We start from the raw sequence: 144,179 nt of genomic DNA, 5'->3' as shown, positions 1-144,179 counted from the left end.
ATATTTTTAATTTAATCTGATCCTGTCCGCCTTTAACTAGTATGTTTAATCTATTTTTATTATATTATTGATATACTTGGACTTGTTATCTTTTTTATTTTTATTGATCCCATTTTTAATGTTTCTTGACTCTGGGGTGGATTTCTTCAATTTGTTCGTTTTTGTTTGTTCGTTACTTGTATTGCACTGATCTTGTGTATTGCTTCAGAGCCTCTTGTACTGCCTGCCTCTTATTTCAGCTCCTGCTGCAGTGACCATTTCTAGGTGGACTCCAAGAGCTTCACATAGGTTGCAACCCAATAGCACCTTGCCTCAGCCCTGTGGCATCTGCTTCACACCTCTTGCCCTTTAGCTTCTGGGGGTGCCACATATGCAGGCATAACCTAGATACCTTAGGGAGAACAGACAGAAGCAACAACGGATAAATGCTTTCCATTGTTTGCTTGTTTTGAAGGGCAGCCATAAAATGCACTTCTTACAACCTCCCAGCTGTATACCTAATGTGAGATCAAGCAACCAGTTGACTGTATCAGTGAAAAAGAAGAGGAGAGGAGGAAGAAATTTAAATTAGAAGATCCTGACTTCTTACAATTCAAAAGTTGCTGGTAGTGGACAGATGTTGGCAAGTCATGAGCCTCCATAGCTTTATAAAAGAGGGACAATAATGTTTATTTATGGGGCGCCTGGGTGGCTCAGTCGTTAAACGTCTGCCTTCGGCTCAGGTCATGATCCCAGGGTCCTGGGATCGAGCCCTGCATCGGGCTCTCTGCTCCGCGGGGAGTCTGCTTTTGCTTTTCCCTCTCCCACTCCCCCTGCTTGTGTTCCCTCTCTCGCTGTCTCTCTCTCTGTCAAATAAATAAATAAAACCTTTAAAAAAAATAATGCTTATTTATTTCTCAAGACTATTGTAAGAATTAAATGTGTAATACAGATAAACCTCTATTTTGAAAGGGTACCTCTAATTTTAAAGTGCTATTTTATTATGAAAGAATGTTATTTAGCATCAGCAGAATGCTTGGGGTGATAAATTATCTCTATGATTTCTAAAGATGATTTTAATGCTGGGCAAAAACAAAATGCTAACAACTACATGCTACATGCTAACAACAGCGGACTTGCCATTGGAATTATTCCATTTACTTACCAATTTATTTCTACCTGTAGTATGCATCATGGACAGACTATTCAACATCTTTCAGCGTCAATTTTCTTTTCTCTTCTTTCACATGGTAACACCACCTACCTTGTATAATTATTGGACAGATGAAGACTAGCTGTTTTTACTGCTACTTCTACTACTACTACATACAATGTACTATGAGACAACACTCTATTGAATCAAGGCGTGTTCAGATAAGCCTTGAATGCTTCCTTAAAGAAGGTTTTAGAAAACACTTAAATCAGAACCAGGAAGGGCTTTGGGTTTAGATTGGCCTATCCCCCTTTAGCTCTTTTACCCCATTTTGGCAAAAAGGCTGTAAACAAGAGTAAGGGCTGCTGGAAGAAATTCACTATTGAATTCCTCCTGAATCATCTCCCAGCAATGAGGAACAGACTCTGAAATCCCCATAGTTGGGCTACGAGGGACAACACACATGTGACTAATTGCCAAGACTTAACTGAACCACTCTGGGAGAGTATTATTTATAATTAGTGCCAGTAGGACTGGACACCTGTCTGCTCCAAAGGCATGAAATGCCCACGATTTACCTCGCATCCCAGCATTCATCAAGAAAGAGCAGCAGACACCTCTGTGCTTGAAAAGCACCGCAGAACAACTCCCTGTTGACCTCTGGTCCAAGTTTTGAGTTGATGCAAAATTTCCATTTTTCTGGTTTTATCTGTTTTGTTTTTTTTTTTTTTTTATGGCTGGGATATGTTATCTAGATCTTTGTACTGTTCATATTAATGTGGTCTCTAAACACAAGTCAAAATTCATTCTCTGATCCCAAAAGAGTCTATAACTACTTTAGAGAATTTCTCTCCACTACTTCTTTTTTCAAGGGAATCGAGCTGACAGGCCTGAGTTATTTCAGACAGTTTAGATACGAAATTTTATGCACACATTTGTTTTTATATATACTCACAGGTGTCCACACATATCTTTCATTTCCTTCAAAATTTAGAAGGAATAAAAACAGAGCCTTGAGTAAATCATACAAGATCTACTGTCTGCTGGCACATCCTTTGTTCAGACATGTCTCCTTCCCATGTTTCTTTCCTTGCCTAGTCTATTTTATTCCATTTGAAGAGGCCAGTGTAAGTCTCTTCAGGTTCTGCTCACTAAGGACCTTGTACTTTTGTATAACCTGGGAAAGTGATCTGAAAACCAGCACTCTTTCAGGACCTTAGAAATCCCAGACCATAATAAACTCCACAGAAGGAAGCAACTAGAATGAGGAAACAGACCAATATTTTACTCCCATTTCTGTGAGGAAGACTGCCAAGGAAACTTGTTTACATATAAGTCAGTATACCCAGATATTCTTTATGTTTTCTAGGTAGGCTTAATATGGGATTACAAGATGAAAGGAAGCACTGCAGCAGTCAAATTATTTACCAATAAAACAGCACTCAGCCTGAAAGTGAATGTACAATTCCAGTGGTGCTGTATAGTCTCTTTGGCAACTACACTGCACAGTATCAATCACATCTCTTTATAAATTTAATTTTTAAATGGGGCAATAAATTTACATGGTATAAAAATATCACCATGTTTAACATTCCCTATTTGTCCTGACATTTTTATTATTCCAAACATAAAGCAGTTTATATGTAAATTGCCATATGCTCTTAAGTTAAACTGATAGAATCTTGTCTGTGAAGGACTCGTCATTTTGTTGTAAATATGTGCAAAAACCCATTGTACAAGCAGTTCCAAGAAAAAGAAATAAAGTGTCGCATAAAAGTAGCAAACAAATTTTGGGCCCAACTCAACTGGGTAATGAATAATACTTTGTGTTAATCTTTGATTATGTTCTAACAATGACCATGTTCTCTGTTTTAAGTGAAAGCCATTAGTTAATAAAACGTTATTCTTTATCATAATATTTAGTGATTAAATGTGCTGAATGGGTTCGGCAGAGACTGTGTCTTCCACCGTGCAACTGTCCCAGCTTCTAAAACATATGCACCCACATACGCACTCACACACATTCACTCACAGTTAAGGCACAAAACAGACAGCTGAGGTTTAAAGAATATTTTCTGTATGATGAAATAATTTAACTCAAATTTATTCCTCCCAAAGCCATCATAATAGAGTTTTGTTCATAAAGACTGTTTCATAGGAAAATCCATGCTAGTCATATTTTAAGTCATTTAATCATCTATTTATCATATACTTTATTCCATTATCCAGCACTCTAAACTAATATTTAAATAAATTGCATAGGGTAATAGAACAAATTGCATAACATTAAATTTTTATATATTTAAGGGATCCATGGGAGAGTGGCTATTTAGGATGAGGCAGGAGGAAGAAGTAAGCAATGGTATTTGAAGAAACAATTACAGTATCCCAGGAGTGGGCTGCTTCCAAGATCATTTATTCATTCATTCATTAAATGGTTTACTAGCACCTTCTAAGTACCCGGCACTCTTCTGGACATTGGCAATATGGAAGTTGCTATAGACTGGATATTTGAGTCCCCTCAAAATTCATATATTAAAACCTAATCACCAGTATGATGGCATTAGGGGTGGGGCCTTTGAGAAGAGATTAGTTCATTGGGACAGAGCCCTCGTGAGTGGGATTAGTGCCCTTATAAAAAAGACCTCAGAAATCTCCCTCGCCCCTTCCCCCATATGAGGACACAGCCAGAAAATAGCCATCTATGACAGGAAACAAAACCTCACCAGGCACTTAATCTGCTAGGCCTCCCAGCCTCCAGAACTGTGAGAAATAAATTTCTCTTGTTTAAAGCCACCCAGTCTATGGTATTTTGTTTTAGCAGCTCAAATGGACTAAGACAGAGGTAAACAAGACCAACAACAGTCCTTACAGTCCAGCATTAAAGTTTCCTTTTGGCAGTAAAGAAAGTAAATAATCAAATCACCAAATAGTTATATAATGTCCTGTAGAGGTGAGTGCTGTGAAGAAAACAGGACAGGATACTTTTAAGCAGAGTACATCATTATCTCGTTTATACTATTAAAATAGCATTCTGGCTACCATATAAAGAACAAACTGCACTAAGACAACTATGGAAGCAGGGTGACTAGTTAGTATACTATCATCTTAGACAAGGCAAGAAATTAGGACAACCTGAATTAGAGTGCTAGTGATGAATGCAATAAGAAGGGATTATATGTGGAATCTATTTTGAAGGTAGAATCAATGGGATTTGCTAACGGATTGAATGTGGAGTGTGAGAAAAAGAGATACATCAAGGATGACTGAGATTTGGAGACTGAGAAATACTGAGTGCAAGAGGAACCATTTACAGAAATAAGGAACACAAAATTAAAAATTAAATTTTAAAAAACAAAAAAGTAAAAAAAAATGAGGGACAGTGATGGAAGAATGGGAGTGAAGGGGAAAAATCATGAGTTTTATTGACCATGTTAAATTTCAGAAGTCTGTTAAACAACAGTCAAGCTGATGAGCAGGTAGTTGAAAATGCAAGTCTGAGGTTGAGAGGAAAGTTCAAGATGGAGAAACTAATGTTAGCATCATCAGTATATAGATGATATTAAAGCCTCAGAAATGGATGTATCATCTAGGAAATGAAAATTCAAAGAAAGGAAAACAGGGCTAGAGACTGAGCTTGGGGCAGTCCAGTTTGTGGAGTCAGGAGGAGAAATGAATATCCACGAGGGTGAGCCAAATGCAGACATTATTTTCAAGAGAAGGCAGAAACCAATAGAGTGGAATTCTGCCGATCTAGTAAATAAGCACTAAGAATCGTCCAGCGGACTTGGCAGGGGGGTAGTTCTTGGTGTTCTTGATGGAAGCAGTTTCAATGGGGTGCTAAGTGCAAAAGCCTGATTTGAAAAGATCCAGGAAATAATATAAAAAGAAAAGGGAAGAAAACAAATATAGGCAACTCAAGGAACTTCTCTGTAAGATGGAGGAGAGAGATGGAAGTGTAGCTAGATGAGGGATCAGAAGGCAGGATTTTTTTTTAATGGAGAATATTATACCATAATGTATGTTTATAGAAATGATCCAATAAAGAAGGAAAAAATGATGATGCAAGAGTCTTCAGGTAGGCTAAAAGGTCAGGGATCCAGTGCCTCAAGATGGAGTTGGCCTAAATTAGGAGAAAGGACAGTTCAGTCAGTGCAACAAGAGAGAACATAAAGTGCTTGATTTGGATACAGGTTAGTAGATTTGATAGAAGGAAGATATGGAAGTTCTTTTCTGATAGCTTCCATTTTCTCAGTGATTAAAAAAAAAACAAAAAACAAGGTCATTAGTTGAGCACAAGTAGGGGAAAGAGAGTTAAAGCTGGAGGAGAGCAGAGTGTGCGTAAAATCATCATCTGGGGAAGTAGAAGCCAGGACCAGAGTAACACTTGGGAACAGAGGTGATCCAAGACTGGGAGTGACACAGAGACTGTGATTCACCAAAGGGAGAGCCCCAAAGAGGAGGTAAGTGAGGTACAGGAAGGCTACCTGAGCACAAGAACAAGAAACGGGGATGTCCTAGTGCTCATCAAGAGGTTGTCTGTCCAAGGACAAAATCTTAGCTCTGCTTCCTGCAAGCAAAATTGTAAAAACACTGGAACACTGTTGGACCCTATGGATGTGGTAAAATGAAGACCTAACATAATATCTTTCCCATGAAAAAGAGGTACTATGGCACCACAGAGAATGATGAGGCTTGGGAGTCAGATGCACAGAGTTAAAACCCAATCTCAGTAACTCACCCATCAGATGAAGTTGAACCAATTCTATTTCTTCCAAAAATCAGATTCCTCATTTACAAAGTAAAGATGCTAATATATCCTTTGGAAGCTTGCTGTGATGATAGATACCGATAAAGTATCCTGCAGAGTACAAGTAGAACTACTATTAAGTTAAATGTTTGGACTTCTCTTTAAACATGTCAGTTTTTTGGGGTTTTTTTTAAGATTTTATTTATTCATTTGACAGAGAAAGACACAGCGAGAGAGGGAACACAAGCAGGGGGAGTGGAAGAGGGAGAAGCAGGCTTTCTGTGGAGCAGAGAGCCCGATGTGGGGCTCGATCCCAGGACCCCAGGATCATGACCTGAGCTGAAGGCAGATGCTCAACGACTGAGCCACCCAGGCGCCCCTAAACATATCAGTTTTAAAAAAGTAAATAAACAAACATGTCAGTTAAACATATGTATTTTATCTCCACTTCCTCCAAAGACCACACTAAAAACAATAAAGAATAAAAAGAAAATCATAAACCTACAAGGAAAAAGAGAACAGAAAATGAAAAGCCTTTAGGTGCGCTATTTGACTTTTAGGAGCTGAAATCTGCACATCTTCCAACAAGAAGCAAGCTGCACCAGTCACAGAGCCCCAGAGAGTCTCAATAATTAGAGATATCAAGTATATATCAACTGGAGGCTAGACACGGGGATGAAAAAAGGTGCAATGGATGAAATGTCCAAATAACCCATCTCTACTATGTGATGCAAAATGACCATCCTTCCCCAACCCCTCAAGGGAGTTTATTGGAGAATCTGATATCTGGGGAAATTGAATCAGAGAGGCTACAGGCACCATGGATGTCAGACTGAAAACAGACACCAGCCCTTCAGCAAGCCATTAACTCCTCGGTTTCAGATTCCTGGTAACGAAGTTTGTACTCCCCACTTTTTACCCCAAAAAAGAAAATCAAGAATGTTTTCCCAAGAAAATCAAATTCCCCAGAGAAACTGATATTTAACACCACTCCTAAAAAATTTATAGGCTAGCCACAAAGTCACTCTTGAAAAACCTCACTACTTGATAAGCCCCACTCATACTCAGAACTTTCAATTAAATGGGTCAGCTAATCGAACTCCAATAAAAACACATATCATCATAATTTGAGAAACCCCTCCAAAATTAAATCTAGAATACCAAAAAAAAGAAAGAAAGAAAGAAAGAAATGGAAGGAAAGTTGGAGGAACAAAGACCTTACTGGGAATAGAAGAATACTGAAATAAGGGAAGGAAGCAAGGGAGAGAGGGAGGGAGGGAAGAAGACAAATATCCTTAGAGGAATGAAAAGAGAAGGTTGCACCTATAAAACAAAAAAAGATGCTATTTTTATAAAGATAAGGAGAAGGCACTCAGAGAACATGAAAGTACCCTAGTAGGTAAAAACTGAGAGCATCTACAGAGAATGAGAACAAACTGATGGTTGCCAAGGGCGGGGGAAGGGTTGGGGGATGAGCAAATGGGTGAAGGGGAGTGGGAGGTACAAGGTCCCAGTTACGGAATGAATAAGTCAGGGGGACAAAAGGTACAGCATAAGGACTATAGTCAATGGGAATAGTCAACGTAATAGGGATGTAGAGTGGTGGATGGTAGCTACACTTGTGGTGAGCATAGCATAATGTATAAGAGTTGTAAAATCACTATGTTGTACACCTGAAACTAATATATCATGTGTCAACTATATTGCAATAAAATAAAAATAATAGTAATAATAATAATAATAAAACTGTATCTAAAAAGACCTCAATAGAAGGACTGGAAGACAAAGTTGAAGTCACATTCAAAAACCTAAGACAAAAATCAAGGCGGTGGATAATGGGACAGAAGAAATAAATATTTTTTTTAATTGAGAGATTAGGCTAGGAGGCCCCACAACCAAATAATGAAGTTCTGAAGAGAGAAAACATCTGAAGAAAAGGAAATTATCAAAGAAATAATTAAAGGACATTTCTCAGGACTAAAGAAACAGGAACCTTCAAATGGGAAGGGTCAACAAGAATCTAGCACAATAAATGAAAAAGGCCCTCACGTCATTAAATTCCAGAACACCTAAGAAACCAGAAAATTCTAAAAGTTTCCAGAAAGAAGACCATTCATATATGAATAAACAAACATCAAAATGCATTAGGCTTCTCAATAGCAAAGTTAGAAACTATAAGAAATGGAGGAATAGCTCTAAAATTCTAAGGCATGATTATTTCCAACCCCATATACTATACCCACTCAAATTATCAGGCAAGAGTGAGAGTAGGATAAAAATATTTTCAGCCATACAACTTCCCAAATCATTTATTTCCCATGTACCCTTTCCCATAAATTACTGATATACCCTCCACTAAAATGAGAGGAAAGAAGGAAAGAAAGACAGGGAAAGAAGACATGGGATCCAGGAATCAGAGGATCAAACACAGGAGAATAAAAGATAACTTAGGCAGACAACAAAGGGAGGACCCAAGGAATGATGACATTACATCAGGTGAGAGAATTCCCAGACTGAAGTCAGTAGATGAAGGGCGACAGGAGGGATGTCAGAGGGGAGGCCAGGGAAAAAAGGACTTGCTAGATCAATGGATACATGTGATCGCTTTAAAGGGTGGATTAGGAAAAATTCATGAAAATAACACAGAAAAATTAGCAAGAGAAAAATTGACAATTATTAGTACCAGGAAAATAACTTTAATTGGAAAAGAAACCTAGCCATAGTACATTATTTTGTCCAGCAGTAAAAAAAAAAAAAAAAAAAAAAAAAATTGTCAGAACAATGTAAACACTAAAGTTTTTAAATGAAAAATTATGACATAACTATACTGAAGGAGGGTAATATAACTCTTTTGGTATGGAGAGAGGGGACAGTGAAGAGAAATATATCTTCACCTACCACAATAGCAAGTCAATAGATGTTTCCAAAATTGATAAATTAATTTAAAGTTGATTAAACCAATTTGAATAGAAATATAAGCATATTATCTAGAAATACAGAAATAAAAACCATAAAAAACAATTAAAAGACTTCAAGGAAGCAGTCTCTGAGAAGCAGGACTGAGGAGTAAGAAAGAACACAGTAGAGAGCTCTCATATTTGTTGTAAGCCTCCATTAAAAGCCTTGACATTTTAAATTGTGTGTGTTCTTTTGATAAAAATAGAAAATAATTTTTTGAAATTAATATTCCTTTCCAACCATTCCATTCCTTTCTCCTTTCTTTTTCTTAAGTTCTAAATGCCCATAAACACATACCTTTATAATGAACAACACAGGCCAAGGGGGCAGTCATCATAATGGTGACCTCAGTGCATACACCAAATGTTTGTTGAGATGGAATGGGAATTATCTGCTCTTTTTAGATTAATGTCATATGTGAGATACTTAAATTCATATCTGTATTTTCAAAAGATAGAATTAGGTAGACATGAAAGTTTCTACATTCCAAGTTAAGTTTTTCACATAATCAGGATCTAAAATGTATCTGCAACCTCAATTCTAAAACTGGGTCTATTTGACATTTAATCACTCAGTTAAAAAACAAAATAAAAAAAACCAAAAATCCTAAACATTTTCACAAAAGCAATAATGTCATAAGCACAAAACTCAACACCTATATATAGAATTCCATAGGAGGTTGTTTTTTATGAATCAATACAACCAAAAAGAGAGGTCTTTATTCTCTTCAAAGGGGGCAGGGTGAGGAACAAAATAAATAATAAAGCAATAGGTCCATTGTCTGGAATATCATTTCCTTAAATTTGAAAATATAAAATGCCTTTCGTGTCTTACAATTAATCAAAATAACCTATTTTGAGATGCTAGAAAATACCTGCCCATTCTTCCCACAAAGAAAAAAGTCCATCTTTGCCCTTCATCCTTCCTAGATCTTCTGGGGTTTTTGTTTTTTGTTTAGAATGCTCAATAGCATTGAAAATTGATAACAAATCAAGCCAGCCTAATATACAGTCTCAAAGTTAACTGACATTACATTAAAGAGATGATCAACCATCAAAATTACTACAGCAGTGTTTATTTTCCAGATCATATTTTGTAGTCTTTGAAATGTCAAATATGCATTCCCACTGAGAGGCAAATGTGGATATACATATGCAAGGATGTCATCAACATGGAGAAGACTGAAAGCAAATTTACAAGGATTCATTACAGAACTAATCCTTCCTAAAATTCTGATTAAACAAGGGACTGACAGGTTGCTTGATTCTGGGGGATTCGAGTTATTGATTACTGACACTGGAACTAGAACTCCTTATTGTCTGACTGAATGGAATTTCAGATGTGAAAGTCTGTGGCCTCCAAATAAAGAACATTCATTTACACTGTGCTTTATGGAAATTAACATTATACAGTCTCTTACGACCTATTAACAGACTGAGATCTGTCACCTGAAGAATTATATTCCTTTTTATCACATTAAAGAGCAAAAGGCCACAAACATGCTCATTAATGAGTCTAAAAGTTTCTCGAAAATATATAAGCCTTTCTGAATAATGATGGGAAATGTTATACCCGATTTCCATGCCAAGGGCTCATCCCAAGCATTTATTTATTTATTTATTTATTTATTTTTTAAGATTTTTATTTATTTATATGAGAGAGAGAGAATGAGAGACAGAGAGCATGAGAGGGAGGAGGGTCAGAGGGAGAAGCAGACTCCCTGCCGAGCAGGGAGGCCGATGCGGGACTCGATCCAGGGACTCCAGGATCATGACCTGAGCCAAAGGCAGTCGCTTAACCAACTGAGCCACCCAGGCGCCCCAATCCCAAGCATTTAAATTTGCCTTTGCTTTCTGGCTTAGCCAACCTCCCACCCAACCTACCCCAAACACACGCACTTTAAAAAGTACCTGTAAATGTGTTTAGCCATGACACTCAAGTGACTGAGTTCTGGCAGTGGCCATCTTGTCTCGATCCCAGTCACAAAAACACCAAGGCACTAATTGGGAACAATGTCTTTCCTTCAGGTTCCTTGTGCCTTTGTCCTTACGCTATGTCTGGGGACAATAGCACAGCTTCCCTCTTTGAAGGGGTCACAGTTTATGCACAGAAACAACAGCCAAAGGGATAACTGCAGATAAATGGTTGAGTGACAGAAGAAAGCATGGAGCAGGAGCCAAGGGAAGGAAAGTGCTCACTGGCTCCATCTGAGGCAGCATTTAAGCTTGGCCTTGAAGTTTAGGGGAGGAACAGCATCAGCAGAAGCTAAGAGCAACATCCCAGTCCAAGGGACAGCATCTGAATACAAAGGCATGGCCTGCAAGCACAGTGTTTTCAGAAACTATAAGTAGTTTCCCTGTAGATGAGACCAGAATGCACTGGTAGCAAATGTAAGAGATAAGGCTGAAAAGACAAGTTTGAGGAGTAAATTACAAAGGGTCTAGTATGCTGAGCTAAGAGCCTTGGATTTTTCTCTTGTAGGTAGAAGGAACCGTTCAGAATTTTTAAGTAAGAGAATATAGTCCTGCAAGTTTCAAAATTAATCTGCTTCTTCATGTTTTACCACAAATTCACCTAAGAAGACCCTGAAAAGGCTCTTATCTCCATTTTAGACTTGAAAGGAGAATTCACTCATCAGCATACATTCCCATAGTGTCTTAGATCAAGTGCCTGTAAAAGGAGAGAATACCTCTCCTCTGTATTTTATACCCTTTCTAATTTTGCCCTAAGCAAGGGGGCCTTAAGTGCATGCTAAATCTACTCCTAGAATTTCCTAAAGTAATCTGCAGCTTTGAGTCTCCGACAAATAATATTCACCAAAGAAAACTTTCAGAAGCCTCTCATCTTCATTCTACATATTGCTTCGTTTTTTAGGACTGATGTCTCCCGTTAAAAAAACTTCAATATATTTGGATTTTTTGCCCTTTCACCAAATCCAGTGTGTGGTTATATGTCCTGACAATGCCTCCACTCCTTCACACTCCACCGCAGAAGCCAAACACCTGACTCTGAGTCACCTCTTCAACTTAAGTGAAGACCATTTTCTTGCATTCCTATGAAAGGAGAGCCTTTTTATTTTTTTTTAAAGATTTTATTTATTTATTTGACAGAGAGAGACACAGCGAGAGAAGGAACACAAGCAGGGGGAGTGGGAGAGGGAGAAGCAGGCTTCCCGTGGAGCAGGGAGCCCAATGCAGGGCTCGATCCCAGGACCCTGGGATCATGACCGAGCCGAAGGCAGGCGCTTAACCGACGGAGCCACCCAGGCACCCCAAGGAGAGCCTTTTTAAAAGCATAGTAATTGCTTGACTTGAAAGTACCACCTGCTAATTTCTAAGCAGATTAGAAGAGCAGCAGATCTCCAAACAAGGCCACATTCCCAGGACTGATCTAACCAGAGAACAGAAAACCAAATCAGCACTAGAATTAGCCTTAGCTGAACTGCTGGTGAGAGACGGCTCTTTGAAGAACCGAGCTGCACAGTGCCAGATGGGCAGATGTAGTTTATTCAGAAACTTCTCCAGGGAGCCCCAGGCTTAAAATTGCTACTGGGGCTCAGGAGAGGCCAGTCCAGGCCTGGAGGCCACTGGCCTGAGGCCAAAGCACACCACAGTTATAGCCTGGGCTTCTTACATTGCAGAGAAGTAGTGGGAGCAGAGGCCTACCTCCTGCCCCGCACTAGAACCCCTACGCAGCCCTTCTGAGTCAGCCAACACCTGTTAACACTGACCCCAGGCATCATGTTGATGGAGGTGCTCTATGGGTACCTTCAACACCTACAGACATGGCCACTCAATCCAAACTTTGGTTTTTAAAACTTTTTCCTTTACAATTTTTAATATTTTTAAAATTATTTTTCAGCTTTATTATAGAGAATTAAACTACTTTCCAAAGCAGTTATATGTTTATCCCATACATAGAATATACATAGCTCTTACAATAAATATTGTCCCCATTCTAGAGATGAGGAAAATGTGTCTCGGAGAAGCTAAGCGACTTGCCCATCACACAGCTTTTAAGCCGTACAGCCAGAGCCACCTTCCAGATTTTTCTGCTCCCTTGGCCAAAGCTCTTTCACACTAATTCTTGGGGCTTGCTGAGACAAGTGGAATCAGTGAGAAATTCAGGGAAGACTGAAGATTTTCTGCAGGAGATTCAGGTGTGTGATAAAGTCCTGGTAGAGAGGAGGGGTAGAGAGGGAGGGTGAGAGAGGGAGAAGAGAAGGAGGGAGGGAGAGAAAGAGAAGAGGAATGGAAAGAAGGGGGCAGACTTGCTGATTTCCACCCCTCCATGTAGACCTTTTGATAGACTTGCACAAAATTTAGAACAAGTTTCATAAATAGAAATATGTCCAGCTTTAGTCAAAAGAGCCGAGTTTACAAATGTGTTGAGCATTCATCTTTTGATTTGAGAGAAGTTTTTGTCAAACTAAGTGTTTTGAGTACTGAGTCCCTCTCTCTGCCGCCGAGCGTTGCTGCCCTATGTGCCCCAATGGTCATCACTCACAGAGGCATTAGGACACTCCATGCCGGAAGGCTACTTAAAGCCTTGAGTGTTGTGCCCTGGAAGGGGGAGGTTTAAGATGGCAAAGGGAGGCATTAAATTTACCTTCTACTACCAACTTCCTTTGCTACAGAATCTCATTTTGTTTTCCTAAATCCTTGACTATGATAAAGCCCCTATTCTTCTGCTTTTCCTCAGAACCCATGTCTTCTTTGGATGTTGTACTCAGAATTTTTTTTTTTTTTTTTTTAGGGATAGTCTGACTGAGGAAATATTTTATTGAAATACAGTAAGAAAGACAATCCCTAACTGCCCCTTACATAACAGAGCTTCTGGGGACCAATCTTAAAAACATCAAATTATAAATTGTAGGCCTTTTGATTACTGAACTATAATAATTAAATTACAGAAATTTCCTTAACTGTAGGGTTGAAAGGAACAAAATAACTGGCAAGTGGTCTAACCAGAGTAAATAATGTCCTTTTTATTTACATTTGGCTTTCCTATAAACTGCCTACTGGGTTGTGTGGAACTAAGGCTAGCAAAAAACTGAATCCCCATCCATCAGTATTAATCTCACACTTTGCTGTGGCTCCGTCCATTTATCTTTCCGACACAAATTAGAAATTCAAGAGTTTTAACAAATGAGCCTGCAAATGTAAACTTATTAGGCCATATATTTTTACTACACACTGTGCAGTGCCCTCCACAAAGCTGTCCCTTCAGAGAGCATTTTCCTATTTTGTGTTATTGATGGCAGCTAACTAATCACATTTTTAATGTTGTCTTTGGGGAGGGCTGTTTGAGTGAATGTGCAAGCTAAACTACCCAGAATAAATCTACCTTATTAAATGCTTGAAATTATGTGTCTTTTACGATAAAGAAACTCCCGAGCATTGTTACATTTGCTAACCTTCTTTCTGCAGGAATCAAAAGACTAGGATTAATTAAAATAATACATCAAAACTGGGGTGTTGTACAGAATGTGTCTATGTGTGAGGAAAGGCCAAGAAAAATTGGTTAATTGGTCTCTTCATCCCTATTCACTCCCCTCCATCTAAATAGCTTTAAGTGTTGCTTTCTGAACTGAACTACAATCCCATGAGCTGAGGCTCAGACAATGGCTGGTCCCCAGCCCTACCTCCACCCCAGGAAATTCCTTCTGGTTTACATAGAGCCTTTCTGATTAACAAAGAACTCCAAAAAACTGGCCCCTAGAATTAGATGCTCTAAAACATGGAGAAAGTATACAAAGTACAAACTGCGGCCCCAATGTTGTAATTCATCTAAATAAAGATGTCCTGATTTAATGCCTCTGAACAGTATCATTAGAAGTCTCAAAAGAAAATGTCTGCACGTCACTGCTTCTCTCAAAGCCCAGGTCCTCCTTTCTTTTGGCTATGGTAGGCAATCTAATGATGGGGCTCCCTCCGTACTGTGTACAATCATTTCATTATTCTGAGGTGGTTTAATTACTGGCAGGATCCTTATTACTGAGCTCCAGTGCTAATCTGAGCCCTGAGTGCATCTGCTTTCCACCTCTTTGCTTTGAAAGTTTTGCACTCTCAGAAGCAAATGCATACATGGCCACAATTCTGGCTTGTCACATAAATTTCAGGGATAACAAATGATGCTTAAGCTTGAATAGAGGGAATGGAGATCATCTGGGAGCTAGAGCTCTCAACAGCGCAAGTGGTAGAGACTTTGGAAGCCGCATCCATGCATGTGCTTCAGGACATAAAGAGACAGAATAGAAATTTACCTAAAAGGAAAAAAAAAATTCATGTGAAGTGGGAGGTGATAAAGCAAGGACTCAATTTTTTGCAAATTAATTTCCAATTATTTGATTGTCCCACTTGAGACGTATGGCTTTTGTGAAACTGACATTTAAACACAATAAGCATATGCTTTTTGCAGAAATTAAAGTCACAAGCATTTCAAGGCTGTGTAATAGATGGCTTTAGTGTTCCCCTGCAATCAGAGTTCTTCTCTACTACTTAGCTTGGAGGGGAAACATAAACTTGATTAGTACTTAACTAGAGTGTAATGGCTGATAAATTTGGCCTTAATGTTTCAAAACTAAACAACTATGCTAAGGTTGCCTAGAATTTATTTCTTGACTACACAGATACACCTACTCTTCTCACTCAGTCACAGGAATCAACAATTTAAGGATGCACTAGCTCTCTTGAAGTGTATTTCTTATTTGTCTTGGATTACTTAAAGATTTAGCTGTTCTCTCTAGCAAAGGTGCAATCCCAAGAGAGGTAAGAACTGATGAATTAAAAAGAAAGTCATGGTTGGCAAAGGTAAAACGTGCTGGGAAAGTGTTCCTCATCAGAACTTGGTTTGAAAAATGCAAGGTGTTTATTTAGTCACTCAGCAAATGCTTTTTGAGCACCTACTAAGAGCTAGGATCTGTGTCAGGTGCTGGAAAGGCAAAGTTAATGACTCCTGCCATCAAGAAGCTAGTGACAGCCATGTAAGCAGGTAATAAAACATGGTAAGGGCTATTATAGAAACATAAACCAAGAGTTTGGCAGCTCAAATAATCACCAAAGAAATGTCCCTGCCTATCAAATTTGTATTTGTTACAATGCTTAGAATCTAAATTACACTTGCTTTCATTGCATTCACATGGGGAAAAGAAAATCCATTTTGTTACTAATGTTAATGGGAACAACATTCACATTTTAAAGCTACACTGTTACCTTCACTGTGAAACAGGTGAAAGTCCCCACTACAGAAGAGCTTCTAAAAAGCTGAGTTTACATAGAAGTAAATAAATATTCATTTCAATATTTCAAACAGTACATACTAAGGGATATTTACACTTAAAAAGCACCCTACAATTAATTCTTTATTTAAGCAAAGAACACTTTTGCAATTTGAACAATCCCCATGTTTATTTGCAGTATAAGCCTGGATTTTCATATATTAGGTTTGAATCACAAAAATCTTAGTGATGGGTCCTGAGGCAACATATTGTATTATCTTCTTAGGCCATGACACTGTCTTGCTTGCAATGAATAGAACAAAAGGCATTAAAGGCACTAATCCTTCTTGCCCTCAGGATAAGGTCCAAACTCTTTAACCTTTCATGGATCTGGTTCCCCTTAATCCTCCAGCCTCCAGATGAGTGATATAAAATAGTGGGATCTCTGTCAGTCTAGTTTCCTGAGTGACTGTATGGAACAGAAACACCTCCAGCTCCACCTCTTTCGCTACCAATCATGTTAGATATATAATGTAAGCTATAAATAAATGAACCATTTTTCTTAAACTCTTGGATTTAGGAGTTGTTTGTTACCATAGCATGGCCTAGTCCCAGCCCTCAGCCTTTTGGTAGCTATGGTACAGTGTAGCCTAGAACACTGCTTTCCACACTTAAGCACTTGATTGCCCTGTTCACAATTTTTGCATACCCGAATACTATTTTTATTTAAATCAATTCAGGGGTGCCTGGGTGGCTCAGTCAGTTAAGCGTCTGCCTTTGGCTCAGGTCATGTTCCTGGGGTTCTGGGATCGAGCCCCGCAGGAGGCTCCCTGCTCAGCGGGGAGCCTGCTTCTCCCTCTCCCTTTGCTGCTCCCCCTGCTTGTACTCTCTCTCTCTGTCAAATAAACAAATAAAATCTTTAAAAAAAAATAAAATAAATTTAATTTTTCCACCTAGAAATATGTATTTTAAAATAAAACTACATATCACTATTGTAAGTGGAAAATCAGTATCACTTCCAGTAAGTAGAAACTATACAAACCATAACTCTTAAAATAAGATATTTATATACTGCATTAAAATTGGTAATGTGCCACTAATATAGACCTAACACATTTTTAGAAATACTAGTGAAGAAAAGAAAGGCATAGGCCTTGATGTCTAACAAAATTGGGCATCATCCACCATCTACAGTGTGACCTCAGGTAATTTAACTGACCTCTCTGAAGTTCAGGTATTTTATGTATTTTATAACGTGGAAAACAATTACATAAGATTAATTTGAACATTAAATGGGAAATGTATGTGAAATTCCAAGAATATATTTTTTAAATGCACAATTTGCTGGGTTTTAGTATACTGGCTCACTTTTAATTGTCAAAAATATTAGATGTTATTGCTATTATTATTGGTGTCTCATAATCACTAGATCGTGAGCTCCTTAAGGTATTATGCTTATTCATCTCTGAGTCCTCATACCTAGTATTTGTCCTTTCTGGGGGGACAATACACCTAGTATTTGTTTTTTGTTTTCCATTCCTGTATGTATAAAATCAACCATTAAATGACTTCTCATAGTTCAACTGTAAACCACTCTGACTTAGCAGTGCCTGATTCCCACCTATAGGCTAATAAAGGGTTCTCATCTTCACAAACTGCTGCTATTCTTCAAAATAATCTGGATCTTGTCTTTCAGTTCAATGATTTACTAATTAGCATAATTAGTAGCAGAAAGGATCTCAAGGTTGAAAGTTTGATGCACATAATTACAATACAAGAAGAAGCCAGGTTTTACACTGAGGAACTACAGGATCCAAAACACTCAGACATTCAGAGTATAAAGTACAGCTTACCCTTCCTGAAGACGGCCAGAGGCCATTTTGCAGCAGCTAAGCACAAAGAACCTAAAATCAGAGAGACTTGGGTTTCAACCTTGAACCCACTTTGGGCAAGTTAAGAATCCTCTCTATCCTTAGTTTCCTCATCTATAAATGACTAACAGAAGTCTCCTCTTAGGATTGTCAAAAGGGCTAAACAGAGATGCACAAAGCTTACAAGGGTTTAGAATAGGCAGTGGCACACAGCAAAAGCTTATTTTTTTTTTTTTAAGATTTTACTTATTTGAGAGAGAGAGAAAGCAAGAGACAGAGCACACATGAGCAGTGGGTGGGGCTGCCGGGAGGGGCAGAGGGAGAAGCAGCCTCCCCACTGAGCAGGGAGCCCAAAAGACAGACAGTGGGGCTCAATCCCATCAGGACCCTAGGATCATGACCTGAGCCAAAGGAAGATGCTTAACCTAGTGAGCCACCCAGGCACCCCAGCACAGTGCTTATTACCATCCTTTGTACACATGATTATTGTGATTATAAAACTATACATCTGACGAAGTGTAAGGATTCATACACTGAGCTATTATAAAAATTTCAGGTAACTGGAGACCTTTTAGGCATCCTACAACTCCTTTTTTGTTAATTTTTTTTTCAATCCAGTCATTTTATTAACAATGATAAACTAGATTATGCCGTGGTTTAAAAAAAAAAGTCCAACAAAAGTTTCTCTCTTACTCTCCCAGACAACAGACGATAGACAACACTGCAGCGTAGCTCATCTCCACGTGCTGCCTTCGTTCCCACCTGCTTTAGCCACTAGGCATCTCCATACCAACACCTGCATGTCCGTGGCTGACGACAGTGGGAGGGATGAGCAGGCTGGGTAGCTGAGCCACAACTGACCCACTGCTTCCACTCACACTCCTTGGCCAAAGCAAACCACATGGCATACCCATCCTCAGGGCAGCAGGGGGAGAAAAGCCACCCACCCATCTGCGGGAAGGTAGAGGAGAACCAGACAGTGAAGAGGAGTGCTAATGCCCACCACAGCTGTGAATGAGTATAATAATCACTTGTGCAGTGACTGGGTCTTGGCAATTATAATTCTCAAAACTCTTAACGAAAAGCTCTCATTACATTAAAAAATCCAATAAAACACTTAACAAAATTCCAAATTTTCAAAGCAGCTGTTGGAGGTCACAAAAGAAGAATCCTGCTAAAACATTTTTAATTCACACACAATTTCATGGATTTATGGTAGCTTCTTTTCCCACTCGAAACTCTGATCTTACCTCGTGCAAGAAAAAAGGGGGTTCCCTCTCTTTTTTGTCCACAAAGCAGCAAAAAAGGAACCTAGTTCTCAGATCCAAGGAAATGTGGGATTTGGACTTCAGTCAATATGATCATGTGATTTGTACTGGGCAGGGGAAAACCAACAACAATTACCTTCCCATAGGAAAGAGGTGCCCCTATTTTACTGGCCCCTTCCAGTTTCCAGTTCACTGTCAAACTACTAAAACAAGTTATATCCCCATTATTTTCTATTTCCTCCTTCCATGTAACCTTTGAATTTGGTCTCCAAATCCACACCTCCAATCTCAATGAGATCATCCAGCCAGCTACATGAATATCTTGAATATCTTGAATATCTTACTTCACAAATTTAGAATCGCATGTAGCATTTCTGCCAAAGCTAGCTCTCTTGGTTTCATTATTTTAGTTAATTTTCTGACCAAGTTTGAATTGTCAATGAACTTTGATTTCTTCACCTCTCCTGGCTCTAAATTTTATCTGGTCCCAGGCCTATTTAATTCTTTTTATGAAATCTTTGTTTTGTATGCTCCTCCTTTTCTATTCTTTACCACCATGATACCCAGTACTTCACAGTCGGACCACTGAAACCATCTTCTAACTGGTCTCCTTTTCTCTAGGCTTTTCTATCTCTGGATTTCAGCATGCCACCTGCACAACCATCCCAAAACATTACTTTTGTTAGGTTAATCTCCAGGAGAGGGAGGAAGACCCTTCTATAACTTACCACGGCACACAGTATAAACCCCACATCCTTTTCATCAGTGGAGCTTTTGTCATGGGCATGATTCCCTCCCAAATAAAATCAAAGCACTCGCTGATTTTAGGAAAGATCATGTACTTTCTCTTTCTCTGCCTTTCCCTATACATTGTCCCTGCCTAGCTAGATATATCCTCCCATCTTCAAATCCCACTTGTCATTTAAAACCTAGAACCAATGCCTCCATAAAGTCTTCCTGAATCATGGCTGGCTCTGTAAATATAACATAATTTGTGTACAAGGAGTCACAAAGCAGCATCCCACAGAATGACACTCAAGATGTATTTTGTTTAGTCAACATTGTGTTGTTGCCATCATTTAAGTTAAATTTTAATACTCTTAGGGACTACATATACTCTTCAGTTTCCTTACCACTTGAGTTTGAGAACCCTGGTCTACGCCATGTCATGCTGGTAGCATTATTTCATAATCTTTGTCTGTGATTTGTAAAAACATGTTTTGTTTATTTTTCCAACTTGTAAATTTCCTAAGGTCAGAGAAGTGTCTTTATACAATTAAAATTTTAAATAGGGCAAGATGAGACAGCACTTTGTAAACGTAATTAGCCAAAGAGTCATTGGCCGCTATGTCTCTTTTACCCCAAGTTCTTCCAGCACCAACACTAGGAGGGTATCTTTGAGCCATTCAGGAACAAAAATGGTTTTATTACTGGGGAAGAAAAATGGTTCTATAAACGTCTTCTCTCTTTTCCCCTTTCCCCACCCAACTGATAACTTTTATTTTCATATTAATTCACAGATTTCCTCAGCATTTTATCCCAATTGAAGTTTAATATTAAATAAAAACTTCTGTATGCAAAAGCATCCATTTGGGAGCTCTTCAAATCCCAAATAAGAGTAGTTGTTGAAGCAACTAGATCCAATATAAAGAAATGAGCAAAAATGATTTCAAAGGAAAAAAAATATGGAAATTCGGCAAAGAGAAAAAAGAATCTCAGTGTTTGCAATGGTTTGGAAATAAAAGATGGAAACTATTTGCAGGAAATATTTTGAAAAAAGAGCAAAAGTAGGAATAGAGTAGTGACTGAAAGAGTAAATTAACTAGTAATTATTGCGTAATGCCAGCCAAGATTTCACATGCCTTATGTATGTCACAGTGACCATTCGAGTTTGGTGGTGTTGTTCTTATCCTCAATGAGGAACTGAAGTTCAGAGAATTTACCTGAGGCTATACAACTTGGTAAATAATAGCATCATGATTCAAACCGGATCTGTCTGACTCGAAGCCTGCATTCTTGGAACTAGGCTGCACAGCCTCCTAATAAAATAAAATAGAAATTATAGGCTTAGTAGATGATAACTGGTCCAGCAGTTTATTTTAATTAATAAAAACTTCTAACTTTATTCAAAAAGAAGTAGAAGCCACAGAAGAAAAACTCTAACAGTGTCATAAGAAAAACAATGATTAAGAAGAATTATTCTAATGTGAAATGAAGAAGAAGTGGGTGTCAGGCATTGAACTGCAAAGGAAGACAGCAGCAGTTTGGGGAGTCCTCTACCATAGGCAGGACTTGGAAATGATGAGCACACAAAGGCAGGAAGTGCTAGCAAGACCAACACAAGTGAGGACAGAGATTGAAGTTAACATTGTAAAGTGGTTCACTTTTTGGATGAGGATTTTGCAATATAATTCAATATCCATTAAAATTTTCATGCCTTATGAAACAGAAATTTCAACCTCTGGAAACTTAACTCAGAGGAATGTGGGGTGCTGGGGGGAGAGGATTCTGAATGAACAGAGATACACAGAGCTGTATTAATATATTTTTTTAAAAACTAGTAATAATATGAATATCCAATAGTTGGGGAAATATTAGGTAAACTATGATATATTATATAAGCCATTAAAATGTTAAATATGATTGCTTAGAAACCTTAGAAAAGTATTTAAAATAGGTCAAAGGCAAAAAGAAAAGCATTAATCTTGTATGCACTATAATAATAGCTACTATTCTTGAGCACTTACAGTGTGCCAAATTCTGATCTAAAAGCATCACATGCATGAACTCATTTAAATCTAATAACTTCTCTATGAGGAAAGTGTTATGATCATCTCCGTCATGTAGAAGAGAAGTCTGGAGGTAACGACCAGTTATGCCCCAGGTCACACAGTACTGAGAGTATGAGACAGGTTTCCAACTGATGTAGTCTGGCTCTAAGGCCCAAACAATTAACAACCACAGTGTTAATGCTGCCTCCATAATTATAAGGTCTGTAATTAAATGAATGCAAAAATGAAATATATGTGGATAAAGATTAAGAACTATTACTGAAGAGGAATCAGCACAACTTGGAAGTAGAATGAAAGCAGGCAATGGAGTAGATCTCTCTGATAATGGTTTCATTCAATCCTTTCCAGAGGGTTAAATTAATTCTGTGGTCCTTTCCAGATTTTTGGTTTAGAGACATTGAAATCTCATAATTAATATTGTTCATATGTAACTAGCCACATCTAATTTAAATCTATATATACAGTCTCACAGATATTTTCACCCACAAAAGAAATTATAATGACATAAAAATAGTGAAGTATAAACAAAATGTAAAAGGAATAAAATTATTCCTCCAGCTGTCAAAAAAAAAAAGTTAGGGCGCCTGGGTGGCTCAGTTGGTTAAGCAACCACCTTCGGCTCAGGTCATGATCCTGGAGTCCCGGGATCGAGTCCCGCGTCGGGCTCCCTGCTCAGCGGGGAGTCTGTTTCTCCTCTTGTGCTCTCTCTTTCTCATTCTCTCTCTCAAATAAATAAATAAAATCTTTTAAAAAAAAAAGTTAAACTCTTAAATTTATCATGTATTTTTTTATTATTATGTTATGTTAATCACCATACATTACATTAGTTTTTGATGTAGTGTTCCATGATTCATTGTTTGATTATAACACCCAGTGCTCCATGCAGAACGCGCCCTCTTTAATACCCATCTTGTATGTTTTAAAGTTGTGAGCATTTCATACCATAATCTAATTTCTTTGAACTAAAATGTGATTAAACATTGTGATTAGTATACATTCAAATTTTCAAGTTAGATTTAATCCCTCAGCATCTTAAGGGGGTTATGGCAAGGAGAACGACACTGTTTTCTTTAGGATAGGACTGTATAGAATTACATATATTCAAATACTTCTTCAATTAATCCATGTCTATGACCTACTAAAAATAAATCTCAAAGGAATACTGTCATACATGATGTTACATCCAACTTTTGCAAACCACAAACTGTCACTGTAATGTCACATTTCACTTCAACCCAATATCAAGACTATAACCCTCCAATTCTCAAAGGTAATTCAAGCTGTATTCAACTTTAAAAGGTTTCAACTTTAGTTAATGCCATCTTCGTTGTTGCTTGAAGATTACATACCTAAAATATTAGGGACAAGTTAACACAGTCAAGCAATCAGAGGTTTGTTCTAAACAAAAGAGACATTTTCTCGTGTGACTCCTGGAAAACAAGTTTTTTCACTTTGTAGACACACCATATGTGTTATTTTCATGGGCACAAAGAAATCATCAACTTAAAAAGAGAATAAAGCCTCTGCATAATGAACACTGAACCAGACTATACATAATACACATACATATTTTCAAAACACCCATATTACATACCATTTAAACAGAGCTCCTGTGATTGAGTGTTGTAAGCAAAGGAATTTTATCCATTGTTTCTAATACTATTTCAAATGGAATCATTTGAAACCTTGATTAAAAATGTATACTGGCATGTCAGGTAAAGTATTAGGGAATAGAAATGTGCTTTTTAAGACCCATTATACAATTTTTGTTATTTGAGAAACAGAAAGTAAGAAACAAATAACACACAGGTTTCAAAATAACAAAGCTTGCTACAGCACCCATCCTCAATTTTCTCTTACCAGAGGTTATATAAAGAAATAAAATTATCAAATGGAAAAGCATACAGAGGCATACACCAGCATTGTAAAAATCAATTTAAGAAGTGCAACTGCAGTTGTCTTTCCTGGGTTTTTAATTATGTGTTTGTTTGCCATGGTGGCCTAATTTAGTCAAGAAGATGAGCCAACATTAAAAGCTGGTAGGAGAGGTAAGTAATCCCCAGGGTGGGCTGCTTGTGCTCAAGAGTTTAAACGCTACATATACAGAGGCAGAAGCCAAGGCACATTTGAGAAGGGGGTCCACATGACAAACAGTGAAAGGGGAGCAAATCAAATTTTTCACAATTAGTTGAACAACAACTGTGACAGGTTTAGCGCTTAGCATTTTCATTTGTGTGCTCAAATTTGGTTATCTGTCCTCTTTTATGCAAATGCGATGTGACAGGAGAAGCTGGGAGCACTGGAGCAGGCCAATCACTCACAACAGGGGCTAGGGCTGCTCAGCTGAGAGGCTGGGATTAAGTGGACTGAATGCTGATGGATAAATGACAGGAGCTGAGCTGAAAACCTCATGAACTGATTTAAAACTTCTAAGGGAGGATGCCAAGAATATAATTATGCTTTATGCTCCAGTCTAAACTGTCAAAAATAAAAAGATAAAAGAAGAATATAAATTGTACCAAATGAATATTATCAGCATTCATAATTTAACTAAACCCAACATGTTTATCCTACACTGGAAAATAGATAAGATTGGAAAGCTGTGTTCTTATACCACAGCCTTTAAGACTGAAGCTAAGTTTAAAAATTTAAAAGCGGAGCATAATGGAAGGAAATCCAAGACATCACAGATTTCTTCTTAAAGGGCATCCGTCTCCAGCAAGGCAGGGGCCCTCTCTGCAAAGGTGGCCCCGGCAGTTCACCTTCTACTGTCTCTCTGCAGAGAGCTGGAGGTTCAGGGTGGTGTCTCCTTCACGCCTAGAGCTGTGGAGCACGATCACCAGTACCTGGGAGAATCTGAGTGACATTTCCATGAAGCTGCAGGCTGTCTGCATTCTGCCCAACCAGTACTAACAGTCAATGATTCTATCAAGCCAAAAGGGTTGAAAAACATTAGAGCTTGTTATCTCCTTTGCTTCACGTAGGTCTTGTAATTTTATTGTCTCTACAAGTTCTTAATAGAATATTTTACAACACTAAATTTCTCAGAAGGTAGAGTCTCCTATCTGAAAACTGGGATGTGAACTATTATCCTCAGTTCCTTTCAACCTCTGACTATAATTTCTCTATTATTGCTACACACACACACACACAGCTTTCTGGGAAGACATCAATGATATAAGACAAGAAGACAGAAAAAGCCTATACATATGTACTTTATGGATAAATACATACAGAAAGGGAAAATATAATCTGAAATTCTCTTCATAAAAAGGGAGGATACCAAGCAATGCCATTCAATAGGAAGAAACACAGAAAGTAAAGATGGTAGGTAACAAAGGCAAATCATGTTTAAATGAACTACGTAATACTCATACTGAAGAAAATACATAAATTGAAAACATAATTTGTCCCAATCAATGCTCTTAGCTAAGAGAAAATTTTCCACTCTGTAAGAAACTTTGACGTAATTTGTTACCTTAGTCCACCTCTTAAAATTCAGCATTGTTTGCCACAAGATTAACTACTGTAGAGAATATAATAAAATTCAGAAAATATTAATTGCTATGCATATGTATTTAACAAAAACAACAGAATAAAAATACCAATTCTTGTACAAAAGACTTGACCTTAATATGCTAAGAAGTAAGAAATAATTAAACCTATCTTTGCAGGACTAGAATAATACAAATAAAACATTTATTACTAAACAAACCTCTTAAAATTTTTTATGGATGTCAAAATACATATGCAGAAAAGGGCACAAATCATAAGTGCATATATCGACATTTTACGAAGTAAATACACCTGTGTAGCCACCATCAGGATCAAGAAATAGAATGGCAGAAGCCCTTGATAGGTCCCTTCTCAGTCATTAACCCTTCAAATGTAAACACTTTTGAATTCTGTCAGCACAAATTTCTTTTGCCTGTTTTTGAAATTCATACAAATCAAATCATACAAAATCTACTCTTCTAGTCTGACTTCATTTTTGGGAAGGTGGGAATGTCTGACTTCTTTACTCAATATTACGTTTGGGGCATTTATCCGTGTTGTTGTGTAAGTGTAGTTTATACTTTTTCATTGCATAATATCCCACTGTATGTACAGAATATTCTACTATTGATAAATGCATGGTTTGTTGCTATGAACATTCCTGTACATTTACTTTGGTGCATATATATTTTCATTTCCATGGAGTATATACTTAGGAGTAGGATTGCTGGGTCATTGCCTCTGCATGTATATTTTAATATGAATATATAGCTTTAGTAGATCCTGCCTAATAGCTTTCTAAAGAAGAACAAAGCACTTTTTACATAGTAAGGAAATCTCACTATGCCCCACGAAATTTTCTTTTAGGTTACAAAAAAATTAGCAAGAAAAAAAATTAACTAAAATTAAATACACATGCCACAGACACAATTCTCAGCCAGAAAATAATGTGCCTAAATTGAAACCTGAATTGATTTCCCTTAGCTCTGCCAGCCAATTGTTTATTATGCCTCAGTGTGAGAAGAAAGGAGTGGCTAGCCATGGCTGCCAACTCTGATGCAGACTGCTTAATGAGTTCATTGAATGTACTAGAAAATGATCAGTTCATTGAGTGGCTTCCCCAAAATTGTGCCATGTGACTAAAGTTACATACATATACTCCCACAAATCCCAGTTGTATGTGACAGACACAGGACCCGCTCTAAGTCATTCACAACATGAGCCACATTTTTATTCATCTAATATACTAGTTTTATCCTTTGAGAACAACAAAAGGTCTGCTGTTTGATCTATAAAAGTGCTTTTTCAGTGGGTAAATGGAGGCTGCTCTGCCTCATAGCCAGTCTCATAAAGGTGAGGGCTTGGACATCACAGTAAGTCAATCATGATACTAGTGAGGCTCACCCGTTACCGAAATGGGAACACACAGCTTAAGAAGCAAATCCAACTCCTAACTCCATCTACCAGGCCTGCCAACACATAGTCACAACTCAGAACATCAGCAACCTCCAAACAACATTCACGTTTATGTTAGGGAAACTTATAGTCTAGTCCACACTCACTTCTCCCCAAGTTTTCAGTAGCTCATAAGGAGAAGGAGTTGAGATCTGAATCTCTTCCCTCCAAGAAGCTCCCTCATCTGAGACTTTCCCCCACTTTTCCTCAGAAACAATTATGGTCTGTGGAATATTTTTTTCTATTTCAGGGGGGGTGTAGTTTACACATATTAAAAATGAAATCTTCACTCACTAGTACACAATCAGCTTATCTTTCCCTGGACTCCACATAACCTTTCTTCTGGCAATTCTTGTTCACCTGACCCTTGACAATGTTTCTCATAACTTCCTACTTTACCTCGCTGCCATTCTCCAGCACGAGGTACCCTTTCCATCCCTATTTTCCTAGGAAGCTAGGTCCTTTCCCGGGAGGTCCTTGATTTCAGGCCACCCCTTTCCAAACCTTTACACAAATTCCCTCATGAACCCCTCCCAACCCCAGCCTCCTTCCCAGCCAGTGTGCCTTCTCCCATTCTCTCTGAATCTCCAGTTTTGATCAGCACAGTTCTGTCCTCTCTGCTTCTGAGCCATTTATTGGTGTTATCACCCAGAGATCTTTAAACTTCCATCTGAACTGCCTCATTCCTCCTCTCTCAGGCAGTTCAAATGACATTTCCAGGCCCGCGTCATTGGACTAAAGTTTCTTAAACAAACATCAGAATCCTCATTAACAATTATATTTCAATTTTCTAGACTCCACTTTAATCAAAACAACCTGAAAATATAAATAATTTGTGGGGAGAAACTCTTTTTCAAAAGTGCCAACATACCTAAACTATCCTTCTCCACCAGACAAGTTTTTATTCATCCATTAACACTCAGCTTAGATGTCATCTCTATAGAACCTGCAGCAACTCCTTGAGACAAAGTTAGTCATTTCATTTTTTGAGCTTCGTAAGACCATTACAGCATTTAACATGTTGTATTGGAATTACCTGCTAGGATATATGCCTTCTCCACTGGGCCATGAACTCCACAAGAGCAAGGGCTGTGTCTATTCATCTTTCTATCCCCCATTTCAACTCAATTCAGCAAATATTCAACATGCAGCACTGTGTCAATTTCAAAGTTGGTACTCAATAAATATTTCATGAGAGAATGGAAGAGTGAAGGGAGATAAATTTACATTATTTTAAAACTCTTTCAAAAAGTTCTGGCAGAAACTTCCTTTTTCATTCCTACTTCCAAAAGGAAAATATGTATTTTTCCAAAATCCGTATTTAGATCAGGGAACCTCGAGGTTTGTTTTTCCAGATTGTTTTATGTTTATAAACCTAAATTTACATGATAAATAACTTGAATTATATGGCATAGTACAAATGGCCTTGGAGGTAATCTCATCTAGGGTGACAGCTAATATATGGCACTCTCAGTGCCGCTCTCCACCTCCTGCACCCATAGCAGACAGCACTAATCGATCATGGCACTCCTTCTCATTAAGCCCAGACTCAGCTTTAGAATTCTCAACTCAGCACTTAACAAACAGACTGCTCTCTGGAGTTAGTGGTCAAGATGAATCCTGCTTGTCACTCTTGGTCTATTCTCTCTTATTACAGATAAGCAAAGTGAGTCCCAGAGAGGTGAAATGACTTTGCCTAGGTCACAGAGCTAATTAGTAGTAGAGGCTGAACCAAACTTTATCAACTAAGACTCTTTCCACTAGAATACACTTCATTGATCAATAGGAATGAATACTTCATAGAAAATGTTGGTTTTGTTTATTATATGTGCATGTGGGTTATATGTTAGATTATACATTACATATAATAGTTTAGAACCTTCACTTGGTATTTCTCAACCAATGGTGTCACCAGGCATAAAGACCTCAATTGGTATTTCGTACCAATCCAATCTTCCCTTAAAGCCATGGAGGCATAGTTTTTCAAAACTAGTAACAGCTTAGTTCAGCTCACTGGAATAAACACACTAAATTATTTTGTAATCAGAAGTGAAGTACCTCTAAAAGTGTGCCATAAAAATAAATACAAAATACAATGAAAAAGCAGCACTGGTCAGTTTAACTGGTATCTTTCTTATAGCATCTTAGGGTATCAGAGACATATTTGAAAAAATAGCTATGGAAATTGGAATACAAGCAAGACTTATCACCTATATTAGTTTTTCAATTGGTTGTCCAATTAGTAATTTCTAAACTTTCTCTGTATATTCACATTATCCTCTTCTACCCGGGTGTCACTGCCACCCATACAAGTGGGTGTCAGATAGGACCCCAGAACTTCATAATAGTGGTTTTTTAAACAGCTCAAATGCTGTAGTTGTCTATCTTTATCATACATAAATGCTTATTATGTGTAAAAGAGTGTATGTAAAAGAAGTTAAGAACTATATTAAGAAGTAAGTACAAGCCATTGTTTTCTTTTCCAGAGCATAAGCTTCAAATTCTCCAAAGGGGTGGACTTGTTTCTTCCCAGTGGACCAGCAGGGGTATAAGAAAGAAACCAAGAAAGTTGAAATAAATTAAAATCTCAGATTCCTTAGCCTCTTTTTCTTTGAGTAGCAAACTGAAAAATACTCTCAAAGAATCAACACCCAGGATACCTCATTACCAGAAGTAGAGAGGCAAATAAGAAAGAGAGCAAAGAAAAAGCAACCCTACAGCCTGAGAATAGATAAAAGAAGACAAGCTAAGTTCTTAGACATGGAGTCACACAAAGGTTAGCCATTTGAGGAGAAATTAAATAAACTATTAGCAAATAACAACAATAATTTGAGGGGGTAGGAAATGTCTGATTTTTGTGGATCAACAAAAAGTGGTTGTAACTGACCTCTGGTTGATATTTGGGCAACATGTTTCCATTTATTTCAATGCATGACTTACAAGGGTAGCAGACTTTTGACAGTGGCCCTGTAGACACGCCTCTTCAGAGATCTGAGGTATCAAAGCAAAGCATTAGTAATCTTATTTTTGCAACAATCCCTAGGAGAAATAGTGATGGCAGCTATTGCAGGTACTTACCTAGTGCTTCTCAGACCCAGTCCAACCCTTCTACCTCTCTGGCTCTGATTGTGTATCTGCAAACTACATTTCCTAGACTAACTGCCAATGGGAGGAGCTGTTGGGGGACTACCAGGGGAAGAAAGGGAGAAGAGATGCTCCCACTTCAGGTCTTGTATGCATCCTTCCAGCATCTTTTATCACTTTCAGAATCAGCTGTGTGATCCCCTTAGAAGTCCAAGCACCAGTTGTGAGTCAGTCTCTCTTCCCTGACAGCTATCTGTTCCCTTCTATTCTTTGCCCCTGAAAGAACAATGACCGCCTCCATCACTTTTAAGCTGGTGTAACTAACACTCCATTACCCATTTTTATAAACTGTTACATGAATTTATCCCTGGGAGACAAGAAGGCAACACAATGACATGCTTTGCTATACATGTGTGAACTGAATAAAAGATGCACAGTGACCAATCACAGACAGATTTTGAAAGAAGCAATGTGATTGTTCACTGATCATGGTGCACATCTCTTATTTACACAGTGATTTGTGGACCTAAGACCTAGCGCTGAAGTTTATACTTTAAGCACTCACAGTTAATATACTGTGGTAACTGACTTTGAATCATAGTGTTGTGGGACTGGTGTTATTTAAGTAAACTGCGGCAAGTGAAATTCATGTACATTGGGGTAGTCTAGAGCAAAGACTGCCTGTAGTTATTTGTATTAAGACTCAACTATTTGAAGGTTCGTAACTTCATTTCTTCTGAATCATAACTCATTCATTTCAACAAATATACCTCCAGACTTGACTAACCTTTACTTTTGAAACAAATTCACGGTAAAATGTTATGAATGAGGGCTATCTAGTCCCCTCTATTCTCTATTCTCTCATGCTATTGACACCTTTCCTAGGGTTCACACACTAGATAGGAGTCATGTGGGTTGCACTCATTGACCTGTTTTCACTGTGGGCTGCTCTCTCTACTCGGCAGACTTTTGTTAAGTACAGCCAAAGATTAGATGAGAGTGGGCACCTGATGCACACATAGATTATAGTTGTCCGGGACAAAGTTTGAATCATTGTTTACAATTCTTCATAACTTCCTGTTTTAGAATTCTACACCCATGCTCTTTCCCATGTGACATTGCTTTATTAGACTAAGAAGAGTATATTTACTACCATATTGGTGGCTTTGGCTATGTGCCTTGCTTAAGCTGATGAAATATGGGTAGATGTGATCATGTGCCAGACTGAGGTCTCAAGAGGCATGACTTGTTCAATTATCCTCCATAGAAGACAATGCTCAGGAACCTGATGCTCCTTCAACCTGGGCCCCAGAATGAATGTACATGAAACAGAGCTAATGCCAAACCATAGCCTCAAGCAAGCTTCCCAGTTGACCGCAGTTCTAGATAGGCGGAATCACCATCAACCTGTGGACAAGCAGAAGAATAAAAGCTTATTGTAAGCCACTGGGATTTTTTTTTTTTTATATTTCCTTACACATCTGTGGGGTTTTGTTGTTGTTGTTGCTGCTGCTGTTGTATTTGCAATAGCTGATTAATATAGGACAGCAGAGTGCATTTATTTAGCTAATTAGAAAATCTTCCCAAAAGTGTATACTGGAAAGTACAGAAAAGAGTTTCTATCTAGTAGAGAGAGCAAAATGGACTAGAGACACAGAGAAGGCTGAGGTACTATGGAAAAAGAGGCATGGAGTGATTGTTCTCAACCTTGAATAATTTTGGAATTCCAGGCCATATATATCCCCGAAGCCAGTTTCCCCCAAGACACTGAGCTCATAAGAAGTACGTGAAGCAGCATGAGTTCTCAGCAACACAAAGAGCTCAATTTTCACTATTCCACAGTTGCCAAACCTCCCTAGATTAGGGTTTCAAAGTATATTAGAAGCAGGTGGAGTAGAGAAGGGGAAATGGTGAGCCTTCCCCAGGATTCTTTATATCTAAAGCAGACCAGGTCTGAGGATAAATTCAATTCCTATTTCTGAATGAGGCACTGGGAGTGGGTGGTGGACCTACACTGCATCCATTTTCCTTAACACGATCTAGGCCTTTCCTTTTCCCTAAGATATGGAACCCACAGGAAATATTTTCCATTTCCTGAGCCTTTCAAGTAATTATGAATCCATTGAGCCATTACCATACCCCAAGAAAATCCTTAATCCACATAATTTCATCGGATTTTCTCAATAGTGAGAAGGGTACCAATAGTGAGAAGGTACTATTTTTACCTCCATTTTACATATGAGAAGATTGAGATTGACACTGTAAATTATTTGCTTGAGGTCACACAGTTTCTTTAAAACCAGGTGCTCCATCTCCCTACTCCAGCCATTTCATGCTGGTTATCTTTAGGAAGTAGTGGCAGGAACCAAAGTACCAACTCTGATTTTCATTACCCTGGCATCAAGATACAGTCACTGAAAGAAAGTAAGTTCAGAGGGAAAAAACATTTTTCTTTTACTTGCAGCAAGCATAAACAAACATATTTTTCCTTACACTGGGTGCTTTTATTCTGGTACTAGGCTTTGTTATTACACCTTTCTTCCCTGGGATTCTCCCTCTCCTCAATACCCCTTCCTACACTCTTTTTTATTTTATAATTTTCCTTCTCCCTTCCCCCAGAAAAATCCAGGGTAACCTAATCCATTTATTTTACAAACATTTGGGTGCTTATTATGAGCAAGTTACTTATGTTTTGTAAATAGAAATTACTATATTTCAGTTGTGTTAAGATTTCTAGGGATTGGGTAAAAACAGCCATCTACATACCCCAGCATGCAACAGCTGCCTTGAGTTCTGAGCAGAAGAACTTTCTATTAAAACTGACTTAAGGGTGCCTGGGTGGCTCAGTTGGTTAAGCGACTGCCTTCAGCTCAGGTCATGATCCTGGAGTCCCGGGATCGAGTCCCGCATCAGGCTCCCTGCTCAGAGAGGAGCCTGCTTCTCCCTCTAACCCTCCCCCCTCTCATGTACTCTCTCTCATTCTCGCTCTCTCAAATAAATAAATAAATCTTAAAAAAAAAAAAACCTGACTTAAAATTCCATTAGTTCCATGCATTTCTGTTGGCCACATCACACTTGGGCAGTCCTCAAATGATCAGGCTGTGGTGACCATGTTCTAGCATACTCTATCACTGTTCTCACAACTCATTCTGTCAGCCCTTTCCATGGTGCACCCTGAAATATCTATTAGTTATAAACAACTTCTCTTACATTCTTAATCTCCTCCTTCCCATTGATTCTTTTCCTTCAGTCTAAAAAATACAAACCTTTCCTTTCCTTTACCCAGCAAAGTCTTCAAGCTACCATACTAAATTTTGCCTTCTGCTTTGAATTTCCTACATTCAGTCTCCACCAAACATCAGTCTGATTTCTCCTTCCATGAAACTTCCTATGTACTTTTTAAAAATTTTTATTTTATTATGTTAGTCACCATACATTACATCATTAGTTTTTGATGTAGTGTTCCATGATTCATTGTTTGCATATAACACCCAGTGCTCCATGCAATAAGCCTATGCACTTTTGAATTGGCAAATCCACAGGTCCTTTCCATCTTGATATTACTGACTTCTTACTTTATCAAGCCCCCATTTGTGATGTTCTCTCCTTCACTGGCTTTTGTAACATCCTTTCAGTTAGATCTTTTTTTTCTAGCAACTCTTTTTTATCTGCTTCAAGGGTACCCCCTCTTCTGTCCCTTGCAAATATTGGGGTTTACCATCCTTATTTTTACCACTTTGCATGCTACATGTCCTCACTGGGGAATCTCACTCACGTAGTGTATATGGTTCTTAGACTTGTATCTGCATCCCAGACTCCTCTCCTACACTGCAGATAGCAGACATCTGCCTAGAGGATATTTCCATTTTGATATCCCACAAGGCCCTAAAACTCAACATGTCACACATGAATTCGACTTCCTTTCTTGTCCTACAAACTTGCTCCTAATCCCACTGGCCCAACTCAGCGTATGACACGACCATCAACTTTGTTGCTCAGCTTAGAAATCTGGAGTCTCTGCCCTTGTTATGCCCAATGTCCTCCCTGCCTACAGTACATCCTCCTTATCACTGCAAAAATAATCACTTCACATTTCCCTGCCCTCATCTCGGTCTTCCTTCTACTCCATCCCCTTCTTTCTTCTAAACTTTCAAACCGTTCAGTGCCCCCAACTCCAACACCTCAGGATGAAGTTCAAAGTTCTTACCATGCTCTGAACCTTCTTTCCAGACTCCTTCTATCCTAGTTTCTATTTCTTTTAAAACCCTTTATATTCCAATTGCTTCATGCTCCTGGCCATCCTCTCAGTACCTATTTTCATAAATTGATGTTTATGGGAATTTCTTTCCCCTCAATATCAGGAGAGTAGATAGAGCAGAAAAGGATTATAAAAGAGATGGCAAGATATTTGTTTACTCACTGGCTTGAGAGGGCAAGAAATAAAAGGAGCTGTGTTAAAAGATGCTATGCACTGAGTCCCAGGAACAAAGATTGATAGAGTTGAAGAGGATCATGGACTTCCTCAGACTGCAGTGCAGCTTCGCTGCCCTGAAGGTGTGATGTGGGTAGGGGGGAGGGACTGTGAGGTTTGGGTGTATCCAGTAAAGCAGTGTTTTAACAGAGGCCACTGTGATCAGCAGTAGAGGCAGTGGTGAAGGGTCCAGTTGAGTCTGGTGTGGAAGAATGAGAGGGGACTAGTTAAGGCTAGATATTTAGGGCATGTTCAGGTATAACTGGGAAAGATGATAAAGGTGGGGAGGGAATGCTATTTATAGGGTGGAGGTTATGCAGCAAATGATATTCCTAAGTAGCTGCAAAGAAAATTGAAGTAATCTAATGGGAACTCTTTGAATTCTACCACCAAACTTCCTAAAAACATGAAATTTTCCTCCTCTCCTTACTTGTCTCTATTATCTTCTAAAGGAAGTTCTAAATGTGCTTTGGATTTTTCCCTATTCCATGTTTTTAGGCACCTTAAACTATCGTTATTGTTCATTCTACCTTATTAGGACTTTTCTGTAAAGATTTAAACATGATTTTCTGGCCTCCCTTTATCCCACTTGCCTTTCAAAGTACTAATCTATCTCTTCCACCCTTCAAAATCTCAAAAAACCTGCATATACTCTGTTTCTATATCCTTATCTTCCTTTTACTCTTTAGCCTATCCATTTTGGCTCCCAAATCCATCATTAAAAAATAAGCAAAACAAAACAAACAAAAAACCCAGACAAAAGCATATTCCAGAGTCAATGACTTCCTTATCCTAAAATCCAATGGATATCTTTCACATTCCCTCTTACTTTGCCTTTTAACATTTGACACTTTATCACCACCTCCTTCCTAAACCTTTTTTTGGGGGGGGGGCGGTATTTGTAACTACCATTCCTGGTTTTGTTCCTACCGCTTTGGCTGTCCTTTCTAATTCTCCTTTGCAGAATCTGCCTCATTATCTGGATTAAACGTAGACCTCCTCACTCTATATGTGATGTCTAGGAATCTCATTCTCACCCATAGATTAAGATTTCTGTACTAAATAATTCTCAAATTGTTTATCACCACGGCACTGCAGTCGCACTGGGCTTCTTTCTGTCCTCAGATATGCCATACTTGGTCTTGCATGGTATTTTTGCACAAAACTATTCATTCCTCAAGAATATGCTCTCCCTCTAGCAAGCTCCTGCTCAGCTTTCAGATCTCAACTAAAAGATCACTTTTTGTGGGAAGACTTTCCTGACATCATAGGTAGGGTTCATTTGCTTTATACTTCTATAAAACTGTTTTCCTTCAGAGCATTTAATTTATAATTTTGCTTTTGTTCTATGTTCTCTTTCTCTTTTGGGTGATTTCAACCCACCCCCCCGCACCGAACTATGGTAAAGGGCAGGGAAAACAAGGTAAGCATCAGTTGTTTTAATCTTCACCCACCTTTTCATAGGTGAGCTCTGCCATTTCTCAATATGAAGTCTCTTTCAGGCAGCAGTGCTGATGGGAAGAATAAGAGAGTCACCATGTATACAGAACTGCCTCATTTACTGGCACTGAGTATGTAACCAGTGGGAGAAGTAAGTCTGCAGTACTTCCAGAAATACCCAAGCGTGCAAACTCAATTGATTCCAAGGACTCATTCTTTATGAGAAGCACACATCTTTTCCAAGACATTTCCCCAGATTGTGCCCTAAGATGGAACTAGATGTTACTCTCCCTTTACTTTTTTCTCAAATTAAGCTTTTTGAAATAAAACTTAAGTTCACATGCAGTTATAAGAAGTAAAGATCTTGTGTATCTTTTACCAAGTTTCCTCCAATGGTAGTATCTTGCAAACACTATAGTACAATTTAACAACCAGAAATAGTCAAGACAGAATATTTCCATTACCTTAAGATCTCTCATACTGTCCTTTTACATTCACACCCACCACCTCCATAACACCTCGGCAACTAGTGATCTGTTCCCCATCTTTATAATTTTGTCATTTCAAGAATGTTATATAAATGGAATCACACAGTAAGTAGCCTTTTGGGATTGGCGTGGTTTTTTTTTTTGTTTTTTTTTCCACTCAGCATAGTCTCTGGAAATTCATCCAAGGTGTGGCACATTATCAAGGGTGTGGTTTTTGTTCTTTTGTCTTTAATGCTGAGTAATATTTCACGGAATGAATGCATCAGATTAATCATTCACCTGTTGGAAGACATGTAGATTACTTCCAGTGGTTTGTTATTGTGAACATTTATATACAGGTATTTGTGTGAAAATAAGTTAAATGCCCAGGAGTATAATTACTGGTTGATATGATAGTTGGTTTAGCTATTTAAGAAATTGCCAGTTTCCCAGACTGACTATACAATTTAATATTCCCACCAGTTATCTGAGTGATTCCGTTTCTTTTTTTAATTTTTTTAGAGAGGGGAGGGGGGCAAAAGCAGAGGGAGACAATCTTAAGGAGGCTGCACGCCCAGCGCTGAGCCCTGTGCAGGGCTTGATCTCAGGACCCTGAGATCACGACTTGAGCCGAAAACAAGAGTGGACACTTAAGTTACTGAGCCACCCAGGTGCCTCGAGTGATCCAGTTTTTGTGCATCCTTGCCAGTATTTGGTTTTGTCACTTTTTCTTTGGCCATTCTGGTAGTATGTAAGGACATCTTATAGCGGTTTTAATTTCCACTTCCCTAATGGCAGAGGATGTTGAATATCTTTTCATGTGTTTATCTGCCACCTGAATGTTATCTTTGGTGAAATGTCTTTTGTCCATGTACTAGTTGGATTGTTTGCTTTTTATTAAGCTTTTAAGAATTATATATTCTAGATACCAGTGCTGACGCATACTAGATGTCATTTGCAAATTTCTCCCACTTTGTAGTTATTATCCTTGTAACAGATTCTTTCACAGAGCAAGTTTTAAATTTTGATGAAATCCAATTTATCATGCTGTATGGATCATACTTTTGGTGCCAAGTCTAAGAACTTTTGCCTAGCCCTAGATTCCACAGATTTCTCTTTTTCTTACAAGTTTTGTAGTTTTACGTTTAAATCCTTGGTCCATTTTGAGTTAATTGTTGAATGAGGTGTCTTAGGTCAGGGAGAGGGGTGTTTGTTTTTGCCAACGGATGTCAATTGTTCCAGGATCATTTGAAAATTTTATTTCCTACATTCAACTGGTTTTGTACCCTATCAAAAATCAGTTGGGCTTATTTGTGTGCATCTTTATGAGATCTCTATTCTGTTCCATTGATCCATGTGTTTATCCTTCCTATGAAGATCCCTCCATTTTAAACACAGTCTTAATTACTATAGCTTTAAGTCTTGAAACTGGATAGACTGATTCCTTTCACTCATCTTTTTTAAAACTGTTGTGTTCTGATTCTTTTGCCTTTCCATATAAATTTTAGGATAATCTTATCTATAAAAAAGCTTACTGGGATTTTGGTATTATATTAAACCTGTGTATGAACTTGGAGAATGAACACATTTATGATGGTGGGTTTTCCAATCCATGAACTCCCGCTATTTATTTAGGTCTTCCTTGATTATTGGCATTTTGTAATTTTTAGCATTCAAGTCCTGTACATGGTTAGATTTACATTTAGGCGTATCATTTTTTTTTTCATGGTTGTAACTAGCATTGCATTTTAAATTTCAGTCTCCCAAATGTTTGATGTTAGTATATGGGGAAAAAATCATTCCTCTATGTTTATGATTCGCAGTAAACCATAGCTAGAGTTGCACAGAGGAAGGCCCTAAGTGTTCACCTTTTGGAAAATTCCCAGGTCCATCTGGGCAAGAGCCACAGGTAGGTTACAGCAGTATAAAGCACAGTGAAAATCTTAGGAAATTAAACTTGGTTGGGCATTAGGTCTGAATGGTGTGGCTTATACTTTATGTGGTAATGTAAGTTGTGCTGAGGTGCTCTTGTGGCAGATAAAAAGGGTGGGTCTTTTTTGGGGGCGGGGAATACCTTGGAACTCATTCAGGTTTCTGTCATCATCCCTATAGAGTTCTTCCCCATGAGGAACATAAGAGGGACCCTGTATAAATGTATTCTTGGATGCATGTTTTTAACATTTTTTTAAGTAAGCTCTATACCCAGCGTAGAGCCCAACACAGGGCTTGAACTCACAACCCTGAGAGCAAGACCTGAGCTGAGATCAAGAGTCAGACCCTAGCTGACTGAGCCACTCAGGTACCCTGGATGTGTATTTTTAATACATTTTATATATATATGATGCTCAATAAAGCTTATCAGTTGGAAGAAAAAACCAAAAATACAAATGCATTACTTGCTCGTAGGCTGCTTTCTTTTAATTAGAACTTTAACAAATGCAAGGCTAAATCTAGTCTCCCCATCTTCAGCACGTTAGAAAGCCCTATTCTTTTGTGAGTACTCCCAATTTGAGGATTCTCGCCTCTTTTTCACTGGATATCTTGATAAAACAAAATTTAAAAAGCTATTCTAGGTTAACCAATCATTGGTTAGGATGCTATTTCGTTTTCAGTATATGTAGTTTTCATCCATTTAGTATTACAAATATGACATATGTGAGGGCTATCATGGCTAACAATCAGATCAGTACTCAAAGAATATTTTAAGAGTTACCTGTTTGATGTTTAAATTCTTACCTCATTCAGACATGACAATTGCTAAGTGCCAGAGATCTTCTTTGCTATCATTCTTTAATTTCTGTTAACTCTGAATATTAACTTGATAAAAAAAAATAAAATGTGAAATTGGCATATTACCTACTAGACTTATCACACAAAAACTAAATACTGCATTAAACTTAGTACAAATTTGACTATTTCTAACTCCAAAATTGCAGACATCTCTAAGTATTTCTTCCTAACATCAACTTCTAATAAAAAGTGATGACCATGAAGTCTTAAGTCATGGAGATTTAAAAAAAAAAAAAGAGCATGGTAACGTCCCTGAAATTTTTGATTTAAATGAGATCTTTGGAATAAGTTAACATTTTAACATTAAAAATGTTTCCAAAATGTGGGAGATTTTAAAAGCTTTGTGTGAAACTTGTACTCTATCCTCCCTGAAGTCAGAAGTCTTTTCATTAACTCCATTTCCTAAATTCAAAATCCTCAAAACAAAAACACTTACATACTACATTTTAGATAATCAGAATCATGATTCTCAGCACTGAACACAAAGTGCATTCTTACATACTTCAGTAACACATTTCTAGGTTTAAAAAAGGTCAATCAAAGCCTGGCAAGAAAACTCCACCACAACACTGCAAACCCTCCAATATTGTAATTAATGTCACACAATATAGTGTATTAGATAAATATTAGATAAAACATCACCATTACATAAATAGCTCAGGAAAATGTCCATGGTTTGCAAGGGATTTTATTCTTCCCAGAAGAAAATAGATTTTTTTTTTTTTTTTGCTTAGGACATAGAAGGAAAATATATGGAACCCATCATCTTCCCATTTCTACATAATTTCTTTCAGTCTACTTCATGCTTTATGTTTCAGAAACAAATGTTCATGAATTTCATGGGGAAAACAAATCATGTTTTCCTGAAGAAAAGCAGTTTGGAGAGTTGACATAAAAAAATACGGGGAGTTTGTCATTTCTATAAATTATGTGGTCTCTGTGTATTCTTCTAGTGCTTGTGATATTGAGAAATGGAAATTCCAGTCCTGATTCTGCCATTTATTTAATAAAGGTAAAGATTATCTGTCCTTTCAATACAGACTAGTTATGAGACTATAAAAAAATCTGGTATGGTATACAAAATCCTGGCAACAACATATTGTGGAAAATACTAATAGCGTCACTATTGCATCAGAGCTGAACTACTCTATCAAGCATAATTTGGTTGGTTCCTGTTAAAATATGAAATTCAGTTTTAACAAGTGCAAAAAACTGAATTTATGCTGTTCTCCAAAGCCAAATTATGAAAGTACCTACATGTTAAAAATCTCTGCTTTGTAAAAGATCAAACTGAAAACGTTACCATGAGTTTTAAAAACAAGTATACTTTAACCCAGGAGTTTTGAGAATATATCTTGAAGAACTAATCAAAGATATTCAAGGGTACAGCATCATTTATATTAAAATAAAGAATGGAAAGGAAGGCCCTATGCACCCAAAATGAGGATTCAATACATTACGATTCATCTACAACTGGAGGGGCTTTAAAAAAATGGTATGAACCTATTATCATAAATGAAAAAAGACTACAAAACAGTATACATAACCCCATTTTTAAATGTTCCGTGATCATTTATAAATAATTGGCTATCATCCTGTCTTTTTAATTTTTAGCTTTTCTACAATACGCTATTACATGTGATTTTTTTTTAAATTTTTTTTAAAGACCAAATTCATTCATACTTCATGCAGAAATATTTTTTCAGGTTAAGTGAAGGTTGACAATATGCTCAATAATCTGCAAATATTCCACAGGGGCTGGATATGTAAAGTATATACTATATGAAGTACGTTTTAAAAATAATTTTACCCAGTACATTAACCAAAGTCCTCTACTATTTCATAACCAGATTTCTTTAACTAGACTTTATCGAGACTTATGCACTTTGAGGTGATAATGTGTTTCTTGTAGAAGCAGTGTCACAAGTGGAAGACAGGTTACTACCAAGCTTATTTAACCCATGTTACAGACGATAGAAGGTATATCTGCAAGGAAAACAAAAAAACAAATACAGCAATATTTATCAATCATTGAAATTAAATATGAAATGAGCATGCTGAATGCTGAAAAAGCAGGTCAAATCAGGAGAACAAACACTGAGGTGAAAACTGAAAATTATAGAGGGAAGTCCTGGAAACTTTCAATGGCTTTGGAGGTTGACAGCATAAGCACTTTACACCGAATTTCACTTCAGAATATACGGCAGTCTTTCTTTGACATCACAATAGTATTTTATCCTTATTACTCATGGTAAGGAGAAACTTTCTGGCCCCCAAACAGAATAACGAGATAAATCCTAGCAGTAAAGAGGCAGGAATTACGGAGAAGAAGGGTATGGAGGACTTGTATATATGTTAGAAAAGGAGTCATTAGGCCAATAACACATTGGTACCAAAGGTGAATTAGAACAATTTAAAGTGGGAATGGAGGGCAGAGAGGCAACCTGGAGGCACTTGTGTGTATATATATTTATATTTTCAGAATTCTCAACTGTGCAATGCCTGACGGCTGCAAATTTTTCTTTCTATTCCGTATTAATATAACTGATGCAAGATGCAGGACAATTTTAAAAAGTTAACAACTGTTTTTAGTAAGACTATTTTATTTAAAATTTTTTCAAAATATAAAAATAATAAACATTATGGATATTTAACAAACAAAACATAATTCAACTATAAATAATAAAAATGTTGACAACCCCACATAAACATATAATACTATAAACATTCTAAGCATACAAGAGTAGTTTTCTAGTTCAAGTTTTACCTTTTTCAGTTCAAGTTTTATCACTTTGAAAAATAAACAAACAAAAAAAAAGCTGCTACAGCTTAACCAATTACTTTTGCTCCACTCAAAGAGCAGGGAATTTTTCCCCCATGCCAAAACACATTCGTGAAATGGGATACTTATGGGCACAGGTATTAAAAACTGGAACAATCCAGTCTCCAGACAAGAAAAGACTCCTTTGGTGTTTTTAGGTTCAACAATCCACAGAAACTGAGTAAAACTAAACCACTTATTAAAGGAAATCTTGTGCCAGATAACATGTTCTGAAGAATTATCACACCTAAAACAGGTTCAGGATTCTGAGAATCAAAAGTAAACATCTATGAATGCTTTGCTGATACTTAAAAATTGTATCTTAAGAACATTCACTAAGGTGCTGGAATGAAGTCTTCTAGATGTACACATCAACGTAAAACTTGTACAACGTAAATAATACATCCCTTTACAACTCATCAAATGTTCTATTAATATGTAAGAATTACCCTGCCTCCTGTTCAGTTAAAGACAGATGGGAATTTGAAGCAGAGCAGGATTACACCATATTTTGGGACTAGAAAAGTTTTCCACCTGAAATTTAGGAAAACTGAGCCATGCTGAATGTATCATTTTTTTTTTTATTCTAGCCAGATTAAAGCTCCTCTTATCAAAAGAGCTAAGGACAAACTGAAGAAAACTATTTTCTTTTTTGGAAGCTGGCCACAAATAAGTATACTGTAATTCTGTACCATATCTTTAAATTACGGGGTGTTTCTAACAGGCTGGGCTCTTTACCTGACTTACCACAGACCACTTTTATAATTATGCTGCTAGATTAGAATAAGTAACAAGTGATCATACATTAAAGCCTAGCGAAGTCTAGATAACAGGTTCAAAAATGATATTGAAAGGTTTTTTTTAGCACCAATAACTTTTTCCTAAGACACTTGGGCTGCATCACTTTAAAGTATTATTTATCTTGTAAACAAGACCAAAAATATTCAGTTGATCTGTATTTTGAGCATAAATATTTATAAACTCTATTTAAAAAAAACAAATATAGCATGACTAGAGCTGCTAATAGTGTAAAATCTAAGTATATTGAAAAATATAAAGATATATAAAAGGCTTCCATAATGCAATCATGCAGAGGTAAACCACTTCATTCAATTACACAAAAGTGATTCTGTACAGTTATCTACATATAGCTCCATGAGAATCCTACTCAGGAAAATGAAATGACGAAAATCCTTATCTTTAATTAATCAACATATAGGAATTTAAATATATAACTGACCTATTGGCTCTCACAGAAATTTTCAAAAAGCACAATGATCTTAATGAGAAATCAAATCATCTCGAATTCTGATTCCCAATGGCATGTTTAATTTTGTTTTGCTTTATTTTGTTTTTAATTTAAAAGCAAGGGAAAGAAAAAGAAAGATGACAAAGTAAAGTTGAGGGTGCTGGTATGTGGTCCACATCCAAGAACCAATCAAAATTGTTAACAAGTATGGTCTCTTCAGACTATGTTCTTTGGGTTTCTAACCTAGCAAGTAAATCACTATCACAGGGGAAGAGAATCTTCTTTCCTTGAAAAGAAAAAAATACTGAACTATTCTGGGAAGTATCTTTGAACTCCTTGTGGCTATATGCTAGTTTGCAAATATGAACTAAAACAAAAGTCTAATTTTAAAAATGCCCTGTAGGCTACTGGGTCATAATTATATTAGAAGACCTTCCGAAATATGTACTTTTCCTTTAAACACAAGCCTAATATTAAACAAGCTATTGTCAACTAATGTGGATCAAAATAATTTACATTATGATTGATGTGTTCATTCTTTTTTTTCATGAAGACAAATGCACTGCACACTCAAGAAAAAGAAGTGTTTGCAGAATAGTCAACTTTGCGCAAAAAAATGTGAAAATATGAGCATGGCTGACAGAAACTAAAAAAACAAGGGTGAATAAAATCAAGTATAATTTGGACTTTTCTATTAAAGTATATCTTCCAAACTTCTCAAATGCCTCATGAGAATCTATGAAGGACTACTCAAATTAATTTTCTGAAAGCTTCTTTATATGATGCTCATTACAAAAAGGGTATTTGGGGTGAATATTTAGATTCAGATTTAATCACTCTCTTTATAAATAATTCTAAGCCATACTGCTTAAAAATAAATATTATGAACATACACCTTTTGAGACAGGAAAACTATAGTCTTTAACAATGTTAGACACACAACACAATTTCCCCTTGCTTTTAAGATTGTCTTTGATGTCTTGATTGCAAGTGAGGAAAATATGGGAAAAATGCGTAAATTAGACATTTAATAGATATTTCTCAATATTTATAATCCACAGATCATCCTGTATTACTTGAAAAGAAAGAAAATTATTCTCCTTGGTTGTGAAGAGCTAAGAAATTTTTTTGAAAAATTATTTGGGTAAGTGGCCTTGGCAACAATTTCAGTTAAGTATACGGAGAAGAAATAGGCAAGTTATTACAGTGTATAAAAAAGTATTTTAGCATCTGTTCAAAATTTTTTAAGTGACTATCCTAACCCCAGAAATGTATCCTAAAACCCAGAAAAATTAAAAACAGACCCATGCTTAACTTTTCAATCATTTTCTTCATTCTAAATTGTTCATGCTAATGAACACAGTATCATGGCTTTATAGATTTCCTAGACACAATTTTCAACTTGGCTGCAACTGAACTTATCTCATTTTAGGAAGCCAAGAGGTCTTTTTCCTTCTCAGTGTTTAAAAAATAAATGGCTATAAAGTAAGGGGAGAACACGTTTAAGATAAGAGCAAGGTCAGACAAAGCACACACTCAGACATACTTCTGGACTCAGATGTAGCAATTAGAGAACTGCAAAAAGACAAAAGGCGAATTATAGTACATGTAAACATCTATTCAAATTGATAAAGAGCAAACATAAAATGATAGGATGATATTCTAACAGTCGTCTCCAGACAGGAACAGGTCTTGCTGTTGTAGTCACAAAGCTAAATTCAGGCAATGATGATCTCTCTCTGCTGGAAAAAGAGAAGACTATTAAAAAAAACTTTGAAAATATTAAATAAATCTAAAAACTGAATCACACCATAAATTGATCTCCAACTTTTCTAAACATTTAAAAAAAAATCTATTTGAGAAAGGAATCAAAATAAAGTTGCAGACAAATTTCACAAAGAATCAGCTTTGGGTTAAATGATCTTAACAAAACCTCTCTGCATCATGCTTCCTTAAAACATTAAGCCACAAAGATCACAGCACTACAACACAGCCGTGATTGACAATTTCTGCTCAGGAAATGCAGTAACTGACAAGATAGTCAACTGTTAAAGAAGTGTGGGTAGGCAAAGTAACTTTAAGAAATCATGAACAAATTCCAAGATAGTGTATATAAAAAAAAAAAAAAAACAAACAATTTTCTTAAATTTCCCAATGATTTCAAAGTAATTGTGAGGTGTATCTAATTTCCTTAAACTCCGTATGATAACCATTTCATTCTTTAATTACACTATAGGACATAAAATTCTGTACTAAGCACAATGATTAAACAACCAAAAATAAAAAGGAACACATCAGAATGAGACAGTGCTTGGTATACAAAGGAAGACTAACTTTGGATGATGGGAAGTTAAGTGGATGGATGAAATAAAGCAATAGGGAGGGAGGAATTAGGAACAATAATAAATTGATACCAAAAAAAAGTAAAACAAAAAAGTGCTTTCAATTACACTACGTAATGAATACATATTACTGATAAACTGCAAGAAAGTTATTTACCAAACTCAGAATTTTCCTACTAACCCCATATGATGTTTTCATTAGAAAATAGTGAGAATGGCAGTCATTTCACCAAGATTTCATTCTTTCTTAGAACTTTTAGGTAGCTAGTTTGGAAGATAATCTCTTGTCATGATCAGAGAGAGAGAGAGAGAGAAAAAAAGCTACTCTCCTCTAAAAGCCTGTATACATACCTTAGAGCAACTAGCCAGTTCAAGAAGTTAACAAGAACAAGGTAGTTCCTGAGATCTGGGAAAAGGAAATTTTCTCTCTGCCTTACAAACATCATTCACTGATGACTTAATCCTAAATTTGTGTTTTTACTTATAGGGCTTTAGAATAATAAAAGCCCTGAGAGAAAAGACCAAAAAGTAAACTAATTTAATTAACTAGAATTTCATGCAGGACATTTTTGTTTTAAAAGACTAAAAGATTTTTGTGTAAGGGAAGAAAAAAAGCTTATAAATATTTCTACAAATTCTAGAAGGACTAAAACTAATTTTCTACAACTGGTTCACATTATGTGTAAGGGGAAGAAAAAAAGAAAATATAGATTGGTAAAGTTTGTGTAACACTCTAAAATAACCATTGATATTTCAACATACCAAACAAGCAAACGTTTTGCTTTCTTATGTAACCCTTAGAGCCAATGATTAGTGTTCCAAGTAAGATTGGAAATACAGTCCCCATAAAACAGTTCTAGTCACAGGAAATTTCCTAGAATTAAGCTCAACCATACTTTCTACAGGTAATCAATCAGTCTAAAACACTGAAGCTTTGTCTTTATAGTAAACTACTGGTTGATACACTTGATCATATTACAATAAAACAAGAGCTATGGAATACTCTCCCATTCCTGCAACATGATTTCATTAAATGGTTGGGCATCAATTAAATACTAAAATTAATTTTTAAAATCTTACAATTACTCAATAACATTTAAACAACACTGCTTAAGTAGACATAAAATACTGAGTGAAATATGTAAAATGACAACTCAACCATCCCTTGAGGTAATCCTAATCAATCTTTTAACCAATAATATGTAATTTCTCTCTCTTTTTTTTTTTTCCTGTAAGTAGCAGCTACCTACATTGTTCTGAATCCTTTTTTCACTTCAAACTCAGCCCAGATCTATACTAAAGCAAAGAACTTGTTGGGAGAATTGTAGAATTAAAAATGTGTTTCAAGTTTTAGGTAGCACATTGTAACAGGAAAGAGTTTTTAGACTTTTGAGTTTAGAAGCAAAAGGAAAAGTGAATAGACAGTCTACTAAGTCTAGTGAACAGGGAAGTTTAGCTATACTTTAGAGGTTAAATGAATTTTGTGCCAGAAAAGCATCTGGGAACACTATATACAAAACTGTACCAAGACATATTAATACAGATTATCATAACCAAATCTAAGTTGTTTCCATTGATAACAGAAACAACAATGGCATCAACAGGTAGGGAGAACTGGTACAGATATATTAAACTGTTTTAGATCAAATATACTACCAAGAAAACTATAGGTGTGAAAGGGACCTTAAGATCATCTAGTCCAACCCCTTTCATTTTACAGACAAGGAAACACCCCTGGATAAGTTAAGAGACTTGTCTAAGGCCGGAGAGTTAGTTGCAGAGCTGGGACCAAAAGCTAAATCTCTTAACTCTTATCTGGTAGCTCTATGCTAGGTCATCTTTGGCTATAAAAAAATTAGTGGGATGGACTAGATTGGTGGCTCTTGGCATTTCTTTTCTTACACACCGACAGAAACCAAAGGCTAGTTTACTCCTGAAACTGACTGCAACATTTAATACTCCAAATTATTCATTTCTTACTTAATTGCTGTGGAAATTCCATTAAGACTACACGTATATTCCTCCATCAGTATTTGTAACCCCACTATTGCAATACCTAACTGTTCAACTGTTTAGCAAAATGGTCTCAACAACGGAGAAGACCTTTAGGAGAGATTTTTGAAAAATTGATAAGAATTAACAAGGGATGTAATTGTCACTCCATTATTGGAGATTTATATATGCATTCATTCATTAATTCATCCAACAAACATCTGAGTGCCCACTATGAGCCAGGTTTTGTGATAATCACTAGAGATAAAAAGATGAATAAGACATGGTCCCCTTCCTAGAGGAGCTTGTAATTTAGTGGGGAAGACAGACATATAAACCAGATAAATTATATTACAACATAAGTACTATAACAGAGATATGAACAAAGTGCTGTTTAGAAGGGAGGGTAAAGGTATGAACTGGCTAATGACCAAGAAGTCTACCAATTCTGTGCAAGAACTACCACATTTACTGCAAACACAATCTCATGCTCAATCAATAATTAAGAAGGAGTAGCAATGTAGAGTTTAAAAAAAAAAAAAAAAGTTGGCACCGAAATCAGAATGCCTGCACTCAAATCTAGTCCTTTCACTCACTAGCTGTGACTTTGGGCAAGTCACTCCATCTCTATTACCCTAAGTTTCCTTATCTGTAAAATGGGAATTAGCAACTACTTCAAAGGGATACCTTAAGTTTTAAAGCAGAACACATGGAAGTACATGCAGAGTACTAGTATTTATAAGCATATTCATTAATTTCAAAAATCCAATAGCAACCAAGTACTAATATTTATAGTTAAAATCATCTTAATGATAATAAAAATGTAACTGTGAACCTAATGGAATGTCTGTAATATTTAATCCTCATTCTTTGGGACAAAATAGAAACACACTTGTTTTCTGATTCATTCAAAGCGACATGGTTTAAAACATTTTAATTTTAGGTTACTAGAGAATTTAAGACTAGGGAAACTGATAAGCTATTTATGGATTTAAATAAGTAGGAGGTAATTTCAGTTACATTATAAGGGAATTTTACAATAATTTTTAAAAATCAGGCTAAAATTTACTAGTAAAATTATAAAGCCAAAAATCAGCATGGAGATTTAACTGGCCTTTGAAAGATTTTCTTTCTTTATAATACCTGTTTGGTGTAAAGAGAAGAAACGTGAGCCTCTGCCAATTTGGCACCTTTCACGACTACTAAAAAGAAAAGAAAACAAACTTACCTAATGAATCAGAATAGCACATAGTCAACATACAAGAGACTACATAAAAATATATCACAGATCTAAGTAAAGAAGTTTTTGAGTAAAGTCACTTTTGACAAAAGAAATCAATTTTGAAATTTTAAATATTAATACATGTACCAATTGCAAGCCAAAACATTCCTATGAGATAGTATTACCATCAAGAACATATATACAATTTTAACCCTAAGTGCGGGAGGAAAAATTAAAAGAGGAACAGAATCCATTAGTTACCCCACTGACAGAGGATTATGGTGTTGGAATTACAGTTTGTGACTGTGAGGACCTCAGTATGGTAAGAAAGTGATTTTTTTTAATGTGACATTGAATATAATCACTGTAATCTCAGGAGGGGCAGAAACACTTGCAACTGAAATGATGAATTTTGAAAGATAAATATGTAATCTCCCACCCCCTCATTCTACAAAGAATGCATTTATTTCCTGAAACTGCTGTATCAACTTTCAACGATCACGTTCATTTGCCAGAGAAATCCACTTAAAAATCACAATACTGTTGCAAATGTCAAAGATTTTTATACAAGTATAGGAAATGCACACTTAAAATATCAGACTGGAACACTTACCAAACAGTGTTTTCCTAAAGTAGTATCTATAGTACATTTCTTTATTCATACATCTTCAAATGGTCAAGTTTTCTTTCATATATCCAAAATGTAATGTGATGTTTTCTTATTCACCAAATGTTAGCTCTACTTGAAGTCTGGTTCCAAACTAATCAGCCTGCTTTTAAATTTTAAGACATCTGTTGAAAATTTATAGGATCAAACCAAACTGAAGTGGTATAAATTTTTAACATTGGATTGTACATTATTGTAAAGGTACCAGTAACCATTATTAATAAGTTAGTGATTATAGCTCCTTTTGTGATAATTGGGGGGAAGGGTAGATCACCATCTGGAATGGTCTATTTATTTTAATTTTTTTTTTCTTTTCTTTTTTCTTTTTTAAAATCAAGGAACATTGTCTTGGCCTTTGTGGGTTTTTTTTTTTTTTTTTGTCATTGCCTTTTTTTTTTCTTTTCTTTTCAAGAGACCATTCCACTTTATTTTTAACATCTGAATGCATAAGGACTCAAATGCAAAGCAGTCATACACCGTTATCATTAAAACCCATATGGTAAAATACATACACAAGTCCAACAAAAGGCTAATACATAGTAAAGCCTAAGCATACTACTATGTAATATTATGAATACATAACTTGGAGACTTTAGTTAGAGTACTATGTTATCTATTCATTTTTGAAAACATTCATTAAGATTTTAAATGCAAATTCATTCCTTATTTGGAGTAAAACAAAATCCTCTAAGTTGTAACAAGTATTGGTCGTAAGTTTTTAGACCTATTCTTTAAATTACAAAGAACCCAAAGAATTCCGTAATGTTCAGTAGAAGTATGTAATAAAAACATTGCATATGTTTCTAGTGTGATGTCTTTAGCAATTGTTTACTGAAATAAAATGCAAACATCAATCTTTCAAAATACAGGATCAGAAGGTAGTTTTCTTCTCTTTTGTCTATTTGTGAAATCCATCTTCATCACATTTTACCAAAAAATTGTTTTTACAAATATGTAAAAGTACATTAGATAATACTAATGAAACACAGGTAGAGTTCTAGCATATGCAGATCAATGATCAGTCAAATCATCTTCTCCAAGAACGAGATTCATTGTCCTCTTCTTCTTCATCATCATCTTGAAGTAATGAGTCATCCACCAAAGACTCTTCCTGAAACTTTAGGTTAAAATGCATTTAGGAATTTACCCAAAAAAAAAGAAAAGAAAAAAGGTGACACTTTTAAATACTGATTTCTCTCAACAGAGGCGAATACAAATGGTATTTCTATAGCTACAATATTCAAGAACAAAGAAAAGCAAACTTTATCCACTCAATGGCTTCTCTACAGTATCTATTGCTTATATCAAACAGGCACTAAAACAATATCCAAGGAAGCCCTTGTACATGCCATTTCTCCTGCCTCACTTGATCAAATTATGCCATCTTCTACACCTGCAGAACAGTGCGCAATACCTTTAGTGCTTAAAAAAAGAAAACATCAATTTAAGTCTTCTCTGACTTACCCTGTCTAACCCTGGACACTAAATCAACCAATAACTTGTAGAAATGTCTATCAAGATTTATAGATTTATATTTCTTTCTGCTATATGTAACAAACATTTCTTTTATAGCATTCCTTGCTTTTCCCCATTCCCTTCATAAAAGCTTCTCAGACTGCTTTTCAAACTTTTCAAAATACCTAATACCAGGAGCTCTCCTGCTTTTCTCCCCATTCAATTCAAACTCATGGAAGGACAAAGGTATAATCTAAAACATAAAATGACAAATCATGTATATGAGTTTCAAAATACACATTTTATTCTTGCATTTGACTATGGATATGTATAACAGCCTCGAATGCTCTTCAAACAAAATGAAGTGCCATTACGAAAATCTAACAAAGGTAAAACATGGAATCATTGTTTCCCCACCTTACCTTTATTTATTAACCTCAACTTTTTCCTACAGCTTATTTCATGATCAAACAAAATAGAGTTATTTTTATGTTTATGATTTCAAAGGGCTCTCCCACTTCATTGTTCTTTATGGTCACACCTCTCAGCCATCATACTAATTGCTGTACCCAAGAAAAATGGACTGTTCCACACCTATTCCTCTTCCACACCTAAAATGCCTCTCTCAACTCTATTCCCATTCCCAGCTCTTGGTTATGGAAAGCTTTTTTTATCACTTAGGGTTCAGCTCCACTGTCACCACCTTCTTCAAGATTCTTCTGGACAGAAATAATTACTCCTTCCCCTGGGTTCCCACAGCGTATTGTTCAAATCTTTATTGAGCGTATCACTCTGCCTTTCATTATAATTAGTTTCTTATGTGTCATCGTCACCACCCCCCTTTCCAGATTATAAGCTCCTTGATGATAGGGACCGTGTCTTATTCATTTTTGTGCCTATCACAGTATCTACCATATAGCAGGCATTCATTCTAATGAACTAAAACAGTATGAATTAAAATAAAGGAAACCTGAAATGTTAATAAAGCAAATGAGTAGGATATATTCTCTAAAATTTAAAATATTACAAGATTTCCTGTGGATAAAAATCTAAAGAATAATTACTGTTTTCTAAAAGTAAATGAAAGCTGAATATATATAAGATTTTCTTTCTTTTTTTCTTTCTTTTTTTGGATTAGCAATCCATAGTTCTCATTAATCCAGAAAATTTAAAGTTGTCTGCATTTATCTGACATCCCCTGCCTGGAATATGGCTCAGGAATAAAAGTTTTATGTTAAAATCACAGCCATAAAATCACATTTCATATAAAAATGTGAACATTTAAGGGCCAAAACGAATTAAAAAAAAAACAAACATACTTCCTCTTCATCAGGTTCAACTTCTTCTGTTTCAACAGCTGAAATATTAGTTATTGGTTTATTCCATGCCAGTTTTAGATCCTGCCCTTTGAAACGAGCTCCATGAACTGCAGCCTAAAACAATTAAGAACATTAGAATGTAGAACATTAATAATTTCTGAAGAAAAAAATGAAATGTTATAGTACCTAATATTTAAATTAGTAAAACGAAAGTGAAGACACCTATCTATTTATATTTTGTGGTTATTTTGTCATTTACTATTTATTATTACAATTTATAATTTACTTTTAATGGTTATTTACTTCTAAAATCAGCTTTGTGGAGGAAATACTTTTAAAAAGAAAACAAGAACACTTTCTCATGCTTGAGCAGAGCTATTATATGAATGGCCAGCATCTGACTATAACTATGTCTACATGTTTACAATACAATGATAATGGCTATTCGAGGTAACAATCTCAAGGCAATTCAAGATCCTGGCTGTAGGTTCTGAATTGAAGTCCAAATTAGGATCAACAGGCTAAATGTATTTTATTGCATTTTAATTCTTGTTAATTTATGAATGACATATATAGTAACTACAAACTGGAAATATAAAAATAATTTTGCATGTGAAAGGTATCACATTATTTTAAAATTACATCAGGAGTTTAAAGTATCACATTGTATTTAAATATACGATGTTTGACATATCAACTCTTACGAAATATTAAGTATTTCCATGAAGAAAAAACCCCTGAATGTTTCTATTGAAACTAACATACTTCCTACAAAGCTTTCAGAACTGCATAAAAGTTAAACTTAGTATTTGCTAAATTAAATGGCTGGTTAGGAAATCGTGCATTCAAATTAAAGTAACATGAACTGATATAAATCAATGTTAGCAACATACCAGAATAACTCATAGTCACAAAAGATTTATAGCACAACCTCAAAGTATAGCATAATGTGAAATCTAGAAACAATTACATGTTCAATGACACCTGACCATGAGTTGTGTGAATATTAAAGTCTCCAGGTATAAATTTTAAATCTGCACATATAAATCTATGATAAATTTAAGAGATTTCATGCCTATTAAAATGCAGTTCAGGAGTTTTTAGTCCATGGACTCATCACAGTGTCATGTAACTAAAAAATTTTTTAAGTACTTATATATGATATTTAAGTTTAAAAACAACTTGTACTTTTTTAAAGCCAGAACTATTACATAAAAATATATTACTATAAGGAATTCAAGTGTCATACCAAATATCTACTTATAAAGCTCATCTTTTCATCCAGTTAAAAAAGGCCAAAAATTTTACTGACATTTTGTATAATAAGTTCTTGACAAACATTTCTGATGACCAAATACTGTAAATCTCTATATTTAGCACATATATCTTCAAATTTATAAGGTGAGTCTACAACCCTCGCAAGTTTTTATTTTAACATTTTACAGGATGATTTTCAAAGCTAGATATATTTAACATTTTATGAACATTCTCCATTAGAAATTTTTGACTATTTGGCTGTATAAATTTGAGATAACTGAGTTCTTGCTTTTTAAATATACAAATTTATTTTAGGTAATTTGCAACATAAAATCTTTAAAGTTTAAAAAACCAATACAATCCATCCATTTTATTTTTTAAAAAATTCAAAAATTTCAGGTTACATAATGTAAAATATCATAATCCATGATTGTCCCATCCTGAAGAGATAACCACTATCCTATGAAGAATTTGGGAAAAAAATCTTGCAACACATTAAAAAAAGTCCTATGCACATAGTAAGAGGGTTTGTGTATATACATATGTAGGATATGTACATGGGAACATACTTTACTGGTCTGTACACCTTCTTTCTTATATTATTAATCCAATTATTTCACAGACCCTTTCCATAGCCATACCAACAGATTTTTCACTTTTCTTGAATGGCTATTTATATACACACACACCCACACCAAATATATTTAAACTAATTTCTTGAGTGGAACTTTGTCCTATTTGTTTGGCAAACTATTCTTTTGTCAACTAGATCTTGATTTTGTTTACAGTGCATGTTTTTATTGAAGGGAAAGGGGTTGCTGCTGTTCTTTTTGTCATAAGTAAGTTTACATTTTCATGTACTGTAATTTATCAGTGTTTACCTTCATGGCTTCCAGATTGTGCCAGTCCTTTAAAAAGCCCCCTCCACACTAAGATTACTTTTAGGAATCCCCTAGCTTTTTACTAGTCATATGTATTGAAAAAAGAAAAAAACTTTTATGCCCCCTTATTTTGATACCAAAAATAAAGGCATAATGTATAATTTTTTCCTAACAGTTGTCCTAACATTATTTACAGATTAGTCAATTTAAATTTCCTGATTTAAAGAAAGTATCTCCTTGTAATCCTCTACAATTCTTTTATATATTTAGGTCTTTTTCTGAACTCTATTTTGTTTTATTATCTATCCATACCATTACTATATTAATTCTTTATTTCATAATGAATTTGGTATCACTATTCATTCTTTTCAGAATATTCTCGGTTATTCTGACATTATTTTATCCTTATGACCTCTGGAATTTTTTGGCCAAGTCCAGTATCATACTGTCTTACTACTGCTTAACAGTATAATATCAACTAGATCAATGCTTTTCAATACTGTGGCAGTTGCTTCAAGAGTTCTGCAACCATTTTATTAAAATGTACATTAAAAAATGAACTTTGTAACTACTTATAAAATGTTAATAAAAACATCATGTTTAAATGTATTCTACAGGATGCTTATTTGAGCAAGGTGGTAGTGGTTATAAAGGTGGAAGTGGGGCTAAATGTAAAATTATACAAAATAAGAAAGGAAAGTGGGGGAAATAACTTCAAAAGAAGATAAAATTAACTTTGCTCATCTTAATGAAAACAGCTGATAATCTAAATGAAAAACTACCAAAGTACCAAAGTAAAGCCAGAAAGAAAAAAATATACAGGGACGCCTGGGTGGCTCAGTTGGTTGAGCATTTGCCTTCGGCTCAGGTCATGAACCCAGAGTCCTGGAATCGAGTCCCTCATCCATCGGGCTCCTTGTTCAGCGGGGAGCCTGCTTCTCCCTCTGCCTGCCGCTCCCCCTGCTTGTGTTCACTCTCTCTGACAATTAAATAAAATCTTTAAAAGAAAAAAATATAAACAAATCCTTTCTACAGAAAAGAAAAAGATACATGGTCAAAAATCAGTAGACCCTGATATTTTCACAGATAAATTCTATTAAACATTTAAGAAAATATACCTCCAATGCTACTTAAAATTAACTCAGAGCACAAAAGATGGAAAACTTTTCAATTACTTTTTATAAAGCCAGGTAATATTGATACCTGATGAAAATATTATCCCCCCAACAAAATCTACAAACCAATCTTACTTCTGAAGACTGAATTAAAGCTACAAACAAATACAAGAATAAAATCGGGGTGCCTGGGTGGCTCAGTCATTAAGCGTCTGCCTTCGGCTCAGGTCATGGTCCTAGGGTCCTGGGATCGAGCCCCACGTCATCGGGCTCCCTGCTCAGCGGGAAGCCTGCTTCTCCCTCCCCCTCTGCCTACTGCTCTGCCTACGTGTGCTCTCTGTCAAATAAATAGATAGAATCTTTAAAAAAAAAAACCTTGTCATTTGCAACAACATGATGAATCTGGAGGGTTATTATGCTAAGTGAAATAAGTCAGAGAATAACAAATACCGTATGATTTCACTTATATGTAGAATCTAAAAAACAAAACAAATAAACACTCTTAAATACAGAGAACAGACTGGCGGTTGCCAGAGAGGAGATGGATTGGGGAATGGGCAAAATACCTAAAGGGGATTAAGAGGTACAAACTTCAGTTAAAAAATAAGTCACATGGATGAAGAATATAAGAAATATAATCAATAATATTGTAATAATGTTGTATGGTGACAGATGGTGACTACACTTATCATGGTGAGAACTCAGTAATGTAGAGAACGGTCAAATCACTATGCTGTACACCTGAAACTAATATAACATTGTATGTCAACTATACGTCAATAAATTTTTTAAAGTAAAAATAAATGAAAAAAAAAAAGGAACAGACTTCAGACTTCAGGGATTTATCAAAGAAAAATACAATACAGTGGGGAATCTGTACTAGAAGCAAATAGTTCAATCTCAGGAAACAATATAAATAGATGAGGGAACAAAACCCCTCATATTTCTATAAATACACAAAAGTGATGATGAAATCCATTTCTGACCAAACTCAAAAATCTCTACAGCTTTCAAAAAACAGGAATTATTTGTATTCTACCTTAATCTAAAAAGCCAGCATCATATATAATACTAAAATTATTAGAAATTTTTTCATTCATTTATTATTTTCATTCATTTCACAACGAAGACAATGAATGACATTTCATGAGTAAAGACACAATTACTACTACTGTTATTTAACATTTTTCTAAAGGTACTAACAAGTAACAGAAAGTGAGAAGTTATAAACATTAAAGATGGATATGATTACCTGAAAAACCCAGGACAACAAAATTAAAAATCTATCAAAAGATAATCTGGTAAGATGGCAGCTACATATTTAATAAAAACAGACAAATAGTTTTTCTACATACAATCAAGAGAAAATACAGTGGAAAAAAGACCTCATTTAAAGTAATTAGAAGTTAAATGACTGGGGGAAAACTAATATATTTATTTATATATTTATATACTTATTTATATAAAGAAATTATACATGTTATATATATTTTACATGTTATATACTACTATATTATGTTTACATTGTATATTATATATTATGCAATCCGCAACATATGTACATGACCTATATCGATTTTATATATATGTGTATATATATGTAAATTTACATATATATATATATAAAGAAAACCTCTAAATGCTCTTAGAGAATAAAGGGTTGAAATACAATGATGTTCTAAAGGAATATTTGTATCATAAGATGTTAATTCTCCCATAATGTATTCATTTTAGAACCTGGTATGTTTATTCTAAAGCTTACATAGAAAATAAACATATAAAATCTACCAGGAAGATGCTAAAAATGAATAATAGCTGGGCATAATAAGAGGGAATCCAAACAAGAGCCCTGACAAACTATTAAAATATGAAGTTTAGCTTAATTAAAGCCATGCGGAAGAGGCACATGGAAAGAAAACTGATCAATGGAAGAGAACAAATCCCGAACATGCCCCAATAAACATGGAAAATTTTTACATACTAAGGGTATTTCACCTAAGTCTGGGAAACTAGCTTTTACTCAATGAAATCAAGTAGGCTCCCTATTTCACACCTTACACCAAATAAAATTCATATGAATTTTCATTAAAATGTTTAGAACTTATGAGCTAATTTTCTAGAAAAAAAATTCTGAAGAAAAAAAATCAGAATAGAACTCAGCAAGATAGTAGACAAATGACATTAACAGTTGACAGAAAGAGAAATAAAGAGCATTTAAACAAATATGAAAGTATTCAATTTTAATAAGAGTAAAGTGTATTAAAGCTGAAATGAGTTGCTATTTTTACCAAAATAAAATTGATACCATACTGCGGCTTATGTACCCATGTTATTTTACATAAGCAAACCACTATGCAGAGTACACACTATGGCAAGCGTGTGGGGAAAAAGCACTCTCATACATCTTTGGTGGGTAAGCAAATGTGGTACAACCTATATGGGGAGGGGGGGAATGAAGGGAGCAATTTCAGAACTATCCATCAAAAATTTAAATGCATATATCCTTTCATCCAGCAATAATGTATCAAGAATATATCTTGTAGTCATATTTACATATGTACACAGAGAAATATGCATCAAAATATTCACTGCTGCACTGTAAAAGAATAAAAACAATTTAAAGGCCATCAACATGGTTGGTTAAATTTGGTACATCCATATGGGGAAAACTTCTCACTTTTCAGTCATATATGAATGTCTCAAGTACCTTATCTTGTACTTTCACTTTGAAATTTACTGTGCCATCTATTGATTGCAGAAAATACAGAGACATTCATTCGCTCATCTAGGACAACGGTTCAGAAAATAAGAACAAAGAAATATTTGGAAATAAACATTAGAAAAGGTTGATAATTTTCTTTTCTTGGGAAGGCCTATCATTTATCTTGAGTTTATAATCTCTTACATTTTCAGTGTTAAAATTTTCTTTATTTTATAAAACGATGGTAAGCGTACATGAAATCTGTTTTTAAGCATTCTTCCTTAACAAAATTAAAAACTGGCGCCTCTATGTCAAACACACTGATTTTTAAATTACCAAACTTCAATGGTCCCTGAAATCCAGAAGTCTGAAAACCACTGCTTTAGCCTATATCCTGCTTGGAGAAGATAAGCTTCAACTTAATTTTCTACTCTTTTCTACAATAGAAGGTTACAAAATTTTAAGAATTTTTTTGGCTTAAGGAAATGATTATGGATTAACAACTTCTATAATTTAATTCCAAATGTTTATCATAGCAATGGTAGTTCTTCCTTTCAGGCTATTAAGTAATTCCAACTAAATTTGTATTTACTCTGAAAAGATAGTTCTTATTAGATCTAACTTATTTTGTCACTTCTTCAACCTCCATATAATTCAGTGTTTTAAAGTCTTTGTCATACATTAACCCAGTCTTTTGAATTGATTGCTATTCATTTGGAAAATATATGCATTGTATAAATATATATATATGGACATATATACACATCTGAGGTGGAAAAAGCAACACCCAAGAAAGAAGGTATATGTCAATAAATTTTCCAAAAGCCAAACTTTCAAAAATTATTTCAGAGGTAAAAGGTTTTTTTCTCTCAGCTACATAAGTAAGAAGTTCTAACAAACTTTTAACCATTTGTACAATGACAACGACCACTGTTTCATGACTACTGCCTAGAAAATAGAACATAAAGAGACTTACTCAAGCTACCTAACATTACACTAAAAATTGTCACTGAAGCCCCCAATTAAAGGAAGCTTATTCTTAACTTACACTCAATAATACCTTTGAGAAAAAACTTGATCAAAGATCTATTTTTTAATGTAACATGTATACATACAAGTTTATGAGTTTTAAACTCCCATCAACATTTTTTACTCTCAAAAAGGATCTTTAAAGTGAAAGATTACCCAAAAGTAGATTTAAAAAAACAAAACTCTAAGACCAGGAACTCCTATTCTATAAAACCATCCACCTCCTACACTGCTAATCTTGACACTAGTTATTACAAGGCCCCAGCTGAACACTTACTGAGACTTTTCAGACCCACAGTCTTTTACTGGTTACAATGCTCCAAGAGCAACTCCTACCAGGCTAGGTACCATTGTGTTATCAGGAAGTATTCACTACAAAGAGGATAAACCAATTTAGAAAGTTTTTTAAAACTTTAGACCACAATCCACTTAAAACTTCTGAAAAGCATACTACTCTCTTCCATTCACATTAGGTTAACTGTTTGGAACTCTTACTGCATTTTTCCAAGGACAAGATGGTACATCTATTTCTCTACAATCCTGAAGAAAGAACACACAGGGCTAAAAATGTTCCTATCAATCTCCCATACTTCATACCCATTTTCCTGTTTAATCTTTTAAACCCAGATGAAAGACAAGGTTGCATATACTCATTCTTTGTAAAGACAATTCAAGATACATGGTTTAAGACAACTATATTAAAAGGACCCTAAAAGCTAGAGCAGTGTTATCATGCCTTGGGCAAAAAGTTACAGAGGCTTAGTTGGGGATATGCTGAGCTAGGGACACATTAGAGTTCGGCCTACTGGGACTAGGAAGTAGCATATGAGGGATGCTTTAGAAGATCCACCATCAGGATTATATCTCAGCTTCTACCTTATCTCTCATCACTCTTTCTGCCAAAGCAGACTTTGTTCTGGGCCAGCTGAGAAAAAGGACAATGGAAAGTCGGGTGGCCCTACCCCCTGTGAAAGAGAAAGGAATGAGAACTGCTAGTGTCTCAAGACAATACAACTTAATATTCAACTTGGTGACTATTCTAATTACATCATGTTATAAGTAGAATTGCCTAACTGCTCATTCTTTGTGGCCATGAATTACTTCACATAATCCATCTACTGTTGAAGTGTAGTTATTTAGTAAGTTAAAAAAATTTCTTTTATATTAAGACTTAAAAGCAATACTTATAAAACATTTAAATCTGAATTTTCAAGAAATTAGATTTCTAATACTTACTGCTTCAGCTTCTGCTCTTGTCTTGAATGTAATTACTGCATGAAGTGAAGAGTCATCAATCTGACAATCTTCAATTTCACCATATTGCTTTAAATTAAAAAGAAGTATTTCCTCCAAATAAATATTTTGAAACATCCAAAATCCTAATGGCTTTTAAAATACCCATAAATGTAACCCAGAATATATAACAATTCATGGTGATTAACAGAAAAAAAATGATGAATAATTCATTTTAGTACTTGATATTATAAGATAAAGAATGGTCCTATTTATAATTCTATACTTTTTTGAATTAGGGAAACTTATACTTGAATGAACTGTTCTTTAAAAAAATGAAACCATGGTCATAACTGGGCTTCCTTAATGCCCTTCCTTCATTATTCCAATCCTAGAATATGCTAAATTCTTTCTAAAACAGAATATTTAATCCTCAGGATATTTTATGAGTTTTTTGTGTCATTCCCAATTCAAAGATGGTGGAAAAAAAAAGGTTCAGAGGATTTAAATAATTTTCCCAAAGTAATTAAGTTAAATATCAGGAGAGTCCAGGTCTTTTAACATTCGAACTGACCCTGCTTTCACTCCTGTTACATACTCCTCTACACTCCACACTCTTTAAAAAAAAACTAAATAAATTAAATTATGCCTGCTTTTAGTTTGTTGGATTTTATTTTTTCTGTATGTAGAAGGATTTCTCCTTTATCATATTTCCTTAAACAGCAAACTTTAGCATATAAAATTCTAGTCCTTTATCATTACTAATACCTTCCATCTTTCTTAGCCAAAACCAAAATAACTATGATCTCATTAAATACACATACACACACACACACACACACATTCCCTATATCGAAAATTTCTGTAAAGATAACGGACTCTAACATCAATTAGCTCCTTTCAGCTGTCAGTTACTAGCTGTGTGAACTTGAACAAGTTACTTAATCTCTTCATGTTTTATCTTCTTCATCTCTAAAGTGAGCATAATAAAGGTACGTACCTCAGAGTTGTTGAGATAACTCATAATATAATGAATTATATAAGGCACTCAGAATAATACCTGCCACAAAATAAATGCTCTGTAACTTTTAGCTATAATTTTTATTATTAATACTACTGGTTCCAGTATAAATTAATGAAGGCATTTTGTTAATCACAATTTATAACAGTCAATGGGTTTTTTTTTTCTCTGTTACTTGCCCCATGTTCAAATCCCAGGTTGAGACAGAGGACTAAACTTTAAACCTGCATTCTTAAATGATTATTTTTAAATGCGCATTACCATTACTAACTTTGAAAGGAGTTCAAATCTCTAAATGCATGCAAGAATCTCCATGTAAAGGCTCTGAATATTTATAAAACCAAAACCACCCTACTCTCACTAAAATACATTCATAACAAACGCACCTGGTTTATTTGGATTTAGCATATTCTTTGCTAGTTTCTTGATTAGCTATATAACTGTATGCAAAACACTTAATTATCTGGATCTCCTTTCCTTCGGAAAGGGGCGGGGGAAGCTGGGGTGAGTAACAGGCAAGAATTGAGCTAGATTATCTCTAACATCCTTTCTAGCTCTCTGATTCCTTTATTTCTCCCTTTGAAGCCATCAAGTATAGGACTTTCCAGACTCTTTATTAATCATTTTAGTTACTTCTTAAATATATACAATTTCTTTCAATAACTCCCTATGTCCTGACAAAGTAGTTTCACCTTTGTAAAACTTCTGTTAACAGCCTAGAATATAATTGTCAAACATCTAAATCTGAATTTCCAAAAGATTCAATCATTTGTGTACCTATCTATAAGCTTATTGTCCCTTCAAGATCTAAGCTCCAATTTTCCTACCTCATGAAATTCTCCTGTATTATCCTTTTTCCATCATATGCCTGTGTGAAAGATACTTTTCTAAGTTACTAAAGTACTTAGTTTTTAATAAATTTAGCTTGATGATGTGATAAATTATGTTTGCAGTTTACTTTAACTGCTTTGTGTTAAAACAATATATATAAAATCCTTGAAGGTAAAGAACTGGTTATTTCCTATCTCCAGAGCAGTTACTATAGTGCTAAAGGCAAGACTGATGCTTAGTAACTAACCTTTGGGATATCACTAAGAATCACAACATTTAAGTTGAAAAGGCCTTTAGGCAAGTATAATTTCCATTCTGCACACAAGCCCAGTGGATCCCAGGAAGTCCAAGTTAAATAATGGGTTAGCCAGAACTAGAATCTCATTCTCCTTTCTCATAGGCCTATATTAGACTGACTCCCTTTAATTATATCCTGCCAGTGAATAAAGGCAACTTCAAGATCATGTATCAAAATTTTGTCTTATTTCATTTCTAAGGTCAGCTAAATCAAGAATACAGTATTAACAAATAAAAGTCCATCTTAATTAAAAAAAAAATCTGGGTGGCCTATATGATGTGTTAAATTTTCTCTTCAAAGAATGTATCAAATGAAACTAAACTATAGGACATCCCCTTCTGAATTAGCAAAACTTAAATCATTCCTTTCACAGTATCTGAAGGCCTACCGTTAAAGAATAGCAACATTTCTTCCAGATAGCAATTAAACAAAAAAATCCCTCAGTTTGTTTTTTAAATAATTAGCAAAAGATTATTATGGATTAATCAAACCCTTTGGTCAGATTAATGGGTTTAAATTACTCATATTTTCATAACTTCCCCTTCAATATCCATTATCCCCAACAATGATTATCAGTATGTGTTTTGTTGGACAGTAAGAAAGTACCGCAAAATGAGGAAGAAGATCTTCTCGATCACTCTCTGTAAATGCAGAAATCTCCAATGCCCTGGGACGATGATCCACCACAGCATGACCAGGCACACCTCGACCTCGACCTCGACCCCTGCCTCGGCTATGAGCTGCACCTCGGCCTCTTGAGTGAATTCCTCTACCCCGACCAGATGAAAGAATCCCTCGTTTTGCAGCCTTGAAGAGATCAGACACACAAGTTAAACATCACAAGCCACATTATATATATATTCTGTCAGAGTAGTCAATCTTTTATACAATTTGACATCATATTCAAATACTGGCCTATGAAAGGATCTCATATAAGTTAGTTTTAGTTTTTAAAGTGAAAGCAAATTTAGGTAGCTGATGAAATTAGAAAACAAAATAACATTAATTTAAACAATGTTTTGAAATTATTAAATGTGACTTTTTCTAAGTTCCTACTTTCCAAGATACCAGACTGTATCATAAAAAGACCAGCAATTCTTGATTTCCAAATAATACAGAATGTTAAAATGTTACTTCAGTTTAAAACATACATAATACACAATAAATTTATTTTTCCACTTATAACTTTTAAATAGTGTATTTGCCTGTTGACTTCTGTAGGTATAATTATCTCAAATTCATCATTTTAGTCACTTATACTAATATCATTTTACAACCAATGTAGCACAATACCTTATATTCCATCACATTGTTCTATATGAATAGTATACCATTCCTTCATTGCACAAATATTTAACAAACACTTCCTATGTGCAAGTCCTTACCTTCCTGAAACTCAAATCCTAGAGGGGTAAGAGACATTTAGCAACCAAGTTAGTTAATAATATTAATGAGAAGTAACTCAAAGAATAAGGAAATGCTTTAAAGACTTGAAAAGAACATTAAAGATTGGCAATGAATAAGATACCAGCTGACAGACTAGATATTTAGTATGTGTTCAATGAATCAAAGAAGAAACAAAGAACAAAAAAGGTAAGGGTGAGGGGTGGGAGCTACAGCATGAACAAAGGAATCAAGGTTGAAAGAAACATGGTACTTCTAAGAATACAGGAAATCCAGTGCAGCTGGACCACATGGGATGAAAAAATGAAGCTAGAGAGACAGGCAGAACCAGATGATGAAAAATTTTAAGGACCACAATTAAGGATTTTTAATGTTATCCCAAGACCCATGAAAATCAGTTAAAACATTTTAAACACAAAAGCATAGTGACGCAATCAAATCAGTATTTAACACGTTATTCTGACTAGTTTTAAGAACACAGTAGAAGATAAGAACAAGCTGGGAAACAAGTTGGTAGGCTACTAAAGTAGCTCCAACAACTGAAGATGGAAGCTTCGTCTACAGTGGTGGCAACACAGAGAAGTAAACATATTTAAGATATATTTGGAGGTAATATACATAAAACTTGGTAATTAATTGATATGGATAATGAAGGAAAGAGAGGAATCAATGAAGATTCCCATATTTCTGGTTTGGGTAACTGTGTAGATGGAATTTAGGAGCAAGACAAATTCCAATTTTGAACAGGTTAAGTCTAAGGATGTGAGATATCCAAGTAGAAATGTCAAGCAGGCACCACTGACAAATCTCTTCACAAGTATAAATATTTGTTTCTTCATCTCAAGGCAGTTCATCTTAACACTTGCTAAAATAATCTAAAATCCAAATAATAAACTTCACAGGTCAAGGATTAATGTTCATAATGGAGCAGCATATACAGACTTATGCTCTGAGGAACACGGTCTCAAAATGTTCCCTGAAAAAGGGGGTCCATGGACAAATAAATTTGAGCAGTACTGAATACTGAATATGTGTATTTAGGGATTCAAGAACCAAAAACCTCTAAAGAAACCCTATGGCAACAAGCATGTTTAATACAACCTTTTCCAAATTTATTTGGCCTCAAAAGCTTTTTGCACTAATAACCTGTTAACAAAAAATGGAATTGGTGTTGTCAATGACACACTCTGGGAAACACTGTATTACTGCATATTCCAATGGTAACTACAAATTAAAGTTTAGCCATCATAAAAGGAAACCAGAAAATGCCATTTGGCATTTAGTTATATCATGATAGAGAAACCAAGCATGGACTAATGAAGAATATTGGTAGAACCATTATTTATTTATTAAAATTTCTGAGCCAAAATTTTAAAAGTAACTTGTTTTTTTAAAATGCCACCAACATAGGCAAGTAATCTCCATAATAAAGAAAATACAATTTCTATATTAACACGAAAGAAATCTTTTTCAAAACCTGTTATCTTGGCCAGGACACAAAGGCAACCCTATCAGGTTTCCAGAGAATGCAAAATGTATGCAGGTTTAGAGACCATCCTATGATTTTCTATGACAGACAAGATAGAGACAAGCACAGTGGCTGCTAAATGTTAAGTCTTTAATACCTGGATGCCAGTACTAAATTCAGAATATGTCCTATTAGAAAAAAATCACCAAGGTGCTAACAAATTTGGGAAAAAAAGTGTAATTCTCAGATGAAGGCAAAATAATCTAAAGAATAAAAAATTTTAATTGTGACATCAATCATAAACGTAGACAAGTACCAACTGCATTAATGACATTAATGTCTCTGTACTTCAAAATGTAATTCTGATTTTTAAACATGTTTGCTAAATATTACAAATGCTCATTGTAACAATCAATTTCACTAGGTTTTTCTTATATAATCATACAGCTAAATTAGAAGGAAAGAGTTTATTTTCTTTTATAAACATCCACAGCACCATCTATAGGCAAAACTTAAGTAAGCATGTTTTTAATACAGCTCTCCACTAAAATCTGATCCTTATAGTAACTCAATATAATATGCCTATATATGCACAGAATATCTCTGTGAGAATACCTGAAAAGACTTTAATAGATTTTGGTCCCAGGGAGAAGGAGAGACTAAAATTAGAAAAGGAACCAAACTCACCAGAAGTGGAAGGACCTGGGTGTACAGGCAGAACTGCTACCACCCCTCATTAAAGAAAAGATTTTCTCTCCAGTTCTGAAAAATTTGCTAACTTCTTCTCTCTTTCCTATATCAACTCCCAGTATGTATGTCAGAGACTACCAACAATTATTGACTAGAATGAGGGAGATCTATTTTCAAATTGACCACCATGACTACATCTGCTCCTCTTTAGCATACTGTGTAGTTGTGGTGAAACATACTTCCAGCTGTAACTCTGTATACTTTCTCCGAAGTTCAGTGACTTCTTCTCCAGCTTGCATCTTCTTATATAAATCCAGTTCTGTGTCAAGCAATTCTTTCTGCATCTAGAAAATGGTAATTAATAATTTAAGTGACAATTAATATCCTGCATTTATAAAAAAACTTTTTATACAAAGAACTTTTACACATTCCTGTTTAATCCACACATTCCTTCTGTATCTGCAGTCCTACCACCCTAGTCCAAGCCATCAATCACTTCTGGTCTACACTACTACAATAGCTTCCTAACTTGTTCTACTTCCACTCATTTCCCTATAATTTGTTTTCCATACAGAAACCAGACTGAGATTTCTATGGACTGATATGAAGTAATTTTCAGGAAATAACTGTGAAAACAAACAAACAAACAAGGTGTTAACGAGGATTATATAGTATGCTTTTACGCTGGAAAGAATACATACATACATACCAAGAGGGAGGGAAGAATGGGGATAGGGATAGAGTGGCAGGGATCAAAGGGAAAAGGTCTTCTATATATACTTTTTTAATGTAATTTAACTTTCAAATCATGTTAATGTTTTATTTATTCAAAAAATAAAAGTCAGCAAGAATGAAAGGGAAGGGGATCCAAAACTTACTACAAATAGAAATACATTTAACTTTATCAAACTGATGACATAACCACACAAAAGAGGAAAAAAAGTAATCCTAGGCCACAGTTCTGACTCTATGTCCTTAGTTGAACATATTGTGAGCTTGTAAAGAATACAAATAAATTTTGAATCTTTTACTTGTCAGAAGTGGTATTGTTGTAGTAATTCGGGAACTACGTGGAATGTATTAAATGACTGTGCAAATGAGTACTGTACTGATGTTAGTGGGAAGCAAGCTGTCATTATGGGAACAGGATATAAAATATGGAATAAGAGGAAGAAAAGAAGAACCCTGTGGTACTGGATAGAATCAGAAATATCAGTATGAACTCATGATTTTATACATATACATACATACAAACAAGACCAAGTATAAATATTGTATAACTGGAGGTTTTTAAAAATCACTTAGTACCACATGAAATTCTCTTCCTCACTTATTCACATCCAATGGATTAATCTACCTGAATTTCCCCCTTTTAATCAATTCTACATAACGTTGTCAAAATGTTACTTTTAAGATTTTATTTATTCATTTGAGAGAGAGAGAATGAACAAGCGGAGGGATAGAGGGAGAGGGAGAAGCTGACTCCCCACTGAACATGGAGCCCAATGCGGAACTCGGTTCCAGGAAATGGAGATCATGACCTGAGCCAAAGACATATGCCTAACGGACTGAGCCACTCAGGTGCCTCCAGAATATTACTTCTGTTTATTAACCTTTTATACTATGAACTCCTTAAAAAATAAAGCTCAAACTCTTCACTTAAGTATTTATCAAGCATTCAAGTACCTGTATCACTTTGTCCTCAAGCTATCTTTTCAAGATTATCTATAACTATCCTCCTAATTACTGACTTTCCAACTGTAATATAAAGGATTTAAAAATTAACAGAGAAAGGATTTAAAAGATTAATAGTTTGCTTGTCTGTATATATTTACTATTAATTAATGAAGGAGGGGAAAAATGTTAGCATATAATAGTCAGATTTTAAGCAAAGGATATTACCTAAAAGGAAAACAATCTTAAAACAGTGTAGCATTTTAATGTTTCTTGGTAAGCAGTAAAATGAAGAACACCACAAAATAAAATACCTGAGTCTTGGTTTTTATACTTTTTGGAAGACAGCGTCCAGGAGAAGCAGCTTTGACCTCATCTTTCAACTTGGTAATATTTTTTGTCAAAACCTCTAAAGTTTTCATTATTTCTGCTTTATCTTCAGACTTCATTGATTTGTTTTTCTCCAGTTTTGAAATTAACATCTGCCAAATTTTTAAAAAAGAGAAAAATTAAGATACTCATTCCTCATATTATTAACAAAGCAAATACAGCAAAGTAAATATAAAAATAAATAAATACTGGTTTTAGTTTATATATTCATGGCAAAGCTTACAACTAACTACTAAGCAGAATAACAGATTTGGTGGTACTATCTCAATTCAAGTCTTAATCTTGGCACACTTTGTAAAGAATTACACATTACCACTGGTCTTTCAGAACATAAGTTCAAAGCACACAACCCTAAGAAATTCAAGCTGACCACCGAAAAGTCAATTTGAAGTAGTATCAGTAATTTTACTTTCCAATCCATCTGTGGATATTACTGCCTCTAAGTATTCCCACTCCAAATGTAGTCTGCAACCCAGAAAGAACCAGAGGAAGTTTCATGGTTTCCTTCACATAATGAAATCTTAAAAAATTAATTACTTTGTTACCGGGAATAGTAACTGGCTGGCCTAAGAACCATATCCCCAAAATGGACAGGAATCAAAAGATAAACAAGGCAATACGGGGCAGAAGATACCACATATTATAGGTTTTCTGAGTCAAGGTGGTTTCAGTTTGTGGTGTAAAGTACTATAATTTCTCTTTATAAGGTATATCTAAATTTAAATTAGAAATTATAAGCGAAAACGTAAGAAGTTTCTGTATTTTCAATATTTTGAAATGTCATAACCTTTATTACTAGACATAATCAAAAACTAACACTAAACAGGGGCGCCTGGGTGGCTCAGTTGTTAAGTGTCTGCCTTCGGCTCAGGTCATGATCCCAGGGTCCTGGGATCGAGCCCCGCATCGGGCTCCCTGCTCGGCGGGAAGCCTCCTTCTCCCTCTCCCATTCCCCCTGCTTGTGTTCCTGCTCTTGCTGTCTCTCTCTCTGTCAAATAAATAAATAAAATCTTTAAAAAAAAAAAAAAAACAGACACTAATTAAATGTCACAGAGCAACCATGTACAAAAGAAATACTGCAAACCATGCAAATAATCTTACATTTTTCTAGCAGCCACATTAAAAAGATTTTAAAAACCCAAACCAGTAAAGTTAACTAATACTGTATTTAACTCAATATATCCAAAATGCTGTACTTCAACAAAAATTATTGAGATGTTTTACTTTTTTCCTTTGTATTACATCTTTGCAATCTGGTATGCATTTTATATCCATAGAGCACATATCAATCTGGACTAGACACATTTCAAGTACTCAAGAGTTGGATGAAGCTATTAGCTACCATACTGGACAACACAAAACTAGAGGATCCCTAGCCAATTAAAGAAAGGTATGCATTTCAATACTGAGAAAAAGGTTCCAATTCACTATCTGTTGACAAACTACTGTGCAGCAACATATCTGGATAAATACTCCTTATTTTCACTTCAAGTTGACCGCCCAGTTCCTTTAAACCACTCCAATCCCCATTTCACCATTTAATGCTCTTCATCCCCAATACATTAATCAACTGATATATACTTTATCACTGATAAATATTTCAGTTTTACCCTTACAATTACATAAAATATATTTCATAAGATTAGCTATATAGTGTGAAATTAAATTTACTTAAAATTATAACACCATAAATATATTTTGCCAAATCTAACTTTAATATTTTACCTTCTGTGTTTCAATGTGCTTTTCTAAAATTTCTTGTTTCCTTTTCCTTACATCTTGCTGAAGTTTCAGTGCCTCCTAGAGAAAGAGACCAAAAATATCATTAGAATATTTACTGATAAAACAGATATTCCAGAGGAAAGAAATGGTTGTAGATACAGCAGCTTGGCAACAATTAAATGTAAAGTTTTGCTTTGTACAAGTTAAATATGTATTTAAGTTTCAAAGATCAATCAAGAGAAGCTTTCATTCCCCCCAAAATTAGTATTTACTGCTAAACTATGAAAAATAAAAATTCAGTGGACCCAACATACACTTCTTTTAGTTCTATTCTATGATAAGCCTTGAAAAAACACATACATGCAGAAAAGCTTTCCTACGTGCACATTTTGTACACTATTATCTGTATTTACCTGTTTTTTTTTCTGTGCTTCATTATTGTCAAGTGCAGAGGTGGAAACAAGTAAGGTTTTCTGTGCAGCCTTCAAAGCAGCTGGATTATACACTGTTTTAGTTAGGCCAGTAGATGTAGACAACACCTACCAATACAAATTCAATTTCTTAAAAAATGTACCAAGCATTCGTGATTACCTGTCTTTTCTACAAAACTCAATTTTAAAACACTTTTGTCAAAAATCAGTACATTAAAATAAATGTATTATATACATGTAATAACTAAATCACATTTAATGATTTGAAAGGAAGGGTATGACTGAGGCATAAAATATAAAATAAAAAAACTAAATTACCAGCATATACCTATAGAAAAAAAAGAACATACAAAAACTTGAAATAAAGAAAAAACACTGACATTACTACATCACTGAGAAACTATTAGTTGCTAAAAACATTTACTTAATATTCCTAGTGCCTAAAGCAAAAACTGTACACAAGAGCATGACACAGGAGGAAACTGGATACTGCCCCTCAATTTAACATGATCATTTGCAATTTATAGTTCTGAAATTAACCTTTCTTAAGAACTTAAGAAACTGCTTTCTTCCTCCATTCCTCTGCTTGCACTGATCCCTCTGTTTTAAGTGACCTTATTCCCTTAAACCCAGCTCAGGTTCAGCACCGAACAGTCAAGACCTCCACAAAGCCCTAATCATTTATTTATTCTACCCAGATCCTTCCATGAAATTTTATTCCTACGGCTATTCAAACATTTAATTAAAATGACCTAATGATGTATTAATTTACATGTCTCTCTCCTTGTCTACACAGTAAAGCCAACAAAACCATGTATTTCTCCTCTTTGTGCTTCTTCTACTACCTAAACCTTGTTACCAACTAATTATGAGACCCTGGGTAACTTCAAGCACCTTTTCTGGGCCTCAGTTTGTTCATCTGAGAATGTTTAAGTTGATGGCATCTAATGTCCTTACAAACTGAAAAATTCATTCCATGAGGGTAGGGTTTTTTTTTTTTTTTTTTTTTTTGGCTTCGCTCACCACTCTATCTTCAGTGCCTAGAAAGTGCCAAGGCATGTAGTAAATACTCAATGAATAGTTTTGCACTAAATTAAACTGAAATGATGATAGACTGAAGTGTACAATCTACACAGGGTCAATTCAAAAAAATAAAAGTATATAGGCTACCTTTTTTATTCTTCAAATGCCAAAAGTTGTAGGTTCTATGGTGTGGTTAGTTAACAGTTCTTTATTGAGTCTAGAGATCCCTTAAGGGAAATCTATGAATGTTATAAAAACTAAACATGGAACCATATGTATGAACAATGTAACTTTCCTGAGGAAAAAACATAGTTTTCCAAAGCGTTAAGGGAGTTCCCTACCAAAAAAGGGGGTTAAAAGAACTACACAAACAGAAGATCATCAATGAGAAAAAGAGCCCTACTTTTAGCTACTAAAATATAAACATATGGGTCTATCAGAGAAGTATCAATCAGACACCATTTTCTAATGTTCTATCATGAAGTTAAGTTAGGGAACATCACAAAGATTAGACAACTCATCACTATTCTAAGTATTCAAGAATATTTTAGCCTCCAAGTAAAATAAAAACCTAGAATACCATTAATTATACTGGTTCCATACAATGCAACTGATGTTTAAAAATAAAGGTTCTTTACAATACTTGATGTGTATCAAATCTGACTGATAATTTTCTTCAATAACAAAAAAATAATACTCAGATATCACTAACAAATAATGAAATGGTTGCATTCAGTAAAATATGGAGTAAACACAGATTTACTTTGCAGTCTAACTTCAGTCACCATTCTCTGTAATACCAGAAAACAATTTCTTCTATGCTACCTTACCATACCACACAATGCTAAACTGCATGATCATACAAGTATAACAGAGTAACTTTATAAAGAAACACAAGATAATGTGCTAAAAACAGTGTGAGTGTCTCATAAACGGTTTTCTTCATGAGAGCTCTATAAAAAGTTGAAAAGTTGTGACCAAAAAGATTTCTATACTCAAGTAAGTTGGAAATAACATAAACCTACTTTCTAGTTTCAAAATGCATTTTACCGTAAGAGCTGTGAGAAGGCCTGAAGTAAAGAAACCCATAATTTGTTTAATTCGGCATTTCTTCAATTTCATTGAGAAGGGAACACTCCTTTTTAAAGTGTACTTATTAACATCTGATATCAGACTAAGGAGTGCTGATTCAAAGTGAATAAAACTGTATGACAAGAATGAGGAGACTCCTTTACTCCTAAAAGCATCCCACTTCTTGTTTTATCCAAGAACTGCCTTCTATACAAACAGAACATTAGCTAACATATTTCACTGAGCTCAAAACATCACTACGAAACACATTATCACAATGTACCCCCACTAAAGACAAAAAGGTTGCCAATTATAACCACAAACACCAGTAAGATGTAGCCTAATTTCAGAGGTGTTGAAAGGTGAAAATAAAATGTCTTAGAAACAATGAACTATTAATCACAAATGCTGCTCACTATTTGAATCTATCTGGTTCTAGAGTTTAGATAGTAAGAGTATGAATAGCAAGGGATATCTGTATTTTCAAAAGACAAGGATGGAGTTGTGATAAAAGAGAAGAAAATCTGTTAAGAATGAAACCAGTGGAAGGAAATGACAAATCCAACAGAAAAGAAGGTGCTACAACTCCTAAGAACAAAGTCAAAGCATAGGTGGTGGTCTTTCAAACAACCACACCTTCTCTTATTTTCCAAACAGGTTTCGGCATGTGCTGTATTTTTACATACTGATCTTATTGCATTCACCTATTAACTCTAAAGGCTGGTGAATTCTTTTGGATTTTTCACATATACTATCATGTCATCTGTGAGTAAATATAGTTTTGTTTCTTCTTTTGCCACCTTTTCACCGTTTATTTTCTTGCCTTACTATACTGGTTAGGCCCTACACTAAAAAAAGTGATGAGAGTGGACATCCTTTCTCGCTCCTGATCTCAAGAGGGAAATCATTCACTATTCAGTATGTTAGCTATAGAGGTTTTATGAAGATAAACTTTATCAAATTAAGGAAGTTTCTTTCTATTCTTATTTTGTGCATTGTTTATTGTGACTAAGTAATAAATTTTATCATATGCTTTTTCTACTGAAATAATCATAGGAGGTTCTTCCCACCCTTCTCCCCCTTAGTCTGTTAATGTGGTGAATTAAGCTGATTTTCAAATGTTAACTCAATCTTGCATTTCTGGAATAAATTCTACCTGGCCAGGTCGTATTATCTTTTTTCATATCACTGAGAATTTGTTAATTATTTAGCTTAGGATTTTTATGTGTACATTCATGAGCTATTGCTTATAATTTTCCTTTATTGTAATATATTTGTCAGGTTTGGTGTCAAAGGTCCGTTGAATTCAAAAGGTGAGCTGAAAAGTATCATATATGCTTTGTTATTAAAATGTACATCACATTACTACTACCTCTCACTTTCCAAGACAAAGTCAATTTCTTAACAAGACAGAAGTTATAATCCATTAACACCTCTTTATCTTATTTCCTATGTAAAATATTACCAGCCATAACTACCACTAGTTCTTGTAAAGAAAGAGAAAAACAGATTTTTCTCATGGATAAGAATGGAAGGGGGGAAAAAAGTATCTTGTAAAAATTATTAAAAAAAGAACTTGGTTCCCAGAAAATTCAGCATACAAGTAATTTTATAGAAATCATCTCTCTCCGTAAGAAAAACAATCCTGGTAATAATTCTGACTAAATAATCCAGGTAATAATCCTGAGAGAGATCAATGTATTAAAAAAAAAAATCAAAAGTAGTAACAGTTATGAAAAAAGAAACTCATAAATTCCTGTTATATTTAAAGTAGCAAAATTACACAACAAATGCAAATTTAAAAATCAAAGGGTTACTTAGATGACTGCATTTTATAGTTAAGGAAAGTGAGAGAGTAAGATTTGTTCAGGATCATACCTAATGTCAGCTGCTGTATCAACAGCTGAAGTCTCACAAATGATTTGCAATGTTCCTTCAGTATACCACACACTTTCCCTTTTAAAAGTTGCACAGTACGTATGTTAACGTATCATATTGCAAAGAGACCAAGATATATATTTTTAGATTTAAAAAAAGGGGGGTGGGGAGAGAAACTACTGCTAAGCTGCTAAGAAACAATAACATCCTGTATCACAAGTCTAATACACCTGAAACTAATAATGATATACAAACATTAAATAGTCAAGTGATTAATCATTTTACCTTCTTAGTCTTTAAGAAGGGTCTTAGGGAGATAATTTGGGCAGTCTTAAGTCTTTCTGTAGACTAATCAAGATGGTACAGATGCCACCTTTATTCTTGATAAATTGCTCTGTCGTGAGAGGTACTCCAACATCATTTCACTGATCACTCTTTCCAAATAATACCTATTTAATAGCTACTACAATGCCTTAAGATTTAGCAGTATCAATTAGGTTTTAAGTTTCCTCTCTCAACTCTCTCACAAAAACGACTTTTAGAATAAAGAAGAATCACTGAGGGGTTTACTCACTGTTGTTGAGAGGAAGGGGAAAATTTTTACATTTTTATACTTACTTGCTTTAATAACGACAGAAGATACTGTATAGATACTAGTTTTGAGTATTTCCCAGCCTTCAATTTGATAATGGGAAACATTCTTCTATCCTTCCTAAGACTTCTCTGAATCACTAACCTCTAAGGATTCTTCAGCAAAAACCCCTATAGACTTGGCGAACGGGAACAACCAAGAATAAGCAAAAACAAAATGCTATTCTATAAACAGGTTCACTGAAGATGACTGGAAGTTACACACTTGCAAGTAACTGCTTTCCTTAAAAGATTCTTTACAGTATTTACAGTATTTTTTCATTAAAATACTACCATTAGTGATTTTTCAGTGAGTGGTAACTATATGAGTAAATGTATACTATCAATTCCAAATTTATATCCCCTTTATCCTAAAGCTATATAAAACACATTAAAAAAACAAAAACAGAAGCAAACATACCAGAAAGGTTCTGTAAAAGCTATAATTAGTAATGTCAATTTCTAAATCTTGACATAAACAGATGCTAAGCATAAAGTTTTTAGGCCTCTCCAGAATTGGTCATTACTACACAAAGTGTAACAGACTTTTTTATTTTCTTTATTCCTTAGTTACTTATTATCAAAGAGGATAAACCTAATCAAAGTAAGTATTTAGATACTGTTAAATTCAGTAACATAGACTAATACATAGACAAATTCAGGGGGGAAAAGGGAGGCATTATATGGAAAAAATTTGAAGATTTTATAGAATAGTGTAAAGAGATTTTCAATCTTTAAAAGAATGACTAGAATTCACTTAGAGGAAAATGCACTCCAGGAAAATCACCACCAAAAAAAAGAAAAAGAAAAAGGCAGGAAAGAGTGAGGAACAATGAGTAGAAAAGGGCCTGCTAAGGTAGAACGAAGGACTAACACGGAGATGTGCGGCCCCAATAACCGAGGTATGATGAGCTATGAATCAAGCAGTTATTTAGCTGGGGAAATGAAAGTTTCTGTAAGAAGTTAACATTAAAATAAGGCTGGGATTTTTTACAATGGTGATATATAAACTACAGGAGGGGCGTACAGCTAGGACACCACATCTAGAGGCCTGGAAACTGAAGGTCGTGGAAGAAAGAGAAGTGGATGACAAACACAAGTGAATGACTGAACAACTTGGAAAATGGTGGTATAACTTCCAGAGGTTGGGTGAGGAGGAGAGGTTAATTTATGTGGGAAATCCTCCTTTTTTAAGCACATTATGCCTGAAGTAATGCTGAGGTGCCCAAGATAAAAATCTGAAATACAGAATAAGATTTGGATTCAAATTTTTAGAATTGCCGTAGTTTAACATGGTAAATAAGGAAAAGAATATACAGAAGAACCAGTGGAGAGAGGTTAGCCATCTCATGGAATGCTCTATGTAACATATGGAGTCAACTTCCTACATAATCTTAATAATGGAAAGAGCCATGGATGTAAAATAGAGGAGACCCACATTCCAGTCCTGACTCAATATTTCCTAGTACATCCACTTGGGCCTTACCTTCTTCTTAAAGTGAGGACAGAGAAATGAGAAAAATTATCTAATCCTGTTCTGTGATTCCATATACCCCAAATAAGACTAAAGACCAGAGCATTCACTCATACCTAAATAGAAAAAAATAAATAATACATCTACACAGAACTGTAGGACAGGTCCATGAATGGTCTTAATCAGTATTTACCCCATCATTTAAAAAAAGAAATGACAAATGACAATTGTCAGGCTATGTACAATAGCTGTTAGTAATAAATAAAAAATTTACATTTACATCATCCTTTCCAATTAGAAAATACTTTTAAATGAATCATTTTATTTAATCCTCACAAAACCCTGTGAGCAACACAAATTTACAATCATCATTTCACCAATGAGGAAAAAGAATCAGAAAGGTTAAGAGCACTGCCCAATATCATGCTGGTTAGTAAGTGAAGAGCCAGAACTCAAACTCCGGTAAAATTCCTAATTTGTGGCCTTTTCCATTAGGCTGCCAGAGTTTTCAAATTAAAATGCACAGTATCTCTAAAGAAAACATAGTAAATAAAAAGAGAAAATGAAAAGAAGGAAGCACATGGACATACAGTGAGAGGCAAATATTAAAATGCTGATGCAAAAAGTAAAAAAAGTATAGGCAAATATTTTTCTTTTTCAGCAAATGGAAAGCAAAAAGGTAGGAATAAGAGATACAGATACTATTAAGGAGCAAGAGTTTAGAACTATGAAAAAAATTAAAAAATTAAGATGCCACCTGAAAACATGTATGAAGCCAAGACAAACACATCATGCTATTATTCTTCTTACCTTTTCAGTTGCTGAAACAGATGGCTTTGATACAAAACCCAACCTGTCCTTCACAGATAACTTAGTTACATTCTAAAAAAATTAAAATGGACATATTCAGTGTTTCCCCAAACATACAGGTCTGTTGGGATTTTGAACATTCGGATTCTACTAATATATACTGACTCATTAAGTATACAGATGTTAATCCTTGGGCCTTTTTCAAAGACAGAGACAGAAAGAAAATGTGTGTGGAAAAACAAACAGTAGGCAGTATTACTCAATCATAAACAATTATGATGTAAAGTAAGGTTTGAAACAGGTATTTACTAAAGTCCCCTCCAGTGATACAGAATCATAAATTCTTAGAATCCTATGTTGACAAGTAGAAAGTGTGAACATTATAAATATCAGATTTGAGTAATTAAAATATGTGCCTGCTTCTTGAGCTTAAAAAATAAAAGCCATTCTTTCCTAAAGTATATTTTTATAGCCAAATACACTGTTTCTAGTGATGATTTGAGATAACAGGATGGGGAATTATTATTGTAATTGGGGGTTTTTTTAGTAACTAAGAATTTATCAATTTCCACTCTGCATGTTTTCACAGAATCTCATTATCTTACTCTTCAGGAATTATCTAGGAAGACTATTTTAATAAAACAGCATCCTAACTACATCCTAACAGTACTTTAAACAGCAAATGCTGAAACATCTAGAGACAAAAGAAAGCTAAGTTTCAGAGACTGAGAGTGCAGAAACAAGAAACTGCCACTCAAGTGTGGAAGGCAGTGGGAAGGGAATGACATGTGGAGAAGAGAATCTGAAAGTCAGGAATAAGTGATGCAAAGTTCTGAGAGCTGCATAAGTAACCTGAAACAGTATTATCAAGCATGCTAAAACCTGATGGCTTAAAAGCCTTCCCTTCCTAAAAGCTTTTGGTGCAGGGTACTGTATCATTCTCTCTGGCACAGAAACCTAGTTAAGTAAAAGATGATGGGAAAAATAAGATTTAGTGTACTGAACTTCATGTTATCAGGCAGTTTTGCTTGAAAATAACTCCTCCACAAAGTGAAAGGGAACTCAAGTATTAACTAGAGAGAGAATTTAAAATTCAAATACTATAGGAAAAGTAGAATGTGAAAATCTTATGCTAATGGCAGAAAGAAAATTTACAGGTGGAGTTCACAGACTATGATATTTCCATATAAAATATATACAATTAACTATAATTCAAATCACAAGGGAAACTAATTTGCTGAGAACCTGTTATGGGACAGACACAAGGAGAAGACTTTTCATTTACCTGAGGAAGGTCTGAACTGGCACTCTGGGCTTCTGCTGGTTCAACAGTATTTGAAGGTACTGGACCCAACCGCTCTTTGACCGACTGCTTCACAACAGGTAAAATGGGCTGCTGGACTAAGGGCTGCATTACCTCAGAACAAGAAAAAATGTTAAAGAGGATTAGCTCATGAACATGTCAAGTAACCTCTGTTATCTGTTATTAAATTGCCCATGTAGACAGTTTTAAAAGCGCAGCTTATAATCAAAACCTGTCTTCCAAACTCCTTCATACACATATACAGATGTTTTTCTTTGCATAAATTAACTTATTTATAAAGTAAATAATGAACAGGAGAAAATTCAATTGAGAAACAAACTGCTATAAACCGTCCTACAAGCAACTAATCTAACATTACTTAGTGACTGGTTCAGTGACTGAAAAAGAGAAAGAGTAAAGAGGGAGGGAGAGAGGAAGGGAAGATTTTCCAAGATGAACACACAGTCTGAGTTTCTGGAATATGTATAGCTACCACATACTGAGTATCTCCTATCTACCAGGGACTCTTCTATATGCTTTACATCTTAACATCCTACAACTGTCTAAACTAGGGAATTAACTTCACAATAAAATGAGAGAACAGGTTAGGGACATTAAGTAAGTTCCTTCAGTCTTTACAGTTAATAGAGTTAGAGCCAGAATCTGAACTCAAGTCTACCTGACTGCAGTACTCCTGCTGCTCTTAAACACTATGCTGAGCTTTCTAAGAAAAGCAGTGAATTTCACACAAATCTCTCTCTTACCTTTGGAGAAGTAGTTTGTAATTGCTGGGTACTTCCTTCTCTGTGCCAATAAACCTTAATAAAGCGATTGTTTAGTACTGCTTCTGTACTTGATATAGCTTTCTTTGCTTCTTCATATGTTGCAAACTGGATAAGAGCACCTTCAGGATCACCATTATAAGCAACCTAAGATTTAAAATATTAAGAACAGTGAATTCCAAAAGAATCCACTGCTTCATCCAGTAAAATTCCTCAAGAGATGAAATTCTGGTCCCTCCAGGTAATATTCTATCTTTACCCTTTCTTATATCTAGATTATTTACCAGTTTACTTTCACTCCCAAAGATATGTTAACTAAGGACTGTACAAAATGCAACCTGAAACAACAGTGAAATACCATGTTTTGCTCCTCAGTTTTGAAAATTTTCCTAAATTAATTTTACCAGGGCAGTTAAATTGTATGACGAAAAGAATATTCTGAAAACTTTTTTGTGTCTCCATCTAAATGTGGTAGATAAAACTGAATTGCTATAAAAAGATATTCAGAGATATTTAAGACTAGGTAACTATGGGGTAATATGTATACCACAGGCCCAAAATATATATATTTTGTGTGTGCTAACTGGTAAGTAGATAGACACAGAAATAAAAAAAAAAACTAGAATAATACATGATATATTTTTAACAATAATAGGATTATGAGGATTATGGGGATATATGGAAAGGAATGAGAAGGACACAAAGAGCTGAAGGGGAAACATTTCCTTTAAATTCTATACAAACTTCTATTGCCCCACACCAAAGAAGCATGCATTTTTTCATGTTCTTTTTATATTATTTTTTAAATGTCAAGAAAGCAAAATTTTCCAAATAATCGACTTCAGTTGTACTCTCTACAACTTATTTTTATCAGGTTATGGGAAATAATTATTTTAGTTTAAAAGAACATCGTACAAACTGGAAAAAAAGCCCAACATTATTTCAACATTTAGACATACCATATAATGTAAACTCAACACTAAATAACCTCACAAATTACGTATACCCAAGCCAAGGTCTAATGATAGGTGAAGTCATAAACAAAATGTACTGATATTTAATCCTTAAGGATGTTCAAAAGTGATAGAGGAAAAAGTTAAATATTTAAACTAATTAAGGATCACGTGGTGTTTGGGCCCCAAAAGTATCTGTTAAGTGCTTCCCACTATACAGGCAGCAAAAACAACCTGACAAGCATTCTGCTGTAATGCTTCAGAGAACCTAAGGAAATGAACACTATTAAACATTAGATTTTCCAGGGCACCTGGGTGGCTCAGTCAGTTCAGCATCTGCCTTTGGCTCAGGTCATGATCCCAGGGTCCTGGGATTGAGCCCACGTCAGGCTCTCTGCTCAGCTGCAGCCTGCTTCTCCCTCTCCCTGCCACTCTCCCTATTTGTACTCTCTCTCTCTAATAAATAAATATTTAAAAAGAATAAATAAAAAAGATCAGATTTTCCTACTCTGATTAAAGTTTGCTATAATTTTATGATAACTTCTATTAGGCAGGAAGCATATAATAATCAAAACTGCCTTCTGAAAGCAAAAAAACTCACTCAAAATCGCATATTGTTTCAAAAATACAGTTTCATCTCATTCCAATTTCCCAAATTTAGAATGTCACCAAATTTTCCATCTTCCTTTATAAAAGTGTTTTTCTTACTACATTAAACTCCCTCCCTAAATAATTAAGCAAAGACAAGAGAATGACTTCATAGCTCTTACCTGTAAGTTAACCAAGGTTCCAAATCGACTAAAATGTTCATTAAGTTTGCTGATATTATTTAATTCTGGGGGAACTTTTCTAAGTTCAAGTTTGGTATTTTCATTTCCAAACTGAACCTTCTTCTGGAAGCCTGGGCTGTTTGTTCTATTAAAATTTGGCCTGTAACAAAAATCAAGTTGATTAATACATTTATCAATTTTCAAATAGATAAACCCCTATCAAGCACAAATTAATAAAGTTTTACAATTTAAGTTCAATTGTTTTTTCAAAACTGAAATTACTGGTTGATAAAGAAAATTTAAATTTTCTTCCAAAAACTGAAATTTCCAAATTAGTACTGTACATATCTTTCATAGAAGCTGAGAAGGGTTCTTCTATACCATTTATTATGTTCCACTTCAAATCCATGCCTACTTAAGCAGGAAAGGTCCAGTGCTCTTTTAGTAAATTTGCATATACAGTTTTTGTTGCACTTCTGCAAAAGCTAGCTTACTGAAATGTATCCTATTCTAAAACACTAATTAAAAACAAGGTACAACCGTCTCAACCACTTTCCAACTTAAAAAAAAAAAATGTCAAAACTGTAAACCATACATCTGGCACTTGAAAAAAGGACAAAACTGGCCCAGAGAGGTTACACTGCTTGCCTTACATCACAGAATTACAGGCAGAGCCAGAACTGGATATTATCCATTATCAAATGATGTTAAAGCTCTGAAAGTGTGATCCAGGTCCTTCCCTCCTTTAACTTGCAAATTTATAAGAGAATCATCACATGCATCCCAACATTCTTGTTCCTTCCCTCTTTCTCTGAAGCCCTTCCCTGACAACTTTAATGTCTATCCAGCCTCCCCTGCTCCCCAAGAGATCACTTTCCAGCTCTTAATAGCACTTGGCCACATGCTAAAGCCTCCTCCCAAACCTGACCCAACCCTAATAGTGGGCTCATGACTATCCTTTATATAGGTAGTTTTCAGTGACATCTCTAAGTTAAGCAGTGTTTTTTTCTGGAGGTGGGGAAAGGTAAACTTTCCAAAAGAGGAAAAACTGTGTTCTTGACTACCACACCATTTCTGTATGAAAATGCCTTCCAAGTACCAATTAACTTACAAATATTTAGAAATCAATGTACACTATAGTGTGAGACTGCTTACAGAACAGAATTATATAAAGCTCATTTTGAAAGAGAATACTACACTGCCAAATAATATTCCAGTATCCTAAAAATCACTGTACAATAAAATTCCTCAATTTTCCCTGCCAGCTTACTTATCAAACCAGGTCTTCTTTGTAGGAGCTCCAGGCTCCCCGGAACCAATGGTTCTTTTCCTTGATTCTGAATCCACTACTATTCTCATACTGCTTTTATTAGGAGGCTTTTCTATTTGAAAAGAAAAGAGAGCACAGATTAATACTCTGTTTATCACAGCTACTTCCTTAAATACAGACTGAAAACAAAGTTCTGGCTTTTTGTCCAAATACACATTTTTAGAAAAAATAGAAATAAATGTAGATTCAAATATAATAATCTAAGGGATTTTAACTTATTCTGAATTCTTTTCATACCTAACTAAAGAAGACTCAGTAATTCTTACATGTCAAATTACAATATGACTTCTGCAGGCCATTTCTTTTTGAGGCGGGGGGGGGGGGGTGTGTGTAAAATCCACACGACTGTTTCCATTTGCCATCACCCTCCCCATAAATAAATGTACAAATAAACCATCTTGAGGCTTTGAGTCCCTAGTTTTGAAATCAAATGCACAATCTAAATTTAACATTTATTCAAATTTAAATTTATTCAAAATTTAACATTAACCCAATGACCTTTAAGAATTTGTAACTTAAAAAAAAAAAAGAATTGATAGAGTTGTGATTGAAGTAAGTTGCCTATTTAAATATCAACACAGTAACACAAAGTATACTTGATTTTTTTTTTTTTTAAGATTTTATTTATTTCTTTGAGAGAGAGAGAGACAGTGAGAGAGGGAACACAAGCAAGGGGAGAGGGAGAAGCAGGCTTCTGCTGAGCAGGGAGCCTGACACAGGGCTCGATTCCAGGACCCTGGGATCATGACCTGAGCCGAAGGCAGACGCTGAACGACTGAGCCACCCAGGTGCCCCAGCATACTTGATTTAAAAAGGTATTCAAGATTGAAATGCAGTACAAAAGATGTGTGTGTGTGTGTGTGTGTGTATGTTACTTTCAACACTTTTCATTTACTTAGTTGGAATGTGACAAACATAGGTATATTTAACCTGTTATTCCTAAACAACACTAAAGCTTAAAACATGCAAACCTTAATCCACATAGAAAAATATAATTTTAAAGTCCTTTTTAAAGATGGATAAATTGATTGCATATATCCTATTCTTAATATTTCTAAACATACAACTAACCAAAATAACTTAAAGTGTTTCAGCACAACCTCTCTCATATGGCTACAACTCTGACCTCCATCAATCTCTCTACCGCACATGAACTCTTAAGAGTCAGTCCTCAATTTCTAACTTGTCGGTTTTCTCTGGCCATCTAGTTCTGAAAATCCTACAGGTTTCTCAAAACTCAGAGTACCTACAAAGTACAAATTATCTTCATATCAAATGTACTTTTCAAATCTTTCTTAAGCATTTCTATTAATGAAACTACTATTTGATTTCTGAGTGCCATGGCCACATCCCTTCAATTCATCTTACAGATTTCCTCTCATTTCTGAGACAAGCTTGGTACAAACTTGCATTACTTTTCACTTAGTCTACTGTACTTTCTGGATTCTCCTTCCAGCAACTCGTCCTATATAAAGAACTAGTAAAATCAGTGCCCCCGAGCTCTGCTGCTTTCCTTCATCTTCAACCTCTTCCTCTAAACTGGCACTTCCCATCAACATTTAAGCAAGCTCTAATTACCCTGTTTTTAAACGAAACCTCATAAAACTACTTCCCCTCCAGCTACGGCCTTCCCCCTCTCCCCATCCTCACAGCTATTTCCTAAAGAGATGTTACACTTGCTAACTTGCTTCCCTACCACCCATTCACTAATCCTCCAAAAACTGGCAGCTGCTCTCATTACTGCACGTAACGTGCTCATCCTAAATTTGCTGATGTCCTAAAACTTGTTGCTTAAGCTTATAAATACATCCCAGTCCTTTTCTTACTTGACCTCTTGATCATTAAATGCTGTTGATCACCGTCCTCTCCTATCTTCTCTTATTTTTCAGGACTTCTCACTCCCTGCTTTTGTCTGTGCCTTTTTGACTTCATTTTCTCAGTGCCCTATGTAAGCTCCCTCTTCTCTGCCCACTGTTTCAAATACTGGCATTCTCCAAGCTACTTACTTGGACTTTCCAATCTCACTCTACGCAATCACCTTAAGACAGCTATTACCATGGCTTCATTCATCATTTTTAGTGATTCTCAAAGGGAAGGAGAGTATATCAGAAACACGAGAAGGGCTTTCAGAACCTGTGTCAGTCACGCTTGCAGATTTGGGTATGCCTCGTTCCATCTCCCTGTACCTCCCCCAATTACTAATGGCACAGAAGAAAAGATTAAGAACCACTGTTCTACATGCTCATGATTAAAAATCTGTATGTTCTAAACCATCTGTCTCTTACAGACCTGATGTCCAGATCCTATCTCCGACTGGATATTTCTCTTCAAATGCCCCAGGACACAACAAATTAAACACTTCCAAAACTAAATTTATTTTCCTACCAAATCTGTTCTTCCTCTCAATGAATGATATTATCAGCTACCCAATTATCCAGAGCAAAAACCTGGTGTCTTTAATTTCATCCTCTCCATTTCACCCATTCTAAGTCCCGCAATCCAATAATGTCGTCAATTCTTTCTACTAAATTTAAATCTTTCATTTCCCACTGTTAGTACCCTACTCCAGCTACCATACTATCATCTCTTTTTCTAGAATTCTTCAAATGCCCTTAACTGGTCTCTTACCTCCCTCCATATATCTCACTCCCTCTGTTCCAGTCATAAAGTTTTCAGTTTCTCAAAAGTATTATGGAGTGTAAGTGCTTTATCTACCCCCTTTCTTTAGCTAACTCATCCTATGTTTCCACAGCAGATCAGGTAGAAACATCCAGTATCTAACACTGGTGATGTTCACAGTGTAAGTTGGCAGTTTCTTTGCCCAGTGGTATCTTCACAAGACCAGTTCTGCAACGGGATTTGTGGCCTTACTCCTGCATCCCAAGCCTGGTTCACTGGCTTTCTTGAATTTTTGAGCTATCAAATATCCTTTTTTACTTTAATATGTTCTTTATTTGAAGGTTCACTAAGAAAAGCAGTGATATATTTTTCCCCCAGTCATTGTGATGTGTTTGTTCCAACTCATCTATATTCTCTCACTCAGATTCTCTTTCATTGTTATTTATTTAAGAAGTGTTAAAAACAGAAGTTCCTCTTGGTATACAATTAGTAAACGTGTCTATTAGTTATATATACTGAGTTTACCCTGCAATATCCTTTTAATAAATTGCTTTTATGCTTAAAATTTTTTAGCACTGGTTTTGTTGACAGCAAATGGAAAACCACTTAGCCCTTATTCCTACCTATATCCAGTCAAGGAACATCTATCAAACTCTTTACCTCCTTAGAAATCTGGAAAGAACAATTCTGAGTCTCTCAGTCACTTGCATTAGTAATTCTAAGGTATCAATGGGCCTAAAATTTTTTCATATGTTTAATGATGATGATTCCCCATCAAGTTTAAAGTACGAAACGTAACAATATAATTATCACATAACAGTCTATGACAAATTTAAATTAAGGCCATCATCTACAGACTATAAGAAATGTACACTAATTATATAATAAATAATATTAAAAGCTTTTAAAGATTTTATTTATTTATTTGAGACAGAGAGAATGAGAGAGAGAGAGCACATGAGAGGGGGGAGGGTCAGAGGGAGAAGCAGGCTCCCTGCCAAGCAGGGAGCCCGTATTAAAAGCTTTTAATTATGTATCTGTCACCATTCAGGACAATAAATTTCAAACCAAATAGGCAAAAGATGAAAACATTTTGGCAGGAGGAAGAATGAAAAAAGATGAGGAAACAGAAATATAGGTACTACTCAATTTAAATGGGGTGCTACATCAGTTCTGTGGTACATAAAAACAATGTTATTAGTGGAAAATATATTCCTAAACCAATTCACAAAAAATACTATGTGATGTATATGAAGAACAGTACTAAAATAATCACTATATACAATGATTCTATAGGAAAAGGCATTCAAATTTCTAACCATACATACTAGACATTTTTCTCTCAATAGGGCCACTTCCCGTAACTTGTAACTACACACGTGTGGAGCTGAAATTGCCACAACTGCAACTTCTACATAGTAAGATTTATATGCAAGGAGTATGATCCCTCTTCCTTTTCTTAATCACCATCAAAAAAGTTTGCCTGGCATTGGAATGAGTCTAATGAATATTTATCTGCAGTAGCATATATTTTTGCCACACCTAAGCAGCAAAGTAAGAAAGAGATGACTTCATGTAGGAGGTTCCAGTAAAAGCAAAGAGTACGGGTATGATGAAAAGAAAGGTACTAAGTAGTGACTCAAAGAAGAAAGGGATTTTCTCTGAACTAGTCAGGAGAGACTTGGGAGATGAAGAGCCACAATCTTAAGTGGCTTATAATTTTCATTTATAAACAATCTTACATCCCTTATAAAAAACTCTTAAAAAATATTTTTCTTCTGTTGTTGTTAATGATAGCTATTAGGATTCCTCAGTGAGAATTTAAAAGATGTGAGAGAAAGGTGGCAGCCACACGAAACACTTTCCTGTATAATCAAAGATGATATAAATTAAATAGGGTATAAATTATAATGTTCCCCACACCTCTATAAAAAAAAGTCCTCTGAACAATCAAGTTAACAGATGCAGAATTTGATAGTTTCGAAGAACAAATAAAAAAATGGCAAAGTGTAAGTAATCACAAGTTTACTAAACCACATTAGGTACCAGTATTTAACAAGCTGGACTTTTATTCATGATTGATAAGGCATGATTTTTTTTTTTCCACTAGAAAAAAAAGATAACAAGGCAAGACCACAAAGAAAATGGGATTTAAAAGTTAGCTGAAGTAGGGCGCCTGGGTGGCTCAGTTGGTTAAGCGACTGCCTTCGGCTCAGGTCATGATCCTGGAGTCCCTGGATCGAGTCCCACATCGGGCTCCCTGCTCAGCAGGGAGTCTGCTTCTCCCTCTGACCCTGCCCCCTCTCATGTGCTCTCTCTCTCATTCTCTCTCAAATAAATAAATAAAAAATCTTTAAAAAAATAAATAAATAAAAGTTAGCTGAAGTAGTTAGGGAAAAAAATATATTTTATTGGCCTACATATATTTTCCATTATGGATGACAACCCCTCACTTCCTGGTATTTGCAGCCAATGCTCCCTCTTTCAAATTAATGTGAGCTCTCTCCCTTCCTCTAAACCTTCATATCACGTTGCACCTCCAGGAGAGCAGTTTTGCTGCCCCAGCTGGTGACTTTTATCATCGAAACTCTGATCTTCTCTCATTTAGAAATTTTAGCAAAAGGTCTGTCTCCTCTGAGAAAATTTTAAAAGCGAATGAATCACTTCCTAAAACATAACTCCTTTTGATTAAAATATTATAAGCAAACCAATATCAAATTCTTATATGTAAAATACATATCAAGTATAAAAGTTTGTACAAATTTATTTCATTATCCAATCTACAAAAAACGATCTTCAGGAATTAAAGCATTACTCAATCCGAGGACCCCAAGATCACCACCCTAACCAAAGGCAGACACTTAACTGACTTGAGCCACCCAGGCACCCCTAAAGCATTACTTTCAAGAGTTTAGGGGCACCTGGGTGGCTCAGTCGTTAAGCGTCTGCCTTCGGCTCAGGTCATGATCCCAAGGTCCTGGGATCGAGCCCCGCATGGGGCTCCCTGCTCAGGGAGAAGCCTGCTTCTCCCTCTCCCACTACCCCTGCTTGTGTTCCCTCTCTCCCTGTGTCTCTCTCTGTCAAATAAATAAATTTAAAAAAAAAAAATCTTAAAAAAAAACAAGTTTAAATGAACCAATTAAGACTGCAAATGACAGGGGCGCCTGAGTGGCAGTTAAGCATCTGACTTCATTTCTCTTGATTTAGGCTCAGGTCATGATCTCAGGGTCGTGGGATAAAGCCCCACGTCAGGCTCAGCGCTGGGCATGGAGCCTACTTAATATTCGCTCTCTCCCTCTCTGCCCCTCCCCTCTAACATAAATAAATAAATCTTTAAAAAAAAAAAAAAAGACTGCAAAAGATACAAAATAGCCCCAAAAAAGCTACCTTAGAAAATATGTACTTTTGGGGCACCTGGGTGGCTCAGTCGGTTAACCATCTGCCTTCAGCTCAGGTTACCCCAGGGTCCTGGGATCGAGCTCCGAGTGGGGTTCCCTGCTCAGTGGGGAATCTGCTTCTCCCTCTCCCTCTGCCTTTCCCTCTGGCTTGTGCGCGCGTGCTCTCTCGCTCACTCACTCTCTCAAATAAATAAAGTCTTAAAAAAATAAAAGATTTATTCTCCTTTAAAAAAAAAAAAAGAAAATATGTACTTTCAGGAAATTCCTTTCCCCTTGAGTGACAGAACAAAGTGTCACCAGTAACACAAATAGAGAACCACACATTACCTTTTCTTTTAAGAGAGACCAAAGGATTGGAGGAATAAACTTAATCACCATCCCTTACTCAACCCCAATAAATGTAGGACCATATTCTTTATAAATGTTTGCCACTCTTGATATGAAAATAAGAAGAAAAGATTAATGAATAGTACCTCTGGGTGGCAAATCCATATCCCCTGATGTTAGTCCTATCAAGTTAGGCCTTTGTGCATGTACTCTGTGTCTATACATAGGTCTGGAAGTGTTTGTTATGCTTGGGGCTTCAGGATTGTAGCCATCTGTGTCATATGTATCTGGTAATACAAAAACTGTAATTAAAAAACAATTATAAAACGCCACTTGGTAATTTTTTATATTGATAACAGAAAAAGTAAATTATGTAACATTGTTAATACAGAGCTAACACGCTATATATATAAAAAAGAAATTTTAGTTTTATAAAAATAAGTTAAATAAAAAATATAACTTAGTCTTTTAAAAATCCTGAGGACTTGCATTTAATATACATTCACCATTTCTACATTTTATTCTATATGATTTTTGTGAGAAAAATAAACCTAATAGAGCTAGTCACTCTCTAGACATTTTTAAATTCCTTATCTAAACTCTGCTCTAAAGCCTCACTACATTATGAATATAAAGAGGGGCAAAACTGCACCTGCAGTAAAAAGAGAGGGTGGAGCAGGTGGAGGCTGGTGATGAATGCCAGTTGTTACTACAGTAGGAACAGAACTGGTTGCAGAGTTTGGGGGAGCATCCATGCCAGATGGCTGCAAAGGAGGAAGTGGAGGTGGTGGTCCTGTCAAAACCAAAGAATAAGAAATATCATCTGAAAGCAAACAAATAAAATAAGTTATTGTATATCCAAACATGATATTCTCATTTATCAGCAAAATTATAATATCTATAAACTCAAGTTCTTACAACTATATTAGATTTTTAGGGTAAAATATTCTTTTACTGTATTCCAAAACAGGTTTGTCTTAAGCTATAAAGAACTACTGAGAACTGGGATTCATCAGGGATGTGCTAAGTCAGGGCCACTCCACACCACAGTAAACCATAGGTTTGGCAAAGCCTGCAAAGTGGGGATATATTCTAAATAAGAGAATCTTGCCCTTGGTTTCTAACAGGCATCCTTAGGATTATTTTAGGTATTTTTAACAAAAGCAAGCATCAAACTATTAACTTTTAAAAAGGCTATGAATGGACAGATAATAGGTACTGGCAAACAAATAGATTTACTTACCTGTGACAGGTGGTAGGCTAGGTGGTAATGGGCCTGGTGGTGGCACTGGGGGTCTCAGATTCACAGGTGGAGGTGTAAGAATTGGCGGAGGTGGGGGAAGTCCAGGAGGAGGTGGTCCTTCAACAACTGGCGGCTGTGCTGGGAAAGGCAGCATGCCAGGAAGATTCACATCTTCTACAACTACAGGGTCACTTCCATGGTCAAAAGGGCACATGTCTCCTCTCATACAGAAACCCTTTTCTGTAAGGAAGAATAATTAGATACATGGAAAATGTCAGATATATAAATTTTCTGTAAGTTAACAAAGGTAAGATATTTAAAAATAAGAATATTGGGGCGCCTGGGTGGCTCAGTCGTTAAGCGTCTGCTTTCGGCTCAGGTCATGATCCCAGGGTTCTGGGATCGAGCCCCGCATCGGGCTCCCTGCTCAGCGGGAAGCCTGCTTCTCCCTCTCCCACTCTCCCTGCTTGTGTTCCCTCTCTTGCTGTCTCTCTCTCTGTCAAATAAATAAATAAAATCTTTAAAAAAAAAAAGAATATTTTTAATATTGGGCCAGTATAACTAACCATAACACAAGAGCTAATTTCCAGTAACATAAAATACTTACAAAGTAAATATAGCTAACATACACATTAAAAAAGTATATCCACAAATTAAAATGAGTATACCTAGCTAGCAAGAGGATATAAAACTTTTACGTATTTTCTGTCATTAGAAGCATTTCCCTTATTTATTTTTCATTTCCTTTATTTAAATCTCACTTAAAAGGGGCGCCTGGGAGGCTCAGTCGTTAAGCGTCTGCCTTCGGCTTAGGTCATGGTCTCAGGGTCCTGGGATCGAGCTCCGCATCGGGCTCCCTGCTCAGCAGGAAGCCTGCTTCTCCCTCCCCCACTCCCCCTGCTTGTGTTCCCTCTCTCGCTGTGTCTCTCTCTGTCAAATAAATAAATAAAACCTTTAAAAATAAATAAATAAATCTCACTTAAAACTTTGAGAATATTGCAACTATAACTTCAGTACAATTTATAAAACTTTTACAGTAAAACTTTGACAGTCTTCATCTATAAAATTCTTACAGGTGATATTCACATTTCTAGGTTCTAATTACATGCCAATAACCACTGATTTCTAAAGAATGAGTTTTGTCACGAATGTTTCAGTAGCAGATTCCCAGATAAACAACTCAGTACATACTACTCCTGTTTGGTAAACTCCAAAAATATATTAAGACTTATGTGTAAATAAGCACTATCTTTAGATGGATATACAATAGTCAGTAGTGACTAATGAAGGTTTAAATAATACTGAGAAATTCAAGAAGTGCCCAAGACTAACTTACCACCATTAACTGGGCTTTCTATGAATAACTGTGCAACCTAAACTTGTGGAATTTAGTCAACTGGAAATACTAATTCAGTACTTCAGGAAACAGTAAAAGACTTACCATCATAGTCTCTACACCGTTTCTTTGGCATTGGTGGTCTTACATATGAGTTATGGTCCACTTGGTCTTCATGAAATTCAGACCAACTTTCAGTAGTGTTATTACCATGATGAGTAGGAGCAATTACTGTAATAGTGCTGCTCAAAGTAGGTACAGGGTAGTGACCAGATGAAATATTAGGTACCGAAGAGACTGGAGTATAATTGTTTTCTAGTGGATCTGTCCTATCCAGGTCGTATTTAGGTTTTACTAGATCCCTTTCTGCAACAAAATATAAATAACTTATAAAACTATACACTATAAAAAAAGTCCCAGATCTACAAAACAGTGGTATTTTTGCTAAACACAGAGAAAATGTTCAAACTGTACACAAGCCTCCTTTTCCTTTAATAACTACTAAATGAATACACAATGTTCCAAGATAAGCTATTTCTTTTCAATATGACCTGAACTATAAAAATCACACAAAATTTGCTGCACTTAATGAGCTTTTTTTTCTTGGAGTGCTGTTTACAGAAAAGAGATCTTTTATTTTCTTCAGTGCAATCTTAGTATGCATAACATCAGCCCACAAAACAAAATATACAATAAAAGTATGGTTATTTTTTCTCTGATGAACATTTAGTTGTAATCCACCCAAAGATCCTAGCATGGCTTTTTAAATAAATAGTATACACTATTAATAGTATTAAATAGTGAAAACTATTTATTGAAGACGGAAACGGATGAGCTAAGAGGAAAGAAAAAGAGTTCGTATTAATCATGAACAAAACCATTAACTGGGCTGTGTTTGGTCCCAAGGAGAGAGAAAAGGTATAAAGAAGATTACTTAAGTGAAGCAATGTGCAGAAGGCCTAGATCACAGAGAGGGAAAAATCTAAGAGTAAGAGAGAAGTATAAAACTTATACAAAACCCGTAAATATTATTTCCCTAAGACTAAAGGTGACTGTACAATAAAAGCTAAAAGAGTAGCAGAAAATCTAATTTGAGTAAAGGTGTTTTACTTGAAGTATTTTAGTTGTTTTATTGCTCCAGTATCTTCCTTGAAATAACACACATTGGAAGAAAAATTATACATGTTGGAAATGACATGCTCTTGCAAATATATTCATCTGAAATGAGAATTTTAACTGTTTTCCTAATTTTAAAATATAACTCTTATATAATAAACTGAACATATTTATACAATTTAATGAATTTTATTTATGTATATATGTGTGAAACCAATCATAACCAAAATAATATAGATACATATTCATCACTCCCAAAAATATCCTTGCACTCCTTGATAATTCTCTGCCCTTTATTCCATCCAAGGCAACCACTGATTTTTTTTTGTCACCAGAGATTAGTTTGCATTTTCTAAAATTTTATATACATGTATATTCTTTTTTATCTGGCTTCTTTCACTCGGCATTATTATTTTGAGATTCATCCTTTTGTGACATATATCAAAAGTTCCATCCTTTTCTTCCACTGTATGGATGCATCAGGTTATCCATTCGCATGACATTTGGGTTGTTTCTAGTTCTTGTCTATTTCAAAGGAAGTTACCATGATCATTTACGTACAGTTGTGTGGAAATACACTTTTGTTTCTCTTACATAAATACTTTGGAGTTGGGATGGCTGGGTCATTTGGTAGGCGTAGATTTAAATTTAAGATACTGTGAAAGTTTTTTCCAGAGAGTTCCAGTTTATCTCTATCCTTACCAATATTAGATAAAGTCAGCCTTTTTACTTTTAGTCATTGCAATGGGCATGCAGTGGTGACTGTGGTTTTAATTTACATGAAATAAAATTTTTAAAAGAAATTTTTTAAAAAGCATTCACTTCGACCACAAAATACATCAAAATAGAAAAAATGAAGACAACACTGACAAAAATTAAAAACCATTTTTAAAACCCTCAAATGCAGCGTATTCACAATAGAAGAATGCTAATCAGAACATACATATATATGGATTATTTACCCCGGCTTCGTGTTCTGCTTCTGCTTCTAGTCCTGCTTCTATCCCTATCCCGGTCACGAAGCCTCTCTTTACTCCAACTTCGACTCCGACTCCTGCTGTAACTTCGACTTCGGCCTCGTCTTCTATTGTACCGGTCTCTATATGAATCTCTTCGAGGAGGGTTTCGATCATAATCTCTTTTGCGAGAACGATCATCTTTTTTCCTCTCATCACGACTTCTAAAGAAATAAAATGATCACTTTCAGGAAAGTAAGTAGATACAGAAAATACTCATTAAATGCAAAAGTCACATTTTATTCCTGTAAACATGATTCTTTATTCCACTGCATATACAGGAAACTCAAATTGAAAAACTGAACATGATCTGCTCAAGAACTCTAAAACCCCTTTAAAGGAAAGTCTCAATCCCTAACCTTATACACAAAGACATCTATACATCTGGCATCGGTACATCACATCTCTTAGCACGTTGTCCTGTACACACATAACTTCATACTTACAGGCATGTAGCGCATCTACTGCCTACACTAAATGCTTTTGAAGCCTTAGTGGGAAAAATTATTTATTCACACTAAAGGGAAACTCCATGCAAAAACAGTTCTCACTTCATGCAAGCACTATTCTAAATCTCAATTCCAGGACCTACAAACGTGACACAGATATTCTTGGTAAGAAAGGAACTGAGTTACACTTTCCTAGACCAAAAGAAGAGTAGACATTACTTGCCCCTAGGCGAGATAATCAAGTCTAAGCATTCATACAAAAGATATCCAATGTCTAAGCACTGAACATGGTTCAATCAATCACCTATTTTCTCTGTATCGGGAACTTGACTGGGGAGGACTATGATTTAGTCTTCTGGAAAACTTCTTCTCTCGCTCTTCCTCCTTTGTGATCTGATATACAAAGAAAAATTTGCATTAAGTTTAGCAAGTTATTCCTTGCCATGTTACTATTTGAATGATTTAATTGATATTAAAATACAGACGTGAAATTGTTCTCTTCTAAAAGCATTAAAAAAATTTCTCTTCTAAGTACAATCATTTAATTTAACCATAGAAGAAAGGTTTGCTGAAAGTTACAGTGAATGCTAAAGAAACTCAGAAATGTTTATCTTAGATAACAGTGGTGAGAAAACACTTAGGCAAATGTCCTCATTTAACATTATTAGTAGAAAGTCAATTTTAGTTCTTCTTTCAAAAGTCCAACATACACTCATGTTTTGGTTTCACGGATTTGGCCAGGCCCCACACACATTAGGAAATAGAGCAGAATGCATTAGAACTAACCAAGTCAGAAAAAGAGATGTAAGAGAAAATGATATGTAAGGTCAAACAGTTCTCCAGTTCTCAGCAGTATGGCAGCTATATATTCCTCTTCCCTACAAGGGGCCTCCATTCGTATTATATTAATAGAAAGCAGCCCTGGAAAATATTCCCTTGATCAGTGCGCTACTTTTCTGAGGCCAGAATTTTCCATGCTATACTGTCTAGAACACTGTTACATAGGACATTAATAGGTGTTACTAGAAAAAAAAGATTTAGAGGATAAACAAATACAGGAAATACTGAACATGTGGTTTCTGTAAATATGATAGGACTCAAGATTTTGCATTGTTAATAAGAATTCTAAGACAATCTGATGCAGGCAGTCTATAGGATAATAGAACAGTGTCCCAGTTTATGCCAGTTGTTCCAATACCCCTCTGGGTAAGAGCCTCTTACTGTCAGAAGTGTCCAATGTTGGGTGATAAATTAAATGGAAATCCTATTACTAGGCCAAACTCTAAGAAACACAGCTTAAAAGCCTTTTTTTAAGTCTTTTTTTTCTTATACTTTCATTCTCCTCTTCCCACCCATTTCGACCCTTCCCCACCCAAAAAAAAAACAGGTATGGTACAATGCACCTTTTCCCTTCTACTTGCTTCAACACACACTCGTGAGTAATTTATGTTGACAGATCATCATATTCCACAGTACATGCTCAACTGGCAACTTTTACTATACCCACGGTATTTTAAATCCAGGTTGTCATCTGACATTTTGACAGTTGTGAAATATCAGGGATAAATATCCTTCACAACTGGTCAAGAAAACTGTGGAGAAATATTATTATGTCAATAGACGTAAGACTAAGGTTTTGCCACTAATTCGTTTTGGGGGAAGACTTCTTACTGCTTCTCAAATCCAGAGAAGACTACTTAAGATTTTCTAAGAATTAAAATATGATTTGCAATAGCAAAAATCTAGAACTAACCCATCAAACTTGCATCGGTGGGCAAAACTTAAATAAATTATTGTGCATCTCTACGTGGCGTAAGCAGTTGCCAGCACAATAGCAACTATCCCTTTCCTTATTAATAGAACCCCTACTGTAAGGTATGAAATATGCACAAAATTATTTCTGGTCTTCCCTTTCACTGAGAAGTGATAGGGGTGTTTTATGCGCACGCCTGTGTAACTACATACATGTACATGTGTGTAAATGTGTTCAGATGCAGAATAAAAATATATTTGAGACTTACTATGTAATGCTATACATATGTTTATATCATTACATAATAAACAAATATTACTTACATAATCTGTAAAGAAAAAAAAGAGTATGAGGGGAAAAAACCCAATCACATCTTCTACCACACAACAATCTCTCAACAGTAATAGGAACTGCCATTTACTGAGAACATACTATGTGCTACACACTACGCCAAGTGCTCTATAGACAACATTTTATTATTCCTCACAACAACCCTATAGTGTTTCCATTTCACAGCTGAGTAAACTAAGGCTTGGCAAAGTAACGTGTTCAAGGTCATAAAGCACTGACTGATAAAGCCAAAATTTTAACCAAGATTTATTTGACCTAAAGCTAGGCCAACTGCAGAAATATAACAGCTTAACTGTCAATTAGTTTTGCTCGAATTACAATCTTTAAACATCAAATTAAGAAGATCTGAATTTTTATGATTATTAAGAACGGCAATCTTGTATAAAAGGTAAATTCTTCTAAAACTCTTAAAGGATGAAGTCATGCCCACTGCCCTGTGAAGGTCCTTTTAACGAGACTACCTTAAAAACAGCCCCCTACAAAATTCAGGCAGGATAGAAGCAAATAGATCTAATGTCAATCTAATTATTTTCACAGAACACAGATAATGCGAGTCCACAGCTGTAAGATACTATACAGAAAAGAGTTAAAAAGTAAGCCTGAGACTGTCATCCTTAGAAAGGCCTGCTTATTATAAGGTAGGCCCTTGGCTGGTGTCTGTGAACTCTGATTTCTGGAGGGTTCCCATCATTCCCTGATAATAACAGCTCACTATATGCCTGAATTGTTTGTGTCAACGATACGGTTTTATGCTAAACACATGCTTTCCTCTGGGAGTTTGGAATTTTGGTACCTAGTAGACAGAAGGTGCATCTGTGACCAGCCCTCAATAAAAACCCTGGACACTGAGTCTCTAATGAGCTTCCCTAGTTCAAATGTGTTGAAAACTACTTGTTACGTGCATCCTTTGTGACTCTCCTAGGAGAAGCCTCTAGAAGCTTATGTCTGTTTTCCCCCAGACTTCGCAACACCTACTTTTTCCTTTTGTTGATTTTGCTGTGAAGTCATAGCCATGAGTATGACTAAGTGTTAAGTCCTATGACTGCTCCTAGGGATGGTCCTGAGGATTCTTGACACAAACACAGAAAGTAAACCTCAGTTTAATTATTCCTTATATGTTTTTAAAGAACATCTAAAGTTTAACACAAATCCTTACCTCTTCTTTTTTTATATCTTTTTCTTGGTGCTGAAAAAATTCTACCTTTAAGCTTCCTGATGATGGCTGCTCTGGAGGAGGTAGATAACTCTTTGTATTCACAGCATCAAAAAGCTTTTCCACAAATATCTGCGTCTCTAACAAAAAAACAAAACAAAATTAAAAAAAAACCACAGATTAAAGACATTTGCTAAGATATGATTTCTCCCCTTCTATACATCAGAGTTCAATATGATGAAATATACAATGACTTTTATAACTCTAGAAATTAAACTAAGACCAACAGCTTCCCAACCAGTGTGTCATGACACAAATCCTATGGTAATACTAAATCCATTCAATTTCAGGGTAGTGGAACTAGGATGGCCAGAGCTTCTGGGCCAGTGGCTTCCAGCCATGACTAGTCTCCAGGTACCCTGCGCCCAGAGTGCCAAACATAAATATTATTATCTAGATGGTAGCAAAGTGAAAAGAGTTAGAAACACTATCTAGACAACATCCCTAGTAGCTTCTTAAGCAATACGATCTTTAAATAAACAAGCATTCATTTACTTAATCTTTTAAGGAGAAATATCGGCTTCCTTTAAGAAAGAGAATAAAGATACTAATGAAAAAGGTTTTCATTATAAATAAGCTATAATCAGTAATAATACTGTTTATTCAACTTTGTTATAATTAGAGTGTGTTCTCTTATGGAGTTCCTTTAATATTATGGAAAATCTTGCTTTAAAGGATTTATTAAAATAAACTACTATTTTTAAACCAAAGATTTTACCTTTTTGAAGAAATACATCCAGTTGATCAATACATAATGCCTTTAACTCTTTCTCACTTTTGTCTTTCTTTACCAAAGCGAGAACATATTTTGCTAGGGCTGATGGATCTGCATCACAACTGAAGAAAAAAAGCAATGTTGAAGGAAATTTAGCCATAAACAATTGCACATTCTAAAAATTTCAGTTACAAACAGACTTAGGTGATATGATAGTTAAGTGAATTATTATATGTAAAAAGCACCTACCCCATGGAAGGCAATGAAGAAATATAAGTTCTCCCTTATAGTAATGTATTTTACACGATCTACATAGCCAATATTCCGTATCCTTCCACATTTGTACTAATGTATGTATTAAACTCGGTAGGCTTTATTATTATTAAAAAGAGAAGTTATAACAAAGTAAAAACAGTACCAGAGCATCAAAAACTATTAGCGTGGAACCAATAAAAATACAAAAAGTGCCCTCCCCTTTCCCCTACCCCAAGAACTAAATAGCTAGAAAACCCAGAGAGGGCACGAAAAGAAAACCTGAAAACATACTACAAGTTTAGAAACAGACCCAAATAAATAAATACATGAATTTTGATTTTATAAAGGTGGCATCCAAGTCAATGTGCAAGAGATGAACTATACAATAAATGATATTGAGACAAGTGGCAGTTATTAAAAACTAAGTTGGTTCTATAACTGATTCCATACACCACAATAAATCTAAAACTGAAAAATATGAAACCACTAAAGTATTAGGGAAAAAAACAAGGAAGTTATTTTATAACTCTGGAGTAATGAAGACTTTCTGAATAATGACAGAAATCTGTATTACAAGAGTAATTTGATTATACAAAAAAAAGGCAAAAACTTTGGAATGAAGAGTCAAAAGACAAATAAAAAAAGCTCAAATAATTTAACCCATTCCAAAAAGTGAATTCTCCTAATATGTAGTTTCTATCAATCAGTAAGACCAAAATCATAAGAGAAAGAAGATAAAGAATACAAATAGATACTAAACAGAAAAAGTAAGTATAAATATGAGTAAAAATACACCCTCATCCATAAAAGAAATTCACACTTAAGCTATATTGAAATACCATTTTTCAGCTATAAAGCTGGCAAAATCTAAAGATACGAATATATATTCTGCAGATAAGACTATGGGGATACACAGTTTTTAAACACTGTGGCTGCTGTGAGGAGACTGGTAGCATACAATCACAAGTGCAAATGACCTAGCAATTCTATTTCTCTGAAGTTACTTTACAGACATACTTACATATTCAAAGTGACACATACACAGATCATTCACTATCACACTGATTGCAAAATAAAAAATGTGCAAAATGTCCATTTACAGAGGACTGAAAAAAGAAATTATACTAATCTACACAAGGGAATGGAATACAGCAAAAAGACACAAAAAAGAATGAGGAAGTGTTCCTATCATAGAGAAATTTTCCTTATCAATTTGTTATGTTCAAAAAGGTAGAGTTTATAGCAGCAAAGTCCACAATAGCCAAACTATGGAAAGAGCCTAGATGTCCATCAACAGATGAATGGATAAGGAAGATGTGGTATATATATGCAATGGAGTATTATTTGCATCTGCAACGACATGGATGGAACTAGAAGATATTATGCTAAGCAAAATAAGTCAATCAGACAAAGACAAGTATCATATGATCTCACTGATAATGAAGAATTTGAAAAACAAGAAGGGGAAGGGAAGGGAAAAATGAAACAAGACGAAACCAGAGAGGGAGATAAACCATAAGAGACTCTTAATCTCAGGAAACCAACTGAGGGTTGCTGGAGTGGTGGGGGTTGGGAGGGATGGGGTAGCTGGGTGATGGACACTGGGGAGGGTATGTGCTATGGTGAGCGCTGTGAATTGTGTAAGACTGATGAATCACAGACCTGTACCCCTGAAACAAATATTATATGTTATTTAAAAAAAAAAAAAAAAGCAACGTAGAGAAAACCGGCTATCATGTTACCATTTGTGTGGGGGAAAGAGAAGAAATTACGTATTTGGATTGGCTTATATTTGAATAATAAATATGTGGAAGTACAAACAAATAATTTTGGTTATTGATTTTTTTTTGGATGGGGGGAGATAGTGGGGGCTAAGTGAAGGAGGAACAGAGTGAGCAAAGAAAGTTTTTGATGCCTGAGCCATGCCCAATCCTAACAAAAAGCCAGGTAATTGTTTTTCAACTAAGCTAAGATTGTTACCCATGTAATTAATGGTCATTTTACAATTTAGGCTAAATAAGAATAAAATAGTAGCAACAGCCAAGCACTAACATCTACCAAACACCTAGTTTGTGCCATGAACTGTACATACTGTATTTATTAGCTCTATTCTGTAACAGTTCTACAAAAGTACAGCAGTAACCTACATCACTGAATCAAAAAGTACATCTTTAAAAAGACAATGAAGAGGGCGCCTGGGTGGCTCAGTCGTTAAGTGTCTGCCTTCAGCTCAGGTCATGATCCAAGGGTCCTGGGATCGAGCCCTACATCAGGCTCCCGGCTCAGTGGGGGGCCTGCTTCTCCCTCTCCCACTCCTCCTGCTTGTGTTCCCTCTCTCGCTGTCTCTCTGTCAAATAAATAAATAAAATCTTTAAAAAAAGACAATGAAGAGCTTTGGTTGCACAGCAGAAAACACCTATAGAAAAACCTGACTGCAAGTGAATCAACAGGCGTAATTCAACCATTTGTGTTTTGCTTTGTTGTTTTATAAAGGCTACACAGATAAATCTAATACAGCGTCAGAACTGACAAATACTCTATTAAGGAACCAGTATAGCATTTATCATATGTTCTAAGACTTCCTAGTCTACATTACTGTGGTCATTAACTACGTCTTCTAATTCTTCACTCCTCCCTTTAGAAGGCAGAGCCTGATTCCCCACTCTTTGAGAGTAGGCTCAATTTAGGGACTTGCTTCTAAACAAACAGAAGAGCAGAAGTGATGGTGTCTACCTTCCGAGATTAGGACCTACAAAGTATTGTGGCATCATCCTTGCTCTCTCTCTGGAATCACTTCTAGAGAAAACAGCTGCTATGTTCCAAGGACACTCAAGCAGCCTTATGGAGAGCACCATGTGGCAGTGAAATGAGGGTTCCAGTCAACAGTCAGAGGACTGAGGTCTCTTGCCAATAGCCATATGTAAGTGAGCTTGGAAGCCGATTCTACAGTCACCGTAGAACCTTGAGAAGACTGCAGAACTGATCTACAGCTTAACTGCAATCTCATGATTCAGAGCCAGAAATACTCCACTAACTTGCTTCCAAATTCCTGACACAGGAATGATAAATGTCATGAGGTGATAAATGTCTGCTGTGTTACTAAGTTAAGTTGCAGGGTAATTTGTCAGTAATCATACTTTTCTCATAGATCTATTTCCATTTATTTACAAAGATTTGAAATGGGCTATTGAACAAGAAACAAGAAAAAATTCCACTTTAATGGTACATGAAAGATTTTTTTAAAGAGTTTTTCTTTGAAATTTACTTCAATATACTTAAACTAACCTTTTAAAAAAATACAGACAAAATGATTTATGATTTTTTCATGTTTTATCATAATGAGCACAGAAATACTTACATCTGTGATGAAATAAGCCCAAAGAAATGGGACAAATATAACCTCATGATGATCTATAGATATACTTACACCCAGCAATTTGGTAATACTGCATGACAAATCATGAAAGAATGCCTATTCATGTTAGGTAATCTGAATAAGCACAGTCAACTAAACACTTAACTAGACATCAAGCTAAACATACTTCAGCTTACTGAAAAATCACTGTGAAACAGAATACTAGCACTGTGTTATACTGTTTTATTGCAACTGCTGTTAATAAACAAATCTAGAGGGGTGCCTGGGTGGCTCAGTCGTTAAGCGTCTGCCTTCGGCTCAGGTCATGATCCCAGAGTCCTGGGATCAAGCACCGCACCAGGCTCCCTGCACCGCAGAGAGCCTGCTTCTCCCTCTCCTGCTCCCCCCTGCTTGTGTTCCTGTTCTCGCTGTCTCTCTCTCTGTCGAATAAATAAAATCTTTAAAAATAAATAAACAAATTGCGAGTCTCCACATTGAGTCCAAATCCTATAATTTAACTCAACATTGGTCTTATTGTGAATTTTCAACTTACTAACAGCCTTGCTAATGACTTAACTGTGACTTGACATTTCTCTTAACTAAACACCAAATCTATTCCGCTGCCACTCCATTACTTTTCTAAATATGATACTTTAAGTCAATTAAAATTTTAGCGGTTAAAAATATAAGGGTGCCGGGTGGCTCAGTCGGTTAAGTGTCCACCTTCAGCTCAGGTCATGACCTCAGGGTCCTGGGATAGAGCCCCACGTTGGGCTCCCTGTTCAGCAGGGAGTCTGCTTCTCCCTCTCCCTCTTCCACTCCCCACTATTCGAGTTCTCTCTCTCTCAAATAAATAAAATCTTTATTAAAAAATGCAGAAAAAGGCCTTTGTGATTTCTGTAATTATTACGGTTTATAGACCACAGTTTTAAAAAACAGCAAGACAGAATCATTCCCGAACAATCACTGCTCAACATCTTCTACAGGAAGCTATTGAACTGAATTAAAAAAACAATAAAATCACAACAACCACAGCAAATCAACTACCATACACAAAAATTCTAAATCCTTGACACAGTCTGAAAGGGCAAATTACTTTTTAAAATTTGTTAAACTGCAAATTATATAGTAGAAACAAGGTTTATAATTTCACATTTAATGCCAAAATGGGTGAATTTACATTTGAGAGGCAATTTTTCTTAAATCCTATAAAAAGTCATTTCATATTTAATATTTTTAAAAACAAAAAAATATGTACTTGTAAATTACAGCTAAGTAAAAGAATATCTGAACTACAGAAGTTTAATAATATGCCACATGTTATAAATCAAGGAGAAAGGGCAAAATATGTGTTCTCTTTTCTGTTTTAATTAAAAGTGCCAATGCTACTTCATCTGAACACCCAGCAACAACCTGCTATGCAAAATTAATGCAGTAAAAATGTTTAAATTACCTAATCAAAAGAAAATTTTATTAAGATAGTAAGGGGTTATTTAAAAAAAAAAAAAGTCTCCATGGCAAGCAAGACTATTTATACAGTACTTTACGGCACCAGTTGCCACTGTTGATGATAGGTTTGCAGTATGAATGAACAGATCTTGTCAGAGATAGACTTTACCCTATGCTATGTTACTAGCATTCTAGAAACAGTTAAAGAAAAGTGGGACGGAAATCTTTCAGATCAGAGAGAGAAAGGGGACAGATTTTGAAAATGTTTAAGTACAAAGAACACTGAGTGACAGACTTCAACCCTATCTTAGCAAACAGGCTGAATTCCCACTGATTCTACGTTCCATAAAGACTTCTCAATCCAGTAAGTACATAATCTGCCAATAAAGCATCAAACTAACCACAGAGTGCTCCAACTCCAATTACGTGTGTGTGTGTGTGTGTGTGTGTGTGTGTGTGTTGGGGGATTGAGAGGGTTGGGTGGGCAAAACACAAACAAAACAAACTAAAGAATAAGGCCGGCATGAGACACGACTTGCCAACAGCATTTGTGAAAGGCGGGGTGGAGGAGGAGCAACTAAGTATTTTAGTATGTCAAATGAGATAAAGTGTGAAATGGTTGGGGGAAAACTTAAATCATAAAGATGCAATAATATAAGAAAACAGTACTAGAGAGGAAACAGTGCAGTTCCCAAGCCGTAGGGAGAGCCATTGCTTTCACTTCAAGGTGTCACCTTTTACAAATACATAAGCAAATTCAAACGGATTCCCAGAAAATGACCAGAATGGTAAATGGATATCATTATCAGAGAGCTTACTAGAGATTCTCAGCCTGGAAAATTGAAATGTCAGAGAGAACTTGGTAGGTTTTCAAATAATTGAAGGGCTATCACAAGAAAGATTACACTTACTCAAGACATCCTCCACGGGATATAATTAGAACCAATAAGTGGAAGGAACAGATTTTGGCTTAAAATAGAGATGAACTTTTTAATAATCAGAGGCCTCCCAAAGGCAGAATAAACTGCCTGAAAGAAAAGTGCATTTTCCATCATTAGAATGGTTTCAAGCATAGGCTGAACAGCCCCTGGCAGATAAGCACTGGATTGGATAGTAAATCCCTCACAAACATGAAAGAGTATAATCCTTAGGTTTAATTTTGTTTGTGGAATACTGTGCCAAATATATGAATTATAAGATAATACAGTATTCTTTTCAATTAATTTGTAAATATTAGCAATAAAAAAATTTAAGTGACCTGGCACTACAGATAAAATATGTATTATATAGGAGAGTTTTATCAAAACATACCAAAACCCAAAAACAGAACTTCTTACACACATGTGTAGTCGCTGGGCCTAACAGTACCTAAGAGAGAATACAGAGAAAGAGAGAGAGAATATATACAAATCTATCTCACTACATCAACAGCTCACTTTTATCAAGGACCCTTTTCTTTTTCATTCATGAAGTACTTAGAATAAAATAAGTTGATTATCTTCCAAATATCACATTCATCTTTCAAAAATATTTAACAAGCACCTACTATGTAAGGCACTGTTCTAGATCCTGATGATTCAACTTCGAAAAAAATTTCAGTCCTTGTGCTCACAGAATTTACACTGGGGCTGTTGAAGCTCCAGTGGAGGAGACACAATACGTACATAGATACACACAACATATTGTCATGTAGACAAGTGCTCTGAGGAAAAATAATGTAAAGCATGAAGATAAATTATAGAGTAAAAGGAACAAAAAAGAGGAGAAAGAATGAATGAATATATATTAGATAAAATCATCAGGGAAGAACCCTGATGAAGTAACCATTTAAACAGGGATCAGAATTTAAACAGGGATCAAAATGGAGCACAAGCAAGCTTTGGGCTATCTGGAAAAAGGACAGCCCAGGCTGAGGGAGCCCAACAGAAAAGGTCTGAAGTGGACGCCTACTTATACATGAGGCACAGGAGTCCAGTGGAATGGAGAAAAGAGAGCATTCATGAACAGCTGGATATCTAATCTCTCACCTCTTTAAAGATTTAAAATCAAATGCTCAATGAGCTTTAACAAATTAAACGTCCAGATCACCATGAAATCATTCAAACCAATGATTTTAAAGGCATAAAAGTAAAATTTTAACAATCTCTGAATTTGTGTTAAGGATATAGTAATAATAATGAAAAACATTAGTAGGGGTAACCATCTAAGAAGGTCATTCTTTTCCAAAAGTATCTGAGGAGGGAAGTACATACGCTAAAAAAGTTGGAGAAGCCAAAGCAATGCAGAAAATCAAATGTTAATAATAAAAATAAAACCTCCCAAAAGAACTGACATGAATCAAATCACTCCTAGATATAAAAATTGTAAATTAATCTTCCTAACACACTCTTCATATTAGTTTTTACTTTTTAATCTAGGACTTTCAAAATAGTAATGACAAGGAAAACAAGAAAAGCTAGCCTTCCAGTACATTCTTTCAAAAAGAAGTTTGTTTTGCTTTGCTCAAGTTTCTTGGAGGCTTTAGAAATTCAGTGGAAGATAACTGAAGGAATTTAACCCAAGCTTCCATTTTTGGTAATCCTGAGAAGGTGTAGCTGGAGGTGGCAGTGGAAATTAAAAATTAAATTTAAATATGTTAACTCAGTAACTTTAGAACACGGATATACACCCACATCTGTTCCTACCAAATTTTCACTTTATATTCAAGAAAAATATCTAATTTGCATCAAAGTCATAGTTCTATTATTCTGTACTTAGGATTATTCTTTTAAAACTCCAAATCCCATTACAACAAATATAATACATACACTGAAAAATTCAGTTGCCATTGTTTACTATATAGTTTCATTCAATTCAAATAAGGAGGCAAAAATGGATTATTTGTATGTAGTAATTAGCTACAGCAAAGGTTATTCATTAAGAATTATCATACCCAGGGGCGCCTGGGTGGCTCAGTCATTAAGCGTCTGCCTTCGGCTCAGGTCTTGATCCTGGGGTCCTGGGGTCCTGGGATCAAGCCCCGCATCAGGCTCCCTGCTCGGCGGGAAGCCTGCTTCTCCCTCCCCCACTCCCCCTGCTTGTGTTCCCTCCCTGGCTGTGTCTCTCTCTGTCAAATAAATAAAATCTTAAAAAAAAAAAAAAAATTATCATACCCACTTCATGCTACAAAATAAAATCACAACCAGAAAATAAGCATATCTAAACATGATCCATCCATGAGCGTCATACAAATCACTTCTTACCACTGCAAACACTTAACCACTACATGTAATTACAACACTGAAAACTATTCAGTCAGTTCTCTTATTCCCTATATTACCCAAGAAATAGCAGCAATGCGTTCTTTCCTTGAGAACAGTAGTCCTCAAACATTTTGGTCTCAAGATCGATTTACATGTTAAAAACTATAGAGAACTCCAAAGAGCTTTTATTTAAAAGGGCTACATCTATCAATATTTACCATATTAGGAAAACTGAAAAAATTTAAATTATTTAGTTTAAAATAACAAATCAAATAAATAACAAACCTACAATTTAACAGAAGAAGCTCTTGGCGGGGGGGAGATGGCCTTCAAAAGGAGGAATTTAATAAATGGAGACTCTAAGGGTAAGGCTAACTTTAGGCATAGCTGGATCCAGGAGTTCAAATGATATCACCAGGACCCTCTTTCCATTCTGCTTTCCCTTGAATTCATTTCATTTTAAGCAGGCCCTCTCCACAAGGCAACAAAAACAGCCCTGAGCAGCTCGAGGTTTACATCATTCTGATAGCTAGTGAATCCAGGGACAGAGGATTGCTTTCCTCTCCTCCTGCATCAATTGGTCCTTGAAAATTACTCAAGAATCTTCCCCAGTTTGGGTCATTTCCCTACACAGGGCAGGGATGGGCAGAGTTCCATGAGTAAAAGCCTCCCCTGAAACTAAATACCTTATTTTTTAATGAAAAAATAATTATATTTCTACAACAGAATAAAAATTTGGTGAGAAAACTGACAATGTTTCACAATTCTGCAAATACCATTAAATGTCTAGCTTAAAAGAAGACAGAACACTTCTAATATCTACTTTTATATTCAATCTGTTGGGATATACTATTTTGGTTGAAATACATAAAGAAATCTGACCTCATACAGATCTATGGTTAGAAAAGTGAGGACTTCACAGACCCTAAGGAAGGTCTCAGGAAAGCTCAGGAGTCCTCCCATCACACTTGAGAACCACGGTTTTAAAATTCATTTTAAAAGTATCTGTAAAGTATCTGATTCAAAGACAAAGTCAATCTTCATCTTCTCAAAGATAAGACCCACCAACTCAGATTGGGAAACTCTATGCTGTTCACTGCAAATAACAGTAGCCCAAATGGCAAACTGAGCACAGACAGGTATGGTTATAGTATCATGTCACAGAACTCTCTCTTAAAAGAAAAGTGGGACTGGAGGTGAAATGCTGATATGGCAGCCCACAGCAAAACTCCACATTTAGTACATGTTTTATATTCCAATTCAGAGAAGACTTGAGTTTTCTGGGAATGGACTCTGGCCTCCAAAGGCTACCTCTTCAGTTACTCATATTCACATTTTACCTACTTATAAACCAGAGCTGAGGTATTTCTTCCTTTCAGTTACTAAGAGAGAGAGGAAGCCAGGAACCATTTTCTTTCATGACCAAGAAGAGACAGAATTATCCAAAAAGCACTAAGACATGAAGTCTGAAAAAAAACCTAGCTAACTGAACTTTAAAATAATTCAGTATGTAACCTGAAAATAAAAATTTCCCCGTACCTGTTTTTCAAGAGCCACAGAATCCCCCTTTCTGAACACTTATGAGTAAATTTTAACCCTTTGGAAGAAATAAATAATAACAAAATTCAACTAAGTAGAAACATTTTGTAAATTTTTCCTGAAATGCCAGACCTTAGGATCTGTACATATGTCTGTCCTGTTAGATTGTTGCTATGGGTATGCTATGCTCGTCTGTTTCCCCTACAGGGATTCTAGGTAACTATGTCTACCTTTTCCCCAGACCCAACTATAATGTGTTGAAAAGTATCAACTAATTATCACACTATGTAAGAGCACATTAAATCAAGAGTATTATCAACAAAACTCACAAAAAACAGCTCTCAGTTTAGGTCAAAACCAATTATGACAAGTTCAAAGACCTGTCACAGATACAAAAAAAAGTCAGTAAAACGTCTCTAGCCTATTGACAAGTCTTTTCTCCTTGCCTTTCCTCCTCATATATATTCAGTACACAAGTCCCAAGAATACTGCCATTTCTTCTCAACCTCCTGCCTAAGTCCAAATTCAGGCATTTCACAACTCACTCTTAAAGCTACAAGAAAAAACTGCTAACTAATCTTCTTTGCCTCCAAAAATGCTATAATCTAATCAAACCTCTACACACCCCAGTATCATTCTTTAAAAAAAAAAAAATCTGATCAAGTTACTACCCAGATTTAATTTATCTTTCCCAGTATACCACAACCTAGTCCCCAAAATGTCCAAACACTTCAGTATGGGAACAAAATCTAATCTTACTCTGAAACCAACAAAGGCTGCTGGATTCAAAAGCCTCTTCCTAACCAAAATGAATAGTCCTAATTCCTCACAGAACTGTTTTTCCAATTTTGGCTATTTAATGTCATCAGAAGCTTCAAACTTTAACAGAATCCAATTTGAGAGAGTGCATGAAAAACTTCAGAGACTGGTCACTGCAAGTATATGAACAGTTTTCAAAATGGGATCTACCTCGTTCACTATTATAAAGAATTAAACTTTATAAAAGTTAAAGTAAAGGGGCGCCTGAGTGGCTCAGTCGTTAAGCGTCTGCCTTCGGCTCAGGTCATGATCCCAAGGTCCTGGGATCGAGCCCCGCATCGGGCTCCCTGCTCCACGGGAAGCCTGCTTCTCCCTCTCCCACTCCCTCTGCTTGTGTTCCTTCTTCACTGTCTCTGTCAAATAAATAAATAAAATCTTTTAAAAAAAAAAGGTAAAGTCCTGGAGATATCATTGAAGAAAATAATATAAACCTATAACTACAGTCACATTGACAATTTCTTGTAAAATGCCCCCCAAAAAGTCTTGAAGTACTTATTACATTTAAAACTATATTACAGACATCAGCATCATTGCAGCATGAATCCTTCCCTTTTTCTCTCCTCTTTCATTTACAACTAATTAGATATCCATAACTGAAGGGGGAAAAAAGCACCTCTGCACAGGATACCAGAACACCTGAGAGATCTATCCATCTGTGCACCTGAAAGTGAGTGGACTGGACCACAGAGGCTATACCAACAGCAGAGAAGGTGGTGGCTGGTCCAGCAGGAAGCCAGCACAACCTTTCCAGCAGAGGAGGTGGTGGGCAAAGGCAGGAGAATAGGGGTCTGTCTGACCATGCATGCTAAAGCTAGAAAAACCAGCTGCTCTCTCTGCAGAGAGACCACAGTGACTGGGAAGAGGGGAAGGAAAGGGAAGTAGGCAAAGAGAACTGAAGGAAAGGGTCTCCTGCTATCTGCCCTGGGGGGTAAGAGGACCACCCATGGACCTCTGGTACCCCCACAACCACCAACTTGATCCCCTGCAGACCACTAGCATACCGAAAGCCTGAAGTGCTAAGTATACACCTCTCCCCAAGCTCTGCAGCCGTCCTTTGGTCCTTTTTTTTTTTTTCTTTTAAATGTACCTGCTCAACAACCTTAACGTGAGTCAGCTCTGGTAAGAGAAACCAAAGTCTTGTACTATAGTGCCACCTTCTGGGAAAAAATATGAAGCCTCCTAATTACAAAACTGTTGCATTGTTAAGAATCAAAGTAAACAAAACCTTGCCTAAAATAAGAAAGATGTTTACTACTTCAAATGGAGAAGTTGAAGCACTTCCTACCAAACATCATGAAAAGTCACAGTAATATAGTGTCACAATAAAAAATGACAATTTTCCAGCAACTGAACCCAAAGACATGAAATACTGTGATCTAACTGATAAAGGATATAAAACAGCTATTATGAAAAAATTCAATGAGTTACTAGAAAACTCAGAAAAGCAATTCAATTATCTCAGGGATAAAATTAACAAAGAGAAGGAGTATTTTACTGGAGAGATTAAAATTGTAAAAAAAAAAAAAACAACAACAACAAACAAACCCCACAATTCTGGGCTGAAGAACTCAATATATGAAGAATGAATTAGAATGCACTGGAAATGAAGAAGATCCTATGGAAGAGAGAATTAGCACACTCAAGGATAGAAATACAGAAATGATTCAGATGGAAGAGGAGAAAGAACTAAGATTTTTAGAAAAGTAAAAAAACCCAGGGCACCTGGCTGGCTCAGGCAGTAAAGCATAACATTCTTGATCTCAGGGTCATGAATTCAAGCCCCACAATAAAAGTATCTCAAAAAAGAAGAGTGGAAGAAGGGAGCACAGAACATATTTAAATGATAGTTGAGAACTTCCTAAACCCAAGGAAAGAATTGGATATACAAATCCACAAAGCTAACAGAATACCTTATTATACCAACACAAAAAGACCTTCTCCAAGAACATTATATGAAAACTGTCAAAAGTCAACAAGAATTTTAAAGAAGCCCAGGAAAAAAGAGAGTAACTTACAAAGGTACTCCCATAAGGCTATCAGCTGCCTTCTCAGCAGAAACTCTATAGGCCAAGAGAGAATGGAATAACCTATTCAAAACACTGAAAGATAAAAACAACCAGCCAAGAATATTCCACTAGTAAAGTTATTTTTGAGACACAAAGGAGAAAAGAGGTTTTCCCAGACAAACAGAAGTTGAGAGAGTTCAGTATCACTAGACATGCTCATAAGAAATGTTAAGGGGCGCCTGAGTGGCACAGTGGGCTAAATGTCCAACTCTTGGTTTCCACTCAGGTGGTAATCTCAGGGTCGTTAAAATGAGCCCTGCCTCAGGCTCCATGCTCGGCATGGAGTCTGCTTAAGACTTTGTCTCCCTCTTCCCCTCCCTCCCATGCTTGCTTGCTCCCTTTCTCTCTAAAATAAATAAATATTCAAAAAAAAAAAAGTTAAAAAGAGCTCTTCAAGCTGAAATGAAAAGACCAAAGTACAGAAAACTCGGATTAAGGTAATAAATAGAATACTCAGAATACTGTAACTCTTTTTTAGAACAGTATATTACTCTTAACTATGGCACAAAGGTTAAAAAAGCGTATTAAAGAGGCACCGGCTGGCTCAAGTGGTGGAGCATATGACTCTAGATCTCAGGGTTGTGAGTTCGAGCCTCAGACTGGGCATGGAGCCTACATAACATAAAAAAATTAAAAATTTTTAAAAAGTGCATTATTAAAAATACAGCTACAACTTGATAATGAAATCACAATATAAAAAGATATAACTTATGACATCAAAAACATAAAAGGGGAAGTTTAAAATGATGGCATCTTTATAGGCAAATGAAGATAAATTTTTATTAGCAGAAAAAGGACTGCTTGTCTAAGAGATTTTTTATGTAACCTCATGGTAACCACAAAGCAAAAATCTACAGCAGAGACATGAAACTAAAAAAAAACTACAATACAATAGCTATTACAGAGACTGAGCAAATCACCATGGAAAACCAACTTACAGACAGAAACAAAAGGAAAAACAATGGGGAAAGAAAAAAAACAACAGAAGAAAAAAGATGAAATGGCAGTAGTAAATCCTTACATATCAATAATCATCCTAAACATTAATGAACTAACTCACCAATCAAAGCACAGAGTGGCTGGCTGGATTAAAAAAACAAAACCCAACTACGTGCTGCCTACAAGAGACTCATTTCCACTCTAATGACACACATAGGCTCAAAAGTGAAATGATAGAAGAGGATATTCATTCGAAGCAAACAAAAACAAAAAGAAGGTGGGCAGAGCCATAATTACATTAGACAAATAGACTTCAAGCCAAAAAAGGTAACAAGAGTCAAAGAATGTCAGTATATAATGATAAAAGAGTCACTACATTAAGAAGATATAGCAATGTTAAATATACACACTCCCAAATCCTGAGCACTGAAATATATTAAGCAACTAAAAAAGATCTTAAAGGAAAAACAAACATCAATACAATAAGTAAATGTAGGGGATTTCAATACCCCACTATCTGTTACGGACAGATTATCAAGGCAGAAAATCAACAAGGGAACATTGGAATTAAACCAGATTTCAGAACAAATGGTCTTAACAGACCTATATAGAACATTCCACCCAACAGCAGCAAAATAAACATTCTTCTCAAGTGCACATGGAACAGTCTCCAAGACAGAGCACAAGATAGGCCACAAAACAAATCTTGGCAAATTTAAGAAGACAGAAATCATACCAACTATCTTCCCTAACCACACTGGTAGAAACTAGAAATCAACAAGAGGAGAGTAAGAAAATCTACAAATACGTGGAAACTATGCAATGCACTTCCAAACCACTGGGTCAAAGAAGAAACCAAATGGGGAATGAAAAATTATCTTGAAACAAACACAACATATAAAATATTGTGGGATGCAGCAAAAGCAGTTCTGAGAGGAAAATTCATAGCAGTAAGTGCATATATTAAAAAATTAGAAATATCTCATATAAACAACTTAACTTTACAACTCAAGGAACTAAGAAAAGAATAAATTAAGCCCAAAGTTAGAAGAAGAAAATAATAATAAGAGTAGAAATACATGAAATAAATACCAGATAAACATCAGAAAGGATTAACAAAACTAAGAGCTGGTTCTTTGAAATGATAAACAAAACTGATAAACCTTTAGCTAGACTAAGAGGAAAAGAAGTGAACACTCCAAAAAAATAACAAATAAAATCAGAAATGAAAAAGAAGGGTGCCTGGGTGGCTCAGTTGGTTAAGCGTCTGCCTTCGGCTCAGGTCCTGATCCAGGGTCCTGGGATCAAGTTCTGCATCAGGCTCCCTGTTGCTTCTCCCTCTGCCTTTGCCCACCCCCATCTCTCATGAATAAATAAAATCTTAAAAAAAAAAAAGAAAAGAAAAGAAATGAAAAAGAAGGCATTACAATACAATAGCTATTACAGAAATACATAAAATCTTAAGGTACTATGAATAATTATATGCCAACAAATTATATAAACTAGATGAAATGTATACATCCCTAGAAACACACAGCCTACCAAAACTGAATCAAGAAGAAATAGAAAATGTGAACAGACCAATAATTAGTAAAGAGATTGAATCAGTAATCAAAAACTCCCAACATAAGAAAATGCCAGTACTTGATGGCTTCAGTGAAGAAGTCTATGATGCATCTAAAGAAGAATTAACCCCAATCAATCATCCTCATAGTCTTCCAAAATAACGAGGAGGGAACACTTCCTGACTTCTTTTATGAGGCTAGCATTACCCTGACACCAAAACCAGGTAAGAATACCACAAAAAAACTACAGACCAATATCCCTAATGAATACATATGCAAAAAATCCCAACAAAATATTAGCAAACCAAATTCAGGAACACATTAAAGGGATTATACATCACAACCAAATGGGATTTATCCCTGGGATGGAAGAATGGTTCAAAATATGCAAATCAACAAATGTAAGACATATCAATAAAATGAAAGATGAAAATCATACGATCATCTCAACAGATGTAGAAAAAACATTTGACAATATACAACATCCCTTCATAATAAAAAACCTTAACCGACAGAGTAGAGCCATACCTCAACACAATAAAGGGTATCATATAGGACAAACTCACAGCTCACATTATACACAATGGAGAAAAACGGAAAGCTTTTCTTCTAAGATCAGGAATAAGACAATGATGCCCACTCTCATCTCTCCTATTCAGTATAGAACTAGAAGTCCTTGCTAGAGCAATTAGGCTAGTCAAAAGAATAAGAGGCATCCAAATTGGAAAGTAAAAAGTAAAACTATTTCCCAATGACATGATTTTATTAAAAAAAAAAAAAAAAAAAAACCCAAAGGTTCAACCAAAAAGCTTTTGGAACTAATCAAGGACTGCAGTAAAGCTGCAGAATACAAAATCAACATACAGAAGTCAGTTGAATTTCCTTATACTGATGATGAAACACTGAAAAATAAAGAAAACTATCCCTTTCACAATAGCACCAAAAATAATAAAATACCTAGGAATAAATTTAAGCAAATGAAAGATCTGTACAACAAAAACTACAAGACTGTGAAAGAAATCAAAGAAACAAACAAACGGAAAAACATCCCATGTTTATGGAGCGGAGGAATTAATATTGTGAAATTGTCCATCATTGCTCAAAGCAATCTAAAGATTCAGTGCAATCCTGATCAAAATTTCAATAGTATTTTTCAGATAAATAGAACAAGCAATTCTAAGAGTTGTATGGAACCACAAAAGACCCTGAATAGTCAAAGCAATCTTATAAAAGAACAAAGCCAGAGGCACCATACTCCCTGATTTCAAACTATATTACAAGGTAATTAAAAGTATGGTATTGGCGGGCGCCTGGGTGGCTCAGTTGGTTAAGCGACTGCCTTCGGCTCAGGTCATGATCCTGGAGTCCCTGGATCGAGTCCCGCATCGGGCTCCCTGCACGGCGGGGAGTCTGCTTCTCCCTCTGACCCTCCCCCCTCTCATGTGCTCTCTCTCATTCTCTCTCTCTCAAATAAATAAATAAAATCTTTAAAAAAAAAAAAAAGTATGGTATTGGCATAAAAACAGACATAGATCAGTAAAACAGAACAGAGCCCAAAAATAAACCCATGTAAACATGGTCAATTTATAACAAAGAATTTACAATGGGGAAAGCATAGTCTATAGTCTCTTCAATAAATGTTGTGAAATTTGGAAAGTCATATGCAAAAAACTAAAACTGGACCAAAATCTTATACCATATACAAAAACTAACTCAAAATAGATTAAAGACTTAAACCTAAGAGACCTGAAACAAAGGTCTCAAAGAAAACTGGTAGTAAACTCCTTGACATAGGTATGGCAGTGAGTTTTTGGACACCAAAAGCAAAAGCAATAAAAGCAAAAACAAGTGGGACTACATCAAACTAAAGGCTTCTGTAGAGCAAACAAATCCGTCAACAAAATGAAAGACAACCCGCAGAAAGGGAGATTTTTGTAAACCATAAATTGGAAGGGGTTAATATCCAAAGGATATAAAAACTCCACCTGGGCGCCTGGGTGGCTCAGTTGGTTAAGCGACTGCCTTCGGCTCAGGTCATGATCCCAGGGTCCTGGGATCGAGTCCCACATCGGGCTCCCGGCTCAGCGGGAAGCCTGCTTCTCCCTCTCCCACTCCCCCTGCCTGTGTTCCTGCTCTCGCTGTCTCTGTCTCTGTCAAATAAATAAATAAAATCTTTTAAAAAATAAATAAATAAATAAATAAATAAAAATAAAAACTCCACCAACTCAAAAACAAACAAAAGCAAAGATTCCAATTAAAAAAATGAGAACTAAATAGCCACTTCCCCAGAGGACATCAAAATGGTCAAGAGACACATGAAAAGATGTTAAATATCATGAATCATCAGGGAAATGTAAATCAAAACAACAAGGAGATACTGCCTCACACCTATTAGAATAGCTACCATCAAGACAAGAAACAGGGGCGCCTGGGTGGCTCAGTCGTTAAGCGTCTGCCTTCGGCTCAGGTCGTGATCCCAGGGTCCTGGGATCGAGCCCCGCATTGGGCTCCCTGCTCCGTGGAGAGCCTGCTTCTCCCTCTCCCACTCCCCCTGCTTGTGTTCCCTCTCTCACTGTGTCTCTCTCTGTCAAATAAATAAATAAAATCTTTAAAAAAAAAAAAAAAAAAGACAAGAAACAAAGATGCTGGTGAGGATGTAGTAAAGAGAGAACCCTCATATATTGTTGGTGGGAACAAAAAGTGGCCCAGCCACTAAAAAAAAAACAACATGGAGGTTCCTCAAAAATTTTTAAAAGATCTATCCTTCAGTGAACAACTCCACTTCTGGGTATGTACCCAAAGGAAATGAAAACAAGATTTTAATGAGATATATGAATTTCCATGTTTATCACAGCATTATTCACAACAGCAAGATCTAAAACAACCCAAATGCCCATCAACACATAAATGGATAAAAAAGATGTGGTACATAAATACAATGGAATATTATTCAGCCACAAGAAAGGAAGATACCTTTCCTTTTGTGAAAAAAAGAGATGGACCTTCAGCACATTATGCTAAGCAAGATAAATCAGACAGAGAAGGATAAGTACTGTATGAATCACTTACATGTGAAATCTAAAAAAACTTAAATCTGTGAAAAACAGAGTAAAATGGTGGCTACCAGGGACGGGGGGGGGGGGGGGGAGACAGGCGTCATGGTGTTTAAGGGTACAACTTGTAATGAGTAGTAAATAGGCCATGGAGACCTAATTCACAGTATTACAGACACTGACAATAATATTGTACTATAATTGTGATAAATATCACTATATCGACAATCATATTAAGATACATAAATGAATTAAAGTGACACACTTTACACGTTAAACTTACACTATGCTACTCGCAAATTTATTCAACTAAAAAAACTATATTACAAAGAGCAACAAATGATCTGCTGAACAGCGTATTTTAATGCTTATATGTAGAATCTGTAATCATTCAAGTATTTTTCACTTTTGGTAACTTTAAGATTTGTATAAATCTTAAACTTGTAGAAATGCTTTTTCATAACTTTTAAATTGCCAGTCAGCAATGGAAAATTAATAATTGGAGAATGTGGGCAAAGCATCAGGGAGTGTCAGAATAGCAGGATGCAGAAAGTTATAAAGTCAAAAACAGACCAGAATTTATACTGACATACTATCTCTCCTTCTGTCACTTTTTAAATGGCTCTCTGAGACAAGAACACTAGAGAAATTACTTGCCACAACGCCCCCAAACATGACTTCAAAAAACAAGTTTATCTGAACTACTGGATTTATTAAACAATCACCACCAAAAGCACACCTGGCTGAGCTTTCAAACACACATCTTTTAATGTTAAAAAGGCCTCCAACAGCAGTATTAGCTGACATCTGGAAAGTAATTCCTCTCTAATGAGAACTGGGAAGGGGTGGGAAGAGAAGGAGAAGCAAAAAAGAGAAGGGAAGGGGAAGAAGAGAAATGGAGAGAGAATGAGAGGGAGGGAAAGGAAGGAAAGAAGGAAAAGTTAGAGAAAAAGAAACTACATATGGCAAGATGTTCACTGCAGTTATTTATAAAGTAAAAAAAAAAAAAAAAAAAACCCTAGGAAACGAACTAAATTACAAGTAAAAATATGATTTAGTAAACTATGGTAGAGCTACTCAAAACTGGAATCAGACATTTTAAAGGTATAAAGACTACATATTAATATTAAAAGTGCTAGGATGAAAAGTGTGAAGGACTTTAACTTTTCATTTCAAAGCCTTCTGACAAGTTTTCTTTCTTGTAACTATGTGCAGGTATTTAATACTTTAAGAAAATAAGCTAATTTTTTTTTCTACAAAGTAATGCCCATGTCTTAAGCACTATTAAAATAAATTATATAGTATATTCACATAATGTAATACTATGGAGCCACTGGGAAGAACAGGAAACTAAAGAATAGTATGGGAGGATATGTAGAGTGTCTGTTACCCATGTCAGTAACATATGAACAACATGATCCTGTCTATGTTAAAAAATTACAGTTGACCCTGGAACAGTGCAAGGGTTAAGGGTGACAACTCCCACATAGTCAAAAATCTGTGTATAACTTCTGACTCCCCCAAATCTTAAACCCTACTAGCCTGTTGACCAGAAACCTTACCAACAATATAAATGGTCAATTAACACACATTTTGTATGTTATATATAATTATATATTGTATTTTTACAATCAAGCTAGATAAAAGAAAATATTAATAGTTATTAGGAAAATACATTCACAGTATGGCAAAACATTCATGTATAAGTGGACCCGTGCAATTTAAACCAGTGATATTTAAGGGTCAACTGCATATACCTACATAAACATAGAACATGTATGTTTATTTTTATAAATATACAATTCTGTATTTACATATGGGGATCAAGAAGGGGGTTAGGAAGACTCACTTTTGGTTTATATTTCTATACTATTTGAGTTTTTATTAAAACAAGTATGTATTATTTTCAATTAAAAAGAAAAAGAAAAATTGTGTTAAATTAACTAGTCGATACTAAAAAAAAAAAAAAATAGCACCGGCATTATTAAAACTATATAGCATGCATTTGACAATGGAATACTACTCAGCAGTAAAAAGGACCAAACTACAGGTATATGCAACAATATGGATAAATCTCAAGAACATTTTCAGAGGGGCTCCTGGGTGGCTCAGTCGGTTAAGCGTCTGCCTTCGGCTCAGGTCATGATCCCAGGGTCCTGGGATCGAGCCGCACATCGGGCTCCCTGCTCAGCCGGAAGCCTGCTTCTCCCTCTCCCACTCCCCCTGCTTGTGCTCTCTCTCTCGCTGTGTCTCTCTCTGTCAAATAAATAAATAAAATCTTAAAAAAAAAAGAACATTTTTCAGAAGTAAAAAGAAGTCCTACTCAAAAGAGCACCTATTCTAAAATTTCATTTATATGAAGTTCCATAACAGGCAAAGCTAATATACACTGGGAAAAAATCAGAACAGTGCTTATTTCTATGGGTAAATGGTAGCACAGGAAGGGGAATGAGAAAGCTTTCCAGAATGGTGGGAGTGTTCTTTATTTTGACAGGGAATTGAGTTACAAAGATGTACACATTTGTCAAAACTCATCAAAGGATACACTTTAAGATCTGTGTACACTATTATCACTTCTCGGCCTTTTGGCTAAGATCAAGTGAAGATCTGTGTACACCATTGTATACAGATTATATCAAACTTTTTTTAAAAACTATAAATACTGAACTCTAATGATAGGCATAAATCCTTAGGGGTAAGTTCACTAACATCTGCAATTTACTTTAAAATACATCAAAGAAGGGTAGGGGCAAGTACACTAAAATATTAACAGCAGAATCAAAGTGATGGGTATACACGGGTGTGTCATGTGATAAATATATACACTGTAGTACTTTTTGTCCCATTCATCAATACAGATGGTTAAATTATGGTATATCCATTACATTAAAATACTATGTAACCTTAATAAAAAAGACAACACTTTTATGTATTATGTGGACATCCAAGTATGATATCAATTATGTAAAGAGGAGAAAGAATACATAAACATATTTGCTTGTGTGTTGGTAAAATATCTCAGGAAGAATCACTGAGTAACAGATCTCAAGCGAATTCCATTATTTCATACAAACACACAATACTAAATATGACCCCAAGATAAAAATAAACTTTCACCTGTTTGAGAAGTTACTATTTGTAGATTGAAAAGGATTTTTCCACAGAAATGAGGCAGTGGGAGTAAGTAAGTGACTAAGTTTGGTAGGAAGGGCTTATACCATCCACTCATTTCTCTCATTCTCTATCCTCTGGGACTAAGGAAGCAGGAGGAAGAAAAAAATATTCCTAGAAGCTTTTTAGCTCAAGCTTGAATTAGTCACTCTTGATGTGTAGACACCAAACACTGGAATACCTTACTTTCTGTTTTGCTCATAATAGTATCTGTCTTTTGATTTATATGCATACAAAATAATTTGGGAACTATTGTAAGCCAAAGACAAGGATATGCTAAAACATACAGAAAATGCTAAATCCATTTTAACTACTCAGCACTCAGATGAAAAAGACAAATAAGGTTGCAGCAGTAAAATGTGGTAATGAGAGTCAACTCAACAAAAGTTAAAGGGATGAAGAAGGTAATGAAAAATATTTTAACCAATAATTAATTATAGAAAAACTCTTCTACCAGCTGTAAAATTCATCAGACTAGAATTATCATTTGGCATTCTTTTCTGAGCAGGTCCATGGAGGCCAGCAGCTTGCACATAACAGAATTCAAAAATACTTTGAGTAAATGTTATTAATATTTTTCAGTGTCCTTTCCCCCTAAAAAAAAATCACTTAAGCTTTACATAATCTGAAGGTCCTATGAAGTAAAAATAAAGAGAAAGAGACCCAGAGATTAGTGACTTTTCAAATTGCTCACATATCTGTCGCTCTGAAATAAAATTCTCATTACAGTACGGTAGATTTGAGTTTACACTTCTCTCTGCTTAGTTTATGGTTACATAAACTAGAAATTTCAACCAGTGCATTTAATATACCACACACAAGGCATGTGCTGGGTGCTGTATACAACAGGAAGACAGTTAAATCTATGATTTGGAGTCTACTTTCAAGGACCTGAGATTCTAATAATGAAGATAAAATAAATGAGAATTAATGACTAAACAAGTATGCAAGTGATGAATGTCATAACTGATGCAAACTAGTGCTAGGAGAGAAGAGTCATGTCACTCCTTCCAGATGGATGGGTCATAAATAACATTCTGGAAGAACTGGAATCATCCTTGACCTTTGATTTCAACATATATAAAGGAAATGGAGAAAGGCAGTATATTATAGCGCACAACAAAGCTCTGAAATCAAAATGTCTTGTCTTGAATCCTTTCTCCATTATTTATTAGCTATGAATGAACCACATTACTTAATCTGCCTATGACTCAATTTCCTCATATTTAAAATTGAAGTAACAGAATCTAGATCACATTCAATGAATACACAATGATTACGATATGATAAGCACTCAATGAATGTTACCCTCTGAAAGTTGGGGAAAGAGGACAGGATAAACAATGTGATACAGAAAAAAGTTCAGCTTTGCTGAAATTAAGACTCAAAAAAAAATGGGAAGATATAACTAGAAGGATAAGCAGATTATACATTTTGAAAGCTAAGTCAAAATGTATGCAATTTATTTAAGAGTGCTAAAGATTTTGATCAAATCAAAGGATATAAACAAGGTTGGGCATCCAGGATGGAACTAGAAGGGAGAAAAAAAAATGTAAGGGTTTAAATAAGGAATGTGAGGCCCCCTACTGAGCAATGTCATTAGTAAGAATTATTAAAAGAAAGAGATAGAACCCAATGATTAACTGAAGGGGGAGGATGAAGGGAGGAAAAGCTAAAAAATAAAATTTCAAGCCTGGAAAATTTGAGGAAATGAAATGCAAATTAGTAAATTCAGAGAACATTTACTTTCAGAAATGTAGTTTGAAGTTCATATGGGAGAACCAGGTAGATATACAGCTAGCAACTGGAATAAGAGCTTAAGGCTTTGAAGAGAGGTTAAGTCTAAACATACATATGTGAAAAATAATGTAGAGACCAGAGGTTCTCTTGGAAAAACTCTGAAATTCAATGCAAATTTATATATATGCAATATCCTAAGGAAGGAAGTCTTTAATCAAACTTTCAAAGACTCCAAAACACACACACACACACACACAGGTTTTAAGAACCACTGGAACAGATTATAATGGAAACTATCCATGGGAATGAATGTGAATGAGGTGACAGGAGTAGAAGTAGTTGAGGGAAAAAAAGGCATGGAAACAGAATTTGAAAAAAACATAATTAAAAGGCAAGAAAATGAACTAAAAAGGACAGAGCTGATTTGAGAAGAAAGAGAAGCAAAGTATTAGGGATTCAAGATATAAGAAGTTAAAAAAAAAAAAGGCAGCATCAACACTGCTTTATGTTATACATATAGAACATATAAAATTTATATAAAATCTCTACATTTAATAAATTCATTGGTAACACTGAGGTAAGCAATTTTGTGTATAAGAAAGAAGAAACTATATGACAAAGGATTAAGAACTAAATGGTTGGGGACAAAGGAGTGAAAAATTAAAGACTGACTACTATTTCTAGATTTACTAGTGAAAAGAAAAGCTAGCATGAAAATGACTGGAAGAAAAGTAAGATTTTATTTTTTGTTTTATTTTTGCTGCTACTGTTGCTGAGTTTTTCTTCCTTAAGGACTAGGAAATTTACTTTTAATGCCAAAAGGAGTCTGTAAAAAGAGAAGGATCAAAGAAGGGAAACAGGAATAAAGTTCAGCAGTGAAAAGATCACCTTTCAATTCTTCCTGTAAAACGGGAACAAAAATAATTTTAATGTGGTGAGAAAGGTATAGTTAACAAGTGTGGGTGAAGGGAGAAAGAGACTACAAAAACTGTGAAAAAGTTTCTTTCTTAAACTGTAAAGCACTGATAACCATGATGCTTTTGAACTTTATTCCTTTATAACTGCAGCTCGTATTATGAAAATGTAATAGTAAAAAAGTGCATACGGTAATAGGGCAGAATACACTATCTTGTGTGGTAGCAAATTAAGAACATGGCTCTAGAGGCAAAAAAGCAGGAGTTTAAATTACTGTTTAGTCACATCCTATGGCTAGCTGTGTGACTCTGAACAAGTACCTTAAATTTGTGCCTCAGTGTCATCACTTGCAAAACGGAGGTAACAATCCAACTCTCAGAACTTGGAAGTAATACAAAACTTTCAACAATGCATACAAATGCAGGTGGTAGTGGCAGCAGCAGTGGTAGTGATAAGAGTTAACAGGAGCAAGTAATGTAACCTATTTATGTTTAATCAAGCAGTATTTAAGGAGGGAGGGAAGGGCTAGGCTCCTAAAAATGTGACTCGGGGCCGCTGGGTGGCTCAGTTGGTGAAGCATCCAACTCTTGGTGGCTCAGGTCATGATCCCAGGGTGTGAGATGAGCCTGCAGGGTTCCAAGCTCAGCAGGGAGTCAGCTTAAGATTCTCTTTCTCCCTCTCCCTCCCCCCACCCCGCGCACTCTCTCTTGGGGCGTGGCTCTCTAAATGAATTAATTTAAAAATCTTTTAAAAAAATGCGTCTCAAATCTTTCAACTACAAAAATATCTAAGCATAATTCCCCCTATTATACCAATAAGGAAAGGGGAGGTTCATTTGCCTAGATTACTCAGTTAATAAGTGGCAGGAATTAGATGTGAACATTAGTTTATATGGTTACAAAACTTGGCTTCTTTCCGCTACACATTACCGCCACACCACTACACAGCAGCAGGAGCACAAAACTATGCATTCTGTTCTTTACTACTAACCTCACAAAATCTGGGCACATCATTAAGTCTATCTGCCTCTCCATTTTCTGAAAAATTAAGGAGTTTTTTCAAATTTGACTTTGAAGTTTCCCTCCAGTCTATCTGCCTCTCCATTTTCTGAAAAATTAAGGAGTTTTTTTCAAATTTGACTTTGAAGTTTCCCTCCAGCTAAAATAGTCCATGATTTTATTAAGTTACCACATTTAGTCATGTGTAAACTCATAAAAAGTTTCAAAATACAGCAGAAAACCTTTTCTGTTTAGAAAACAAAAACAGAAAAATTGAACAACAAAAAAGCTTAAAATTGTTTTTCCAGGACTTCACATTAGCAAAAAGAATGTTAAAGAAAAGACCAACATCTAATTTCATTTTATTATAGCAAGTATGACTAAGCAAATGTTTGAGAGAACAAAATATCAATCTTAAGTATTTCAAGATGCCAATTTTAACAACTACATTTTCAATAATTTATGGGGAAAAAAACCCCACAAAACCCAGAGCCCTGACACATCGACAGACCTTATAATCAAGTAACAAGCAGATTTACCGACTTTCATTTCATGCCAAAACACTGCAACCAGGCTGGGTTTTTGTTTGTTTTTATGTCAATCTGAAAACTCTCCTGCCCTAAAACCCTTCACTGGCTTCCCACTATCCTTCAATTAATATCCAAAATCCTTAACATGACTCAACAAAGTCTTGAATGATCCAGCTCCTCCCTCTGGAGGTATCCAATGTTATTCCTCCCTTTGCTCTTTTTTCAAAAATTTCATTTCCCCCAAGACACTTCTTTTTCTTTCATTTTAGGGCTTTCATACAATCTGTTCTTTAAAACCTAGAATGCTTTCACAGCTCTCGCACCCTTTTGTCCTAGCAAACTGCTACTCATTCTATTAAGCTAAGATCAAATGTTATACCAGCAAAAGCCTTTCCTGACCTTCCAAACACATTTTGACAGCATTCTGGACTTCATAATAATCAAAGGTCTTATAATTACTTGTTCAACATCTGTCTTCCCTGCTAAATGGTAAACAATATGAAGATAGTTATTGCAGCTTGTTTCCCAATATTCCCAATATCTAACACACTGCTCAGTACAGATTAAGTACTCAATGTTTGCTGAATTAACATATTCAAAATGCAGGGGAAGTCCAAAACCATGAGATACTTTACTAGCACAAGTAGCTAGAAAGTTCATACAAGTTTTGAGTTATATTCTACCCTTGGTCCTTCAAATGTTACTCCTTCAAATAGGTGCTATTTGGCAATTATACTTTTAAAGTAAAGCAAAAAATCCCTTTAGATAACACATCTTAAAGCTTCACAAACCCAAGGTTAGAAACCACAAGTCTTAAACAATTGGAATCAGCTTTAAGTCATTGAGAACACACCTGAAATGCAATGAAAGGGACAGGAACTTGGATAAAGGCTCAATTTTACCACAGCAATATACATTATGAAAGGACCAATCCCAATTCCTACCACTGTCTAGGCTGTACTAGCAGCCTTATTTATCCTAACAGTAATGACTGCAGTGCTACAGTCATCTAAATAGGCTATGATATCTGAAACATGCTTTATTAAAATCTCTACATTTAATAAATTCATTGGTAACACTGAGGTAAGCAATTTTGTGTATAAGAAAGAAGAAACTATATGACAAAGGATTAAGAACTAAATGGTTGGGGACAAAGGAGTGAAAAATTAAAGACTGACTACTATTTCTAGATACTACACACTACATAACTATAAATAATTCTCTTTTAGGTTATAGCATAACATAGAGATATTAAACCACTCCCTTGTATAACTGTAGCTAATGTAACATTGTGTCAACTCAGAAAATTTTTTTTAAAAAGGAGTGCTATTTAAACTCAAATCTTTTTTTTACGTTTTCTGTTCACCTAATACTTATTGAGCGCTAATTACAAACCAGGCAGTGTCTAAAGAGTCTTAATATATATTCATTATTTCCCCATACAGATGAGGAAACGGGAGGCACTGAGTTAAGTAATCTACCCAATATTATACAGCTGGTAAGTGGCAGAGGCAATATTCAAAGCCAGTCATTGTGACTCCGGAGTTTGTCCTCTAAATCACTACAACCACTGTTGCACGCTCTCTCTCCATCCACTGAAATAAGGCTTCTATCTGGACCACCTCACTTCAATAAAACTATTTTGCTAAGGTCACCAATGACTTCTACCTTTCCAAACTTAAGGACCATTTATCTGCCTCCACCTTTTTCATCCACTCTGCAGCATCCCATCAAGTTGACAACTTGCCTCTCTTGCCATATATTTTTCGTTAGTAACATAAATCTCAGTCTTCTACCTCAGATGTGGGCCCTCCTTTCTTACCTATCAACATATTCTTACTAGGAAATCTCCCACAATTCTATGGTTTCAAATACTCTCTGCATGACTCTAACTTTCTCTAGTCCTGCCCAAGTTCTAGACTCAACCCAACCACCTCTTAAATATCTAACTTGGATGTGTAACAAACACCAATTACCTTTCCACCTCCCCTCAACCTGTTCTCTCCCAGCCTTCTCTATTATCATCCATCCAGCTGTTTAGGCTAACTTCTTAGTCATTATCCTTGATGTCCCTTTCCCTCACCTCCCACATCCAATCCATTAGCAAGTTCTATCAGATCTACTTATAAGACATATTTCGTTCTGTCTCCACTATCACTATAATATAAACGACCTACATTTCTGCCTACAATGCCCTTCAGAATAGTCTACTTTCATTCTTGCCCCCTTAATCTCCACAAAGTGAGCAGAATTAAAACAAAATCAAATCAGTCCCTGCCTGCTTTAAATTATCTAAGGTCTCACTGTATTTTAAATAAGATCCTAGCTCTTGACCATGGCCTCAAAGAACCAAAATAATGTGGCCCCTGCCTAATTCTCCAACCTCATGTTATTCCATTCTCTCCCCCATCACAATGTTCCTTGCAGCCACAGTTACCTTTCTTCTCTTCCTGGAACACACTGTAATCATCTGCCACAGGGCCTTTGCACTTGCTGTTCCTTCTGCAAGGAACAGTCTTTCTCCAGACTTTGACACAGATGGTTCCTTCTCCTCCTTAAGTGTTGCTCAGATGCTACCTCCTGTGAGAGACCTTCTAATCAGTCTTTTATATAACCCTCTATTATTACAACCACCACTGCTATTTTAATCTGAAGTTATCTTATTTCTTTAATACTCATCTATCACTGTGTTCTCAATTTGGAATTTAAAAGCTCTGTCACCAAAGCCTCCCACAATATACAGCAGGCGCTTAATAAACTGATTAGATGAATGGATTTTCCCTTTTTCATTTTGTTTATTGTAAATCAACTAACTTTGATAAAGCACCTGGCCCAAAATATATTTTGTATGTATTAAAAGATAAATCCTTAAAACACTATTTTTTCCAGTATAAAACATTCCAGCACTCTGAACACCCCCTCCCCACAGTCCATCTACAGCATCCTACTTAAAACTGCCAAATATCCCATATGGATAAATAACATTTTCTTCCTCCTCTCCAAACTAACAAACGTGTAAGTAGGAAAAAGGAATCTTACTGGGCACCTTAGCACCTGTTACATCTTCAATCAGTTAAGAGAGGTGCGGGTGAGCCAGATAGCACATGGGAAACGTGGCCTTTCTTTCCGGGACTGTATTTAGGTAAAACGTGAGTGGCTTACATTAGAACTGCCCTAATCCCGAATAAGGACCATTCACTTCATTTAAAGAAACAAGGTAAAATAGTCTGGGCAAGAGGTAAGGCTCGGATTCACTAAAAGAAAAGAAACCGATTTGGGGGCCCTCATCAAATGTGTGTGTAGGTTGGAGTCGGTCTACATATAACGGGAAAACAAGAAAAGAAGGAATCAGTTCAAGGACCAACTCAGCGGTAAGATAAAGATCAGCTCAGGCTCTCTGGAGTATCCTGAACCTGGAAGCGAGGGTGGAAAAGAAAAAAAACACAAAACCCTGGGATCTCTGTTCACCGCTTCGGCCTCCATCACAGGCACTTCGGGAACTGTGCCCGCCTATCTCCCAGTTCCATCCCTGCAAGGAGATAGCCCCCGGATACTCACATGGGCTCGAGAGTCTTGCTGAGCCAGGACTTGAGTGCCTCGAAGTTTTCAATGATCATTTTAGAAACCATCCACAGCGGCCCCGAGGCCCGTCACACTCCTCCGCCCGCCCAGGTCGCTGCCGCTACAGCCGCCGCTGCCCCCGCCCCCTCCTCCGCGCGCCGCCCGCGTGGGCCGCGGTGGGAGGCGCCGGTGGCAGGTTCCCGCGAGCCCCGATCGGCGAACAGCTCTGCGGGTACCGTCGCAGGCCGCGAATCCACGGGGTGCCAGGAGCTCCCCGTCCCCGGACCCCGGCTGAGGCAGCAACGGTTTGCCCGGGCCCTCCCCCTTCCCTCCACCCGAGCAAATCTTCTTGGACCGGGAGGGCGACACACGCCTAGATCCGAGCTCTCACTCAGCCTTGGGATAAGGTGGTGTCGGCAACGCAGAACAGGCAAAAGTGAAGAAAGCGAAGACGAAGGGCAGCTCAATGGGAACGATTCGGGGGGTCTTCCCGGCTCCTAGCACCCCCAAGAAGATGGCTGCCGATAAATCTCGCAAGAATTGATGAAGTCTCGCGGTGACTCCCGGAGCCTGCTGGGAAGAGACGTAAGACCAGCCGAGAGCGCGCTGGTTGAGTGCGGTACTTCGATTTTTTGGTTATTTGCGTGTTTCGCGGCCTTTGTGCTTTTTTACGCCTTGGTCCGCGTACGGAATAAAGATTTCATTTTTTACAAGAAGGGAAAGGCCGCTGACTCCAGAAACAGTGGGAGTCCCACTTCGTCCTATGTAATAGACGGCTATGGCGCATCAGTAGGAACGAACCTCCGGACTGGAGCGCTCCTTGAGAGCGTCTACACGTTGTGCGAGGACTCACGGCGGCCAGTGGGTTCCAGGTGTGCTGTACCGCCTCCTCCGTTTATCTCAGTGTCCTGCAATACCGTATTTTGTGCTCTGTGGTGTGGACAAGATTGGGAAGCACAGGCTGCTGTAATCTAACCCTCTGAGACTTCAGAGGATTAGTGTCTTGTCCAAAATTAGTCGACTTGATCGCAGAGAGGTAATGATCTAGGGATGCCCCCAAAGAAAGGTGAAATAACCTTGACGGTTCTGAAATAGTTTTCAACCAGCTTAAACTTCGGACTTTTCCCCAGCTAAAGATAAGAACAGTGTGTTTTTAATTCTCTTCACTTAGAGCCGATTCAGCCACAGATAGGAAATTAAATAGTATCAAAAGAGCCTTCATATCAGCGTCCTAAATAAACTTCCCTTCTCCTGGGGAAGTTTGAATCATGTCTGTGTTGTTTTATTTGCTATTATTTACTATGGTTAAGGTACTAGGTGGGGTTTTGCAAAAGGTCTAGTGCCTGTAAACTATAATGAAATGAAAATAATTAGCAACATAAAGACATTTAGAGTAAGTAGACCAATAAAAGCTCTCGTGGTAGGCAGTGGTAGACGAAATTGTCCTTAAGAACTCTTGAGTTTATAATTTGCTAGATTGAAGTGTCCTTAAGCAATAAGTGAGAAAGATTATCAAGTAAGAAAAGCTAGACATTTGTTTTAAAATACAGCATGTAGAGTAGAATGAAATTAGAATTCAGTGTGTTGATTAACCAGGGTGTTGATTAAAGTGATTTAGCTAAGTGAAATAAGTTAGAAGCAAGAGGACAAATACCATACAATTCCACTTAGGAGGTACCTAGAGTAGCCAAACTCTTAGAGGCAGAAAGTAGAATGCTTGGGTGCCAGTGGTGGGAGAGCAGGGGAGGATGGAGAAAGTTTTATTTGGGATGTTGAAAAGTTTCTGGAGATGAGCAGTGTTGATGGTTGCATGGTTAATGCAATTGAATTGTACACTTAAAATGGTTAAAATAGTAAATTTTCTGTATATTTTACAACAATAAAAGTGATATTTTAATGTTGCTATGGGAAAAGTAAAATCCTAATTGTTTAGCCTATTTATTTAATAGACTTGTCTCAGGCTGAGTTTTCAACTTCATCACCAACTGTTCCTTAACTGGCCCTCTGCTCCAGCCTTCCAAAGCTAACCATCGTTTTTCTACCAAATACTATATACTCCAGGTAAACTGATTTGCTCACCCTCCACTTCTCCAAACATTTATCTACATCCATAAGGAACGCCTCCACTTCTTTCTCTGGCTGCTCAAACCTTACCCATTCTCTCCTAATACCACTGCTACTGTATATTTGAAGTCTTCTTTGATTTTTCCTAAACAATAGCAACAGCCTTTTAATCTCTCTGCGTCTTAGGCTGCCCCCATTATCTGTTCATCTTCAGTTGCCTTTATCATCATTGACTTTAATAGCAGTCATTGTAAAACTTGCATGTAATCATGTCACTTCCCTGCTTACAATCTTCATCAACTCCCACATCGTCTTCAGGATAAAAGTCAAATTCTTCCAACATTCTATAAAAGGCCTTTCATAATCAAACCCCTACCTATTTGCCTTAGAAAGTTCTTCCACTGCCTTTCAGCCTTTGCTTCAGCCATCTCAAGCTATTCCATGTTCCTTGGAAGAGGTGTGTTCTCACACTAAATGGGGCTATTGCAGAAAGTTTTTTCTTCCGTTTCACTTGATGAAATCCTATTCATCCATCATAATTCAGTGCATGCAGCCTCACCTTTGGAAAGCCATCCCTGACCTCCCTGCTCTAAACCAAGAGTCACTCTGAGGTTTTCTCCCATCAGCCTATGCTTGCCTCTGTTATAGCACTCTTGCTTTATTTTTGCAAGTATCTGATCATCTGTCCCTTAGTAACTATAGTTTTGAAGCTCCTGCTCCAGCACAGCCCCTGATATATTCAGTCAGCTCTCAATTTTTTTAATGATTCAGTGAAACTCTGCCATTTCCATGAAATCTTCCCTGACAATGAAATTGACAGCGACCTCTTCCTCCTCTAAATCTATTGTAAGTGCTTGTTATTACTCCACATTTAGTCATCAGTGCTTTGTAGCATGCTTCTGTTTCTTAACCATTAACATTTATCGCTTCTCACTTCAGTACTTCATCTTTGGCTTTGCCTTCAAAAGTGATAATTAGCTAGTGTGATCATCAATGCTGCTAAGAAAAGACTAAAACAACCTCCATAGCATACTTTCTGCATTCAGTAACAAACATCTCAGAATGTTCAGTATTAGGTTACCTACTTAACATTTTCCAATACACCATGCTCTTCCAAAGCCCTGTGACTTTGTTAGTGATGTTCCTTTTGCCTGGAATGACTTTCCTCACTTCTCAAAAACTAGCTTCTCACTGATGCCTAGGCGAAGATAGTTGCCTCTTGGTTCCTACCTGTAGGATATGAGTTAAAACATCTTATTTAGTTTTCTCCTGTGTCTCCTTAACTAGATTACGAACTCTTTAAGTACTAGGACTCAAGCTTATTCATCCTTGTACTTCCTACACTTAGCAGAGTCTGGAACTAAAAAATGTTTACTTGCTTAATTTTAAATAGGAAGGAAGTGGAGGCAGGGGAAATATTTTGGACAGGCGAGTCATAATGATACCTCCTAATAGACTTTTATCTCCTCGTGGCTTACTTAGCTGCCCTGATCCTAGGAAGATTCTCTGTAGTGTAGTTAACGCCTTCTTAGGTTCTTCCAGTTCTCTCTCCTAGCTGGTGGATATAATCTTACTACTCTCAGTGGTGCCTTTGGGCTCTTGTTTAAAAACTTAGCCTGCATTTTGACATCACAAAGATACTCTATGTGTTCTATTTTCTTAATAGTTCATTACTCTCCAGAGAATCACATTTAGATCTTTATTCTCTCTGGAATGCATTCCTTTATTTGGTGTAAGGTGGGGAACTAGCCTATTTTTTCTCCAGATGGCAAGCCAATTTTTCTCTGAAATTCTACACAGTGGTCTACCCTTTCTCATTGGTTTTTGATGCCACTTTTATTATATATCGTATTTCCATTTATATATGGCTCTGGTTCTGAACTCTTCAGTTGGTCTCTTTGTCTATGACTACACCTGTCATAAAGAATAAAACCTGTTGTTTTTATTTACCAAAACAAAAAACCTGTTGTTTTTATTTACCGACATCTTATAGACTATCTTAGTACCTAATAGGGCAAATCCCTCCTTTATGCTCTTTTTTTTTTTCAAATTTTACTTAACGTAAACCTTTGTTTTTCCAAATACTTCTTAGAACAGGATTGTTGAGCTTGTAAAATAAAGATCCTTTATTGAATTTATAGATTAATTTGGGTTGAATTGGCATCCTATAATGTGCAGTAGTCACAGTTGCGCTTCTCAGATCTGCCTTCAAGAAATGACTCACTGCCCAACTGAAGGCATGTAGTTAGCTGACAGCCTCCAGCTGTTAACTCCTTCTAGGTTCACCTGAGCTTTCAAGCTGAAGGTACACTATTGTCAGGGCAGCCCCTTTCCCCCATGCCCGTCCTCAGCCAAAGACAGAGTCAGGCATAGTATAAGGACATACTCAACATTGGTGATAGAGGCTCTGTCAGATCTTGCATGGCAGTCTGATGGCTCCCCTTGCCCAGTCCTGCTTCCTCTCTTTCCCTTTCACAAGTGCTACTCTGCAGTAAACCTTTTGCACTTCTAACTCTAACTCAACATCTCCCCAGAGAATCCAGCTTACGACACAAATTCAGTCATCTGATTCATTCTATTTTTATAAATTAAAGTCATAGTTAATAACAAAATCTAACCATACCTTCTGGCCCAATTACTTCTTTGAAACCATCCCTACCCAACTCAATTTAATAAGATCTCTCCCAAGACACACATTCTACGACTTTCTCTGGCCATCATTGATTTAGTACCTATTGTTTTATTTTTTGGTATACGTATACTTTATCCTCCAACTAATGCTCTGAATTTAATTCCCTGTGGCCTCCTTGAGTACTTGTTTCATCAGTTACTTCCTAATCTGTTTTCAACCCTTGCACTCTATTGGGCCTTTCCAATGCATTGTTGAAGCAATGTTTCCTGAAGGTCTCCTCTGTTTTAAACATACCACTACTTGCTGAAAATACAGTGGTGGACAAAAAAAGACACTATATCTGCCCTAAGAGGCTTATAGGCTCATAAAGAAGGCAGACTTCTAACAAATAATCATATAGGAGAAAACTTACAAAATATATTATGTATTATAAAGAGGGAAATATGAACCATTTTAACAGTTTAGACTAGAAATGCTCAAGCATGGTTTCTCTAAGGATATGATATTTAAATGGTTAAGAAAAGGGAATAATCGGGGCGCCTGGGTGGCTCAGTCGTTAAGCGTCTGCCTTCGGCTCAGGTCATGATCACAGGGTCCTGGGATTGAGCCCCGCATCAGGCTCCCTGCTCCGCGGGAAGCCTGCTTCTCCCTCTCCCACTCCCCCTGCTTGTGTTCCCTCTCTCGCTGTGTCTCTCTCTGTCAAATAAATAAATAAAATCTTTAAAAAAAAAAAAAAAGAAAAGGGAATAATGAGTACAAGTTAGCCATGTGAAGCAAAACAGAGACAAGAACATTTCTGGCCTACATAATAGCTTGTGGGATGTTCCCGAGGTAAGGAAGGGCCAGGATCTTAAAGGTCAGAGAGGTGAGAGTATGTCAAATCAGGAGGAAACATAGCTACAGGCCAAATTAGGTAAACAAGGGACATGTTAAGATTTTTGAACAAGATTTTATTTAAAATATGATGTGCAGGGGCACCTGGGTGGCTCAGTTGGTTAAGTGTCTGCCTTGGGCTCAGGTCATGATCCTGGGGTTCCTTCTGGGATTGAGCCCATGTTGGGCTCCCTGCTCAGCAGGGAGCCTGCTTCTCCTTCTCCCTCTGCTACTCCCCCTGCTTGTGTGCTCATGCCCTCGCTTTCTCTGTCAAATATATAAATAAAATCTTTAAAAAAATAATAAAAATATAATGTGCAGCCATTGATAGGTTTTCAGTGTGGCGAGTTGAATTAAAAACATGAGCATACACACTTCTTAGAAAGCTTAATTAAATTTGGGAGTTTTTAAGTAAAAACAAAAAGGAGGCAAATCACCTTTAACATAAAAATGCTAGGATTTTTATCTCCCTAGCAGTAGAATCAAGATCATGTTAATAAAAGGAATATAGTTTTTTCATCTGAGACTAGAAACCAATAACTTGGGAAGAGAAATAATGCCTTGCTGTGGTGAGGTATGTCTTTAGGTAATTCAAGAGGAAACCCATCAGCAATTGCTAATAGTGTGAACTAGGGATCAGAGGACATACTATGATTTCCCCCTTAATAAGATCAGAGTACTTCTGGTTGCAATAAAAGAATTTGAAGGACAATCACCAATTCTTTAGTGGGCACTCCATTTATACCCTTAATTGGTTGTAATGACTCCTATAGCAGTACTTTAATGGAAGGGATCTAAAACCTAGCAGAACAGTATAGAGTAAGAGGACTAGGAGTTGTGCTATTAATACACTGAGCTTTTTATTTTATTCCACATAAGGAGAGGAAAAGTTCTTCCATTTTGGGGAAGCACTGTCCAATAAAAATATAATAGGAGCCACATATGTAATTTTACATTTTCTAGTGGCCATATTTTTTAAAAGTTAAAAGAAAGGTGAAATTACTTTTGATATATTTTGTTTTGCTCATAGTAACTAAAATACTGTCATTTCAGTGTGTAATTAATATAAAATTTATTGAGATATTTCACTTTTTTCTGGTTACTAAGTCTTTGATAGCCAGTGTGTATTTTACCCTTGTAGCCATCTCAATTTAAGCACGCCACATCACAAGTGCTCAATAGCTACACATTGCTAGTGGCTATGGTATCGGACAGCGCGGCTTTAAACCTTTAGAGAGTGTCTCATGTGGGTATTTAACTGTGGCTGATGTTTGTTGTTTCAGTCATTGGTCATTTTCCTCTGCTCAGGTACTGGCCTTCAATAAAATTGGGCTTGAATTTCAAAAGCCCTGATTAAGGTTCTACATCATTACTTTTGTAATAGATATTTTTGTCCTAAGGCTATTAAGGAAACAAGAACTAAATGTAAAGGTGAACTTTCTTCAAAAGATGGTTCATTCCTCCCCTCACTTCTTACTAGCTAGAGAATGAGAGGGGAAGGGACGAAAGGGTATACCCAGTTTTCTTCTGATTCTTGGCTTGAAGGACAGAGATAGCTCCACAATAACTATTTGTTGGGAAAAAAGCAGTGAAAGGAAATGATATGGCAGAGTCCCCACAGAGGCTCTCTGGGGATCATATGCATATAAGCTTGTAAATACCTACTTCTCATGGAATTCCAAAGTAAAGTTTGTCAATCTGCTTTGCTTTCTCTTTGGGTGTGTTTTTGTTTTTGTTTTGAGGCATTAATAGCTAATGGAATGTTATTTGTATCATGAAAGATGAAGGGAACCCCAGGAGTCTTGACTCTGAGCCTAAGCTGTGAGACTCTTACCCAGGTTATAAGTCTTGTTTGCCAGTGTTCATTCATTCAACAAATAATATTATATTGAGAGCCTACTGTGTGCTATGAACTTCTCTAGGTTCTGAAAATACAGATGTAAACAAGACAGGCAAGGTCCCTGCCTTAATAGATTTTTTAAAAGTTTTTTTTATTGGGCGCCTGGGTGGCTCAGTCGTTAAGCGTCTGCCTTCGCCTGAGGTCATGATCCCAGCGTCCTGGGATCGAGCCCCGCATCAGGCTCCCTGCTCCGCAGGAAGCCTGCTTCTCCCTCTCCCATTCCCCCTGCTTGTGTTCCCTCTCTCGCTCTCTTTCTGTCAAATAAATAAATAAATAAAATCTTAAAAAAAAAAGTTTTTTTTATTTTGGAAAAATTTAAACATATACAAACACAGAAAAGAGTATAATCTTCCCTATCATCCAGTTTCAACAGTTACCAACTCATGATCAATCTTATTTCATTGATATTCCATACTCTCCTCTTACTCCATTTCAAATTATTTTGACAACATAAACATCATGTCATTTCCCTGACAGAGGGTTTTAATAATATTACAGATTTTTTTCCTCTGGATACTGAGATTTATACCTGTCATCATCTATGGCAGTTTGTACAAGGGACTTTGTAAATGTGTGCGTATGTGAATATGAACATGTAATGTTTGTGTGTGTGTATATATATATATATATACATATATATGCATATATCTCTTCAACCACCATCCAATTAATCATTAATATTTATTGAGTCTTCCTCATAAGTACACCTAGAATCAACTCATTGTCATTCAGCCCAGGCTATACACTGCAGCCAAAGAAATCCATAAAATCCCATGCTAATCATGTCACAATTTAAAATCCTTTATCGGGGTGCCTGGGTGGCTCAGTCGTTAAGCGTCTGCTTTCAGCTCAGGTCATGATCCCAGAGTCCTGGGATCGAGCCCCACATCAGGCTCCCTGCTTGGCGGGAAGCCTGCTTCTCCCTCTCCCACTCCCCCTGCTTGTGTTCCCTCTCTCGCTGTGTCTCTCTCTGTCAAATAAATAAAATCTTTAAAAAATAATAATAAAATAATAAAAATCCTTTATTGACTCCCCATTTACCAGGCTGAAGTACAAATTTATTCATGATAATATCTAATTGAAATTTAGTGTGTTTTATGGTATTAAGCACCGTGCTAAGTGCTTTATATATATATTATGTTAATCCTCACAATTTAGCATTCCCATTTTATAGCTGAGGAAATTAAAGCCTTGAGTTGTCTAAGTACATTCAGGGAGTACTCAAGCATGGTAGAGCTTGAACTCAGATCACTCAACAACAACGACCACATCTTTAACCACATTTTACTAAATCTTTTATTAATTGGTGTCTGTCTAGCTCTCCAACTTCATCTCACTTCTTCACCTTTCACACTCTATGGTGCTGCCATACCAAAGTATTGGTATAGTTCCCCAAATAAACAGTACTCTATTGAGCAGTAAGCTAACTGGTATATGCTGAAGAAAACATAAAAATAGGGGATGCCTGGGTGGCTCATTTGGTTAAGTGTCTGCCTTCAGCTCAGATAATCCTGTGTTGGGCTCCTTGCTCAGCAGAGAGCCTGCTTCTCCCTCTGCCTGCCACTCCCCCTGCTTGTGCTTGCTCTCTCTCTCTCTCTCTCTCTGACAAATAAATAAAATCTTAAAAAAAAATCAAAACAGGAACATGGATATATTTTTTAGAGAATTTGGGAATTTCTTTTAAAGTATCCAACTGAACATGATAAGAAAAACCAGGCAGAAGGAATTTCCTACATGTATTTTGTCATTAGCATTATTTTGAATTTGACTTTCAAATGGAACAGCATTATAATATTTTTGATGCCTTAGGCCTGTAAAATCCTCAATCTATTCCTAGCTGTCCTTTATTCTATTCCAAAACACACTGGGCGCCTGGGTGGCTCAGTCGTTAAGCGTCCGCCTTCGGCTCAGGTCATGATCCCAGAGTCCTGGGATCGAGCCCCACATCAGGCTCCCTGCTCCACGGGAAGCCTGCTTCTCCCTCTCCCACTCCCCCTGCTTGTGTTCCCTCTCTGGCTGTCTTTCTCTCTGTCAAATAAATAAAACCTTTAAAAAAAAAAAAAACACTGTCCTTTATCCTCTTCTTCGCACAAGCAGCCCCTGCTGTTTAGAACATTGACCATGCCCAACCCTATTCTGTACTTAACTCTTAATCACACTTTAGGATTTATCTTAAAAATCACTTCCTCAAGGAAGTCTTTTCTGACTGGACTGAGTGTTCACAGTGTGCATCCCTATTATAATTATATCAGCCTGTATTGTTAATAGTTGTCTATCTACCACATTAAAAGATCATGTTCCTTGAAAGCAAAAGCTTTCTTCCATTCACTTGTTTTATTCCCAGTACCTAACATATAATAGATAGTCTTTTCTTTTTTCAAATTTAGGTTTATTAGCTGGCTGCTACAAGGGAGAATGTACACCATGGAGAGTTCAACATTTCAACAGGTGGCCAATTACAAAAGAATACCTATATAGACTTTGTAGAATCGGAATTAGTTATAGGATGGCCTTGGCAGAGATTGCTCCGAATTTATAAACTAGGAAGTTGCTGGAACGATCAGTGGTTTTATCTTTAGGACACATGACTTTTTGTGGAGTTATTGTTAGGTTGGTCTGTCTGTGTGGTCTTATTCAGAATACCATAGGTCTGATGAATTGATGTTCAGAGCATGAAAATAATTTGTCTTGTGTGCCATGGTTTTTTGTACAGTTTTTCTATTTTGTGAATGACAATATGGTTTTGCAAGTTGTGGTTTTTGTTTCAACTTTCAGTTCCCTTTTCACATCCTAGTTGCCAGCTGAACCAGTTTTCCCTTTATCCAAAGAATAATGACAAAGCTCCTGTCCTCTCAAGGAGTTCCCAGTCTAGGCTATTATAATATAATTTGATATAATAAGATATAAATAAAGCATTATGAGTTCAGAAGAAACAACCAACTTTTTTTTAACTACCATTTTGTTGAAATCCTGCCATATGCAAGGCTCCACATATGATAATGTACTAGGCAAATTACATACATTATTTTATTTAATCCTCAAAAATCCTATGAAATTGATATTGTTTTTCTTATCCTCCTTTTAAAGTCAAGAAATCGAGATGCAAAATGGTTAAATAACCCACTCAGGGTCAACTAGCTAAGAAATGATAGACCTAGGACTTTATTAGGCAAATATTTGCTGGGTACTATTCTAGGTGCTTTATCTAATCTCCAAAACAGACCTTTGACGTAGCTACCACTCTTTATCTTGTTTCACTGTTGAGGAAACTGGTTATGGGGAAGTAAAGTAACTCATCTAAGATCACAGAGCTTGTGACCACATTGTAGAGGCAGGATTCAGACCTATGCCACCTGGCCCCATGGTCCACCACCTTGTCTGCTGCTTTCCTTGAACCCTATTCTTGCGCTCTCACGTCTTTTTACTTAACCACTGTGCTGATGTGCCCCATTGGCAGAGAAGAAGCTTTACAAAGGGGTTGAATGTGAGCTGGGGCATGGCAATTAAGTAGGATATTTCTGGATGGATCAGAGAGAGAAGTCTGTGCCATTCTATTCAGGGGGAGTAGTCCATCCAGAGTCCTGGGAGCAGGGAAAGGCTCTGCTTGTTCAGGAAATGGTGAGGTTTGAGGAATTCTGAGTGCCTTGGACAGGGAGTTGTGGCAGGTGATAGAGCTGGACATGTGTATTGGGACCAGATTAGAACTTCACAATTGCGCCTCACATTTAACCGAAAGGATGCCCCTCTTAATACTGCACTTGTCTCTGATTGGCCATTCTGGTCTAATGCATCCCCAAAGGAAAGAGATTTGTCACCACGAAAGATACTCATGCTGGAGGCAGCTTCAAAAGAAAAGTTCCAGGAATGTGTTAAGCAAAGAGACCTTTAGGGAAAAAATGCTGCTTAGAGATACTCTTAAGGCAATTGCTTTGTAGAGCATAAGGTGCATTTGATTGTCTATGTCCTTGTAAATTAAAGAAGAAATATGTCATCATTTTCCACCAATCCGGGTCCTGAATAGCGTATTTTGTTTATGGAGTTCTGGGAGCTGACATGCATTTACTCATCACATGAATCCCATAATGTACATACTATTCATGTCCGCAGTGTAGAGAGGGGGGACTGAGGCTGAGAGGAAGGACTCAAGGGATTTGGGCACATCGCACAGTGGGAGGTGGGAGAGCCGACATTTCAAGCCGATTTGCCTGATTTCAGAGCCTGTTCTGCCAATGGCCTCAAGGAGTCTGAGACCTTTTAGCTTGTGGAAGTGCAGAACATCCCAAACAGAGCAGGTAGTCAAGTGTCTGGAGAACAAGTAGTCAGGAGATAAAGGGAAGTGCTGGGGCCAAGAGGAGGGAACGTGGAGCTTCATCTACCCCCACCCCTTTCCGTATCAGACCCCCTCCCCCCCTTTTGCATGCATCACTGGGAAATCTAATACTATCACTTCTATCACATCCTATTCTTTAGAGTTACCATACAGCCCACATTTGGGGTGAGGGGGGAAGAATTAGTCCTCATCTTTAGAAAGGAGGTGCATCAAGGAATTTGTGGGCATGTTTTAAAACCACAGCACTACTATTGAGGCTGCGTGAGTAGTACAACAGTGATTCCTCCAGGAGCATGAGGAGAGAATTGACTGCTTGCCTGTCAATACTAACTTTGAGTATAGAGACTGGTGGTGTGCAGGTTAATGTTTAGTAACTGGCTTTCTAGAAAATAAAATGTATGGATACATATGTATGTATGTAAGTTTTACTGATACAAAGGATATGTAGCACACAAATAATAAAATATACAATACTCTTTATTATAAATTCCCTACAACAAATTGGTTCTGACAAAATGTTTTAGCTGATTTTTACCAAATGCTTGTATCTATAACATTTTCTGCATCACTTTTTTATATCTAGATAATCAACAAAATAATAAATCAACTCCAGCTCTGTAGCAATTGCCAATTTCCATGGCATAAATACTCCCAAACTAACCAATTTCAGGTTATCAACATGATATCATCGAATGCAGAGTTGGAAAGAGATTCACAGTAACACATCTTTGTACACTATTTCCCCCATACAGATACAATAGATATAAATAACCTGAGGGGCACAAATAATAATAAAATAGAGTAGAATAATTAGGAAGTGATAAGTTTGTAGTATTTATTGCCTTTTAAAATATAATTGATGTAATTTTAAGTTTAGATAGTTTTTAATAAAAGTTGTTCAAACAACTAGCTTGGAAAATTCTTGTAAATAAGCTCTTACAGGCTGCTAACAGGGGGCTCCAGCACACCATTGACTGGAAATACCTTTACCTTCCACCACATGGGGAATTCCCCATATTTCAGCAACCAGAATTGAACACATGAAACAAGAAGCACCAGTAGTTTGAGAGAGTAATAGAACAAACAAGAGGAAAATGGAACTGATAAAAAAAAAGAGGGATAAAAACCTGAATTGTTTTTTTAAAAGGCATCCTTAAAGAGATTTAAGTTCAACACACAAAAAATAAAGAATTTAGTGGATAAAGAGAAGGATCAGATGGTCACCAATGAGACGCTAATCAATGATCTGGAAGATAAAAATAGAAATCATAAGAAGAAGAGTTACTTGTAATTTTGCAAAGCACATCACAGATTGTGCTGTCATGACAAAAAACTATAGATACTCAGAATTGTGTAAATTATTGCTTAACTATGCAAATATTTTACATTCCTCTTTGCTTCAAAATATGCATATGATATTTTTAATCAATTAAATATGAATATACTAACACAACAGTAACATGATTATTGAAATTTGAAAGCCATAATAAATTAAAAAGCTAAAATACCCCTGTACATATTGTGCATGTAGAAATTTTTTTTTTCTATACAATCCACTTTTGTGGTACCATATTTAGGGATGTATTAAATGGAACAGGCACATACTGAATAAACTTTAACATTTATATAGAAATGCTCATCTTACTTGCTAATATTAGTGGTATATTAGCAGAACTTAACATATGTAAGATTATGGAAAACACACAGTTTAAAACTACTCTCTTTAATATTGGCAAATGAATTAATGGCATTAACCATGTGCCAGTTTGTTTCTAAATAAAACCAAAATACACTCTGATATGCTACTACAGAGCCGGCAGAGGGAGCTCAAACATTTTTTGCTTTGTTTTTTAACTTACTACCGAAAATTATTTTTTCTTTTAAGAGGTGCTGGATTCTGAAAAATATGTAGTTATTATTTAAATAATAAACTGTATTAGTAAAAAATCCTTCAGTTAAAAATATGTTTACAAAGAAGTTATCAATATCATTTATTTTATTTAGAAATGGCAGGCAATTGAAATTTCATTCTTTCCATTTATTGTTTCCAATATCCTGTGCTTCCAAATTTTTTTTTTTACCAAGAGTTCTAGTTCTGGTAAGGTGGACCAAACTATAATGAAAACTTTTCGGTTGTCAACATTAAACATGATAGATAAAATATGACACATTTTAAGTCTAATTCTTGCATATGTAATAAAACATAAACATATTCCCATTCACTCAGTTCTCAGCCCCTCCACATACATAAACACCATTCATTATTATTTTCTTAAGTATCCTTCCAGAGTTTATTTATGAATACACAAGTGTATATGAATATAAAGTCTCATTCTAATCCACTTTTTCCTATGCAATAAGCAGATCATACAGCCTACTGTGTATCTTAGTTTTATCACTAATATATCTTGGAAATCTTTCTATAAGTCTATTATAGAGAACTTACTCGTTTTTTTTTTAAACATTTGTATAGTGAGTGGATAGCAAGTGCATTTTAAGAATATATCATAATTTATTTACATGTTCCCATTTGATGAACTTTTGAGTTGTTTCTGATCTTTTTCTCTTGCAAATAATTCTTTAATAATAACCTTATATACATGTGCCATGTTGTATATATAATGAGTATATCTAAAGGATAAAGTTCCAAAAGTGGGAATGCTAGGTAAAAAGACATTAATAAAATTAATGGATATTGCCAAATTACCATATATGAAGGTTTTACCAATTTATATTCCCTCAGGAATAGTGTAGCTATTTCATCACAATATTGCCAACTGAATGTTACCAAACTCCTGAATTTTATCAGTCTGATAGGTGACATGTATCTACGTATAATGTACATTTCTCTTACTATGAGTGAGTTAGTTGAACATCAGTAACAGAGCCATTTGTATTTCTTTTTCATGAACTTACTGTTCATAATCATTTGCTCATTTTTCTGTTGGGTTGTTGGTCCTTATTAAATTGCAGTCTCTCCTTATTAAGGTGATTAGCCCTTTGTGCTATGTGTTGCCACTTTGTTGTCTTTTGACTTATGGTATGTATTTAGCATGCAGAAATTTTCATATCTACATAGTCAAATTTATCAGTCTTGTTTACAGCCTTTTAGATTTTGAGTCACATTTAGAAAATTCCCAGGTTATAAAGAATTCTCCCATGTTTTCATCTAGTACTTTTATGGTTTCTTTCATTGATTTTTAGATTTGAACTTTATTCTGAAGTACAGTGTGAATTATGAACCCAACTTCATTTTTCCAAATGGGTACCACAATATCCCAAGACCACCAATATAGTATAATATTCTAATGACTTCACCGAAAAACTATGGCAACTAATAAATGAACTCAGTAAAGTTGCAGGATACAAAATCGACATACAAAAACTCATTGCATTTCTATACACTAACAACAAACTATCTGAAAAAGAAATAAAACAGTCCCATTTACAATAGTACCAAAAATAATAAAATACTTAGGAATAAATTTAATCAAGGAAGGTAAAGATCCATACACTGAAAACTGTAAGACATTGACAAAAAAAATTGAAGAAGACACACATAAATGGAATGATATCCCAGTTTTATGAATTGAAAAAGTTAATTGTTAAAATGTCCATACTACCCTAAGCCATCTATAGATTTAGTGCAAGACTTATCAAAATTCCAATAACATTTTTCACAAAAATAGAAAAAACAAGCCTAAAATTTGTATGGAATCACAACAGACCCTGAATAGCCAAAACAATCTTGAGAAAGAACAAAGCTGGAGGCATCACACTTCCTGATTTCAAACTATCTTACAAAGTTATAGTAATCAAAACAGTATGGTACTAATGTAAAATCAGATATATAGACCAATGGAACAGAATTAAGAACCCAGAAATAAACTCATACATATACGGTCAACCACATATGTAATATATAAATTATATAAAAAAAATAAGTTTTATTTCCTTTTCTTGTCTTATTGCATCGATTAGGACTTAATGGTATGATATTGAAAATATCAACAATTTGACAAGGGAGCCAAGAATCAATGAGAAAAGGATAGTCTGTTCAATAAATGGTGTTGGGAAAACTGAATATTCACATGCAAAACAATGAATGGAATTAGACTCCTATGTTTTATTTTGTTTTGTTTTTGAGGTGTAAGTGAATTTTTTTGGACCCCTATCTTAAACCGTTCACAAAAACTAACCTGAAGTAGATTAAGGACTTCAACATAAAACCCAAAACTGTAAAACCCCTAAAAGAAAACATAGGGAAAAAGCTCCTTGACATTCATCTTAGGAAAAATTTTTTGGATACCACACCAAAAGCAAAATCAACAAGTGAGACTACATCAACTAAGAAGCTCTTGTTAGCAAAAGAAATGATCAATAAAATGAAAAGGCAACCTGTAGAATGGAGAAAATATTTGCAAATCATTATCTGATAAGGGGTTAAATATGTAAGAAACTCAGATAGTTCAATAGCAAAAAATATCCAAAATCTCATTAAAAAATGGGCAGAGGATCTGAATAGACATTTTTCCAAAGAAGACATATAGATAGCTAACAGGCACATGAAAAGATGTTTAACATCACAAGTTAGGGAAATGTAAATCAAAATCACAATGAGATATTACTTCACACCTGTTAGAATGTCTATTATCAAAAAGGTAAGAAGTAACAAGTGTTGGTGAGGATGTGGTTAAAAGGGGACCTTTGTGCACACTTGGTGGGAATGTAAATTGGTGCAGCCACTATGGAAAACAGAATGGAGGTTTCTCAAAAGAGAAAATTAGAACTGCCCTTTGATGCTGCAATTCTACTTCTACATATTTATTCAAAGAAAACGAAAACACTAATTTGAATAGATATGCATCCCCATGTTTATGGCAGCGTTATATGCAATAGCCAAGACATGGAAGCAGCCCAAGTGTCCACTGACGGATGAATAGATTTTAAAAATGTACACACACATACACACAATGGAATATTATTCAGCCACAAAAAACAACGAAATCTTGCCATTTGCAATAACATGGATGGACCCTGAGGGCATTATGCTAAGTGAAATTGGTCAGAGAAAGTTAAATACCATATACTCTCACTTATATATGGAATCTTAAAAAAAAAAAAAAAGCTCATAGATATAGAGAACATATTGGTGGTTGCCAGAGAACATGGCAGGGGGCACCATGGGTGAACTGGGTCAAAAGTACAAACTTCTGGCT

General features: G+C 35.9%; 1 protein-coding gene across 6 annotated transcripts; it reads right to left on the bottom strand.

Annotated features, from left to right (window-relative positions):
* Nucleotides 1-49,850: 49,850 nt before the first annotated feature.
* Nucleotides 49,851-127,277, bottom strand: RBM26 (RNA binding motif protein 26). Of its 6 annotated transcripts, none has more exons than XM_021697953.2 (22): nucleotides 127,159-127,277; nucleotides 97,968-98,086; nucleotides 97,193-97,329; nucleotides 94,237-94,325; nucleotides 93,430-93,647; nucleotides 91,457-91,717; nucleotides 90,016-90,255; nucleotides 89,425-89,565; nucleotides 88,919-89,074; nucleotides 82,369-82,480; nucleotides 81,099-81,258; nucleotides 79,358-79,522; nucleotides 78,576-78,707; nucleotides 77,291-77,362; nucleotides 70,387-70,512; nucleotides 69,977-70,051; nucleotides 68,176-68,343; nucleotides 66,427-66,531; nucleotides 63,232-63,432; nucleotides 60,479-60,565; nucleotides 52,260-52,373; nucleotides 49,851-50,602 (listed from the first exon to the last, which is right to left on the bottom strand). In XM_021697953.2, the coding sequence occupies exons 1-22, from the start codon at nucleotides 127,227-127,229 to the stop codon at nucleotides 50,513-50,515; spliced, it is 3,039 nt and encodes a 1,012-aa protein (XP_021553628.1). In that variant the 5' UTR covers nucleotides 127,230-127,277; the 3' UTR covers nucleotides 49,851-50,512. The 6 variants fall into 6 exon arrangements, with proteins under 6 accessions (XP_021553628.1, XP_044769470.1, XP_021553629.1 ...); XM_044913535.1 differs by having other exon boundaries at nucleotides 78,576-78,698; XM_021697954.2 differs by having other exon boundaries at nucleotides 88,919-89,059.
* Between the last annotated feature and the right edge of the window lie 16,902 nt (nucleotides 127,278-144,179).

Source organism: Neomonachus schauinslandi, chromosome 3 (assembly GCF_002201575.2).
Source record: "Neomonachus schauinslandi chromosome 3, ASM220157v2, whole genome shotgun sequence".
Taxonomy (NCBI): domain Eukaryota; kingdom Metazoa; phylum Chordata; class Mammalia; order Carnivora; family Phocidae; genus Neomonachus; species Neomonachus schauinslandi.
Note: the sequence above shows the minus strand (reverse complement) of the source record. Positions and strands in the feature narration are given on the sequence as shown.

Coding starts and splice junctions, on each gene's coding strand:
- RBM26 (XM_021697953.2), bottom strand. CDS start 127,229: ATGGTTTCTAAAATGATCATTGAAAACTTCGAGGCACTCAAGTCCTGG. Junction 68,344..69,976: donor AGCACATTGAAACACAGAAG/GTAAAATATTAA, acceptor AAAATTTGGCAG/ATGTTAATTTCAAAACTGGA. Junction 63,433..66,426: donor ATACAGAGTTACAGCTGGAA/GTATGTTTCACC, acceptor GATCTCTTCAAG/GCTGCAAAACGAGGGATTCT.